The following is a 114,043-nucleotide window of genomic DNA, read 5'->3' on the forward strand; positions in this document are numbered from 1 at the left end:
CATGTTATCAGCACGTAGTTCTAATCCTGAGTTCATCGGTCTAGAACCCTAATTTCTGAAAAAGTTCCCTCTGTCATGAAAATAATTCAACAGAAGAAGATGTAAATTCCTTTTGTCATGAAAAATTCGACAGAAGACAACGAAAATGAATTATTCTGCTAAAAAAAAGAAAAAAAAAGAAAAATCGTTTTGAACTGGGCACCCATAAATTTGATCTGGGCACCCCAGCCTTCCTCTGATCTGCAAAGGGTCGACCCGGTGTTGTCTTCCCATCACCCCATCTCTCATCTAATCTCTTCCGACAACAGTGGTCGTCCTTGTAATGCCAACGTCGCCTTCTCCTCATCGGCACCGCACGCATGAAGCCCAGACTGCAGCCGAACCTATCGCCGCAACCTTGCTCAATCCCAAATTGACGACAGAGAACCACGCCGACACTTATCTGTAGACTCAGTCGTCGCTCTTTTCTGTTGTCATCTTATGTCCAATCCAGGTCTGGCCCCGACGACGCTAACCCGATCTTCAATTCAGCGACCCCAGCCTTCTGTGATGTCGCCTCCATTCACTAGAGATCCACCAACGCCCCCGACCCGCATCGGTGATTCCGACCCAACCCACGGTTAAGAGGATTTAACCTCTTCAGGGTAAATCAGTAAACTAGTTAAGGGGTATGGTAATTTGCCCCTAGTAAATTTGTTTTAATCTACGGGTGAAACACTATATTTACTTTTATTTTTATTTTTTACTGATTTCATATGTGATGAATTTAAACTAACTATATGTTTTCATTTTGGTGAAATTTATCACATGACGATATGGAATCGAATGGCGAGAGTTACTTCGTGACGTATATTCGTGGATTCAAGCATGATCGTGGAATCAAGCAATAACAACACTTATACGCTATTTATTTGGCAGACAACCAAGTCTGTTTTTAATTAACGTTATTGTTTTCATGCAAATTTAAATTCCTCTTAATTTTGTCTTTCATCGGGGACTTTCAACCTCCCTTTCCTTTTCAAACCGATTTTTTCGCTTCTCTGGTGGTACACAGGGATATGACTCCCCTGGTACTGAGTTTTTAGAGCGACCGGAAGTGTCGTTGTTACCATTCGTAGCCGTTGTGTGTAGCTACAAGTTTGAAAAAAAAATGGGACAAACATTGGTTTGCAACGACAATTGTCGCTTATACCATTAGTTTGTGATGAAAATTGTCACTTATACCATTGTGACAGAATTTTTCACGGTTTATTGAATTGAGTTACCGTAATTTGGAACTTGACCTCTAATTCAGTACTTGGAAGTTGTGTCGTATATTAATACATAATGAATCTTCCCTCTTGTTGACCGTAACATGCGCCTGAAATTTGGCATTTTCATGTTGGATGTGTTTATGCACATAGTCCAGATTGATTTCTTTTGGTGCAACATCTTTCATTGAAAGACAGAAATATTATGGTCGAAATATACAAGAGTTAGATATGAGACGCTCTTGAAACAAGACACTCATTATATGGAAGAACATGAGAATATCTTCTCAGAATTACGGATTTTTGCAATTATATATTGCGGTTATTTAATGAAAATAATGAAGCATAAATGCTTCAGTTAATAGTCTAAATGACTAGAAATCCATTTATTCCCAAGTTTAATGTTACTTAGTCTTTACAATTTTAAATTGATTCATGGTCAAGATCTCAATCCAATTGTTAGCTATAAAATTCTCATGTAGTTCAAGTAAACGAACATACGAGAAGGTCTAGATGCATTTATGGTTTCATTACCAAAAGCAATATGTTAATGCAATGTAACGCATTACATACTACATGACACTACCTACATAAATCTACAGTTTTAATTGAGGCATAAGATTGATGTCTTGTCATGACATATTTCCACCTTATTTTGGTGATGATTTGCAGTGTTGCATGCCATGTAATGCACTCTATATTTCCACCATTCTAAAATATGGTGATGTTTTCACAAGGTTCGAATTGAACTTACACATAAAACTTAGGGGGAGTGACAAACTATAATAGGTTCGCAAGCTATGGCCTTAGAAATTCATCAAGATGGTCCGTCCGCCGCCTGGTTTACCCCCGCAAGACATTTAGCACCCCTGCATAGGCACCCCGCAGCACAACCCCCCTACAGTTCCCCCTGCACGGCGACACTGTAGCCCCACCATTGCCATGCGATCCTGTAGTGCTACTTTTTGTCTTTTGCCTATCATAGTTACTTGATCTACTGGTAACGTGCTTACTCTTTGGCACACATAAGTTTCTCATATGTTAAAGAGACATTTAGTGTATAGCTAAATGAAAGCTATTAATGGATTTAGTTTTAATCCATTATGACTATGATGACGAGATCATCACACATAGAATCAAGAGTGGTTTAGGTGCTCAAGTTTAAATGCCTTATGGCATCATGATTCTAGTCACATGCTTTTATGCATCAAGAGAGAAATGAACCTATGAGATGGTTTTTGTCATAGTAGTTGTCTACGTTGATGAGTTCACAACGATACCATATATAAAAATTGGTGAGACGATAAGCTACTTGACTACAATCCTTGTGCCAACATTATTTATCACTTACAAACTCATTGTGAAAAAGTTTTTATGTATCGCTTCTAATGATGTAGCGCATCTCATGAGTCGAAATAGTGTGAATTGTATTCTTTCACCATACTATGAATCGAAATAATGAATCGATGACTCGTTTAGGCTATTCTTTTCAGCAAAGATGTTTTAAGAATCAATAATATTTCTCCAAAGTAATGGAGATGTAATATATGCGTTAACAAGTGCATAAGCCTCCTCTATGATCCTTCATTGACTATGCTCAATCTCTAAGTCTATTCTTTAGCATAATTTAGGAGTGACATCCACCCTCCTACGCTAAAGAGAATGAGACATAAGATGAAAGCCAAAATTAGCTTATCATGATTCACTGTGAGGATAAAATATATTGTGGTGATACATATATAAGGTTAAACTGAAACCATAACATTTAGATATTATGGAGCACCCAACACAATGACAAAAGTTGAAAAAGCCTTAAATTTCAGGATTTACATATTGCAGACTTGTCATTGTGAGGACCGGTTCACCTACTGTTAGGTGGGTTATTTAAGTGATACTTATGGCCACTTATTTCTAACATCCAAAGCTACATACTCACAAAATTTGAACCAATTTGGAGACCTAAAACATGGTGAACCGCTCGACACAAGTGGTCACTGATCGCCGGCGAGTATTCCGGCCGGTTAGGTACCTTTCCGACCGGTTCCGGCAGTGAGGCCTGTCGCATTGGATTACGAACACCCGTGTTTATGTACTCCTAAAATTTTGTAGCATTAGGGGTTCGAAAAGTCAGAGAACCATTCACGGAAGTGTAAAACAGATGTCTGGTATTGGTCGTTGATGTGCCTAGGCTTCCAACAAACCAACAATTCGAACCATGAACTACGTCTTGTAGCGTGTCTTGTTTTACGGTATCCATATATACCACCATCATTGACGTTAAGGTATATAACGATTCGCATGTTAGTGAGTCAAGTTTAACAATATGCTTGTTTGTTAACAAATTATGTTAACGGTTTATCATCCACATATTTTTATGTGTCAAATTGCATCTTCACAAGCGCATAATGATGAGTTATTTGACGTTGAATTTTATCTTTGAATAATACATGAACTTCCACCTATGTCCACTTATATAAAGACCTTAACAAGCGATATCGTTTAGTCACTTTTGATGAGCCAGTCTCCCCGTCGTTAGGGGGAGAGAAGAACAAGTTTATTTAAAGTTTAACGACTTGGTTTTGTCGTGGTTTGTCCCACTGTGCCTCATCATTTTCCTAATAGTCCTATAAATGGAAGTGACAAGATTAGAGATACATGCTGCAACTATGCTTGTAAGGATTGATGTTCGACAAATGGACATGTAGTCATTCTTTGTTGGTGACGTGGTGACTCCACAAATGTGGTAGATGGTGTCACTAGGTCGTGGCTCTTACAAAAGTGTAGAGAGACCACTTGGTTCGAACTTGCTGAATGCAAGTTATGACACAACTTGATATATAATCAATGATACTCACTCGTCTGTTATCTTAGATGATGGTTATCATTGGGGAACGCCTCAATGTCAATACTAATCCAAATAAGAGATCTCGAAGAATGACGATGTTGAATGAGTTTGATGTCGAACTATAAATACTTTGTTAAGTAAAAATCCAACATTGTAGATTGGCCTACATGAAAAGTGTTATCTGGTAGGAATTGATAGTGATGATCGACCCATGTCGCCGTCACAGCCTCTTGGAAAGTCGTAGGATCCAGTTTTAAGAAAGAGATAGGTCATTGGTCAGGTAATGTCAACACCGCAAATGTAAATCCTATCGATTATACCTTTGTTAGGCGTAGTGAGAAAGAGAAGAGTTTAGAATCACCTTATGGCGCAAACTCTCTAGCAAAACGCCCTGGAATCAAATATGAGACGGCTTGTTCTCATAATACCTTGTCAATTAGGTGGTTTCCAAAATAACTGAATTTGCAGCTTGTAGTCATAGATCATCTCTATTGGACTAAATTAAAGAGATGTAGATAAAGATCCTGAATGGATTGGTTTTCACCTAATTCAAGTGTCTCCAGACCATGGAGTGCGATAAATTGATTAAGGTTGGGATAGTAAAATGAAGTGTGATGGACTCTTGATGAACTAAGAGCCAAAATGCTACTTTCCGAAGCTCCTTGCTCAAAACTCAGGGCTCACCACCCTGACAATGCAAGAGAATTCACTTCGAAGACTTTTTATTGCATATTCGGGATTAGACATCCCCGTAACCCCATGTTCATTCTGCATGAATGGATGAGCATGAGCGACAATTAAGCAGCTACAGCTTATAACTAGGGCGCTCATTACGTGTAAGTAATTTACACATAAATGTCTGGGGATATGCAATATTACATGCAGTTATACTTAGAATGAAAGGATCTTGAGAATACTATGTCTCAAAAGTGATGACTGTTATTGATGATGTTATTCATCGGTTAGCTAAAGGCAACAAAGACGTTAAACCAATGCCTACAAGTATTCCATAAATCTTTCGAAGTCATAAAAGATGTGTTTACGTCGTATGAGCGATAGTAAGTCTTAAGATGAAACTCTCCACATTTAAGTACAATATGTGTATTCATGTACTTGTTGTAATATACATGACTCGACATCTCATTCGATTTAAATTCATAAGACCAAGATGATGGCTGAGTATGCTCACACACATGTTAATGCTTGATCACAACACGTTATGACATCAAATCATATATCTCAACACAAAAGACACTTTAATGAAGAGATGTCAGAATCTGCCCATATTCGTAGGTCAACTTCCACGGGACCTATAGGGCAGCTCACTTATTGGAAAATGGTGAATTTAGTACAATTGGAAATTTTTAGGTGTCTACCTTCCAAGAATAATAAACATTTGACCATATCTATTATATTGAGTGAATTATAGTTATTTTAGTAAAATAGGACATATTTGTCTGGAGACTGCAGATGAGTCACCTTTGACGGAGTTTTGTGATCAGCTCAAAACGAACTAGGTTATGAATATATCACTGGAAAGCCACAGTGACTACTTTCTAGAACTTTTTACGATTTATCTATACCTATTGTATCGAAGAAGTTATGACTGTTTAAGTGTATGAATGTCATATCACGTGTGAATATGTTTTTCTTTACAAACTCTTGTTTTGAGTTGTTATGCAATTCTCTTTCTTTTGATCCATGTACGGATAAGTGTACATGTTTGATTTAAGAATTTTTAGCGAGATTTGATATTCAAATCATTGACCCATTACTATCTTTGAAGAATGTGAAGAGCGTTCGTATACGCTATCTATCTAAACTCCAAGATTGAGTTATCAATCAAGGGAAATTGTTTTGTAGATTTCAGGGGGAGTCTATACCACATGTTATCTTCAATTGTAGTTGGTGCGTTGTGTTCTTTTTCCCTTCGACCAAGTTTTTATCTTACCAAGAGGTTTTTGTTTTGATTGGCAAGGTTTTACTGAGACAACGGTTATACACCATGACACATGAGGATCGTGATAAAAGGGGGAGTGTTGTAGGAGAATTACTCTCTGTAATCTTCTGGTGTATCTTGTCCTTATTAGTATAGGTTAGTCTAGTTAAGAAAGGATATATAATCCATGTATCTACATGATACTCAATGTAATACATATGTATAAGGTCTCCTTATCAATGAATAATAATATATTTCTCCCTATTCGATGCGTATTACATTCTTCTGTAACATTTTTCACATTTTCTTATTTTTTCCATTCAAACAACACACAAAACCTTACTTTATATTAAAGATTAGACTATATATTCTCTGGAATTATACAATTAAAGGAGATGTAATCAATAATAATTAAATTTACAAACCTTTGTAACAATTGAGATTTTGTGCACTAGCAAAGTGAATTTTCTAACTTCACCACTGATACAAATGGCTTCGAAGACATGAAAGAGATTTGGCTTTAGTTGCTTTCTGAGTTTTATATAGTCACTGTGAATTATTGTTGAGTGTGAGGGTAAAATTGAAAGTTTAAATTCATAAGGAGTGTATAGTGTAAAAAGGCGAGTGCCAAATTTCACTCCGTAAATAAAATTACACCAAAAGTTCAAAGTTGAGCCTAGGCCTAAGGTAGGGATGGATGAAAACCTTGCCTTCATCTCAGCCACCACCACCGCCGTCGATGAGGCTTCCGACGGTCATTTCTTCCAACACCATTTTACCTCCATGTCAAGACCTAATCAATCCAAGTTTTGATTTCTCGCCGTTGTATCTGGCTAGAAGAATTAGAGGAGCTGCATAATCTGTTTAAAACTTAACAATTGAGCATTGTCACCTACAACCCGAGAATTGAAGATTCAGATCCGATCTCCTTCGTCAAATCTCCCTGCCTTAGGCTATGAAGAAAGTCTGGCAATCCTTGTAAGACGCAACATCAAACGCGTGCAGCGAGTCTTGCAAAATCACAGCACCACAAACTCTACCCTCCATTAGAGACCGCTGCCGACAAGGGCCTTGCGCAGATTTGACAAAGGGGTTCTGCGTCGGTCTGCTATGTTGGTTGCCTCCAAAACCCTAGAGAGGGAAGGGAGAGCGGCGTTGTATTCCTCACTAATCTACGTAACCTTTAATACGTTCATTTATTGATTCTATTCTTACTACTGTTGTAGTGTTCTTCATATCAATTCTTTTTCTTCTTTTTTTAAATCATTCAAATATCAATTTTTATTTGATTGATCAATTCTTATCAAAGTATAGCATTCGTATTTAATTCTTGAAAATTGAATTTTACCTTATCAAGAGTTTTCAATATTCTTGATCAAGAACTGATGGCTTCCTTACCAAGAACCGACTCAAAGTAGTGATGGATCTATGAGAGTCCTAGCTTTTGTTGGGTAAAATTTGATCAAGTCATAAATAATTCTCTTTTCTACTGGGTGAAATCTCAAGCTCTGTTGCCAAATACCGACTTTCATTCATTTTTTTTCCTTTTAAAACACTCAGCTCATCATTTTCTTCCTCCTCACTCGTTTCACCCTTCACTAATCTAGTACTCTTCAGATCTTGCCAGAATCAAACCAGTTCTCTGATTAGGGCTTACAGAGTGAAGTTGCATACGCTTCCCCCCATTGGACCCACTCATTTTCATCTTTTTCGCTCCCTTAGTTTTGGACTCTAGAACCTGCTACTATTTAGATGTTGACATCACACTTGCACTATACACCAAACTGCTTTGCACCTCCTAACTAAAACACAACCGTCTCAAACTAAATATCTCCTCTCTTAAAGCAATCTCAAGAGCTACAACACTCGATAACCATCCATCAACTATCAATGTTGAGGCGATAGACTACCCGTCCAACAACGCACAACACCGGCATGGCGGCATTGCCTCAACTAGTGGAAGTTGAAATTAAGAAAAAATGGAGTGGTGAGAAGTGTGGTGTAGAGAAGCTTGGTTGGGTATTTATAATAAATTTCTAACATCAAAATTTCTACACATATTGGATAATAGAATGTTTTACTTTCTAACAGTAATTAATTATACACAGAGTATATAATTCTCACTCTTTAGGCACTGACCGGGTTTTTAAGGGCCGGACCATTCAGGCCCGGCGGCCTTATGTCAGGCTTTAATGGGCTGAGTTGCAAGTCGAGCCCGGGCTTTACGACCTGTGCTTTTACCCACAAGATCATACTGGAATGAGCTTTGTGCTTAGCCGGACGCTTTCGGGCCCGCGTGCTAAAAGATAACTCTTATGATTACACATGGTTTTAGGCAAATTAGTGTGGTTTCGTTACTTCTTGGGGAGGAGAATGCAAAACGAAAAGAAATCCCACGTGCAGCAGAGGAGCCGACATTGTTAGCCACGTTACTAAGTAGCTATGTATGTCCCGAAAGAAGGTTAACAATTATGATTCAGAGGAAAATTGCTTAATTTAGTAGTTATTAAGCGATTAAGTATGTAGTGAGGCGACCATGCACATGGGAATATTATGAGGTGGGGCGGGCATGGTTGGCTGAGCTATAACAATAATGGAGAAACTACAGTAGTTTGCCAATGCTTCTCCATTTCCACTTAATTGTTAATGTTCTGATTGTTCTCTGATTAAATTATTGTAGCTTTTTATATGAAATTAATGGACCCTTGACCTTTTATTAATTTGATGATTTTGCAAATACTTTTATATGATTATTTGTTTCGAATTTTGTTCATAAAATCCGCCAATCAATAATCACTATTGAATTGTTTTATTACTGTTTTCATTAACCTAATACTTTGTTAATTAGTCTACATTTCACTTTTGTAATTGAGAAATCATGAGATAGATTCAAGAAAATTTATTATTCTATTCACTTGTACTTGTTATTCGGAATGAAAAAGGGTTTATTCATACTCATTACTAGGTTATTTACAAATATATCCTTATATAAAAATGTGATGGAGAGTCTGTCACACCCAGGAACTAGTTTCGTCGTAACACGATATTGTTCGCTTTAGATACTCTCTTCTCTGGTCCTCACGGTTTTGTTTCTGTGAGCTCACGAGCAACTTCCCAATAGGTCACTCATCATCCAAAGCCAGTGAGTCCCTAAAAGACCTCGTGTTAGATGGAGGTAAGCATGTACATATAAGACACATCAACCTTTCTCTGTTGGCCAATATGAGATATTACAATCTACCCCCCTTATGAGTCTGACACTTTCGTCGGCACACTCGCACCACACGACAGAGTGACTTTGATACCAAATTGTCACACTTTGGGACCAGCTCCGCTGTAACCCGATATTGTCCGCTTTGGGCACTTTCCTCTCTGTTCCTTATGGTTTTGTTTCTAGGACCTCACGAGCAACTTCCCAATAAGTCACCCATCTTGGGATTTCTCTAAGCTCAATTTGCTTAACTTCGGAGTTTTCATCCCCTCATAAGCCATTGAGCCCTCAAAAAGACTCATGTTAAATGGAGGTGGACATGTACATATAAAATACATCACCACCTCTCCGTTGACCGATGTGGGATATTACAATACTCCATAACTGTTAAATTGTCACACCCAAGTACCAGCTATGCCGTAACACGATATTGTCTGCTTTGGGCACTCTCCTCGCTGGCACTCACGGTTTTGTTTCTGGGAGCTCACGAGTAACTTTCCAGTAGGTCACTCATCATGAGATTGCTCTAGGTAACTTGCTTAACTTTGGAGTTCTCATCCCTCTGAAGTTAGTGAGATGAGCATGTACATATAAGACACATCACTCATTCTCCATTAGCCCAGGTGGGATATTATTGAGCAATTTTGCATGGTTAAACATTTCATTCCACGGGAATAAAAATAATACATACCCCTCATCCGGAATGAAGAATGATGAATGATTATGGGTTTAGCAGCGGGTCCCATACGATTTTTCTAATTCGTCTGGAATGAATCTCATTACCTTGAAGTAAACGAGCCCTAAGGGGGCATACCGTTTACCCATTGTACTAAATGGGAAACTATATATATTACACATTTGCCTTCAAAGCAACTCATTTTTCAATTTCTCATGATGGATCTGTATTTTCTTTCCTGTTTAGAGATACTGTATTACTTTTCTTATAGTGGGTTAGTTGATAATTATCATGGAAGAATAGCACATTTGAGGAGCAAATACATCATTGCAACAACACATCTTTCTTTCTTTTTGGCTACAACGACAAATTTATATTTAACTGTGGTAAACCGTGAACAAGGTTTTAAAATGCCGAAATCACTTTCTATTTACGTTCCATATAGATTATAAAGAATTCGATATTGTATTTAAAGTTTTAGTCATGTCATATAAAGTTATTTATTTACGCATAAATACAAGTTAAAGAGACGTTGAAATCTACCATTTAAGGATTGTGGTTGTAATTAACGTTGTTTAGGCCTTACATATCGCATTTTGATGCCGATTGTATCCATCAATACCAATTTTGACATGCTTTGATTTTGTTGCCACACAATAGAGACAGGAGTCCAATATTTATGCTCAACAACGTAACCAATATCATTCGGAAATTTCCACTCCTCAACAACCTAACAACTCTTGCAGCACTTCATACAAGAACTAACAGTGTCACCAATTGTAGTCACATTCATCCACAGATGACTCATATCACATTCAAAGGAGTGTAGCATTGCCGGAAAAATTGTGAATAAGAGAGAGGACGACCTTCGAGTTGATAGTTATGCGCTATCGCCTACAAAGCCACCAAAGGTTGCGTTAGGGGGGGGGGGGCTTTTTAGCTCCCCTGCTTATAAGCAATGAAGAGGAAAGTGTTTGGTAACTCCCCTCCACACAGCTTCTGAGAAAAGCCTTGGTTTTTTTTCTTTAAAAGCAAAAGTAAGGGGAGACCTCCTTTTGGAAGCCGTAAGCTGCTTCTGCACTGTAGCGGGAGTACTGCAGTTTAATGAACATTTCAAAATACCAGCTATTTCCCTCACTCTCTTAAACAAATTACAAAGCTGAGCCACTTGTTTTCTACGCCGCTCTCTCTCCACATATTTGAACAGAGACACAAAACATTGGCATGGATGGAAGCCATTTGAGGAAGAGCTTGATACAGATTCCATGGCGAAGTTCTTCCACTGACACATCTGGGTTCTCTCCCTTCGATTCTGAGGTATCTTTCGTTCTCTTCAAATTCAAACTATGGGTAGTTGTTGGGGTAGATTTGGTGAATCTGGTAAATATGGGTACTTGGTATAAATATGTTTGTGATTTGGATTTCGATGAATTTAATGTTTAGAACAACTTGTACTTTTTTTTTCCTTTGATTCTGCTCATTTCTCTTTGAGTTTTTTTCACCAACAGTCCCTCAACTCTGATGTACCTACCAATGTGATACCTCAACTCTTAATCGTACCAATGTGATACCCAGACTCTAGTATTGCTATCATTGAAGTACTTCCGTTAGTTTTTTTTCAACTTTTCCGTTATCTTGGTGACGTGGCAGGTACGTGAGGCCCACAAATAGGGTTAAAAGACAAAATTAACCTCATCTGAGAGGAGCAATGTTTTTCCCGCCCTTTACCTTGAGAAAGACACCCAACAATTCCAATTTTGGCGCCAATTTTCCTTCCATACTCCTTAATTTGTGTCTCTTATCTAAACTAAAGAACTACCGCCAACCAGTCGACCACAATCTGATAAAACCTAGATCAATCTCATTTTCTATTTTTACCCTAGCACTTGTTAAACTAACAGAATAAATATAGAAATTTATATGGAACATCTCATTTCCACAATCTCATAAGAATATAAAAACACATAACTTAACGAAATTCAAATACATGTTTAAGTACCATTAGTTGCCACCTTTTATGTTGATCTGCCATGATTTTTGCTTGTAAGAACTAATGGTACATGTAGTTGAATTTCGTACATCTTTACAGAGGCTCAGATCCAATTTGGAAATACGAAATTTCAACTACATGTACTATTAGTTCTTACAAGCAAAAATCATGGCAGATCAACATAAAAGGTGGCAACTAATGGTACTTAAACATGTATTTGAATTTCGTTAAGTTATGTGTTTTTATATTCTTATGAGATTGTGGAAATGAGATGTTCCATATAAATTTCTATATTTATTCTGTTAGTTTAACAAGTGCTAGGGTAAAAATAGAAAATGAGATTGATCTAGGTTTTATCAGATTGTGGTCGACTGGTTGGCGGTAGTTCTTTAGTTTAGATAAGAGACACAAATTAAGGAGTCGGGAGGGAAAATTGGCGCCAAAATTGGAATTGTTGGGTGTCTTTCTCAAGGTAAAGGACGGGAAAAACATTGCTCCTCTTAGATGAGGTTAATTTTGTCTTTTAACCCTCTTTGTAGGCCTCACGTACCTGCCACGTCACCAAGATAACGGAAAAGTTGAAAAAAACTAACGGAAGTACTTCAATGATAGCAATACTAGAGTTTGGGTATCACATTGGTACGATTAAGAGTTGAGGTATCACATTGGTAGGTACACCAGAGTTGAGGGACTGTTGGTGAAAAAAACTCTTTCTCTTTTGAATAGGAAGTTTGGATAATGCGAAATTGAATTGATTGATGAGAATATTTTGAATTTGGTTATTCTCGATTCTTGGTATAATTGCAATGATAGAACCAAGTTCTATCAATTGGGAACTGAAATTGGCATAAGGATAATCACAGGAGACAAGTAAACGAACTTTAACCCTTATGCATTTCATTTGATGCTTAGTTGATCATCCATGGATACATAACATTTGCTGTATTAATCTGTTTGAATTCTTTAATTATTTCTCCTTATTCATGCTCTGAGAATCTTTTTAGTTTGTTCATGTTGAGGATAGAATTTATCGACTTAACCAAGATATAGATCTAGCTACTAATGGCGAAAATTGGCTATGATTTTAAAAGTGAAATTCTAATGAATGCAAGGAACTGTGTTTTAGTGATTGAATATTTATGCTTGGGAAACAATTCACTCATTGATTGTAATTTATATTTATTTCCATATGCACTTTGAAGTTTAATTGCAGGTCGTCTGTACTGTCAATTGTTGACAAGCAACATTGAAGTTTAGTCATGTAGTTCATGTGTATGACATTGGTTGATAAGCAGTAAACTTGTAGTTCGTGTGTGTTGTTTTAGTCTTGTCCATCTAGCTTAAGCCATCAATGTCTTATCTTGTAAAGGAAATCAAACCTATACTATTTTTTGTTATGGGTATGTGAATGACATATAATATCAGGATAAAAATTAGTTAACTGGAGTGACTGTTGACTGATGGAATGTTTGCTTGGATGAGTAGTAAGGTGCTCAGGCATATGTGGTCACGAAGATGCATCAACATGAATAGCACGGAAGGGGCGAAAGTTTTAGAGTATAAATATTTTGAAGATGATGTATTTGGACAGGGTCAATATACTCCTATAGTTTATCATCTGCAAAGAAAATCCCCAACTTGGCTTACCACTTTTGCCTTAGCAGATGCACTCATCCTCCTAGAGGAAACTTGGATAGCATACATGAGATGCAATACAAGTCTTTGACTCTAGTTCTCTATAATGGATTCGCAATGGTGCAGTAATCAAGAGTGTTATGTGTAAGGACTTGCTGCCAAATATGTATCAACAAGTTTGGGGCTTGGGATCGTACTACTTTAGAAAGTAATGCACTAGCTGAGAAAGTCATTGTAAAAAAGAATAGTATTTACAAAAAAAAATGTCTCCTAATCATCTATTATACCTTAGTTACTTCTTATTTACATTATGTTAATTATATGCATACCATAAAATTACATATGTAAGAATAATATTTATGGAGATAGCGAAAAACTTAAGATTAAACTCACCATTAAAAGACCACTGAATTTTAAAAGCAATTGACCAATTTAAGTCAAAAATCGTAGGGTGTCCAAATATATCATTATACAATTAAAAAACAAAAGTTAGTTTTGAGTTTTGTTATTGACAACACTAATAAAAAGACAATTTATCAAACACTCAACTATTTTATTTTTCAGCAGTTTATTCTAAAAAAAAAAAGCAGAAGACCGTTTTTTTATAAAATCCAGCTGCACTAAACATATTCAAAGAGAAATGCTTAGGAAACATGAGTCCTCGACTCCTCGTCGTTGACAGGGCGACGAAACTCCTACCTTCATCACATGATTCACAGCTTTCGAAGTTTCCGTCCTCAATTGATGCTAGCTTTCGGCGTCCGGAAAAGAAAAATTGAAAAACAAGGCTTCTCTGTTTTATTTAGAAGAAATTCGGGAACAACTGTCCATGTTATTGTAAAATTAAAAAAATGAAGTAACCACGGTTAACCAAAAATCAAGAACAAACCCCCAACCCGAGGTCAACCAAGAGGGCATAGCCCATTCGTCAGTGCCATCCCCAAGGGCAGGTAGAAAGAGAAAGCACGAAGAAAAATGGAAGAGTTGTTTATTTTGATGTAAAAAGGGTAGCACTGAGAGGGAAGGAGAGAGAGGAAGAACAAACAGAGGAAAGGGGAAAATGTGTGTCTGGGCTGTGTAGGGAAAGATAGGGGGCAAAGCTTCAGCATTTGGTCGCTCTTAATCTCAGCACGCCCTCCTTTTTTGTTGCTTCCTTGTTCCCTCCTTTTTCGGGTCGCCGTCTTCCGTCTTCCTCATCCTCCTCGCCGGAAAAAGCCTCTACCTTTCCCGGAAAAGTCTCCCCCTTTTTTTCTCACTTTCTCAGATTCCCTTTTTTCCCTTCTTCTTGGGTATTTTGATAACAGTCTTTGCTGTGCTGATCTGAGCTGAGCTTGGACTCAACTTGATTGGTGATCTGAGTACGACCCAGAAGCTGAGAACAGCTCAGATATCAGTTTGGTGGCGAGATGAGCAAGTGAGATTTTAGTTCTGCATCCGATTGTTTCGTCGATTATAAATCCGAGCCCGCCGGAGGAAGCAATGAAACAGCCGGCGAACGGCAGTTTATCCGGAGGCGCCGCGCTCAATTCCGGCGAAGGTCGGTGACTTTATCTTTCTAGAAATCCTATGTGTACTCGTTTTGTTTTGGATTTATGTGTGTTTCTTACATCGTGTTGGGTTCGTTACAATGTTTTTGTACGGACTCTGGATTCTCTTAACTGTCACGAGATTCCAAATTCTGGTACTTTTTTGTTTTTCCGGGAAACAAAAGCCAGAAAATTCCGGGATGGGGGATTTTGTTTCTTATGAATGGGTGCTTGACACGTGTGCAGGAGGAGATAATGTGAAGATCATAAACCCGGAGCTGTGGCAGGCCTGCGCCGGGCCGCTGGCGAACTTGCCGCCGGCGGGGACCCACGTGGTGTACTTCCCTCAAGGTCACAGCGAACAGGTGGGTGGATATATGTGATCATTTCGAGCTGTATAAGTAGCTTTTGTTATGAATGCTGTTCTTGTTTTTCAGTGTTGTGATGAAGTGGTGATCATCTATCTGTTGATAGCAACTACTTGATGAGCTTTGTATTCTAAATGCTTGGTACATTTTGGGGAAGTTTTGGTTGTTCTTGTTGCTATGATTGGTATGTTATGGTTTTAGCTCCATTGTGATGTGGGTTGTGGTTTTTGCCTCATGGAGTAGTCTTATTTAAAAAGCTTGGCAAAAAGAGGATGGTATTCATTTCAGTGTGGGCTCATTATTTCTGGGTTGTTTTGGTTGGTACTATTGTGGTGGTACACTAAGTATTAAGTTAAGGTAGTTGTGTTCATTAGTGGAAAGTTTTACTACCCTTTCTTCTTTTAGCATTAGTGGTGGGATTTGGGAAAAGTTAATTATTAAATTGTACCTATCGAACATTATTAGTGGTAAATCAATAGTTAATAATTAGTCAACGTTCTGAAAGTGAAAATGTTTGATTTCAGGTTGCTGCATCTATGAAAAAGGATGTTGATGCTCAAATTCCGAACTATCCAAATCTTCCCTCCAAGCTGCTATGTGTCCTTCACAGTGTCACATTGCAAGTACGGATGGTTATTTAAACTCAAGCATCACCATATTCATAGATTATTGTTGTTGATCATTCGTCATTGAATACTGAACTCATTTTTAATCTTCTAGGCGGACCCTGAAACTGATGAAGTTTATGCTCAAATGACACTCCAACCTGTACCCTCAGTAAGTACTATGTTCCAACTGACTTTCCAGTCAGTCTACAACTTTAGAAACTTGAATGTATCAAATTATTGGTCTGCAGTTTGACAAGGAGGCATTATTGAGATCTGATCTTGCCCTGAAATCCAATAAGCCCCAACCGGAGTTTTTCTGTAAGACATTGACAGCCAGTGATACAAGCACACATGGAGGTTTCTCTGTTCCCCGCCGTGCTGCAGAGAAGATTTTTCCTCCTCTTGTAAGCACTCTCACCTTATTTCAATGGTTCACGACACTATGTACAAAGTTTAATAATGTTTCTGCTTAATTGCACATAGGATTTTAACATGCAACCACCTGCTCAAGAAATCGTTGCCAGGGATTTGCATGATACTGTTTGGACCTTCCGTCATATCTATCGGGGTATGTTGTCATGTTAGACACTTGAAATTGACATGTACGATAAAGTGCCATTGTCATCTTGCAGCTAACCATCTGCTGTCGCCCCTTAATTTGCCTATCCAGGACAACCAAAACGCCACTTGCTTACGACAGGATGGAGCCTATTTGTTAGTGGGAAGAGGCTTTTTGCTGGTGATGCTGTCTTGTTCATTAGGTAATCACAACAAATTGAAAAGTTTTGGTAGTTCCTATTCAAAGAATTATTTTGTCAAGTACAAATATTTGTGGTGAAAACCTTGTTTTGAGAAATATATATATATATATATATATTGTTTCCTTCCTTGTTTTATACTACAAAATTTAGGAATCACATAAGTAACTTCTGATTCATGACCAGGGATGAAAAGCAGCAGCTTCTCTTGGGCATTAGACGTGCGAACAGGCAACCAGCCAACCTATCATCATCAGTTTTGTCAAGTGACAGTATGCATATTGGAATTTTGGCAGCTGCAGCTCATGCTGCTGCGAACAATAGCATCTTCACAGTGTTCTACAATCCTAGGTGAGCATCTTTATTTTATATATATTTTTTTATCCTGAGAAACTTTATTTCTTTATTTGATGACAATAAAATGCCTATTGTGGGACAATTTATTCTGAAGTAACAGAAAATTCTTATCCTATGTGCAGGGCTAGTCCATCAGAATTTGTTATCCCTTTGGCTAAGTACTACAAGGCAGTTTGTGCGAACCAACTATCGTTGGGCATGCGCTTTCGTATGATGTTTGAAACTGAGGACTCAGGAACAAGAAGGTAGTTGTATAGAAGTATTGCAGTTTAAGTTCTATGTAGGACATCAATAATCAATAATGCTAGTACTTCACCATCTAGTAACGCTGATGTCGTATATGTCGAACAATGATTCTCATGGTTTATTAATGAATAATCACCTTATATAATTTGTAGATTCAGTTTCTATGGTTTTGACTAATAAATGTGATTGTAATTTTGGAATTGAAATGAGAAGCTTTTGGTCTGCAGATACATGGGTACAATAACAGGAATCACTGATCTTGATCCTGTTAGATGGAAGAACTCACAATGGCGTAATTTGCAAGTAAATGCTCTCTCTCTCTCTCTCTCTCTCTCTCTCTCTCTTCCTTCTAGCAGTAAAATGATTGCTGTTCACTCGGATTTTTTAATAGGTTGGTTGGGACGAGTCAACTGCTGGGGAAAGGCGTAATCGGGTCTCAATCTGGGAAATTGAGCCTGTTACTGCTCCATTTTTCATCTGTCCCCCACCATTCTTCAGATCAAAGCGACCTAGGCAACTAGGAATGCCAGGTAAATGTTGTTATAGGGATTATATCCTTGTCTTAAGCTAGCTTTGACACTTCACCTCATGTGAAATTTGGTTCCCCACATTGTATGCTTAAATATTGTGGCATCTGATTGACCTTGATTTCCCTTGTGCAGATGATGAATCCTCTGATTTAGATAACCTTTTTAAGAGGACAATGCCTTGGCTTGGTGATGATATGTGCATGAAGGATCCCCAGGTTCTACCTGGCCTAAGCTTAGTCCAGTGGATGAACATGCAACAAAATTCTTCCTTGGCTGGTTCTATGCAGCCAAATTATATGCATCCTCCCTTTTCTGGTTCTGTTATGCAAAACCTTACTGGTGTGGATCTTTCTCGGCAGATGGGCTTGTCAGCGCCTCAAATACCTCAGCCAAATAATTTACAGTACAATGCCCAGCGGTTACCCCAGCAAGTGCAACAGCTTGACCAATTACCAAAGATGCAGTCCACTATAAACCCATTAGCATCCATGGTGCAACGACAGCAACAGATGGGTGATATGACACAAGTAGCCAGCCAAGCTCAGTCCCCTCTTCTGCAACCTCAGTCCCATGTCCAAGCTAACAATATTCTTCAGCAGCAATCTCTTACTCAAAATCAACTTCAAAGAAACCTTCCTCAGAACTTACAGCAGCACCAACAACAGCAACAGCAGCAGCACCAACAAATTGTGGGTCAAAGTCAACAGCAAAATTTTATGCAGACTCCACTACCGGATCCAATTAACCAACAATTACACCATTTCTCTGATAATCAGCTTCAACTTCAACTATTACAGAAACTTCAACAGCAACAGCAATCATACTTAGCACAGCAGGCACTGCAACAACAGCCTACTCAACTTCTCCAGCTCCAGGACCAGCAGAGGCAATTGTTGGATGCGTCTCAGAGCTTCCCCATGTCCTCAACTCCTAGCCAAATGCAAGATATGCCTTTATCAGCACCAACCTCACATCCTCAGTCAAGAGAAATGCCACAGCAGCTGACTATTAATACTAATAGCCAGCCTAATGGTCCATTCTCGCATTTACAGCAGCAGCCAAAGCTTCAACAGCAGCAATCTGGCATGCTGGCCGAAATGTCGGGGCATATGGGACTTCCTGCAACTGGCACATGCAATCAGCTCTCTAGAGCTGGTAGTGGTATGATGGCAGGAGTTGCAGGAGCAGGGCAGTCGGGGTTAACAGATGAGGGTCCCTCGTGTTCCACTTCACCCTCCACAAACAACTGTCCAATTGTAACTCAACCATTGATGAACAACAGGGCTCAGCGAAACACATCAACCGGAGAGGACATGGCTCAGTCTGCAAACATGGTTATGAGCTCAAGTGCCTTAGAGACAATGCCATCCAATGGAAACTTTGTGAAACAGCACAAGTCTGAAGTCAAGCCTTCAGTGAACATCACTAGGAACCAAAGTCAAGGGACGCTCAACCCACAGACATACCTGAATGGTGCAGCTGCTCAAACAGATTACTTGGACACTTCATCTTCAACAACATCAGCCGGCCTCTCTCAAAATGATGTCCATTTACAGCACAGTAATACTCCATTGACTTTCAACCCACAGTCAATGTTGTTCAGAGAACCAAGTCAAGAAGTGGAAGTTCAGGTCGATCAGAGAAATAATGTTTCATATGGTTCTAACATTGATGGCCAACTGCCAATGCCTTTGAGTTCTGATCCTCTTTTGGAGAAGGGCATGGCGGGGATAGGAAAGGAATTTACAAATAATATCACTTCAGGAGGCATGCTTGGAAACTTTGAAAATTCAAAAGATGCTCAGCAAGAGCTTTCTTCTTCAATGGTTTCCCAGTCCTTTGGAGTTCCAGATATGACATTTCAATCGATCGACTCCAATATAAATGATAGCAGTTTTCTGGATGGTGCCTCATGGGCGGCACCAGCAGCACAATTTCAGCGGTTGCGAACGTACACCAAGGTTGAACATTTTGAAATATAAATTTAAGCAAAGCCATCTCTTGCTAGCTTTAAAATCATTTTATTTTGGCTCTAACTTGTGGTTAATATTTTTGTAAAGGTGTACAAACGTGGAGCTGTTGGGAGATCTATAGATATTACACGCTACTCTGGTTATGATGAGCTGAAGCATGATCTGGCTCGTCGGTTTGGTATAGAAGGACAGCTAGAGGACCGAGGGAGAGTTGGTTGGAAACTAGTCTATGTAGATCATGAGAATGATGTTCTGCTAGTTGGAGATGACCCTTGGGAGTAAGTATCTGTCCCATTTTCAGTTACTTTTACGAATCATCTCTCTGTTTTGCATAACTTTGTTATCATCCTTGGGTATATTCTGTAAATTACACTCATACTAGTTGGCTATTGGTATTTCAGGGAGTTTGTGAACTGTGTTCGGTGCATCAAGATTCTGTCCCCGCAAGAAGTCCAGCAGATGAGCTTGGATGGAGATTTTGGGGGCAATGCAGTGCTCCCAAATCAAGCTTGCAGCAGCTCTGATGGCGGAAATGCCTAGTATAGTGTACGAAACTGCTGACAATTTTTTCTTCCTCATAGGAGCTTTAATGTTGTATGGGAAATATCTTTCATGGTGATCAGCAACGCACAAGACCAAACTTTGGTCTTTGTGGTCACTTGCCGCTTGCCACTTGCCACTTGCCACTCTGGAGCATGCTAAGTTAAGAAGTGATCTTCTGATATTCAGTGGTTTCTAGCTTTGGCACAGCTCTAACATAAGCACCGGATGAAGCTGAAGTTCTTGAAAGTAGTATCCGTATACGAATTTCGTGATGTTTCTAGTAGAATATGTTGAGGGGAGGGCCGATTTCACGCCTACTGAAGAGCCTGTTATGGTACACTTGTATTTCCATAATGCTGTTGTAAAATCAGTATCAAAGTTAATTAGTGATTTAGTGTTTGAATTTTTTCAAGTTCGTTGTAAAAATCAGTATCAGAACGTTTTTATTGCGCAGTTTCAAGTTGTAAATGTGTAGACCCCTGGAATGAAAGTGGTTATGTGCGTTTGGAAAGCTATGGCGATAACAAACACAGAATGAAGATTAGAGTCACCAGCACTTCCTCTATGAACAAACTGAAATTATACCAGCAGCAAGTTGTGGGTGCTGTCACCCGGCTCTTCAAATGTACTTGCATAACAGAGTTCGCAATGACCAGAAAGAGTAGTTAACCGGAGGAGCAAGTGGATCGCCTGAAAACTCAGTTGGAGATTCCTTGTAGCCTCAATTAATGACACTAGATCGTCAAATCACATAGGCATGTTCAGTCATTCACAACATTCTAAAGAGCATCACTGTAAGCAAAATAAGTAGATGCGTAGATGATGTAAACTTTGTAGAGAGAGAGAGAGAGAGAGAGAGAGAGAGAGAGAGAGTAGAAAAACAAAAACAAAAGAGGGGCATTCCGAGAATTGAACTCGGGACCTCTCGCACCCTAAGCGAGAATCATACCACTAGACCAAATGCCCTTGATTGTTAGTTAAGGCCTAAATAAAATGTAGATTTAGAGAACCCAAACGAAACAAGAACGAGCCCGACCCGGCCCGGATAACCTCAGTCGGATCCAAAAACCCAGCTAAAGTAGCCAACGGCCATAAACAAAGGCAACCACGGTTACTGTAAATCCCTCTAAAACCCTATCTTTCCTCATTTTCAAAACCCTAATTTCCAGATCTCCTCTGTTCAAATCAAAAACTCCAACTCACACAACACCGGTCTCCAATTTCAGCAATGGAAGACGAATCCCAACAAACCCTAGGAAAGCGAAAAGAGCCAGAGCCTTCCGAAACAGCCCCTAACCCTAACGACGCCTCACCGCTGAAGCGCCGCAACTTCACCCGAACATGCCTCCACGAGGTCGCCGTCCCCGCCGGCTACTCTCCGACCAAGGACGAGTCCCTCCACGGCACCCTCTCAAGCCCCTCCTACGAAGGCCCCATGGCCAAGTCCTACAAGTTCGACCTCGATCCCTTCCAGAAGATCTCCGTCGCGTGCCTCGAGCGCAACGAGTCGGTGCTCGTCTCGGCGCACACGTCGGCCGGAAAGACCGCGGTGGCGGAGTACGCGATCGCGATGGCGTTCCGGGACAAGCAGAGGGTGATCTACACCTCCCCGGTGAAGGCCTTGAGTAATCAGAAGTACAGAGAGTTCAATCAGGAGTTTGGCGACGTCGGACTGATGACCGGAGACGTGACGATTTCGCCGAACGCCAGCTGTCTAGTTATGACTACTGAGATTCTGAGGGGAATGCTGTACAGGGGATCAGAGGTTTTGAAGGAAGTTGCTTGGGTGATTTTCGACGAGATACATTACATGAAGGATAGGGAGAGAGGTGTAGTGTGGGAGGAGAGCATTATATTCATGCCGCCGGCGGTTAAGATGGTGTTTCTTTCGGCCACAATGTCGAATGCCACCGAGTTTGCAGAGTGGATTTGCAATGTGCACAAGCAGCCGTGTCATGTGGTGTACACGGATTTTAGGCCGACGCCATTGAGGCATTATATATTTCCGGTGGGTGGGACGGGGTTGCATCTTGTGGTGGATGAGCATGAAGAGTTTAATGAGGGGAGTTTTATGAAGGTTCAGGAGAGTTTCTCGAAGCAGAAAGTTGGGGATGGGCAGAGGAGTGCAAATGGGAGGGCGGGTGGGAGAATTGGAAAAGGTGGGAATGCTGGTTCTGGTGGTTCTGATATATACAAAATTGTGAAGGTCTGTTCTTTAGTTTAAGCTCTTGGTTTTCTTTTTGTTTTTTCTTGATAGGTTTTTGTCACAGAAATATGATTACCTTGTTTGGAGCAGGCCCTATATTCAAAAGAGCACTCAACTTTTCTGATGCTTTCTTATTTGATTAGCATTAACAAGGTTTGGTTGATTTTTATTGATATGCTAGTAAGAAAGTTGTTAATCTTAATTGTTTAGGTCGCATACATTCCACTACTATTAAGTATGTCATTTCTTTATCTAATACGCTATTACCAAGCAAAAGCTTCTTAAGTAACTTGTTCACATAGCTGTTGATCTATTGCATAAAATTTGAGCAATTACAATCCCCATCCCTATGTTGTCAGAGCAAATGTATTGGATGTAAACATGGGAGGATAACTTTGCAAACTATATAGCTGTGTTACTGTAGGGTTACCATCCTCCTATAGTTATGCATTATTCTCCATTCTTTTTATCTAATAAATGCTGATTGCTCTTTTTTTTTTCTCCCTACCATCGCTGGTGACTATATCCCATTGGTATTGCTTATAGATGTATTATTTCTTTGGTGGTTTATTTACTTGCTTTGCATTCCGTATGTTTCAGATGATTATGGAACAGAAATTTCAGCCAGTTATAATTTTCAGCTTCAGTAGAAGAGAATGTGAACAACATGCAATCTCCATGGCCAAGCTTGACTTTAACTCCCAAGAGGAAAAAGATGTTGTCGAAGAGGTTTTTCGAAATGCAATACAGTGCTTAAATGAGGAAGACAGAGAGTTGCCTGCTGTTGAGTTAATTTTGCCACTCCTTCTGCGAGGCATTGCTGTTCATCATTCTGGCCTTCTTCCTGTTATCAAGGAATTGGTAGAACTCCTTTTCCAGGAGGGCCTTGTAAAAGCCCTCTTTGCTACTGAGACGGTAATAACATCTTTGGGAACAAGTTTTTCTTGTAAAGCTTAAATTTTATGATTGACTAACTTTCTCTGTACATTATGACAGTTTGCAATGGGTATAAACATGCCAGCAAAAACTGTTGTTTTCACAGCTGTAAAAAAGTGGGATGGTGATAGTCATCGGTATATTGGCTCTGGGGAGTATATCCAAGTAAGCCAAGATGCCAATGTTCTTTTCTAAGAACTATAAAACAAAAGTAAATACAGTTTATCATATTTTAATTATTCGAATTATTATCGAAATTCTTCTAGATGAGCGGTAGGGCTGGACGTCGTGGCAAAGATGAGCAAGGTATTTGTATCATAATGATTGATGAACAGGTGATTTTCTCTTATAGCATACAAGCCTTGCATGTTTCTGAATTGATTAAATATTCCTCCTTTCAATATGTCAAAGGGCCATTTAAACTTCACTTTGAGACTTGTTACTGTTTTGTTAAGTTCTCATTCTGAATGGTAATGAATAGAAACAAACAAATATCCCTGTATTATGATTGGTTATGTGGCACAAATACAAACAGCCCCATGAGTTTGAGAGGTGCAATAATGTTAATTTTTATTTTCTCTTCCCAGATGGAAATGAACATACTTAAGGACATGGTGTTGGGTAAACCAGCTCCTTTAGTGAGTACTTTCAGACTCAGCTACTATTCCATTTTGAATTTGCTGAGTCGTGCGGAAGGCCAATTCACAGCTGAACACGTGATAAAGAATTCCTTCCACCAATTCCAGCATGAAAAGGTTTCTATCAAATTGCTCAATTAATTTATTTTGGACTAAAAGCAAGAAACATTAGCTATTTACCAATGACAATCTTTGCGTTTCATTCAGGCCTTACCTGATATAGGGAAGAAGGTTTCACAGCTTGAACAGGAAGCAGAAATGCTTGATTCATCAGGAGAGGTAGTGCTTTTTATCACTATCATTGGTCTTCTTGATGATTCTTATATTGATTTTTAGGTTCTTTTGACTCTTTAGCTTTTCCTTGCAGGCCGAAGTTGCAGAGTATGATAAGATAAAACTTGATATAGCCCAACTTGAGAAGAAAATGATGTCAGAGATAATGAGGCCTGAAAGAGTTTTAATGTTTCTTCTTACTGGTCGCTTGGTATGTGGCAATAATGATCATACAACTTGAAGATTTGATCTGACCTTATTCAAGTAGATTGTTGATCCATTCATATATACTATTCTGGTTAACTGGATGTTCCTCTTCAAAAAAAAAAAATTGTATACCCTTAATACTGCTGGTTGAAGTTTAAGTATAAATTTATCTCGAAGTTTTTCTCTAATGGCTAAATGTAAATTTTGATTTAGTTTTTCGGTTTTTTTCTTTTTTTTTGTTGGACAAATATGTTTTTTTTTTATACAGATTCAGTTATTCCCTAATTGAGTAATTGTAGTGTATTATTGAATGGAAGCGCTGCAGTGCTAGGTCAACTAAAAAGAACTTCACTCTTGTTATCTTGTCATTTCTATGTTTATAGGAATTATACATTGATTGATAGTGATCACTCATATCAGCTGTCAATCATATATACACATGTCAGCTTGTATACTGTTGGTTCTTCTTGATTGTTTGTTAGTAAATTGCAGGTTTAATCAATAAATGCATGCTGTGCGTTGTGTATAGTTCTGAATAGAAAGTCGTTTCATTGTTGCAGGTTAAGATAAGGGAAGGTGGAACAGATTGGGGTTGGGGAGTTGTAGTTAATGTTGTTAAAAAGCCATCATCAGGAGCTTCTTCACGTGGCGGTGGTTATATAGTAGATACTTTGCTTCACTGTTCTCCCGGTTCAAGTGAGAACAGTTTACAGCCAAAACCATGCCCCCCTCGTCCTGGAGAGAAGGGTGAAATGCATGTAGTAAGTTGCGAGTGACTTGCCTAATAAATTTTAGATGTGGTTCATTTAACAATTTAATACAGTTTAATTGATTTTTACAGGTTTTGATTTTTTTTTCAACTGTAATAGGTCCCTGTTCAGTTGCCATTGATATCTTCTCTAAGCAAACTCCGGATAAATGTTCCTTCTGATTTGCGGCCACTGGAGGCAAGGCAAAGTATTCTTCTTGCTGTGCAGGAACTTGGAGAACGTTTTCCACAAGGTCTTCCGAAGCTGAATCCTGTAAAGGTATTTGATAGTTGTCTTTGGAGTAATATTTTTTTGGGTTATTTTTTCTCCAATTTCCTCTTCTATCCTTTGTCAGATTCTCTCTCCCTTCTCATATTCTTCTTTCTTCATATACACACCACAATGCCATATAATCTAGGCTCACATTAATTATTAAATACAAGATCATGAATAAGTATTGAACATGATTTTTTTTAAAAGATCAAAAGGCACCCAACATTCATGAAACACTCCGCAGTTTTCAGGCCTTTTTTCTTCATTGCTTTGAAAAAATTGAGATAACAATTGAAGCTATCACTTAAAGCTTTAATGATGCTTCATGCTTTTCTGTTTTGATGGATGCATGAGTTGAATGGTTAATCAAATTGATCTGTAAATTGGCAAAGAAGATCATGTATAGGTTTTTTGAATAGTTTGTCCAAATTCGAATGAGAGATGGAAATTTTCATATCTTTCTTTTTCAAGAATATGAAAGGGTAGAAGAGGAACTTAGAAATATGGGGTATGTGAATTAAGCAAATTGGGATGTGTCAATAAAATTTCTCAAGTTTGGTGGGGTGGGTTCGTAGAAAATACTCGTCGTCTTCCATATTGTTATGATAGTTTCCTGTCTTCAAATATACCTTTTACATAATGATTGAAAGGTTTTGATCTGCGAGCCTGAAACTGGGAGTTGGACTTGTTTATTGAATATCATTCATCAGTCATTACAATTATTCTTGGGTACAAAAATTATTTACCTATCTTGAGCCAATTCATGGTGTCAAAACTGTCAATATTGCAACTTGACCAGAGTTGCTAATTACATTAATCATATATTTTCTCATAATTTATTTTGTTTTTTAGGATATGGGCATTCAGGATCTGCAAATTGTTGAGCTGGTCAGTCAAATAGAAGCACTGGAACAGAGATTATATGCACACCCACTGCATAAGGTTTGCCATATTACTTGAGAAAAATCAGATTTCTATCCAAAGAAAAAGGATTGTTTCTTCCGATGAATTGTCTTCAGCTTACACTTATTTATCTCTGGTTCGATGCAGTCTCAAGATGTTCATCAGATTAAATGTTTCCAAAGGAAAGCAGAGGTGAATCATGAAATTCAACAACTTAAGTCCAAAATGCGTGAATCACAGGTAAGCTGGTCTTTTAAGTTCTAATTGCATTCTTAATGGTTGAGGATGGACTCGACATTATGCTGCATTTATAACCTCTGTCTTGTTGCATCCAACAAAGTTCATAAATACAATCAATATATGCTACCAACTCCGCACTTGCTTTGTTATCTAATTTCTTTTTCTTTGTTTCTGCAGCTTCAAAAATTTCGTGATGAACTTAAGAACCGTTCAAGGGTCTTGAAGAAGCTTGGTCATATTAATTCCGAGGGTGTTGTTCAGTTAAAGGGGCGGGCAGCCTGCTTGATAGACACTGGAGATGAACTTCTTGTTACTGAACTGATGTTTAATGGTATCTATCACACACCTTTTTCCTCTTCATTTCTTAAGGCTCACCAATATCAACCAGGCTATAATTTGGAATGTATAACTGCTGAAAGCTGTTGAAGCCAAGCTTTTGCTTGGCTAAGCTCAGATTGTAGCATCAGTTCAGAACACATTTACTTTGTGACCGCCGTTGACTTCCTTTCTCAATAATGGTGTTATCAGGTACATTCAACGATTTAGATCATCATCAGATTGCAGCTCTAGCAAGTTGCTTTATTCAGCAAGATAGATCAAATGAGCAGATACACTTGAGGTCAGAGCTTGCAAGGCCATTACAACAACTCCAAGAGAGTGCAAGAAGAATAGCAGAGGTGCTGTTTTGTATAAGCGCTTTTTTATCATATGATTAAATTATGACCAATTATTAATTATCCTACATTGTTGCAGATACAAAATGAATGCAAATTAGAAACAGATGTAGACGAGTATGTGGAATCAACAGTGAGGCCATTCTTGATGGATGTGATTTATTGTTGGTCAAAGGTAAGTTATTTAATTTGTTGTATGGCACAAAAGTAGAGCCAGGAAATGACATGTATTTGATTAGGCTAAACCTTACTAATATCTGATAAGTATACAGGACATTCCTCTAAAACGATTTTTATTTTGCGATTCGTAAAACCACTGTTGCAGTGGTCGTGGTTGTTTTGATGTGATGTGTTTTTATTTTAAACAGGAAAATCATGTTATTCTGTTTTTTTTTTTTCGAGTTATACTTTAAATGATATAACAACAGGGAGGGTTTATAGTGTGTAAGATTACATTCGACTCTTGCACCAAGTCTTTTCAAAGATAAAATTTATAGTATTAAACTCGTTATGATTCAACATCCATTTTCTGTTGCAAACCGGTAATAGATTTCTTCATGTTTACTGTTTTACCAGTCCAACATGGTTTTAGAGCTTTCCACTACAAGTGCTATCATCTTGTTATCTAGTATTTTACTTCAGTTACAGATCTATCTGTTAATAATAATTTGATGAACAAAAAGTGTTTAGACTGGTCTCAGTAAGAGTGTCCAACTATTTTGGATACTTATTTTGTTTCTTTCTACTGTATTTTTTGTTGCTCTATTGGTGATTGAAGCTGCTTTGCTTATAGCATTCAGTTTGAGTATTCCGTGTGTTGTAAGGTTTCATCTCTGAACCTTTTGTTGTTTTCATCAAGGACTGATTCGGTATTATCTTCCTGTCGGGCTATTCCTCATTTTGTTTTGCTGATAAAATCTTTTATCAGGGTGCAAGTTTTGCAGATGTTATACAAATGACAGAAATATTTGAGGGCAGCATCATTAGATCTGCTAGAAGACTTGATGAATTTTTGAACCAGGTAAGTATTGAATATTTCATCGTTATCAGTTTGTTATGCATAAATGTTACTGTTATACGGGTTCTGCTTAAAGGTTTTCAGTTTTCTAAATGAAATTCTAGTTTTGCATCAAATGTATATCATTAATAGTGTTTAGAATTTCATGAAAAAATAGTGCGGAAATAGTAAAGATTGCATCATAGTTATCCAAGGAATTTATAATTGACTGGCGTCTTTCAGTTGCGTACTGCTGCTAATGCTGTTGGAGAAGTTGAGTTGGAGAAGAAATTTGAAGCAGCTAGTGAAAGCCTTCGCCGAGGTATCATGTTTGCAAATTCACTATATCTGTAGAATTCTTCCTGCAGGACATCACATTTATGCTGGAAACAAAGGTTTTAGATTAGCTGTACTTGGTTACCTGTGACTAAATGCATCACCTCTATTTGATCACGCTGTATACATTGAATCCGGTACTATATTATACTCAGACATCAATGAAATTAAAGGTGCTGGAATAGTTGAATTAAATGCTTGTTACCCTCTACCTCTTCTTGAGTTAGTTTCCTTGTTGGGGGCTCTTCAATCTTGTTTCAAGATCAGCTCCAATCATGCTTCCACTTCTCTTGTTATTTTGCAACCAATTAATGAAGTGATTGAAGCTTTATTGAGATCATGAGGTATTTACCAATGATCAGAATGTGGTGTCAAGATTTTGCCAAGTTAATGAGCATGATTAGAGCATATTAATTCTAACTTTTTCTTGTATTATAACTCGGGCTGTTAATTATCAGTTTAATTATTCACATGTACTGATTAATGTACTTTCTGGTATGCTCCTTTGTTCCAATCTTAGAACTTCTCGCTTAAGGCTTTCCATCTGATTGTCACAAAGGTATAAATAGAAGCTCCTTATGATTTATGAAACGATAATGAAATTAATTAAGCAAAACATTGGAAACTTATAGTAGGGGAGTTTGTGTTTAATTTTTCAAATGGTACACTTGTTGGGAAGTTAGGCCTCAAATTGGTTGAAACACAACAGTCGAATGGTTTGCTATGTGTAAGCTGAACTGGCCTCCTTTTTCACTCACATCAATCTTGTCCACCCCATGAGGAGCCTTCATCTCGAAATTGGACACCAATTTGGCAATCACAAGTCCTAGAATTGGCAGTGCTAGTATGATCCCTGGACAACTCCTCCTTCCCATACCAAACGGCACAAATCTAAAATCGACTTTACCACCGGCCACGGCCTCTGTTCCACATTCTTCTTCGAAGAATCGCTCTGGCCGGAACTCCTCCGGATCTTTCCACCAGGCTGGGTTGTTGGCTAGCCACCATGCATTGACAACCACCTTCGACTCTCTGGGGATGGTAAAACCTCCTAGCTTTGCTTCTTCAAGGTTCATATGGGGTACCAATAGAGGTATTGGTGTGTGTAACCTCAATGTCTCTTTTACCGTCGCTTGTAAGTAAGGCAATTCATGTAGGTTGGATTCTGTCACCGGAGCTCCTTTAAGGACGGTTGAGATTTCTTCGCGGATCTTGCATTGAACGGAAGGATGGTTGACCAGCTCAGCTATGGCCCATTCCATGGACCATAGAGTTGTCTCTATTGCTGCAACGTTTATGTTCTCCACAATATAGAGCACATTTTCGTCACTGATCTCCCCCTTCATTTGAGCATCTATTATGTGATCTATGGCACAACTTATCTTGTGCTTCTCTCCATTGGCAGCCATAATTTGCCTACAAACACATACGAGTAATAGGAACTTAACACGTTCAGATTAACACAATAAAATTATTTGTACCACATTTATTAATCACATCATTCACAGACTATAAATTTGACGGAGAAACTTCGTTTTTTAGTGAATTCTACCTATGTGAGGGATTTGATAAAGAACAAGGCAGACAACAATGATCTTAGTCGTAGAAAATTTGAAGAAAGAAATTTAAAAAAAGAGAGAGAAGAAGTTACCTTCTCTTCTCAACAAAAAAGTTGTTGAAAAAGGCCAGTCGCCTAATTTGCAAGTCCCTGCACTTGTTCAGGTACCCTCTTAGAAATGGTCTGAGCAAAGGAATGAAATCACCATAGTTATACTCAAAGCTCTGAGCCAACCGGCTTCTCTCCGAGTTAAACCGGGTAGCTTCGACGAACAATGGGTCCTCTTGTGATTCAAACTTGGCATCAAACATCATCCTATACATAATGTTGTACAGCATTAGTTGCAAGCGTTTCCTAATGACTATCCCTTTAGTCTTCACTCCCTCATCTTTTTTCAGATCATGCACAACTTGGTCCATTTCCTCCTCCCACATGTTGCTATAATGTTGCACAACTTTGTTTGTGAAGAATGGCAGTGTCATGATCCTGCGCATTTTGCGCCAATGATCACCGTAAACTGTGAACACCATGTCTTGGCCATTGCCGGTGAAAATGTCGAAAACCAGGTTGCGAGGGCGAGAGCCGAACTCGACTCCCTGGCTGTGGAGGACTTGAGTTGCTAGCACGGGGTCTGAAACCACAGCTAGGTTTTTGGAGCCAAGTTTGAGGAGGAATATGGAGCCATATGTTTGTGACAAGGTTGCGAGAAGGCGGTGGTTGAGGTCATTGCCAAGTTGGAGCCAGTTGCCAAAGATTGGGAGGGAGAGAGGGCCAGGAGGGAGATTAGAAGAAGTGGAAATGGTATAGAAAAAGTAGGCGATGATGGGAATTAGTGGGAGGACAATGTGGGAGGTTAGGAATTTGGAGGCTGTGAGAAGCAATGTTAAAGTGAGAAGAGAGCAAAACAAGAGGGATTTGGTGACTAGATGAGCCATGGTTGGGGTTGGAGTGGAGGACTATAGATTTGAGAAGGGGAAAGGGTTTATATAGGTGTTGAAGGTTGGTGGGTGCAGTTGGTCTCAAATGGTTTTAGGAAGATTTCAGGGGGCTATAGTAGAATCTAGGTAGGAGGTCGAAGGTGTAGAGAAGTCAAGAGTTGTGGCTATTTTGTGTAGTTGGGTAGGTGAAGAATGCTTCTAACAGAAACAATTTCATTTCTTTACATGCTTGAGAAACATCTCTGATATGTAATAACATCTTAAATATGTAATTAACTCAACTGGTTTCATGAGATATCAAATTGATGGAGTTAATAAAGAGAAGTTCATCGACCATTATAGATTAAATGTCGATTGCATTTTATGCCTTTTGAGTATTTAATGTTTTGAAAATTGATTGTTCAAAAAGTTGTACGTCGTAAAATGATAAAAATATTTGTTACTATGTACAGACTGTTCCGGGAGAATTACTATTCTACCCTTATGTGTGTCTTAGCCTAATAGGTTTCCTGTTAGGAGATAGATTAGCATCTCCGTAATAGATTAGGACTCTGAATCCTACGGGATTGTGGTTTTGTAATGCCTATATATAGGCCCCCATATCATTCAATAATACACAATTATTTCATCCTGAAACACGTTATCAGCACGTTGCTCTAAAACCCTGAACTTTTAGAGCCCTATTTTTTTTTCTCTCTCTCTCCTCCGCCGGCCGCCGTCGATTCCAAGCTCCGGCATCTCCTCGCCGGCGCACCTCCTGCAGCCGCCGCATCGCTGCCGCCGCACCGCAGCCCCTGCCCGCAAGCCCTGCACGCAGCCCCGCAACCCCTGCGTGCTGCCCCCGCAGCCCCGCGCGCAGCCCCTGCGTGCTGCCCCCGCAGCCCCTGCACGCAGCCCCCGCAGCCCCTGCGCGCAGCCCCTGCATGCTGCCCCTGCAGCCCCGCGCGCAGCCCCTGCGTGCTGCCCCCGCAGCCCCGCACGCTGCCCTGCCCTGCAGCCCCCGCAACGCAGCCCTGCACGCACGCACGCTGCCCCGCACGCAGCCCTGCACGCACCCCTGCAGCCCCCCCTGCTGCCCCTGCACGCAGCCTCCGCAGCCCCGCAGGGTATCCTCCGCATTCGCTCCGCAAAAACATCTTTTTGCCCCGAAAAACCCCGCATCAGAGGATTCAAAATTGCTCCTCCCGCATATATACGCAATGAACGCAAACTGCACAAGCAAACTCTTCGCTCAAGAGAAGCTACTCCCGTCTTCTCTACCCTTTTGGGCCTTTAAACTATTTCTCTTTTTTCCTTTTTATTTTCCTATTGCTTATTAAATCGTTTATTTGCACGTTTTCGTTTTCTAACTATGTTTCACGTGCTTGTATAGGAAAAGTGATCACTCGTCGTACTATGGTGATGACATTCATGCCGAGATGGATGATACTTTTGTCATCTACATACGATTTTGATCGTACCCTCCCAAGATTTTATGTCATCGGACGAAGATCGAAAAGGAATTCAACAAGCAACTTCATGCATGACGATCGATTTGCAGAGCAATTTACTTATATGCGGTCTATTTGGCAGACTAACAAGTATGTTTTTCTTAAAGTTGCTGCTTTTGAAGATATATATATATAAATTATCGGGCGCTATTAGCCTTTTTTTTTTCATGTCTTCTTTTCCGGCCTTTCTTATAACGCCGATGAGACCAAAGAGGGATATGATTCCCCTCTTGGTCGACGTTTTTCGTGTGACGGTCCTGGGGGAGTCACGTTATTATTTAAAAAGGAAGATATCGATTTCGTGTGGTCGCCTGAGTGCACCGCTGTTTTGGGTGCGATCATGAGAATCGCCGATATGCATCGATTATTTTGTGACCATATACATCACAACCCTTCTAATTTCGGTTACATACTTGAATATTTCGATTATTCGAAACCTAACCAACCCTCGTTTCTTATGGATGCGTCGCCATCGCGACTGTTATTTGAATGTTTGAGTTTTCTTAAACTCATGCCTATAAACGATAATCCCAAGGTCTACGTACTCATTTATTTGAGTTGATTCATTACTCTGATGCAGCACTATTTGCTGACAAAAGATCCCAAAAATAAAGAATTCTATGGGACACACTTAAAGTGATTTAATGAACGTCTATGACGTTGTATTATCAGAGTTGACCTTGATGCATACTCCACATCCAAGAAACGCATGCCCTTTTTGGCACCTGTATCTATTTCTTGAGGGAATTTTGGAGATGGAAAAGTAACATTCTTCCATTCTCAAGTAAGCAAACATTTTTGAGCCTCAGGCTAAGGCTCCGCCCAATCCGATATGCAAGATTTTGTTGCTACGGACTTTTGATTAGTCACTCTATTTTGACTATGTCTTCTGCTTACTATTTTTCAAGTATGACGTTGGCATTGCCATGATTATTGCTCGACTTTATCCTAAGTCGTCTATTGGAATTGGAAGCTTGTTTGTGTTGTATTAAATATTGGCATATTCTATAAAAATTCTCGTCTTTCTTGGACTCGTGAGAATTTTATTTGCCTTGGCTTAGCATGCATGGTCAACGTTTGCAACTCACGTGGTTTTTAAATTGGCCGCTTTTGGGTTACATGGGACCCCAATAGCACTACATTGTGATTTTGGACTTTGAAATTTGGAAAACGGACCTCGGAACGTCAAAATTGACGTCGTTTTTCCCGGTTATTGTTCCGGCGTTTCCGGAACGTTTTTTGACGTTTTACCGGCGTATTCGCCGCCTTCCGGCCATATTCCGGCGTTTTCGGCACCGCCATCCTGTTCCGGACGGCGTTCCCTGTCGGACCTGAAGTTACGGCCTCCATACCGGCCGGCTCCGGCCGCCGGCGGCCAGTTTTCCGGCACTCGGTGCCGCCGGCTTTCGACGATTTTTTTTCCGTCGTTTCTCGTCATGTTTTCCGCATATTTCAGCAGTTCTTGCTGCCAAGTTTTCCCAGTCCAAATTTCACCCGGTTTTGAGTTATATTGACATGGTTTTCCGGTTAATTTTCCGATTTTCTCCAAGTCATTTCATAGCTCAAATGATTTTATTATTATTGGTGACCACCCGCACCAATTGGATGGTTTTTACAACCCAGATCGTTTGGTATTCAACTGCTCCAATACCATGTTTTTCCAACTCTTGAGTTGAAGAATGTAGTTCTATTGCCATGTGATACATTCGATGGGATTGCCATTTGTTTCAATCCCCTCTCTTACAATATCCTACGGCGTATTGTGTAGAGAAGTTCACCGCGTCGTTGACTCTCTTAATCTTCATTTTGAGAATGTCCCGCCGTGAAATCGAGTGTCTTGCTAATTGCGTAACCACCCACACTGTCCTACGGCGCAGGTAGTTGTTTTACGGATCTCGTGCGGAGATTGTGTTGTATATCTTCGTGCCTTGCTAAGTTTTAAAGGCCATACATGCCAATGATGGATTTCCATCTTGATATTTGTGTTAAGAATGGAGAGGAATAAATCTGTCAGATTTCATTGACAGTATCTTTTTCAAGCTTCGACAGTAGCTTTGTTAGCCTGTAGACATCGTTTTGCTTGCCTGCAGCAGTAGCTTTATGTAACTCAAGATTCTTTGAATCATGGGTTCGGTTTTACTGTCTTCTCGGTTTTGACATGATCGTTTTTTTGGTCATTTTGAACAAGATATGATGATTCGAGTTCTTTAAAATTCACATTATCATCTCTTTTTCATTTTCACGAAGCGATTGGAGGACCACCTCACCCATGCTCCACACGGTGAGGCCGAGCCTGCCTATTTCGGCGGCTCCATGGCATTAAGGCCGTCGGTGGCGGAATCCCCTCCTTCACAGGAGCTTGTGATGCCTCCCGTGTCTTCTAATGCCTCCATGACAATCTCTAATGTCAATCGCTCATTTTGCAAAGCTTGTTCTTTTGCTAGATTTCAAGGAAGTCCTTATTTGCTAAGGCTCCAACCGAGAACATTCCATTCTTACAAAGTATTTAAGGTGACATTAGTGGACCCTATCCAACCGAATACAGACATTTTTCGGTATTTTTATGGCATAGGTTAAGAGCATCGACGCGTTGGTCACACGTCGCTTTGCTTTCCACAAGAAACGCTGCATTCGCTAAAGTTTTTAGCTATGATCATCATACTAAGGGCTCACCACCCTTCCTATCCTCTCAAATCTATTTGAATGGATACCATTGGAGAGTTCACCTCCACGACTTTGATGATTTCGTTTTGCATATCTACTAGGATCGTCGTTGAACATATTATTCCTCATGTTCATTCACCGCATGATCTAGCAGAGCTCGGACTTGGTTATGGGTACTAACCTGCCGATTTTTGCATGGGGATATGTAATGATGTTGCATGCAGCGACACTTATTCGTTTCAGACCCACAACTTGCCAAGTGTTTAGTGCGTACCAGATAGTCACTGGATACGATCCCAACGTTCTTTTCACTAACGCCTATTTGGTTAAAGTTGTTTATGTGCCTCTATTGTAGTTATCTCAATGGGTCTACTTGAAACGATTAAGTATTCTGGTTGGTTATGATTTATGAATCACCAACACTTGTCCGCTATTTCCAATCTACAACCGTTGATCTCTATCCTGCGATATTAGCAGACAGTCACTTTGATGAGACATACTTCCCGTCGTTAGGGGGAGATATGGAATGCTCCCATTCTGGTTTTAACGCCAGGAATTGACGTGGTGTGGCACTATGTCTTATTAAGATCCCGCACTATTCAAAGTGAGTAAATGTGCAACGCATTATCGACCTCCAGAAAGTCAAAGATTCGATGCTCAATGACTTTACCGATATTGCGAAAGTGACGAGATTGCACATAAATGCTGTGATGTGCCGGTAAGGTTGGGACTCTCAGAATATGAGAGAATTTCATATGACCTGGTCCTAGCACCGTTGGCACCATCCCTGACAGTGGGAAGGAAGCCGGCGATGGCACCATCGTACGCTGTGGTGTTGTCGGCGCCCGTGGCATTGCACCACAAAACAAGGGCGGCAAACGCAAAGATGGACTAGTAAGGGTCATAGCTTCGGTCTTGGCTCCTGCCTAGATGAGGGGGAGACCATTATTCTCTAGAATCAAAACTAGAAAGAAGCGAAGTGCGTAGGCACAAGTATTTCGCCCATCATCAAGAGATATCCTATAAACATGTGTATCAACTAAGTTTCTGTGGGACGCTACAGACTCATTTTGTTGATATTAGAGAAGAATAGAACTCTCACGAATTGATCGTATACAACGCGCGCGTGTGTTTAATGTATTGATCTCCCATGATTGATGATGTATTCGCTTATGCTCTTATTCCGTTGTAAAGCATCAACGATGAGCAACTTGACCGAAGTGGAAAGAATCAATACAGGCTGAACTAGACTTGTTATGTTGGTCGTTGTTCGTAAGTGTAATGAGAAAGATGAAGTCATGCGATATATGCAGGACTTATGGCGCAAAGATTGTCTCATTATCCTAGTATTGACTACGATGAGTTATATTCTCTCGTTATGGACATAATTGCTTTCCGCTACTTGATCAGTAGTAGTGTCCATGAAAACTGATTTGCAGCATATGATAGTGGTCATTGCATATCTGTAAAGGGATCTTGACGCAGATATGAGAGTGCCCGAGGGACTTTAAATGCCTCCAGACCACGGAGAGCTTATGTAATCAGATTGCGACGTTCGAGAGAACGTAGTACAATCGGTTGCAAGAACTCATACCCATATGTGTTCATATGAAGCTAATTCTTGATTCTCTATTCCGTCTAAGTATAGATGATGAAGAGATTCAATGAGCTATACATTCCTACATGTTAGTGTTGTTGGGACACTATTGCTTTCATTATGACGTGATTAACTATGCGCCTATGCATTGTCATTGGACTTGCATTGCTTCTTTGACACGGGTTTAGTTCTACACTTAGTGAACCAACACAAATCCTATCCACACCAACGCCGCCAGCAGCTTCAGCAACATCAACGTACGCCTTGGTGTAGCAGTCGACACTGGTAGCGTAGAGGATGCGTACGGTTCCGTCTTGGACCAAAATCAGTCCTTCATTGGTCCATTCCCCCATTCTTTTCGCGAAAGACACATTAAATGTGACAAATCAGAATCTGTCCAGTTTCGTAGGTCAACTTCAACGAGACCTACAAGACAGCTCGCTCGATGAAATATGGTGATGGTACCGTTCGAAAGGCCTATGTGTCTACTTTCCATGGACATCAACCATTCGTTCATAGCTATCATATTGAGTGAGTTATGGCCGTTGTAGCAAAGTAGGACAGTCCTGTCCGGAAATTTGCAAGTCAGTCAACTTCGACAGAGCATTGTGAACTGCTCCGATCGGATGAGGTTGTGAACCTTATGTCACTAGAAAGACACGGGTGTCTACTTTTCAGAACATTTTACGGTTCGCTGATACCTATTTTGACGAAGACGTTATGGCCATTTAAGTGAGTGAAGGTCATTCTACCCGAGAATCTGATTTTCATTGCAAACTATTGTTTTGAGTTGTTATGCAATCTTGTTTCCTAAGATCTAAGTTTGGCTAAGTATAGCATGGATGATCTAAGGATGTGTGGCTAGATTAATGATTAATCATTAGCCCAAGACTACGTTTGAGAAGCATGTAATGAACGTTGTATACGTTGTTCTTTGTACTCCATGATTATGACACTAATCAGGGGGAGTTGTTTCGTAGACTTCAGGGGGAGTCTAGCTCACATGATGCTATCAAATGTAGACGGTGCGTTGTGCTCTTTTTCCCTTCGATCAAGCTTTTGTTTTTACCCAAGAGGTTTTTATTTTGCTTGACAAGGTTTTTACCGAGGCAACGATGTGTGCACCATGCAACCTAGGCATGCGACACAAGGGGGAGTGTTCCGGGAGAATTACTATTCTACCCTTATGTGTGTCTTAGCCTAATAGGTTTCCTGTTAGGAGATAGATTAGCATCTCCGTAATAGATTAGGACTCCGAATCCTACGGGATTGTGGTTTTGTAATGCCTATATATAGGCCCCCATATCATTCAATAATACACAATTATTTCATCCTGAAACACAGACTTAATTAAAAACTGCTTAGCCTAAGTTTTAATATTTATTATTATTGTTATTTTCCTTCGATCGTGTTTCAGAATAATAATGAGAATAAACTATTAAATTTTAATATAACGATTTCAAATAATCATTAGAATGTACCATAAAGGAAAATAATTTTCATGTGACATGAAGGCTTTTTTCTTATATTGAAAGGCAATGTATGATCAACATGAGTTTCATGAGATAATCGAACTATATGAAATCGATTACCATGTCTCAATTCGATATTTTCACAATTTATAATCATCAGAAGCTTGAACCGGCGCGGACCGGACTGTGCCCACCCTACCAAATTCATAAATTTTGGTGGATCAACTAATGTTTTTTTTGTTTTTTTTTCTGACACGGCGCAATCTCAACCCTTGGCCTTAATCCTACGGTCAGGATCACATTGTAGGCATCAAACAGCAGAGACTCGAGGTGAAGTAGAGGAATCCCGAATGAGAGAGATTTCAGTGACATCAGAGTGACAGAATTTGGGCGGAGCATTCAATCTCTCACTCCCCTCGTTTTCATCGACCACTCCCATCTCCTCTCCCTTCTTATTCTCTCTCTCTCTCTCTCTCTCTCTCTCTCTCTACAAATCTCCTAAACATTATTTGCTTGTCATTCATTTCATTCTGATCTCTCGTAGCATCTACTGAGACACAAGGTAGATTGGTCCCGAAATGGCCCCCATGCATTTTGTTGTGTTTTTATTTGTTGGGTTTCAGTTCTTGATTTGTTCGCGGTTTTTTAGCATGCACTTATGTTTATTGACTTGGGGTTTTTAGTTAGGTCTCTGTAGGCTTCGGAGATATGGACGCCATCATGCCCGTTTGCAAGACTGTTACTCCAACTCCGGTGAGTGCCCACCACCTCAACTTTCGGGTTTGGGTTTTGAGTGTACGGTTGAGTTTGGGTTAGTTTGAATTTGATGCATGTGAAATATGAATATGTCTTTGTTTGGGTTTGTACCAGATTTGGTTCAAGTTTATAAGCCTGAAATTTGATTTGTACGGATAAGCTGTTATTTGCACTGAAATTTTTAGTTGTTATGTAAATTAGGACTAGCAGTTGTTAGAGAATTGGGATGAATTAAAGACAACCTTAAATTTCTACTTCTAGGCTGCAATGGATTGATTATAATTAGGCAGAAGTCAAGTTTTGGTTTGCTTAATGAATTACGGATGAGTTCTCCTTGTTATACTGTCTTTTGAATTTCATTTTTTGAATTTTGATTGCCTGAAGTGGTCATTGTGTATATTGTAGTCACTTTGTTTTGGGTTTTTGTTATTTTTGTATTTGGAAGAGGTTATTTTTTGGACAAACTGGAGAGATCAGGAGTTCCCAATGTAGCTTCATGGTGGGAAATAAAGTTAGCTTTTTGAGGCAGAGAGCTCAGGGTGCTCAGATTAGTTATAGATCAAGGAAGCATGCCGGAGCTCTCCATGCTACATGTCGTGCCGAAAAAATCCTGGTGGCAAATAGAGGAGAAATTGCTGTTCGTGTTATTCGAACAGCGCATGAGATGGGCATTCCCTGTGTGGCTGTTTACTCAACAATTGACAAGGATGCGCTTCATGTCAAATTGGCTGATGAATCTGTTTGTATTGGGGAAGCAGCAAGCAGTCAGTCGTAAGTAGTTATCTGTTGACTTGTTCTCTCCAATGCTTTTCCTTCCTCTCAGTTTTTGGTTTTCTAGTGAAGATCTTTATATAATTGATCAGTGGAGTTTTATGAGGAATTGTAAGGAAAACCCTCCACTAGATGACAGAAGTTTTTTTTTTTCCCTGTAAAGCACCTGTTATTTTATATTATGGCATTTTAGTTAACTATCATCCTAGATTTATTTCAGATGACAAGGGTTAAGTTTTTTTTTTTATCTGTCTGATCACAGGTACCTAGTGGTTCCAAATGTCTTATCTGCTGCCATTAGTCGTAAATGTACAATGCTTCATCCTGGATATGGTTTCCTATCTGAGAATGCATCTTTTGTTGAAATGTGCAAAGAACATGGAATCAACTTTATTGGTCCCAAGGTTAGTACTTCAATTGGAAAGCTTCATGAATTGAAGTATCCAAGTTTATTACATTGATCTCATGGTTGGATGCTATTCATGAACCAGTGATTTATTAGTGTATAGCTTATGGTCAAATTTTCATGTGACTGATTATTATTCTTATTTCGTTTGTAGTGATTCTGTAATAAATTTTCAACTTGACAGAATACTTAGTACATATTATCTGATATTCTGATATTTTGTCTATGCTTCATATGGTTAATTTTACTCAAGTGATATGGCTAAAGTTTCTCCTTTTTTTTTTCTTTTTTTTTTTTAAATCTGCAGCCTGAAAGTATTCGCATTATGGGTGATAAATCCACTGCAAGAGAAACAATGAAGCAAGCAGGTGTTCCAACTGTACCAGGAAGTGATGGTTTACTAAAGGTATGCGAGTAAACTGTAGGTATTAATTACATAACTTTATGATTGGATTTCTTGGTAAATGCTTATTTTCAATAATATCATTCTACAGAGCACAGAGGAAGGAATCAAGCTTGCCGAGGAGATTGGTTATCCTGTTATGATCAAGGTAAATAATTTTATTAGTGTCTCATGATATAAAGAATTTACAGTGCACAACCTTGCATCTTAACTACAAACTTCAAATTTAAAATTCTCCTAGTATGATGTTGTGGAAAAGGGTAATATTGTGGTATAGACTTATTTGATAAAAGGAATCAGTATTACAATGAGATAAATTTGGCTGAGGACATGCTATGTATATGGTTGCTCAAGAAATTTTCAATAATTTTAATAGAGAAGACAAAAGGCTTGGAAGATTTGCTGTTTCTGAAAGCTGGTCAATACTTATGTAACTTATAATTTAAATCTTGGATGGAGCCTAATAAGAAAAGCCTTCATCAAGGGGCTTAATTCACTAGTCAAATCTTGTGACCTAAAGGATGTTTTATTTATTTATTTATTTATTGAGCTTTACTAGTGTGTTAGATATGTTTACTTTAATTTGTACATTTAGAAAAGAGGTTTAATATTTGAATGAAGTAAACACAAGTTTTGACTAAAATGGGTACTTAGAAATCATGAGGCGGATGCACAAATTTGTATGTTATCCTCCTTGTTGCTGTAAAGTGATTAGTATATTGCTCTATTTAAGGCAACAGCCGGTGGTGGAGGACGTGGCATGCGTCTTGCTAAAGAGCCTGGAGAGTTTGTGAAGTTGTTACAGGTATGCCAGTTTATTTTAGTTTCCTTTTATGAAATACTTCTCTAACTTCAAAAACAAAGTAAACAAAATTGGTAGTATATTGTGACTTTACGTCAAATAAGTTCAAAAATGACTTCATATTTCAATTGATCATGTCCTCTATAAATGAATAGTCTTTTTGTATTAATAGGGTTACCCAATGCCTTAATTTCTTCATCATCTGATTGGTTTCAGGCAGCAAAGAGCGAGGCTGCAGCTGCTTTTGGAAATGATGGAGTTTATTTAGAAAAGTATGTAGTAAATCCCAGACACATTGAATTTCAGGTAAAGGACTTAATGATAATCTCTGCAAAATCTTACACTGGTACATATGCAAACCTAATACAGATTGATATTCAATACTGGCATGTAACCTCTTGGTTCATCCCTCGTCATTACAGGTTCTTGCGGATATGTACGGTAATGTTGTTCACTTTGGAGAGCGTGATTGCAGCATCCAGGTACTTCTAAGCAGCCTAATGCAGCTGTTTATATACAAATTTATATCGGATACCTAATTATCCATTAGACAGGCAAAACCTGGTCATATCTTACGTGATAACAATTGAAGTAACTTCAGAAATATATCAATGTCAGACCAAAGAAAATAGATTATCTACTTATTTAGCTTGTTCTCTATCTTTTTATGAAAAAAAGGTCAAACGCCATGACACCTGACAAATTGTTTCTTGTCTATTGAACTATCATAGAGGAGGAACCAAAAGCTGCTAGAAGAAGCACCCTCTCCTGCGTTGACTCCAGAATTGCGGAAAGCCATGGGTGATGCAGCAGTTGCTGCGGCAGCATCTATTGGTTACATTGGTGTTGGAACCATTGAGTTCCTTCTGGACGAAAGAGGTTCCTTTTACTTCATGGAAATGAACACTAGGATTCAGGTTAAACTACAATCAGTATCCAAAGTCTTTAATTAATACAGAACTTTTCTTAGTTATGCTAATTCTCTCCCCAACTGAACCACAGGTTGAGCATCCTGTGACAGAAATGATTTCCTCTGTTGACTTGATTGAAGAACAAATCCGTGTCGCTATGGGAGAAAAACTTCGATTGACACAGGTATATAACAAATTTCAGCACCCTCAAGTATCTGCAGTAGACTAGTAGGATATTTGATAATCATATTTCTACAGGATGATATTGTGCTCAGAGGACATTCAATTGAATGTCGTATCAATGCAGAAGATGCTTTTAAAGGATTCCGACCTGGGCCAGGTACGTGTAGATGTTATGGTTTATGGTAAACAAACCCTTTACTTTTGGGATCCCTCACTCATTACTTTGTATTGTATCATGTATTGGGTTATTGGGATGCGCACAGGCCTTGTTAATTATGACATGGGTTCTAAGTTATATTGCAAAGGTCAATGTGTCGATAACTATGCCAGCACTTCTAGCTTTTCGATGCTTTATGGTGCTCGTGCTTGTACTGGATGGAACAATGACAATCTATGCTTCAGTTTTATAATCTAATTCTAAAATTCTGCTCATTTGCAGGTAGAATAACAGCTTACTTACCAGCTGGTGGTCCATTTGTTAGAATGGATAGTCATGTTTATCCTGATTATGTGGTTCCTCCAAACTATGATTCCCTTCTTGGAAAGGTGTGTGCCCAAGAAAAGTCATGTCTACCATTGCTTATACAAGTAACTAAATATACTTTTTGAGGTTCCATTTCTAAATATTTTATCAACTTTTAAATAGCTTATTGTGTGGGCACCAACAAGAGAAAAGGCAATTGATCGGATGAAAAGAGCTCTTAACGACACTATCATAACAGGTAATGTTGAGTTCATTGTATAAAAAAAATCATATTAATATACATGTATGTATGTGCCAGTTATATGAAAGAAAGCTTGTTTGAGCGAATCAAATTTACAATAGAAGCGACAGGTTTTGGTGTTGGATATTTTACTTTTTATATTTTAATTATCACTTTTGTTCACAGGTGTTCCTACAACTATTGAATATCATAAGCTGATCCTGGAGATAGAGGATTTCAAGAACGGGAAGGTCGATACTGCTTTTATTCCCAAGCATGAAGAGGAGCTAGCAGCGGTAAGAAGCAATTTTAACCTTGAACATGACTTTACTAGTGACTTAATTATTTTTATTTCCAAAATAATGGTGGTCACTACTGTTTTCTTGGTGCGACAAATTTTAAGTAATATGCTTTAAACTAGAGTGTGCTTCTAAAGTTTTAATGAGTCAAATAACATTTCCTACATCATTCCTTCTTTTTTTTTGAGATCTTGGCTGGTTTATAGTAGTGCCTGTAAAGTCTTTCATATTTGAAGCCCTTTTTCCCGCTTGCCGCACTTTTGAAAATTGCATGTCTTGTGAATCCATATCCATCCATATTAGAATGAACTGGTGGAAATCTATATCTAATATCAGATAACGTAATTCAAAATTGTTTTTATTGAACAATTTTCTTATATTTCCCTTAAAAGAATTGTATATTTCTGTTCTGTTTTTAGTTTGCTGATGCTTGCAGTGCCGCTTTACTTTGCATACAGCCCCAACAAGTGTTGCCTGCATCCCCACCAAAAGAACTAGCTAGTGCAAGTGCGTAGATGGACTGCTCCAGTATCGCTACTTCCTGTTCTTTTTTACCACATTTCAGATGTGGAAAACACATTCACTTTTTTGTACCTTAATGTGTAATTGATGTTCCTATTGTAACAGTTGTAAAATTGACATGCCTTGCATTATGGAATTCCATTTGAAATTTTGATAAGTTCCTATAGTGAAAACTAGTGTCGCATGTCATATATATAGAATTAATAAGGGTTCTGCAGACTCATTCATGCCATCATACTATGCAAGATGCTTTCTTTCATTATTGAGTTTCATCCTAATTCTGATTGAAGTTGTCATTTTTTATTGAATTTTATTGTTTTGTTGTTGATTGAACTCTACATTTGGAATTTCAGAGTAAACTTTTGAATTGTGGTAACATGTAAATTACGCAGTGCTTCCTTTTGTTGTGCTCATTTAATCCAGAAAAAAAAAGGCAGGAAGACCATGGTGTCATGTTATATGAAGTCTCCATTTTCCCTGTTTGGAGTCGTGTAGAGCTAGGCCAGACTATCCTTTTTTGCTTATACTACCATGTAAGAGCAATCCGACCGTGAACATTTTTCACAAGCAGGTATCTCATAAGGTGTTGGTGACTTCGAGATGAGTTCGACTCCCGGAGACCCCAACCGGCTCTTGCAAAACCATAGAAGGTTCTCGGAGGGACAACCTCCATCACTTCACAGCTAAACATTAACCCTGATCTGATATCCTCCACCACTTCCCAGATAACATTAACAGTTTAACACTAATCTGATATTCTGATATCTCCGGTAAGCGAAGAAAGGCTTGGAGCCAAAGGCATGAAAGCGTTCTGAAATGGGCGAAAGAAGGCCAGTGTATATGATCCAACGACATATAACCAGTGTGGTATCATCGGTCAAAGTAATGTTATGGAACCAACCTCAGTGATTATCACATCAAGCCGTTTGTTCAAGGGCTAACAAGGACAATGTCAACGAATTTGTAATGCATGGTAAATCAAGTAAGGTAACATTAAGGAAGAGGCATCAAACTTCTTGTCATTGTAGTAGATTTTCGTTGTATTAGAGATGACTACTCCACATAAGTCATATTCACAAGTATATGAAAAATTATTGTCAATGTGATAATGTGGTTATCTGTTCAATTACACGTAAATAACTAGATATGTGATAAAATCATACAAATAGCAACCGTGTTGTGAATGTGTTAAATGTGGTTCAACAAAGTTCAAATCTTTTGTACTGTACGAAGTATTTTTATGACGAGCGTACGACATCGATTCAGGTATCATAAACAACCCCGACAAGATATAATTCGTAATAAAAATTAAAACAAAAGTAACACATGAACCGAACTACACAAACACGAACTCTAAACAAAGTTAGAGACATTTTCAAAGACTTTCTAAGCCAAGAGATTAATATGTCTTCCTTCCAACATGTCGAACATTTGTGTAACATTTTCCATTTTCCCTAAAAGTTGGGGACTAATATATAAATTCGAAGGAATTTTTCAGTCTTTCCAGAGAACACGTGGCAATGTCTACTGGTACCACATTCCAATCACCATTTGACACTTATGATTTAATTAAAAAATCATATTTAAGCTATTTTATTAAAGACTATTTTGGATTTCTTTCTAAAATCCTACACCCTACACCCTAAACTATAAAACTCTATACCCTAAATCTTAAATCCTAAACCCTATACTCTAAAACCCTATACCCTAAATCATAAACTTTAAACTCTAAACCCGAAATTCTAGTTCAAAATCATCAATATCCATAAAAGTCATTTCACAAATAATAAAAATATGTAAAATTATAATTTAATCAAATGACCCACCGCCAGATTGAAATTTTCTCTAAATTTAGGCCTTTTGAAGGGCAGCTATGGGAAACAAAAGACATTTACACGTGGTATAAAACTAGGGAACTTCAAAACTTTGTCAGCAGAAAAAGGTCGATTAGTGTTTTTTTTTTTTGGAGACGCAAAAATGATGAGAGCGCGTTTGGTGTGGTTCGGTATGGGCTTCTCCTCGACCGGAGCTGCAATTTCTCACCTGATTTGGAAAGATCTCATCGTCGATCGCTCCGCTCTTTCCTCCGATGTAATAACCCAACCTTGTTTCTTTCCTCTCTTTTTATTTTATTTTTCCTAATCTTTTGTTTTGTGGGGGGTTTTGTTGTTGTAGGTGATGAATACGTTTGCAGCTCTTGAAAGCAGAATCGTGGGCCTGGAGCATTCTTATCAGAACCCGAATCCGGCTGCTCAGGTATTTATTTACTTTGGTTTTTCTCTTGTTTATTTAATGCTGTAAGCAATATTTTTCAATTCAACAGTTGAATTATTGAAATGCACATTGGGTGTGTTTCGATTAATTTAATGATTAGGAATGTGGTGAACATTTTTCGCAATGTTACGATAGCAGCTCTCATGATAAACCCAGTTTTATGTATTCCAGTATGCAATGAACACATGAATTAAGTAATTTTTGAGTTGGGGGGGGAGACAGTTTTGGCATGTTAGGGTTTGTTTTATTTACGTGTGAGAAAGCATTTTTGCCAAGCGGAAGATGTTGTTTCAGTTTTGTTCTGGGCCTCCAGAGGTAGACATGATCGCGATAGATTTTGATGTTTATTAACAAAAGACCGAATGCATGTCATCCGTCGGTGTGTTGGCGCCAGTGGAGGTATAAGTTTGATGGCCTGAGTGAGGTTTTTGTGGGAAGTTGAGCGATGAAAGAAGTTAGCTGCTATGTGAGTCGTTAGTGTTGAGGCTGTTCATTGTCTAAGTGGCTCTTTATATTCATCATTACTCGAATCTTTCCTACTGCATGGAATGTTTTAATTCAACCAAGAAAGTAGCGTTGTGCTGAGAATGCTAGTGGACATTTAGAGTTGCACATATGTAGACGTTTTCCATTTTTATCTTGGTGCGAGTTAAATTGACTAACATGCAGATGCTTCAAGCAGAAATTAGGGCACAGGCTCAGTCATGATGACATAACTAGTTGAGATTTCGGAATGGTAGATTTATCTGGCTTGTCATTTTGTCACGAGTGGTGTAGTTGTTTCCTATCGGCTCCTCTTTATGGAGGTTCTGGTGTCCTCGTGTGTGCCTCTTCCTGCGAACAACTTAGCGAATATGGAAATGTCAACCACTGAGCTTCTTTTTGTTACCCCTTTTTTTTCTGGATACTGGGGTTTATTCAAATTTCCCATTTATTGCCAACTGCTGCCAGTTCCACAGTGAGAATCTCATAGAATCCTCTGAATTTGAAAGCACGGTCACCAGTTGGCCCTATAAACTTAAATTTACTTTTCCAGCATCTTATAGTAGTAACAAAATCACATTGTCGGCATTGCAGATCTCTTCTTTTTGTGTGAGAGAGCTTTTGCATATGAAATTGTGGTTCAGCTCTGTTTCGTATACATTGTTTTCAACTTCAGGAAAGAGCTAACTACTGATGAATACTTCTATTCTGCAGGCTGAAGAATAGATAACTGTTGGAGCGCAATGAAGTTTAGGCTGGCCTCTCAGAATTGAGTTTATTTGGCATTTCATGCCAGGCTGAACGCTATTGTTTGTTGACCAATGTGCTGACACTATACAGTAATGTCAAGTCATGTGGCTATTTTATTGAATTCACCTGATGCTCATAGCTTCATACAACTATAATGTACATCACTGGCAGATTCTGCAGTACTTTTGATGCATTTTGCGGCGCCGGACGAGGTCACATTGTTTAGAAATATTGTTGAATATTGACTCGGTTGTTATTTCCACTACAAATTGGTTAAACTGTTACCGGACCAAACTTCTATAATTAGCGAAGATGCAACGAGAGAGCAAGAACAATAGGTTTCTGAGGCCAACTGTTCTGATCGTGGGTGGGAAACATAATAGTCTCAAGTGTTATATTTACAGTATAATGAAAAAAGAGTTGCATTGTAAATTAATAATACGACAAATGAATCTCATTAAAACTCGAGGAAACAATAAGACCCCATGTTAAAATTGAAAAACAAAGAGCATTACGTAATAAGTATACAACAGCAACAGGTTCGAGTGACATTTTATGGCTTTCATTAAAATGCAAAACCTATATCACGTCACTCTTTGAGCTGATACTCTTTCAACTTCTCAACAAAGTTTTCCTCATTCAATTGAAATATTTCTTGCAAATCTAGAAGATGTGCGGAGTAGGAATTGGTTCAAGCAGGTCTCTCAAAAATTATCTACTCTTTCTTATGCCAGTTATACCATTTTATTTGGATAAACCGTTCCCATCTTTCTGTATTATTTACTTATAAAAATGTTCATGCCACAACAACCCCAGCCGAGAAGACCAGAGGACTGGAGCATGGTGATGATACAGCGTAATCAAGTGATTTTATGGCTTCAGTTCTGCACTTCTCTTTGTGATTGTCGCTTCGAATGTGCTTGTCCCGGCACTCAGTGCTGCAAAATGCTTTTTCACCTCTGCAAATAAGGGCCATTCAATCTTTTGTTAGTGAATCTGACTGGCATTAGATTAGAAGATGCCAAGTATATAGCAGAGTATCCCTATTTTCAAAGTCATTGGTACCATTCCAAGCAATTCAACACCACACATTTGAAGCAACCAAGAACCACAATTGCAAAAGATAATTCTATCACTGTCACAAAATATCTCTACTAATAGACCTGAAAATCAGAAATCTGAACAAACAAAAGCAAGTGGAATCTTCTCAATTAAGTATTGCATCCAAATATCCCACTGCAATGGTGTATAAAAGCTGGCCAACTTAAAACGTTTATGTAACAATGATATCACTCTCTTACAAAATAGAAAAATGTCTAAGCAGTAGAATTCTGAATGAACGTCTTGTACTCCAAAAGAGACAGATGTAGAGGTTTAATTTCGGACATAACTTAAAAGCATAGTTTCTAAGATGGAAAATGGCGATTTTAAACAACTCACAGGAATTTCAGTACATAATTAATCATAAGTCTATCACTAAATTCCAACAAAGAAAATAACCTATCATTCATTCAGTGGGATATTAGCAGGAAAAAGAAATTGACAAGTGAAGAGTTCCAGAATACCAATCCTTCATTTTGTAGATGGAAAGACAAATTCCTTGCCGTTGCCAATCAAACAAGAATAATGACCCTTTTATTTTAGAATTACTAGTAATAATTCATCTGCATGATTGGCATCTCTCATATTAAACAAGTGACTGCAATCTAATATGTAACTTCTAAGTCTTAAATAAGGAAAAAGTTTGCAATGAATTATAAGCTAAAACTAGGCATTGCTTCTTAAACATGCAACAATTAAATGAGAAAGCATAGCCAAACTAATGATTGGTTTACAGGGTGGCACAATATGTATACAGTTAAGATAAACAAAAAAAACAAAAATCGAGTACAAATGCAATACCAATAATGGAAGAGGTGCTACAGTCCAACAAAGATTGACCGACTCATTATTTTGCCTGCAAATTATGATTTGGTTTGAAAAACCTACTTTCCTGCCCTACTTCTGTTTTTACTCTTCAATAGTTGCTGGAAGAATTAATGGCAGAATGGCAGTTTTGCACAATAATAACCCAAAAAAAGACATCAGCCAAATTAAGCTATACAAACTCCTTGCAGATAATCGAGTAACAATCATGTAAGACTTTACAATAGCTTGTTCTAATATGCTCAAAGAAAGCAAGAAGCCTTCTCTAAGATCTTATCATTCAGATAGCTTCCGCATAAATTACCCCGGGGAATGTACATGATGAAATGACTTCATGCAAAACTTTTTAGAAAAACATGTAAATAAAAATGAAAAATCATCAAGCTGCTGATACAGATCCATCAGCAACATCCTCCAATCTAATTCAAAAACCGACCGTAGATTAAATTTATGAAAATGAACTGACCAAACATATCAGAATTTATCAATAAGACTAAACAAAAGATTAAGACCACACCAAGACATGTTTAATGAAAAGATTGATTAACATTCATCCATGCCTCTAAATCATTCATCGCTTCAATTCCATTTTTAAAGCACAATCTCACAGCATAAACCAACATAAATATTAAGTAAAACCAATCCCAGATGAAAAAACATCAACATGGTTCACAATCCACATAACTTTCTAAACCAAACACTAATCATATGCATATCAAATTCCTAATAATTTGCATCAAAACAATATTAAAAAATTGAATATGATTTTGATATATTCTTTATACCTGTACATGAATATATCCAGTCCATGAAGCTGCTTCTTGCAAAGATAACAAGAACTGAGAAAATCCGAAGCCCAAAAATCTGCCCCCACCTCACCAACACTCATTGGTGAAGCAGAGAACACCCCTCTTCTCACCTCACAAACGCTTGCATCATTAACAACTCCACTCAGCTTATCATCAAAATAAACACGCTTTGTTGTCAAATTGTTCCCAAAATGGGAAATTACACAAGTATAGCTCTCAGACAACTCATCCACCTCAACTCCCTGAAGCTGTTTCTCCACAGCAAGCCCACCTCTGAAATTAGCAGCAGGCTTAGCTGCAGAGACTATGGGAATTGGGCTCGATTTCGGAGACTTTGAAGCCTCAATGTTTCTGCTCAAATCAGTCATGGCAGCTACTATGCCAAGCCCAACAACACCCTCCTGGAAATTCCTGGGGGATTTGATCGAATTCAAGGACTTGTCACTCGAAATTGAATCCGAGAAAGAAGTGAAAAGAGAAAGACTGATTGTGGGTCTCTTTCTGCCGGAAAAAGTTTCCATCTTGCCTGAAAATTTCCAACTGGGTCTCCCTCTGACGGATCAGATTGTCCAAATTTGATTCAAATTGAGAGATGAAGATGTAAAGAAATGAAATTGACCAAACAGAGTGAGGGTAGATAAAAACAGAGAGGTCTTGACTCTTTTTCGGGTAAAGATGTAAGCTTTGGAGAGAGAGAGAGTTGTGAGCAATATTTAGAGTGCAAATCTATAAAACTCTGAAGAGTGAAGTAGAAGCAAGAAGAGGAGTTCTGTTTTTGAGAAACTCAGTGTTAGAAGTAGAAGAAGTACTTCTCTCTCTAATCAATGAGACTCTTTGAGATTTTCTAGAGAGAGAGAGAGAGAGAGATGCAGAGGAAGACCACCTTTGAGGTCTATCTCTCTCTGGTCCTCTCTAACACCTCTGGTTTCAGGGGAAAGGCGTGTGCAGCATATATAAGAACAACTACTGTTCCCATTAAGAAATAATTTACAATTATTTTTTATTTCTTTAATTAATTTTGGTTTGGAGATTGAATAGAAATAGAAATAGAAATAGAGGTTTGTGGCTTTGTGCTGGTACTTACGCACTTTGTAATAATTATTGGCTGTCGTTTTCATTGCTTTTCGTGGTAGCTTTTCTCATATTAGTCCTCAATCATTTGGCTAATTAGGTTTTGGACTTTTTTTTCTTTCGTTTTTTCAATGCACCACGCAATGTTCCAATTTCAACTCATTCTAAAAAAAAAAAAAAATCCAATTCTACGCAACTTAACACAAGGAGGCTAGTTTGTTATTACTATGATTATTTTTCAAACAGCTCGGGTGATTATTGTAATTTAATAAGTCAATTGTGGGAATATAACATAGTTATATTACGAGTTAACCGATTGTAGAAATTCAACATAGATCTTGTAATGATTTAGTTGTAATTATAATTTCTTTAGAGTTTGTCTAGATTTTAGTATTTGTACATTTTCAATTATCATTGCTTATAAAATTGGAATGTGTTCATATTATTTCATATTTTTCTCTATTATTATAAGACTTCACGTCGCGGTTTCATAAAAATGAAACTGTTTTTTTTTTCAAATAAATTAGGTTTTATTTAAGACTGGCCGGAGTTGTCTAAATTTAGGAAAGCGAGGATGGATTTTCAAATACTATAAAATGCAGAGAAGCCCCCAGGCCACCATGCAATTGATGCAAAAAGCCAACAAAGAGAAAGGTGACAGATGTGAGTTTGAGGTCAATGATTCACTTTTCTTTGTCACATATGTATCAAAATTATTATAAGGGGACATAGCTCTGGGTGATAATTAACTTTTGCGAACCTGGTTCTCTTATAATTATTGCAACCATTTTCCCAAGACAAAATCTGATTCACCACTCTGAGAAGATCTACCGTAAGTCCATAACCATGTCCCATGAGAGTCTTCCAAAACCATGCATGGATGCATATGCCAATATCAAAAACACGAAATTGAATTTTCATTTTAACCGGTGAATCGAGAATTACTTAAGATATTCGCGTTCAATTACTAAAATAATGATAGTGTATGTGTGTAATTTACTCTATTATAAAGTATTATTGAGGTAATCTTAGCTCAACTTATCATCTTTTCAAATCCGATTAATCACAACTAACTTTAGTGCCTAGCCGGCTAGTTGTGTTAGTCGCCATGTGCTCTTCTTCGTAAGGGCATAATTCTATGATGTGCTCTTAAAAATTTTGCGTCTTGCAGTTTTTGAGCTTAAGAATTCTCTTTTTTTAATTAAGTTCATGTTAAGCCCTAAAATTCACTTTAGGAAGCTATTCTCATAATACTGTACAGAATATGTAAAAATAAACTTAGGGTAAATTCATAATATACTGTAATTCACTTTAATTTAAAGTATTGTTAAAGTATTTTTAGCTGAAAACTAAATTGTCCTCTCTATGAACATATATTCTCCTCGCTAATCATTTCCCTATTTTCAAAGGTAGATATGGTGAATCTATAGTCTCTATACATAATAAATCATGATTAGCTTTAACAAATTGGCATGTTAGTACTTATCACATAGTTTTATAATGCAAACTCAGCTACAAAGCACCTACCTTTAAAAGCATTCTGTGTGGCTTTTGAAGACATATACCCAAAAGCATAAATCTTATTCATCATGCTTTTCATCAACCAATGGTTATATGTATATTCAATATTTCATTGGCTTTACCATTGTTTAAATGCTAAATATATAGAGCACTTGATCTCCATGATTCCAATTTTAACCACTAACCCAGTTCTTGGAGACAAGCTACCTTGAATTAAAAATTCCACGATGGTCATCCTCCAACTATTCTAGAATTTAATTAATCTTGTTAACCACAACAGATATTCTAAGAATTTGGTACTCATCCAAGGAGATTTAAAAACATCATACAACAGCTTGCTTTCCCTTCAGATATGCTGAGTCTAAATTCTTAGGCTAGTAGCCAAGTAGCTTCTAATCCATGCAATGCCAAATTGATCAAGATTCGTCTAATGGTGTAATTGGTGTAAAACGTACTTAATCAATAACCAACTACTTGATTGTCATTTTCAAAGTTGATTATATATTTTCGAGCATCTTTGTGCGTCACTGAAACTGATGTGAAAGCCAACCCCGAGTGTACTTGAACTTTGTATCCTCTTCGATCGATATCCAGTGTAGAACTGCAGACTACACAACAATTTAAATGAAATTAAAATGGGAAAAATGGCCAAATCGTGAAACTAAAGTGCTGACTAAACATGCTGATCATAGCGTTTAGAGAAAGAGGGAAAGTGATGAGACACATGAGAGTCGATTGTTTGGTATGATTTAGGGTTCAGGTTCTGGGTGGAGCTACTACTATTGCCTTAAATACTGGCAATCCATGGATGCATCATATGACTTGAGTGTTTACTGAAATTCATTGTGATTGACATAATATTTTACCTTTAAAAGAAACATAATATTGTTGTCGATGAGCTGGGATTATGAGCTCAATTACACTGGCATGTATGCACGAGTGAGGTGAGTTAATTTTTTTTTTTGTAAAAATAAATATATATAGAACTTTTGAAAAATACATAAACATTTGAAGTACATGATGTGACAATTATATTAGTCATCATACATGCAATACTAACAAAGTAACAAGTATATAAACGTTAGAAAATGAGATATAAATTCATTGAATAAATAAAAGTCCTAAAGCCTAAATATTTCACCAACAAATTGTAACTTGCATGAAATGAGGATGAGGGAAGCACAACAAATTTTTTCTAATGGCCTCCACCTGAAGTTCCTCTGGCTTCGCCCCACTTAGTGCTAGTTCACCATATGTTGTGTACCGATAGGCATACTCACAGGTTTAATCACCCATTGACTCGCACACATGTCCGACTCCTTAGTATATGTTTCAAGACGGGCCGAATGGGAAGCTCATAGATGTCAAAACACGTCGTAATGACACGTGATGCCTACCATAATTGCGTTGACGACGCCTTCACGAGCATATCAACAGCCCTCAACAGCCCAGGCTTCGGCTACCGCTGCAATTTACAACATTTTACGCCCCGAGTCGAGTGACTAACCAGTTTGTGACTATTTCACATCCGACCAGGGCATCGCCGGCTCCCATTCGCTTTTTGCTCAACAATTTCGAGCACAATTTGACTTTCTTTATAAAGTCGTTTTCATCTTTCTACCTAGCAAAGGGTATGCAATTTTTAATTGAATGAACCGTAAAAATATTATCAGTGTGGTGCTCGTTGATCATCTTATGAAATCAAGAGTGATAACGTTATTTTGTCAGTAGGCGTTTGGTTTCATTCCGTACATTAATGAGGGATTCTTAATTATCACTTGAAAATTGAAATACACACATCATCTGAACTAGAAGTCGAAGAAGATAGAAAAGCCCCAGAACTGACTCCCCTGCACCCAAACTCCTCCGCCAAATTCAGTCCCCTCCGAAACCACCGAAGCTTCAGCAATCACCGGAGCATTACAAGGTAGTATGTTTTCAACTCCTAGAAACCCAGCAGAGACTAATGTAACCCACAACAGATTGAAGTTGAAGTGAAGTCAAACTGCTTTGCTGTGTTTGAAAATGGAGGCCATTCTTGTTCTGAGCACTGCATCTGTTTCTGGGTCTCTCAATTCCAACCGTCTTTCTATTCTTTCGCATCAATCACAACCTTCTCAAACTCGAGCTCTGGCACGCAAGGTCGGTCTTTTAGTGAGCATTCTCATTATTGGGTTACTTCCAGTTTTATTAAATTTGATCAAAACTAGTTGTAGTTAACTTTAAGAAATAAGAAGCAATAAGGGTACTATCTTTGTGAAAATTGGGTCTTTTTTACTTGAACCAATTGAATGTTGTGATATCTGTGATGTAGATTAACTTGTGTGATTGAGCATAGAGATTATTGTTTCTGTGTATAAGGTTAGAAAAGACTATCATGGTTGTCTTAAAAAGGCTTGCTTTTAGTTTACTGAATCCTTATAATTCTAGTGTCTGATAATGTGACTGTAGTTGGGTTGATTGTCTTGATTCATATTATCTGTGTTTGAGTTCTTTTTTATGGGTTTGCGTTTAGAACAGATAATCCGGACATGGAAGCTGGAAGAGTGTTCCAATGCAAAAGACTATTATGTAGATTGTGTACCACTAATACAGAGTTTAAGTAGACGAAAGATGCCTCATTTAGCTCATGAAGTTTTACTTGAGATGAAATCAGAGGGTCTTGTGCCGAGCAACTCCACTCTATCGGCTGTAATGCTATGTCATGCGAATAATGGCCTTTTCCCTCAAGCTGAGGCAATTTGGGATGAAATGTTAAACAGTTCTTTTGTGCCCAGTATTCAGATTGTGTCGGAGCTATTTAATGTGTATGGCAGTGTAGGATGTTTTGGAAAAGTGAATGAAATTGTGGGTCAGATAAGATCGAGGAATTTAAGTTTGTTACCGGAGGTTTACTCACTAGCTATATCTTGCTTTGGGAAGGGAGGGCAGCTTAGATTGATGGAAGATACATTGAAAGAAATGGTTTCAAGGGGCTTCCGGGTAGACTCGGCCACTGGTAATGGCTTTATCAGGTACTACAGCATATTTGGTTCTCTGACTGAGATGGAGACCGCTTATGACCGCCTTAAGAGGTCCAGGTTTTTGATAGAGGAAGAGGGAATCCGGGCAATGTCTTTGGCGTATCTAAAGAAAAGGAGGTTCTATAGTTTAGCTGAGTTCCTTAAGAGTGTTGGTCTAGGTAGAAGAAACTTGGGAAATCTATTATGGAACCTATTGTTGCTATCCTATGCTGCCAATTTTAAGATGAAAAGCTTACAAAGAGAATTTCTGAGAATGGCGGAAGCTGGATTCCACCCTGATCTCACTACATTTAATATTCGTGCCCTGGCTTTTTCAAGAATGTCTCTACTCTGGGATCTCCATCTTACTCTTGAACACATGAAACATGAGGAAGTTGTTCCGGATCTGGTGACTTGTGGTTGTATTGTTGACGCATATTTGGACAGAAGACTGGGAAGAAACTTGTATTTTGCTTTAAACAAAATGAACTTGGATGATTCTCCGGTAGTCTTAACAGATCCATTTGTATTTGAAGTTCTGGGGAAAGGCGACTTCCATGCAAGCTCAGAGGCATTTTTGGAGTTTCGGAAGCAGAAGGGATGGACTTATAGGAAGCTAATTTCAGTATATTTGAAAAAGCAATACCGGAGGGACCAGATATTCTGGAATTACTGAATAGTGACCTCCACCATGTGTAAAGACATGTCTGTAAAAATTATTGTCTTGGACTGGAGTGACACTTTCTGAATATTGGATTAACGAATAGATGATGAATTGATGATTGTCTAATTTTTATGACTCTCATGACTCTGGTAGAATTCTCATTTGATTGGATCATGCATGATATTATATGAGCTATCTGCTCCGATAATTCATCTTCCATTGTGCATGGACATGGTTCATGGTTGTGCTAGTATACTGTTGTTATACTCATTTGAGATAATGATAAATGTTTTCCTGATCTTATAGATCTTTGTAGGCTCTCCTTGTTCAGGGTGTGTGGTACTGTTGAGATAGATGACGTATCAATCTCATACTGTATATATGCCATCCTAAACTGATCTCTTTTTGGAAGGAGATTTCTCAGACTCGAAGTAAACTGACAGAAGGAAGAAATAAAGGTAAGACTAATCCTACTATTCTATAATTCACACCGCTAATCTGTCATAAGAAATTAAGTCGGTAGTTTCTGTTACTGTTGCTATAACTGTAGTTTGTTTTTGAACAATAGATTTTGGATATGTTTTTCTATGCTTTATATAAACTTCTGTGAGACCTTGAGTGATTCAATTGCTATTCATAGATGAAATATTTCAGAAACATTTGTTTGTAACTCTTTCTTGGTAATGCTTGAGAAAGCTCCTAGTCCTAGTTTGGAAAATATAGTGTAGGAAAAAATTATGATCGATATCGTAGTATTTTTAAGCTATTCACAGTAGTGGTTACCTAAAACTTCATCATGTTAGATGTCAGATATTTAAGCTATTCACAGTAGTGATAGTTACTTTACCACAAGGATAAGTAATTATATCAGAGGGAACAAAGTTAATAATACTTAAAGAACCATGACTCACAGCTTTTTTCAAAACAAGCGAAATGGAAGAAACAACTTGCTCCTTTTAGCATCAAATTGGCTTTTCTCCACTATCTTTAGCTCCTCTTCCTCCTCTCCGGAAGTGGGAATGCCCCTGGCTGCACCATGAGATTACAAAACAGAGAAATCAGAAAAAGAGAAACAGAAGCAAATGTGTCATACTTTTAACAGAAGCACACACAATTAGTGAAAGAGATTGATTTACTTTATCTGAAATTTGCAGATGTTCTTTGTTTAACATTAACCTGTGTAAGAGATTGGCCTCTCGTGGGGAGATCTTGAACTGTCCATTTGAAAGCATGGTGAGTTTCTCAGTCCTTGTCAATTGCGACTGCCACCACCTCTATGGTACTGTTTTCTGCTTGATCTCTTCCCATCTTCCCTTACCATGAAATTCATTACAAAGTAGAGCTGAAATTGTCTTAGATTCTTAGAATTAAACAACCAACAATGAAGAACCTCAATATGCTTGTAACCAGTTAATGTTTTTACTCTTCTTAAATGTTCTAGAACTAGGGAATATCCATATCCCATCAGAGCGTTATGGTGGAAATGAACAGTAGCAATATCACCAAATATCCTATATTTAGCTTATTTGAGAAAAATATATATGTTTTTGAAATATAAATTTACAGTAGATTATTCAATGAGGATATTAGCATCTCCTTCACCGAAAGCTAATCTTTTATACAAATTAACTAAAAAGAGTGTGGTATGTTGGCAAAAAGAGGAGAGAAATATAACTTGTGTTTTAGGTATTTATCATTCTTTAGCTAAATATAGTCAGTGAAGTTACCAAAAGTCAAAATTTAACTTAACTTTAGCTACGTTGCAGTTGAGTTTGAGACAATTTCACGGTACTAACGTTTCCTTCACACCAAAGCTTATAATCTTGCAAACTGTTCATGCTCCTCTAAATTGTTATAGTGTGGCAAATTTAGATAACTAATAAGCAGAACTCAAAAAATAAATCTTTAGTATGTATTTCAACGTACCACTCTCTCTTACACTTACAGTCTTACATTCTAAAGAATCTAAACTATGGACTTTACCTAGAAATGGCAAGTTTAAAATTCCTTGAAACTTATCATGTTTAAATAATTTCAAACCCTAGGGTAACAATTTCCTTACCAGATAGTGCTCACTCTAACTAATTCAAGTTATAGGTTTCTTAATTTCTACTGATGGTGGCATGTATAGGTTATTAAGGCCATGTAAAATTTAATTAAGATCATACATGTCTTAATACATGGCTATATAATTGAGAGAGAGAACTGGGTTAGGATTAAGTGAGGTTAGGTGTCTGATTCCCCTCTAATGTACATATTGTAGTTTATGGTTCTACTTGCATAATGATTATGAACCGCTAGATTAAGATTTTGATTTAGTCTTTGGTAGATTATTAATCTAACCAGTTTCAATACGATAATGACAGTCCTATGCATATGTTTTTAACATAATGCATTCTCAATTGTTTTGGCCTCCAAAGGAAATCTTCCCCTGTTGGCATGTTGCTCCCAGCTAGATAGAATTGACTGCTGATAAACATTACAATTTAGGTGTTCTTGTTGTTGTTATAAGCGCCTTTAGATCTTAATAGTTATTTGCGATATAAGCAAAGAAGAGTAAACAGAAACACACCAAAGTTATAGTGGTTCAGCTGAAGCCTACCTCCACTGTGATCTCTCTTGAGAGATTTACTAGTACTGAAGAATTTAGGTACAAGTACTTATTGTAGACCTTAACCCCTCCCTGTCTAGCTCCTATCTCTCTATCACCCTTAGCTCTCCCTTTAGGATTTCTGTCTCTGTCTCTAAAAACCTCCCTGCAGCCCTATTTATATCAATAGGGGCTGCTTAATACAATATGGACTAGGATTACTAAACCTAACACAAATCCTAATAGAATATTGGAAGATATACTCTCCTAAAACATATAGAAAAGCTGTGCTAACTTATTTCCTTTCTAAACCTGGATTTGATTACTGAATCCTAACTCCAACATGCATCAACGAGCCAAAAACACAACACTTGTAGGTTCTATTGCTAATCTTGTCTGAACTGTTTCCGGTTTTATTTCTTTCATTTGTATGATTACCAATTTAGATAGTTTCTTTACCGTCATTGAATATAGGCGATTGCGAGTGATCTAGGAGAGTTTATATATGCTACTGTTTTGAGATATCAAACTCAGATATTCTTTTACTTTTGTTTGTCAAGTTTTCTCAATAAATGCAAGAGAGAACATCACACTGGTAGAGTATGTACCTCAATTATAAAACGGTTCAATTTCATTAAGAATCTCATTTCCTTCTCATTACTGGGTAATTCAGGAATGGAAAATCCCAGCATAGCTAAAAGATTGCGTAATCATTCCTTCAACATAGACGAAGGAAAATAAAGTAATTTTCTTTTCTTTCTTTTTTTTTGAGAAAAAGGAAAATAAAGCAATTGAAATAATATAAAAGGCTAAAAAACAATTGTAACATGTACAGACAAGCACACTAAAAGATTGAGGAGTACACATGAAATAAAAACAAAGCAACCAGGATATGAAATAAGCTTTGGTACTTGAAAGCTGAAAAGGACTGGCCAGAAGTATCTATAACCTTGATGAAGGCGAACTTGTCAGCATTTACTCTCTTTTGCACCTCTTCCTCAACAAATCTCTGAGCTACTTCCGCTGCAAACATCGCTGCCTCAGACTTTTGTTTTTCGTTCTCCAAAGCTGCTACAGTTGCTTCTAAGGTGAGCAGTGCTTCCTCTAGTCTCTGTTCTTCTTTCATTTTCCCCTCTTGGAGCTCAGCAACCTATATGGAATGAATAAGATGATTGTGCTAGAGTTTCAGATGATATATGAAACATTACAGTACAGTATGCTAGGGAATATAATAACTTAGAGACTACTAAAATTCTAAAGAACAGAAGCAATTTGTACACCAAATCTCGTGCACAATATTTGAATTCAGTCAATTCACCCAAGTAGTTGGAAAGTTAAGATTGATGATTCTAGCCAGCTAGTACCTTCTGTTTTGCTGTCTGTGCTTCTTTGTAGGCTGCATGGTGCATCTCTATCGTTTGGTTCAGCTCCATTTGAAGAATTCTCATCTCTTCTTCCATCTCTTCCTGCAATAAGTACAAAGATATGAAATTAAGTCTTCTGCTCTCCACATGCATTGCCTTAATCAGTTCTATCCTAAATTGATAGTCTACCCATATTTCAGATGTTTGTTGAATTTTTTTTATGTTATCTCTTTTCTGGCCTCATCTTTTTTTTATTGTCACGTAGTAGTTTTCATGTTTATGATCTATCCATGTATTTCTTTGGTGCAGGTAATGGTCAACTCTCACCAGTACTTTCTGCGACAAGAATGCATTTCCTGAGCCATTGTGCTGCACCATTGATGGCATTTCATGCAGAGTGTTAATGCCATCAAAACTCCGAAAATCTAATTCTGATGTTGATCCAGTGATGTCCACATTCAGTGACGTTGAAGAGATTGGGGTCAATTCAGCTTTCCTGAAGTTCTCGTACAATGAATACAACATGCTATCAGTACTTTGTCTTTCTGAGTCAACAAAAGAGAGACCAGTGTCCATATCTGGCTCTTGCAATGATAGCTCTTCATATGAGGTGCTGCTTAAAGCTCTGCCTCTGGAGAATGACATGCATCAGTCAATATAAACCAGGTATCAAAGCAATGTTATCTTGTCAATCATATGGTATATATGTCATGTTGCCAAACAGTAGATCAAGGGCGCAGACGCAGACGTGATTTCACTTATTTAGTTTTTCAATTATAATGCTTACATTTTACTAAATTCTTCTGGAAGGGCCGGCAGGGCAGGCAGCTGGCGGCGGGCAGCACGCACTGCCCATATCTTTCCTTTGTTGATGATATATACATTGCAGAAATCAGCTGCCAACTTTTGCACACTACTTGAAATATCTGATGTCTTGAATAGTCTGCAGATCCAAAACGAAGAAGAAAAGGTTCATTAAACAGATGAAATCTGATAAAGCACCAAATGGACATGATCAAAGCGATCGGTAATGGTTCGCTATACCTCTTAGAAAACCCAATCTTGGAAGAAACACCAAGAATAATATTCTCAATGCCATAGCGGGAAATGTAATCGATCAGTGCCTTAGCTACATCATGATCCTTGAGTATAACAACCTCAAATGGTACCTGACATTGCAGAGATCAAGTTATCAGTTTAAGTATTCAATCAACCAGTTATATTGCAATTTGCAAAGATGATAAATGGAACAAGAAATGAAGTTGAGAAAACTAACTCGTTTGCGTGTACAATAGCAACGAAAGGGAAGTAACATTTCCTCAATAGGATCAAAAGCATGCCCGTCATTGATCAAACGACTGTTCCCTAATGTTTACGATACACTTGGTATATCATATCAGTAGTTTTAGTAGAAACCCTTTAAATACCAAGGCAGAGTTTTACCTGGGGAGTCTTTAGGAGACGGAGATGGAGATGTTTGAGTAACATGGATAAGCTTGACAACAACATCGTTGGTACTAGTGACAAGATTTTCAAGAGCCCATTTCAAAGCATATCTGCTGTGTTTGTCTCCTGATACTCCTACTGCTATTGTGCACCCCTTGTACTCTGTTCTAAATTTTCCACTAATGCTGCTATTCAAAATCCCCATTATTCTCTCCCACCTGCCTCTTCCTCCTCCCGAGTTCATCAAGTCTTCAGAAAACAGAGTATTTTTTTATCATCCAATCATGTAGATGCAAGGGATAACTTAAACAATTAGACACATCTGAAATATGGAAACAGCTTACAGAAATTGAAATCCCTGCTGTTCTTAAAATGCTCATTTTTAGATGAGAACTAATAGAAGTTGATTAAAACTAACATTGACTCGGTTCTGCGCCAACTCTTTGTCGCACCATGTTTTTAGCAGGAAGTTAAACTACATTATATTCCTAATATTAACCAAATCCACCAACATAACAAAAGTCTCTAGAAATGTTTTAAACCTCCATAAGAAAATTGATCTCAAACATTTTCTACCAAATTAACATTCAAACTTCAATATCTAGCTGATAATTCGTTCTAGTAATAATAGTGAATGAAGACTTTGTTGGAGTAGCAATGCTACTAAAAAAAATGGCAACTGGCCATTCACTTTTGTTTTCGGTTGTGAAGGAAGTACTATTATGGAACGTTCTCCCCCTCCCCCCTTAAAATAACATCTGCTATCATTATTGATGATGTCACATTCCAACCCCCTTTTAGGGTATCATCGGCGTGAGGACTGAAGCCTCTGGCGAAAAATAATTCAGTCTTCAATTTCGCCAACGAAACTTCATAAACAAGAAAGATTCTCATAAAGAAGAAAAACAAACAAACAAACAAACAAACAAACGACTCTGCTTTTCTTCCTGATTTCTAGTCGTCATTTCTCCTCTAGCTAGGTAAGCTTGTTCATTCCTACAAGCCTCAGATGGCTAATTAAATCAATGCGTGAGAGCTAGGGTTTCAATTTTCATGCAGCTCCCTATTACGACATAGTACATACTATTGTTTCATCTAATAAACATGAAACCATATTCACAAGTTCGCAACTCATTGGGATTTAGAGTTTCGCGTACTACGATACAATAACATTTAGCAAATTTTAGAATCGGTAGGGTAATTGGACTCTAAATTTATGACTGTGACATGAAATCAACTTCCCTCTTGGATTCTGCAATACTCGCAAATTTAGCTTTTATTCTCAGTTTAGAACTCTCTCCCTATACGCCGAGGATATGGAGATAGTGTCAACTTCTCTCTTGGATTCGACAAAAACAATTCACTATATATAGGATGACGATGCTCACGATATTACTCACAATACATCGCTCGATCAGCTTCTCCTTCTCTGAAATAGGTCGCACTCTATATTGATTTTAATTTAATGGCTTCCAAATTAAGAAACATCCTAGTCCTTTTGGTGGTGGCGATAGCTCTTTGTGGCGTTTGTTCTGCCTCTAATGCTGGTGCTGGAGCTGTTCATAGAGTTGGCGGCTCGGAAGGTTGGGTAGTACCTGTCAATTACAACCAGTGGTCCTCCTCAGAAGAGTTTAACGTGGGCGATAGTCTTTTGTTTTCTTACGATGAGCACCTCCACAATGTTGTTGAAGTTACTGAGGAAGGTTTCAAATCATGCGAGTCCACCGCTCCCATTGCAGTTTATAGTTCTGGCTCAGATACAATCACGCTTAAAAGGCCTGGCCATTATTACTTTCTTTGTGGTGCTCCCAGTCATTGTGAATATGGACAGAAGGTTGAGGTTATAGTCAACCTTCCCACACCTGAAACCACGGTCTCCTCTCCGAGCCCGGCACCTTCTGGATTGTTTTCTCCTTTAACTCCTCGTTCTGAAAGTCCGATCTCCTCTCCTAGCCCAGCACCTTCTGGATTGTCTTTTCCTTCAACTCCTCGTCCTGAAAGTCGGGTCTCCTCTCCTAGCCCGGCACCTTCTGTATTGTCTTCTCCTTCAATTCCTCGTCCTGAAGAGAGGCCACCACACTCAGCGGCTCTGACCATCGATGTTCCCAAGCTTTCCCTGGCTTTTGCTTCTGTGCTTGTGTTTTCTAAATTGATGTTTTAAATTTTTTGCCTTTGTTTCTGCATCAGCGTAGGAATGCAGTTTGTAACTTTGTATTTTTCAATTTGGTTAGTTTGGTTAATTACTTTGTATTTTTCTGGTCACTTTCGAGATGTTATTTGTTTAAAATCCTTCATGCCTGATTATATTGATGAGTGATGACTTTTTAATTTACATTATTTTACTTGATATTCAATTTGATGAAGTTAGTATATATCTTTTTTAACACCAATTTCTTGATTCCTGAACGTGGATTGTACTCGGGGATTTGTACGTATATCATAAGCTGAAAATTTTCTATGGACATCTCGAATATGATCAGAGGGGGTTCTGAACCTCTGCGGGATCAAAATCTTAGCTTATTGAACAAGCAAAAGAACACTGAACAGACTGCAAACCTTGCTTTGAATTTTGAAAGTGTCGTAGTAAACTTTAGAACTTTTGGCATAATGCATGGTTAGTAGAATTAATCCATTTCGGACGTAAAAAATCCTTACTCGAGGCATGTTCAATTCGTACGTCAGAAGCCTAGCTTACTAAATAAAGCCAAATCTTATAGTCATACATTTGCATGTCTGCTCATCATGCCTAGGGTTTAAGGGGCGTCACAGATCAATACAAAGAATTAAGTTTTTGGTAACTTAATCAAAACCTATTGATCTGGGGGAGTCTAATAAAGAGTGATGGAAGAGTTTAGCATCACCGTCACACCATCTTCGTGATGTCAACTTCACTCGTGCAAGAAGAGAGAAAATCCTCATCTGGACCGCCGCCGCTACCACCACCACCACCACCACCATTACCAATTTCTTTCAACTCTTCAATCCTCTCAACAGCCTCTTTCAAATCCCACCTCTTCTCCACATCACCTTCGCAACAATCCAACCCGATTTTCAAGAGCTTCAGCATCTCCCCCTCGCAGTTCTTGCTTGCACCCATTTCCCTATCGAACACCTGTGTGAACCACTCCTCTCGAGGCACTGAGTTAACCCAGCTCGCCAGATCCTCCTCACTTCCCTTACCCTGTTGCAAAAAATTGGTTGGCAACTTCCCGGTTAGGATTTCCAAGATGAGCACACCGAGACTCCATACATCGGTCTTCTTTGTGATCCTCTTGGTTGCGACGTACTCTGGGGACTTGTATGCCACCATTAGGGTTTGAGCATGCTCTTGGTTAACTATGGGGATTAGGCCATAGTCGGTTATGAGGGGTTCGTAGGATTCACTGAGAAGAATGTTCGAGGATTTTAGGTGGCCATGGGGTGTCGTCAGGCTCGGCAGCTCACTGTAGAGGTACTTTAAGCCTTGGGCTACGCCTTTGACAATCTTCAGACGCTTCGGCCAGTCAAGGCTTGGTTGACCTAGGGTTTGGTGTCCTGAGAAACATGAGACAGAGCAAGCATAAGTAGGCAATTAATCATTACTGATGCACTCCACGTATATATGAACTTAGACGTACTCATTAGGTACTCATTTTTTGCTAGCTCGCTTAAAAATGTGTTGTAGATAACGTATGAAGCAACCGGAGAACCAGAAAATGATGAAGCAATGCACATTATATATGTCAATTGTATATGATATAGTAGATGAACTTACCATGAAGATGAACTGCCAAGCTGCCCTTGTCAATATGGTCGACAATCAAGAGCTTCTCTTCTTTTTTATAATAATAAGCCACAAGGGGAAGCAAATTAGGGTGCACCAATCTTCCTATTCTCCTCATATGCTCTTGGAACTCCTCTTTTCCCACATTGTTCATTTGCTTATACCTCTTCACAACCATCACCGGTCCACTCAGCAGAGCCGCCTTGTAAGCAGACCCAAAGCTGCCGCTGCCCAATACCTCGGCCGAGGCTTTTAGCAAGTCTTGCATATCAAACCTTTCCCTGTCGTCTCGGACGAATGAGAGCTTCAAGCTATCAGCCTTCTTCCCACCAGTACTTCCTCCTCCTACTGCTGCTGCAGCTCGTGCTCCTCCTCCTCCTCCTCTACTCGAGTTCTCTGAGGTTTCACTAACTTGGTCTGGTTCCTTGGGAGCTGGTTCTACTGATCTGTTTTGGACCGATGGTGCCGGTGGAGCCTCTATATTTGATGACGACAAGTATTCGGCTTTTTTGTTGCGACGTCTGACGACGACGAAGAACAGTGCCGCACAGATGGATATGACTGCTATCAGAATCATAGTCACAATCAGGCTAGTGCTCACACTTCTGGGCTTCACCGTATTAACGTGTGTGGAGGGAGCTGAGCAGGCATGTAATGGACCTCCACACAGATCTTTATTCTCTGGTCGTTCAGGAATATATACAAGACTGTTAGTACGCAGCTTTATGGTTATCAATAAAGTGTTCAACATGATTCTAGTTGTTGCAAATGTACTGTGTATGGCTTGGAGTCTTAATTTGATGGTTACCCATTCAAGTGAGCTTCTGAGCTTAATGCTTATTTCCCGGACTTCAAAGAATTTAATCATCTCTATATAATTGGTGTGACCATGTGATGATACGGTGTTTAACATATCTCACGTACTCACGTAGTAACATTTCTTCACGGTAACACCTACATTTGACCTCATATTAATCTGATCGAGTTTGTTTCTCGATCACGTACATTTCCCCTCCCAGGGAATAAGAAACAAAATATATACTAAAATAACAAAAATGCATGGAACGGTGTTGTCAACTGGTTATGGATAATGCAGTACGTACTAATGGATGATTGGATGTTAAAAAGAGCAAGAGAGTAATCTCACCAGCAAAGGAGGTCGCATTCAACTTCCTAAAGGTAACTGGGATCTCACCCTCCAAGTTGTTTCTAGCGACATTGAAGCCAGTTAAACGAGATTGTGGAAAATCCGGTATTTTGCCTGAAAATTTGTTCCCGTCAAGGTCCAGCTCCGTCAGCTTATCCAAGGTTGTCAACGACTTGGGAATCTCGCCGGAAAACTGGTTATTCGACATATATAGCTTCTTCAAATTCTTCATTCCCTCAAACGTATCGGCGGGAATCTCTCCGGAGAATTTATTATCAGACAAATACAACGTTTTCAACAAATAAACTTTCTTCCATTCCGGTAAGACACCCTCGAAGTTATTTTGCATGACGCTTATGGTTCTCAGGTCTGGAAGCTGCGCTAGAGATGTGACATCAATGTCGCCGCTTAACCCCATCTTTTCCAGCTGCAAGCCGAAAACCTGTCCCTTGTCGCACATAACGCCAGCCCAGTTCGACTTTTTATCACCGCACGGAGGCGTGGTTTTCACCCAGTTCTTCAGCGCATCACCACCACCCTTGAGTGAGTCCTTGAACTTGAGGAGGATGTCAGTGGGGTTTGGTGCGGCGGCTGAGGAGGCGAGGTTAATATGAAACTGAACCAGAAGAACCAGAGAACATTGAGCAAACAATGTCCAATGTACGCTGCGCATGCTGCAGCGAGACATCTTGCTACGTTTCATATTAATGGTGTACGTAGAGATGTATAAGGTTTCAGGTTGTACACGCACTAATAGGGGCAGCGTGTGCGCCCTTTAAGAGGGGCCTGCGCTGCAAAATGGAGTCCGGGGGTGCGTGTGAAGAAGAAGGGTTTCAAGGTTTGTTGATACTGGTGGAATTTGTGATGGCATTAGAGAGAGAAAGGGAATGAGTGAGTGAGGAAGAGAGAGAGAAGGCGCTAAGAATAGAAGTTGGATAAGCTGTTTACATGGGTCAAAATGGAAGGGAAAGGAAATGAGGGGTGGCAAAGGTTGACAGAGTCCAACCGAATTCAGTTTTCATTTCAGGTAGGAGAGTAATCCGGAGCACCTTTGAAAACACTTGAGCATTGTTCCTTCACCTATTTTTGAGTTGGTGGAGTTTCACAACTCTTGGTTCAATAAAAGGGGGCAACCAGAACATGCCAGCCTTCATTGTTCTTTCACCTATTTTACATAAGTAGTCTTTCAGGTTGTACTGCAATTGTGCTCAGTGTGCCTTGAGCAAACAAAATGAGAACCTTTTTTTTATCCTAACCATGATACTTCTGTCCATCTACTTCCAAAACCAGAAAGTAAAACCCTACATAGATTTTATACCTGAACGTTGAAAACACATGAATACCGGAACTGAAATGAAAAACGGAAGAATCACAAGACTTTACGAGTGGCGAGTCGTCTTGTACTATCAATTTTTATGAACAAAAACTGACTACATCACTAATTTTACCCCTGCTTTAATTGGAATTAGGAAAAGATGATTCATGAACTGATACTTCAATTGATCTTCACTGCGCACAAGTACATATTCACACAGCCGTGCCAGTTATCGTTCCCTATCTCTTCTTTTTCATTTTTTACTTCATTTCAAATTGAAAGAGAAACTATTTCAGTGTACTCATCCGCCCCACCACCTTGTTCAGAAGCTCAAATATGGCAGTAGGTGACCCAATCACCCACCTTTCTTCTCATCTATTATAGTTACCACTCATCTTTAACAGAAAGAACTTCAACAATTAATAAAATAATAAAATGAGGCATTCACATAACAGGACTGGAAGCTGGAACAGGTAAAAAAACATAAAGTAATCAGATGAACAGGTTCTTGGTTAAAAAGACAACTGACCTGGTTATCCAGACAGCATCACATAACTAACATGGACAAGTTCACAAGGCAGCCAAACTGCAACATGTCTGTCAAAATTTTGTGCACCAAGTAGTTACATGTGACAATTGAACGATACCATTATGTAAAGGTACAACATGGTTCACAATGAATAATGAAATATTAAGTCAACTAGATGATTTTGTAACGGCCCCAAAATTTCGAGCTTAAAAACTCAAAATTCTAAAGTCGTTAAACACAAAATAATCTCAATAAAATCGAAATCATTAAAGTGTAACAGCGGATCAATTCTGAGTTCTCAATACAACTCAGACAACCAATTATTACAACCCAAATTTATAATCCATACATAAAATGGAAATGTAATAATCCTCACAAATCACTCACAAATCTCACAAATAAAATCACACCAATTCTCACACACAAATCCACACTAAAATCTCACCACAAGTAGGACACGAACGACTTCGAGCCTCCGGAGTCGTCGCTGAAACTCCACTAATCAGCACCTGCAGAGTTATCCCCTACACCATCGGATTGGTGTACCGGGATTGTAAACACAAACCCGGTAAGCTTTGCAGCTCGTATGAGTAAAATGAAAATAAAACTCGCATATTAATGCATATACGAAAATCCACAAATCAAACAAATATAAATGCACTCATGAGTCAATGGACGGCCCTTCTGGTTGTCCCATAGAAATATGAAAGAAGCTCTCATGAGAAATTAAGTAACCCTTCTGTTACCCAAATGCATTTATAATACGGGTACCAAGAACGCTGGTACACATCTGTTACCCCTCTCGTAATACACCGCCGATATTGGGTAGCCACCCGCTACCCAACATCCAAAACAATCTGAGTACCCATAAGCAGATAACCACCCGTTACCTCACATGCAGTACTAAGGCAGACAGACTAGAGCTCTAACTGTATCGTAACTTTCGCCCGGCCAAAGGCTAGGTTCCGACTTGCCAAACACGTACAATAATCTCACATCATATTGTACCAATCAAGTTCGAAGACAAATCAACATTTTAACAATCTCAATGTTAAAAATCACGTACAATAATCTCACATCATATTGTACCAAAAATCATGTCCGAAGACAAATCAACATTTTAACAATCTCAATGTTAAAATCACGTACAATAATCTCACATCATATTGTACCAAAAATCATGTCCGAAGACAAATCAACATTTTAACAAACTCAATGTTAAAATCACGTACAATAAATCTCACATCATATTGTACAAATCAAAATCACAATAAAATCATAACAGTATATTATATAGCAAACTATATATATATACGTATTTATTTACCATTTGTACGATATATATATATATATATAATTCATTATATCTTATACATGTCATAATTTATAAACACGTCCGAAGACAAAACGTTTAACAATCTCAATATTAAACTCACATGCTTGTCATCGAAATGACCTATTTCAAATGAATTCATAACAGTATATAATATAGCAAAATATATATATATGTACTTATTACCATTTATACAATATATATATAATCCACTATATTGTATACTTGTCGTATTTCAATATTTAAAACTCTTGCAAAATCTTGGAATCACCGCAAGGGTAGATTCGTAAATATGTGAGATTTTACTCACCTTATTGACTTGAGCGTAATTCCACAATTCCCGAAGATAATTCATTTCCTTGATTTAACGATCACCTTGAAAAGATAAGAAAAGAATTTAGAATCGTTTCGTAAACCCTTAAATGCCGAAAAAGTAATAATCGGTTACTGTTCAGCAATTTTCGGTTTTACGAAGTTACTGGTCGGTGTTACTGTTCACTGTTACTATTCACGGTTACTGTACAATATACAATTAATACGTATTTCTGTACGTATAAATACTATATACGTATTTATGTACGTATACGTACTGTTTAATTGTAAATACAATCTCAGTAAATAAAATTTACTAAATTACTCTTTTACAAATTACTTTTTACATTTACTGAAAGTAATTTATATTTACATTTACCGTAGGTAAAATTTAATTACATTTATCGTACGTAAATAAAATTTACATTTACATTTACCGTACTTAAGTAAATTACCAAAATACCCTTCTCGGAATCACTGTTCACGCGCCGCCGCACGTGGCGGCGCGTGGGGTGCACGCGCCACCTCCGGCAGGCCGCGCGTGGCGCTCACGCGCCACTCACTGTGGCAGCGCGTGGGGCACACGCGCCGAGCCCAAAACCGGTGCGTATCACGCCACCGCCGCCCCATTCCTTCCCCTCTTTCTCCTCCTGCCACCGGCCACTTCCATACCCCCTGCCTGACTCCTCACGCGCCGCCTAAAGCAACGGTTTTCTCCTATTCCCCTTATTCCTCCTCCTCCCCCGATCTCCTTCGATCCTCCACAATTAATCCAAAAACTCACAACAATAACACAACCACACCAAATCAAAACCACCCTTACCTCAATCGGAACCTTGGATTGTCGGATCGTCGTCGGAGTGCTCGAGAAGTCGTCGGTGGAATCGCAGGATCGTGGCGTCGTTGGTGGAACTCCGGCGTGGCGCGAGAGGGCGAGGCGACCTCGGGGTCGCCTGTGGGGGTTGGTGCGACGCCTCCTAGGCCGGCGGTGAGGGCCACGTCCCCCTGAAAAGGGAGATTGGTGGTGAAGCCGAGAGGGTGAGGGAGAGAGCTCGGGAAGAGGGAGAGAGTGCGGAGGCGCTGCGCGACGATCGGGGTTGCTTGCAGGAGACCTTGTGAGGCCGTAGGATGCGGTAGTGCTAGCCACGAAGGCTGAGGGCGGAGGTCGGGGAGAGAGAGCGATTCGGAAGGGAGAGAGGAAGGAGAGGGTCGGGTGAGAGAGAGAGAGAGAGAGAGAGGGAGAGAGCGGCGGAATGAAGGGTTTCCGAAAATGGAAACCCTAATCCCTCAATTTTTCCTTTTATACTATTTTCCAAATCGGAAACTAACTTCCGTCGTTAATAACTTTTACCCCCGAAGTCCGATTAGATCGCGTCACATATCCACGAACTCGTATCGACGAGCCCTACAACTTTCGTGAAGAAAGTTTTCGCAACCGAGCAACAGAATAAAAGTCGATAATTTCGTTCGGAAACGTAACGTTTTTCTTAATAAACGTTCCGAAAACGTTTCCGTTTTTCTTTTCAAAACATCGCAAACAATCACGTTCTTTTTAATCGAACTTCACAACTTAATAGTATTTAAATTAACCCAATATTGTTTGGAAATTTAGGGTTATTACAGATTTTCCCATCCGTCAAAATCGTGGAGGTGCTTTCTGAATGTGCCTCCTGTGTGAGCTTCATCTAAATGTAGAAAAGCTGCATCTATGTCAATTTCCTTAGATGGATTTATTCCTTTGAGATGAGGCAATCAAGCGGATCAAATTCTTCATAACCAACATCAACAAGGCATAAACCATCTGGTGGAGCCGGGGGAGCAGTAGCACGTCTGCATGTTGCATCCATCAGTTTTAGCAATGCATCCTCATCTGCACCTGCAGCAGCTTCCCTTATTGTGGTTGCCACGAGAACCCGAACCATCTGCAGGAACAGAGTAAACTCAACTTTATTCTTTGGATAAATCTGATATATGAGTTAAAGGGAAGCCCAAGGAATTCAGCTTTGCTCATATTGCAAGAAGAAATGGAAATCTGAAACCAACATAATACCAATTCCTTTATTTTTTTCTTCATCAAAAAATTATTTCAAAAAATTATTACCCTGCGTAAGAATCGGTTGGCAACAAGTTCGATACACATAACCCTTCTCCCTTTTTCATGATCCTACAAAGACAACAGAGTGAATTCATAACACGTATATGCAGGTAGACTCTTTGTCTGATCACTACAATCAGAGCAAAAATGTAATACCTGAAGCTAATAACGATCTAATTATTGGAAGCATGATTATATCAGTTAAAGTTAGGGATCCAAACTAAAAAAACAATGTAGGCAGTAGGCATGCCTGAGCATTCAAATAAAGCTTGACAGGATTACATATCATTTTTCATGTGTAATTAGGTGCCAACTAGAAATTAAAATTAGTACTGAGCAATCACGCCTTAAAGTGGAAGACACTTGTGATTGCAGGCAATACATGGCAACAATTCATTCAAATCCAGTCAAAATATAAGCTACCTCAAAAGTGGGGCTACAAAGTGCCAGACACCAAACTAATAATGAATTTTTTCCTAGTTTTCTGATCCCTTAATTTATGACATAATCAAAGACCTACACGATTGCCATTTACTACCTGAAGGTTGAGGAGAGGCCTTCACAAGTGAAGTCTTTTTAATTATAGACATAAATCTTGACAGTAGTCCGTACATCCTGGCAATTTCTAGAACTTCAGAAGGGTTAGCTAGTGCAGACTTAGGCTTCAATTGCCCCACTGAGTGCAAGCCTAGAGTTCCGTTTGATGTAACTGAAATTCCTATTCTCCAGTTCGGTTTTTACTTCCCCGTCTTGGTATATGTTGTTCTTAGTTCCGTCAGGGAACATAACTTCTTTAAATTATGTCACCGTTAAGTCTCTGTGTCTGCTTATATGCACGTAAACCTATATGGGTACAATAAGTAAACAATAGAGTTCCATACTCCAAACTGAAAATATGTGAACCTAAGAGAAGTATATTTGATGAGTAAATGAAAAAGAAAAGTTCTGCCTGACTAGTAACATAGAAATACATACTGAACATGGTAATCTGTACTCTCTTGCTCGAGCATGAAAGACAAAACACTCTGTTGGTGGACCCCTGCAAAACAGTATACATACCAAGGGTTACAAAATGACATAAATTGAAGGTACACAAAGACAAGGCAACAGTGATGCTAATATGAGTTTCAAAGCTATACTCTGAAAAATAACGAGCCTCTAAATACTGTTGACCAAACCAATACAAAACAGTATACATACCAAGGGTTACTAAATGACATAAATTGAAGGCACACAAAGACAAGGCAACAGTGATGCTAATGAGTTTCAAAGCTATACTCTGAAACATTACGAGCCACTAAATACTGTTGAGAAAGTGAATTATAATTCTTACTCATTTCTGGATGCTTTGGTATCACGTGCAAACATCTTATATGACAATAACTTCCCTTCGAGTTTCTGTAACAGTTTGTTCACCCTGCTTATGCTGAATGTCCTTGGCTTCATCTCAGTTTCTAGCCCTATGTCTTCAGTGTTGATTAAGTTTCCAACATTTGCCTCATTGCAGTTATCAGATACAACTTCACGCTCATAATGATTTTCTTTCGTCTTCAATTTTTGAGTGTTCTCTCCAGTCTCATTACTTTGTTCCGTTTCCTCCTCCTCATCAGTAAATGGAAATATATACAAATATTGCCTCCATTTGGCAGAAAAGTTTGGATGGAACGCACGAGATACCTAATTTAAGATAGATTAGTTCTCAGTAAAAATAAAAGGAACAGCACAAGATAAATAGCCAAGTAGGTCTCAAGATTTATAAACTAGAAGAATTTAGGCAAGCAATACATAATGAGTGGATTTTAATTCATAAAAGCACAATTCATAGTAAATCAGAGGAAAACAACACCTCAGTAACTGATACTGTCCTGAGTTTTCCTGGTGCCGCACTATTTACAGCATCTGCAATATCTTGAGATTTAACATCCTTGTTCCAAGTATCTAAAAAGTTAAAAAGGATCAACATTAGAAAAGCTCAAAAATCTGAAATGTATAATAGGTAAAATGACAGACACTCCCCAACAATTCTAGCATCAAAGAAAATAGAATAGGCATTATATAAACCAGCTCCATATAACAACAAGATCGCCATTGACTGATTCCCATTCATATTGAAATAGTGAAACTTTTCTCTAAACAATGTAAGGTAAACAAGCAATGAGTTTGTAACATACAAAAAGAACAAACTTGATTAAGGGCTGTCACTCCTTTATCGGTCCGCCCGGCAACAGTAGCAGCCCCTTCCAATGGCAGCCCTTTCTCTTTCAGCATCATGGCTTTCTTCTCATCCACAAATCTCCCAAGACATTGTTCCACAACACTGTTCCACAAAACCACAACACATCAAAACCCCAAAACAGCTTCCAACTCACACTCAACAAACCCAAACCCACAACACAAAACACATCCAAAACTGAACTTGGGTAACTCCCAAATCCACAAAAGAAGATGAAAATGCACCAAAGCTAGCACCTTTGGACAGTGTAGAGCTCCGGCTGCTTCTGCCACCCATCAAAAGAACCACCATGATAAGACACCACAATCTTGAAAGTCAATCTTGCCCACCTCCCACCCTTGTTTTTAGAGTTCAAACTCTCAATGGCATTGTAAACTCCGGTTTTAGTCAAACTAGAAGTACCCAACAAGGCAGACAAGGGCTTCTGACCCATTACCACATCGGAGTAAAAGTCGATGACTTGTTGCCAAGGCCTGGCTGACATGAACCGGAAGCTTTCCCTGCAAATTAAAGAGTGCATGATCAATTACAGTGAGTAATATTTGGGGGAGAGAGAGAGAGGAGGGTAAATACTTGGTATTCCAGCGAGCAAATGCGCAGGGATCGGTGTGGTTGTATTGGACCAACACCTTGCTCTCCATATGAGCTTGTTCTCAAGTTTGCGAATTTGGGTGAGTTTTGTCTTGTGGTCTTTTTCAGTCTTCACGGCATTGCCATATAATTCTATAACCCGTTTAATTACATTAGAAAATTTAGGTTTTTTTTTTTGACAATGCATTAGAAAATTTAGGTTGGTTCGTAACAATTAAAATTAAAATTTTATTTTAACATAATCCGTTATGGTTCGAGCCGGCGATATCGGTATGGACATGTCAAATTTTTTAGGACGAATTATATATTAGTATCAAAATCACAACTTAAATTATAAAAAGGGCAGTGAAATAAATTTAATTATTAAATGATCATCTTAATTAAATGAAAATTAGAAAAATATTAATAAGTTTTTAATAAATTTAGAAAATAATCACTTTGTTTTTTTTTTCAGACTATTTTATTTTTTTCTCAAACCATTTTATTTCGGTTATAACTTTTTCGTCCAACGATGGATTTAAATGTGGTTAATACTGTTTGAAATATTTATTTTTCTCTTTCATTTGATATCATACCTACTCTGAAACGACCACCATACAAGGTACAAAAACCCTCGTAAGGGAATGTCGCCGTCCATGGTGGGGCTCTAAGGTTTTCCGACGAAACTAGAGCTTAAGATTCCATAAATCTAGCTTTTTTTTTTTCATTTTGAGCACATTCATATTGATCTCTTTTGAATTTTAACATAATTTTTCAGATTTACAAATTTTTATAGGACATGTCACACTTACAGTCACACCGCCAATCACATTGGTAGCTACAATATCAACATTGTGACTACCATTATATCTAGTAGAGTGACTACTCGTGTATTGGTAGTGTGACTACACTTTTGACTGCTTTTTGTGATTATGTTGTAACAAAAAGAAAATGTGAAAAAAATGAAGAAAAAAAGAATGAGTATAATTAATGAACATTTGTCTGCTGGTATATGATCTTAAACTTTTCAAATCAACAAATACGATTCAAATATCAACACTTATTGTGACCGAATAGTGGTGACTATGTGTGTGACTACCAGTCACAGTACCGGTCACATAAAACATTTGTCAACTACATTATCAATTACACCACCAGTCACATAAACATTGTTTTGTGACGTATATTGTAACGGGTAATGTAACATGTAAATTACATTAATTTATAGTTGTGACAGATAGTGTGACGGATAAACTAATAGTCACACTGACATTGTTCAATGACGGTAGTGTAAAAAGTAGTTTTTTGTATAACTGTATAAGACTAGTAAACAACTTAACTAACCAAATCTATAGCACCCTATGTAATTATAGAATGCCCAGGCCTACCATCTGATGAAACTTAAGCTAATTGTCCATACTAGCAAGTGGAGCAGAATTGTAATTGACCTGAACCATTTTTGTGTTCCTTCTTCATCTCCACTTCCTCGTTTAATTGCTTGCCCATGAAATTCGATTTGTCCTCTCTCTCTATTATCTTTGAGTCTTTGACCAATCAATCCAATCACATGGTAATTCACTTATTAAACCCAGCAAAACAATAAACGAAACTCGTAACCATAACAATTCCAATTAAATAAACAATTATTTTTCTGTCCCAAAACTATTGCCTCTCCATCACAAAAGCATTTGTATCATCTCGTATAGAAACCCAGCCAAACAACCAAGCATGACTCAGCGCCGCCAACCACCAAATCTTTTCGTCGATGTATTTCGGTGATGCCACAGCAGGTCGCCTCACCGCCGTGCCTCCATGGCTCATCGAAGAAGATTCACGCCATCTTTATAGATCCGATCTCGAACCCGAACTCCAATCTAGGAAGCCAACGGGATGCCCAATGCCGCCGCTCCTCTCGGCATCGTTTTGCACTAGTCGGCTATCGTGAAAAAAGGTCCAAATTGAGTCTAGTCAGTCTACACCGCAGGAGGTACGTTTTGGTTACTCAGTGACACAAATCGTAATTTATTAAATTTTTATGGGTAACGGTGTAAGAGTTTTGCAAAAATGACTTTTATAATTTTGAAACTTTAAGTGACTATTTTTATAATTATGTAAAAATTGAACCTTTTTTTTCTTATCACAACCGAAGAAAGACATCATGTTCTTCCTCCGTCCACATAGTCGAATAGTAATCCAAAACATTCAGGCTAAAAAAGAGTCCAAATTTCAACATGTCACAGCTCATTAGTTCTCAATTTTGACTAGTCAAAACAAATTCATAGGTAACTTTGCTCACAACACTACGATCTTTTTACTTCAAAAAAAACAAGCCTCAAGCATATTCTATGGGTGTAAAAAATAAAATTTTAATTGAGCGTAAGAGGAAAGAAAAATAGTGGATGTGGATGAGAATTAAGCGTTGTGAGTTATTATCCATTCAGACTGAATTCTCTTTTTTTCTTCCGTCAAAATTATTTTTTTTTTCAAATTTATATTTTATAAATTATAATTATATTCTTCAAACTAGTTAAAAATTTAATGTGTTAAACTCTCATTCTTATTTTATTAACAGAAGATTTAAGCTGAAAATCCCGTATCAAGTTGCAGTTAAGTTTGGGCCAAATATAATCACAGCGACAAGTGGCACATCCGTAAATATCACGAAAGCAGTGCCGAGAGTTGGCCTTCTCAACTCTAATTCTCTTCTCTTTTTCTTCTTCTACTGCCCGAGTACAACTCACCCACCACCGACCTCACACCCCCTCAAAATCAAACTCTCTCCTCTCTGAAACTTCATCACCGTCATCAGAAAAACCAAAACCTCTTTTTACCTCCACTCCCACAGGTACCTTTTATTACCCCGATTACAATCTCTCAATACTCCTTTTCTTTTCCACTCTAGGGTTTTGAGGTTTTTCTATTTCATCCAAATTTCTTTTTCTTTCTAATGAATACTCTGCTTCTGTGCATTTGAAGGTCGTGAACTTGAAACCCATGGATTCGTCTTCAGCCGACGCTTTCCCACAAATGCAGGTGCGATTTTTCATCTGGGCTACCTTAATTTTTATATGTAATTTTGTGTTATATATATATATATATATATATGATGTGTGTATATATGTTTGTGATTTATACATAGTTGCATCTGAATTTGGGGTTAGAGTGATGTGGTTAAGTAATTTAGGCTTAAGTCGTTTGATTTTAAAGTGTAGGAAGATTTGGATAATCCCATGAAATTTTGTGTCTTTATGGAAGAATATATGTTGGGGTTTTTGGGACTCCATATACCTTAGTGTTGCCAAACATAGGCTTTCATACCTTGGACTACGTAAGCATATCTTATGCAGCTCAAGCCCATGTACCAAATGTCCCTCGGTTTGTGTGTTTTGTATGAAATAAAAGACAAGATGGAGGACCCATGTCCATTGAGCTGGTGAAGCTTCTGTGAGTATAACAATTCGAGGAGCTTATGAATTGCTAAACGAGTTCCTAAAAGTATCAGGACCAACTTATAGCAAGTATCAGGACTGGTCTTGGCACTTTCTCCCAGAGTTATGAGTTCATAAAAGTTGGTCCTGATGCTTTTAGGAATTCGTTTCTGACACTGACAATTGGGTATACATTCTAATGCTTGGATCCTCTTTTTAATTGATTGTGGTGTTTTATTTAAATTATACTCAATAGTAATGACTAATGACCATTGATAAAAAAAAAAGACCATTGATAAAGTATTTCCGGTGTCTTGTAACCTCCTGCACAAATGAAAGAAGCAAGTTTACAATCTCCCAGCACCGTACACAACTTTGATTCCATTACTGTTATACTGTTGGTAAAAAAACCGTTAACTTTTAGGCAAGTAAGAGCACAGTGCTGCATACATATATACATATGCATGTGTGTGTTTCAGGTGTTACCTGTTCTCTTTTTTCTCTTTAGATGATCCATGCTTTGTCAACTATTTATCTCATGGCAGGAAATTATGCTGGAGTTTCGAGCTGGTAAAATGAATTTTGAGGGGAAAAGGGTTATCCCTGATACTCGTAAGGGACTTGTTCGCATAGCAAGGGTATGATACAAGTTGGCTAAGGGTGTTAGATACCTTTTCTTTACCTAATTCAGGCATACAGAATACATAAACTTAGATTATCTTATATGTTGCTTAAACATGATTTTGGAACAACCAATTTGAGGGAACTTTATTTTCTTTCTGTATCAGGGTGAAGAGGGTTTGGTGCATTTCCAGTGGCTTGATCGGAATCTTAATGTAGTTGAAGATGTATCCTTACTCTTTTATATTTATGTTTCTTTTCTTTTCAACATGTTTATTCAATTTTCTTGCTAGCCTTGGGTGCTGGAAGTGAGGATTTCACGTTTAATTTATTTGAAGCATCCTACTTGCTTGAAAAGTAAGAAGCTGTTTTGTTGTTATTATTATAATTTTATTTGTTGTTTTTCTAGTTTCTTTGGCTGTCTTTGTGTTTATCCTTGTGCTTCGTCGTAATTTTCCTTTTCTATTTGTGCAACTTTTTTTGTTGTACGTTTTATTCTCTTGACCGGTTCCTGTCCGGTTCCTGCTTCTCACAATACCTTTGTATTTTCTTTATATAAATATATATGTATATGATACACACATATATATGTATGTATGTATGTATATAATACACACATATATTGTGGACTTGTGATGGCTTTAAATATCCTTAACAAAAGGTACTACAGGATCAGATTGTTTTTCCTGATGAGGCAGTTTTTGAAAAGGTATATACTTCACCTGAATTTAGAAAAATTTGAGTTTTATGATCTAATTGCCTCACCCTTCTCCCACTAGTGTAAAGTTCAATATCATCACTTCACTTCTGTTTCACTTAGGTTAATCAAGCATCGGGAAGGGTGTACATACTAAAGTTCAACACCGACGATAGAAAGTTTTTCTTTTGGATGCAGGTCAGGCTCGTTGCATATCCATTTTCCTTATTTTGTTTTTGTTTAACGTGTAGGTAGTTCTAATATTTTTTTTCTTTTTTTTTTAATTATGCAGGAGCCAAAAGCTGAAGATGACTCAGACTTGTGTATCTCCGTCAATTACTACATGAATCGACCAATAGGTACATCAAAGCGATCACTCTGAGTTAGCTTAGCTCTTCTATAAAGTAGGTGTAGTGTCTTTCCTTAAGTTTCCAGTAAATGCAGGCATGATAATCAGACTTTATCCCATGCGGGATTTGAAGTTTATATTGAACTCTGAGCATTTGATACCATATTATGTCATTAATTGGTTGGTAGCCACATCATTTCATGTCCCACAAGAGCATTTACATTTCAAAAATCCCATGCCAACCTAGATTTTATTAGGTAATTCTTACATGATAAAACAAAAAAAGCTAAACTTTTTACGGAATTGTTTTGTGATGTTTAAATTTCTCGAGAGTAGTATGTGCTCTGCTTTATTTCTGCCTCAAGTTTGATATTTGGGTCATATTACTGAATTTCAGAAGAAGAAGGCCCTGATGGTTCTGTTCCTCTAACAGCTGATGATATGTTTGAAGATGATATCTCATCAAGGTATTATAACAGTAAAGATTGCAACCTTTGTTCTTTAAATTCTAATTTTTCAGGTAGTCCTCTGAAGTGTGATATATGAGTTAAGCTATTTTAAGATTGATCTGTTGTCCTAAATGGACCTTTGATTTATAACCAATCTGTTGTATGCAACACCTTTATCATCTCATTTGTAAATGAAATTTTCCTTTCTACATTTTCTTGACATTCACAATATATTGCATCTCTCTGATATGATTTGCTTATGTATTCCAGAGCTGGAATCTTGTTAGAACCAAACTTGGGTGCCGATGTAAGTAGCGATGTAACCTCTTCATCTGGGCCTGTGAAATTGGAAGATCTTCAGAGAATCTTGAGTAACATTGATCGTGCAGGTCAATTTAGTTATCTCCTTAAAATATATATTTTATTGTAGTTTGTGTTTTTCATTCATGGATTTCATCTGTCTCTGACACTTTCATCTCATGATACTGTTGCAGATATTGCTGGGGATCCAGATGGAGGTAATTGTTATGACTTTTCTTGTTCTTCCCAACAAATAAAAATACAGTACTTTTGAACTTATTACGATCAATTTGTGTAAGCTGCTTTTAATCTATAATTATTCTTGCAGCCATTGTTATTCTTAACTATCTAATGTCTTACATAGTGTAGTCCAAAGTTCCTTGTTAGTTTGTACAAATTGTGGCAATTTCATGGAGCATTGGATTATGTTGGGCAATGTTAAATGATTATTTCATACACCCATGGACCATGGTCAAGTGCTTTGATCCTCCATCTTTAAATTAGGTAGGACATGCACTTGTAAAGATTAGCACCATTGCTTTTGTAGCCTTATGAAAGTGGCACTAGGTTGGAAGGAAAAGATAAATGCTACACCAAAACATTATTTCAGCAGGCAGAAATCTTAATTATTAGTAATTGTGGGGCCCATGTGTTTGCTGACTTTGCTTCCACGTGGTCTGGAATTCGTACTCAAGCTGTTTAGCTATAAGTCTTATCTTTTCCGCTTCTAAGATTTTAGGGTATAGATATATAACATCTGAGTTTCAAATTGTCAGTTTTCTGTTCAAAGGTGCAAATTGGTTGTACCTGCATCATTTGTGATAGATAAATGTGACCAGAATGGTAGTACATTAGATTAGTAGGTGCAGGATTTAACAGGTAATTGACCATTCTAAAAGCAGGATGATATTCGAATTTAGCCATTCTTAGAGGTGTGGATCATTGTTGTTTGTTGTAACTTAGCTAAATCTTCTGTCAAAATTGCATAATGGTGCATAATGCTGTTGCATCTTAGTCATTTTTCTTCTGTTTTTTTGTTTGTCTTGCCCAGGCATAAGTTTGGAGGATATACTGACACCTGATTTAATTCTGCCATTGATTGAGACATTGCCACTGCAACAGAGTTTAGGATCTTACTTGCCTGAGGTATGCAGCATTTGGATATTAAATTTTCAGTATTTCATGCTTTGGTTTGCTTTTGCTCCATTGTTTGATTCTGTTGAGATTGTAGGGTGAATGGTCTCCAGAGGATATATTGGAGTTGCTGCAGAGCCCACCATTCCGCCAACAAATGGATTCATTCAATTATGTATGGACCTGAAACGCCATTTCTTTGAATTTCAATGATGATTGGTGGCATTGTTAATTGTCTTTAATAATTATTATCATTATTCTGAGCTCTCTTTAATCTAGGCCCCAATTATTTGTAGGTACTTCGAACAGGACAGATAGATTTGACTCAGTTTGGTGTTGACCCAAGTAAATGTAAGATCCTTTTTACAATGAATCTTGTAGCTTCTATCATACTGAAGTTACTATGGTATTGTGTTATTGCTCAGTGGTCTATTTTATCTTTATATGTGATAAACAGTAGTCAACAAAATTCAATTTAGACTAACATTGCCAAAACAACATCGTACTAAAGTGGGATGCAAGCAGGTTTTTTCGAATTTGAAATGGTTTGCAATATTAGTTCCACATTTAGAATTTTATTGTTCTTGGGCATGGCAGGTGAATGATTATTGTTGCCCACTTGTTAATCTGTGTTTCTGTTGGAAGGGCTAATCTGTGTTTTATTAGAAATGGATGAACTTCCCTTTGTATGAGCCTATGAGGTTGACTCTGCCATGAAAGAGCTGCTTAAAATGTTTTTGATCTCGGTTTCTTGCAGATAAGTTCACAGTGTTGTCTTTTCTTGAGGCACTCGAGGATTCAGTTTCAAAATCCGAGGAATCAATGCATGAGGACAAGGATTTGAGATCTGAATCACGGAATCCCATGGATGAATCCCAGTAGTTCGGGTACTCTGTGTATCTGTTAATTTGCTCTCGTTCTTTAGGGACTTCTATCAGGTCTCCCTGTAACTTTTGTATACGTGGTTCATCCAAGAAAGGAAAAGAAGCAACAAGAAAGGATTATGTTTTTTTTTTCTAGATTTCTTTGCATTCAACAATGATCAGTAAACATTATATTCCAAAGGTTTATTGTCTATTTATTTTTGTTTCAGAAGTAGGTTGAAATACATATGGACATGTCCTTCGATTTCTAGTGAAATTGTTTTTTAGTATTATTATTGTTATTATTTTGGAACAAGGAATCATTTATTATTGACTGGCCAGTCATTGGATTCAGAATGAACAGGTCTTTCAGGATGAACAACAATAATGTCATCTAGTAGTAACACATCAGTAGCACACGGGTCTTTGTAGAGTGCATTACCTGAGGAATTGGCACACTGGGTAGAACATCAGCTAACATATCTGTCATATTCACTATGGTATTGCAGCATCAACTGAATTAAGGGTGAAGCTCAGCATTTTCGTGACGCCAAAAGTTCGCTAAGTTCAAAAATTAGATTTCATAGTCAAGTCTAATGCAGGCGGCATACTCCAGCCTGAAGAACCTCTCCAAACTGCAGATGAAACAATTTATCCAATCCCCAAATAAACCTCTTAATACTCCCCCTATGGTTTTACCAGTACCAACACGGGAGCCGTCCACATTATGTCTACAAAGGGCAGGTGGAGGCTTACACCAAGATAGCATATTAATCTGCACATCTATATGCACAGAGGGTTTTTTGTTCTCTCTTTTCTATATATTCATTAGCCTCCACTTCCAATGATTGCAACAAGCTGAAAACCCTAAGCTTCGTCTCTTTGGATGTCTCCCAAGTCCTAACTATGATTTAATTCTTGCTATTTGGGAATACATTGGTGTGTTTATGGACAACGCGGTTATGTTGCAATATTATGTTCCTTACACCAAGAAATGTTGAGAACTGGTCAACAAATACATCAAATCGGAGTCAATGGATAGCTTTTTGATCAAAGAGGAGGACAGAAGTCTCTCTTGCTCATACCATTTAAAAAAGGTCACACAGTGCACCACAAATTCATAAGCAGCTTAACGTAAAACTCTCCGAATAAATACATGCGCCAAAATGAAAAAAAAAAATTTGATCGATGCCTACAATAGCTGGCGGAGGTGAGTAAAGATGGCAGTACATAAGCTATCACTCACAGCTCGAGTCCTAAGCAACTCCTGGCTTGTTGAATCCACAGAGCGTTGGTTGAGCTGTTGTTCCTCAAATAGCTGATCCAAGGACGCTTCAAACCCAGAGTACCTCTTTTCGCCAGTGGCGATCTCATCCCGGAGTGAAGTGGCTTCCGCCTCAAGCTTCTTGATTTTCTCTTCGAGAGCAAACAGCTCCACCTTCTGCTCCTCAACCTTGTGGATGCTTTCTTCAGCCAAGGAACCTTCAGAGAGGAGAATGTGACTTCTTTCATCAAGCTCGGAGCCCTGAGCTTTAAGAGCAGCCAATTCTTGGCATAATGAAATCTCCTTGTCCAGAACCAGTGGCAACTTCGATATCTCTTGAACAGCGAGATCAGCAATCCACTTGGTAGTAGAGAGTTGGAGAGTAGGCAGCACTGCCAAGAGCTGTTGTCGTGTCTGGGGGTCTTTCAAGTCAGCAGTAGCGATAACAGCTTTGAGTTTGGTCTTCGCCTCGTCAGGTAGGCCGGAAGTGCTAGCAGCCTTCTTGGCAGACAGAACTTGAAGTTTCTCTCTCAAGGATCCTTTTGCTTCAGATGACTTCAGAGAACTTGACGAGGGCGGGGCAGGAGTGATAAGCGTTGGAGTCTCTTTTGCAGCTGCTGAATGCTCAAAGGGACCACTTTGTTCCTTAGCATGCTGCTCTGGTGCATTGGGAGTCTGATGAACATTAAGCCTTGTTTCATCCAGTTTCGGGGTTAAGAACGCTTGTTCCTTAGCTTCTTCAGTATAAGGTACTTCGTTGACAGGAGGAGGCTCTATGGATGTGACTGGGATCACAGGAGTTGTGACTTCGCCTACTGGTACGATGGCTAGATTTACTTCAACTGGTGTTATGGCTCCTTGATCAGTCGACGCAGTGGTGGTCTCAAGGGGCTGAACATGTTCCTGAGAGGTCAGGTAATGGTTAGACATGATGAACAAGAGCTGAATATTGTCATACGTGATGAAAGAAAGTGTGAATAAGGTGGCATTTGCAGTAGCACTGACAAACGGTACATAGTACAACAGTACGAGTTATCAAATCATATCTTGAGAGAACATTTTATAGAGCTAAAAGTTTGTAAATACTATATGCGTTGGAGCTAATAAAAATTATAGTTCTGTACTACTGTATGACGGAAATCTAAGAGATCGATAGAGAATAGAAAACATGTTGGTGAATGAGAAAGTTACCGCTCCATCAAAATTTGCATCTATAGTGACATTTGTAGTTTCACCATTTCCTCCACGATCGCTGGTATCTATGTCGACTTTTTCCTTTTCTCCTTTTCTGATATAATCAGCATTCTCTTTTGTCACCTGTATTGTTTTGTCATTTACAAAAATATTTGAAAATCATCGGGAAAAGGAAACTAGAAAATTAGTCGAACCAAATGAATAATTGACTTGAGGTGCACTAATACATATATGACCTGATATGAAAATTGCAGCATTTTAATGGTTTTGTTAAATGGAAACCTAGATGGAATAGAAAATAGAACGATATTTGATGAAAATTAACATACCGATTCATCATAATTTTTGTCATCTTTTTCGTTTTTAATAGTTGTAGTTTCATCAATTTGTTCACCAACATCAATAGCATTTATGTCAACATTTTCCTCTGTCACCTGTACCGCCTTGTCATTTATATAAACATTTGAGATGCATCAGAATAAAGAAAAACATAAAACTAATCGAGACCATGAAAAAAAAAATTAGATTGCTACAAGTATGCGACATGGACTACATGCACCTGTATAGTTAAAACAATATATTTTGAAAGTGTAGCATATTTCTAGTCTCTATAGTGGAAATACGTTCAAAGTGTTGTAATTATTTTTTTGGGATATAAAAGTGTTGTAAATTTGAATAAAAGATGTTTGGTATATAATTGGGAAAAACATACCTTTTCACCCTCATCAGCATCAACGTCTGTGTCATTGTATTCACATGTGACTTGTAGCGTTTCATCATTACCAAAAATCTTGAGTTTGAGGCGTTTGCTTATGTAAAAGGATTTCAAAGATGAGAATTTGACAGTGGACTCTATAGAGCAAAAGCCTTGCAATTTTGGTAGTTTAGAAAGTTTCAGATACTCCAATCGACTGAATACAATCTCATTTCCTGAACCTTGGTCGTCTGCTGTGCTTCCCACAATTTCTACCAGTCTTTCACAATTCCCAACTGACAGGTGTGTGAGTTGCGTGAGACTTTTAGCCGTGGAGTAAGTAACCAAGTATTCCATTTCCGGACAACCATATAACCGCAATTGTCTAAGATTCTTGAAGGATATTGCTGATGATCTTAGATTCCTTAAGCAGCCACAATTGTGTATCCATATTTCTGTCAGGTTTGGCAAATCTTGACCTGCTGTTTGGAAACTATCTTCCCCTAGACGCGTCAGCTTCGACATGCCCCAAAGCCGCAACTCACTTAAGTGAGGGAGGGCCCCACCTGCGTTTATATCCCCACTCCTACTGCTTTTTTGATAGAGAGATATTTCATTGGAAGGAGCAGATTCTATTTCACCCCCTATAGCAGCTGACTTGGAGGGTTGATTCCTGACATCCAACTCTTCCAGTTTGTTAAAGAACTCTGCATGGAAAGGACCATCCCAAATCTCCATGCCGATTATGTACAATGTTTTCAAGTTGGGGAATGAATCCTGTCAATATTATTGTTAGTGAATGTTAAACAACACAATGAGCATCACATGAACATAGTCACATATATAGGTCTCAAATTTTACAAACCTATAGATCAAATTCTGTATATCGGCAAATTAACAAAATGTTTGGATCTATCTCACATGCCACTTTGTCCAAGGAAAAATAAATGAAATAAAGTGAGTCTACCAGCTGTTGCCTAGTTTCAGTTACTTGTTTAGTAAAAACAAAAACAAAAATACAGAATAGTACAATTGATTTATAAAGTGTTATGATTTTTTAGGTTCATGTTTTCTAGAGCTACACTTGCTCTCATTGAATAATACAGTATAAGAGAAATAACACTAGATCCTGGTGGAGGCATATGCCATAATATATACAACTACCTACTTTTACTTGATCTAAACTTTGGAGAACTACTTCAGTATCAGCAGCCAAGAGATGCACCAAAAATTAAGTATCTATCATTTCTATGTACTTCCTTTCATGGATCGAGGATTAGAATGTCTTACTATCTTGGATAAAAAGAATAACAACATTTGCTAAAGATCTAAAAGGAATTCCTGAATTACAAAATCAATTATTTATACTTCTCACATTTTCAATTTCAGTGGATACGCCACATATGAAGAGATTTCTACAAAATTAATTTCAAAGATTGATAAATGCTAGTGACTAAAGTAAAACCATTTTAGTAGAAGAGACTAAAGAGTAAAAAAAAAGTAGTAAAAATTAGAATATCTTTAACAACTTGAAAAATATAAATAAATTCTATAATAAATTGAATTTATTTTTTTGGCAAATTAAAGATCTGTAACAGCCTATATATATAGTTTGCCTGGAAATGTATGAAGTTCAGCTTACCTTCCAAATTAGAAAGAGAGCTTGGTTCGGAGTAGGATTCATCAATTCACAGGTTCTCTTAAAGCTTGCATACTCTTGGGCCAAAAATGCAACTTTACCACAACTTTCTATAGTCAAAACTTCAAGTGACGGCCACCAAGATGCATGCATTCCAGGATAGAAACAACTAAGATGGGGCAAATCCCGAAAATAGACATAGTTTACTTTTGAGAAGACAAACTCCTGTATTGTTTGTACTCCATCTTCATTTGCAACAATTTCCTCCACTTCGTCGCAGTTGTACACTTCCAACTTCATTAACTGTTGTAGACTTCTGACCATTGAGGTTGGAAAAACACTTTTCAAATTCTGACAATAACGAATTTTTAGTCTCTCTAGATTTTTGAAACTCTCTAGAGAAAGTTGGTTGTGCCATATTGTTATTAACTTTGCCAACCTCTTAACGGACAATTTCTTCAAACTTGGGAATACTACCTGTATAAGTACAAATATTTTTATTAATGGACTATAGATAAATTTTATTATTCTAATTTGCGTACAAATTAGATATGAATGTTGAAAGAAACATAAATAAGACTGATTAAAAAAAACATAAACAAGACCAATGACTTAGATCACCTTTTCGTCAAACAAAGCATTCCCACGGTTTTCTCTTGCTTCCCTTTCTTCAATTTCTTTGTCATTCTCGAGTTGCAAAATCTCCAAAGATGGGAATCCAGAATAACTTCTAGAGCAGAAACTCATGAGGATTGGAAGAGTTGTTAGCTTCAGATGTTGTAGCTTACAAAACATGTCCTTCATATGCTTTTCATCAGATTCGTTGGTCGAAACTATCCCTTCCATTTTTGCACATTCAGATATCTCAAGGTGTATGAGTTGTACAAGACTTCTAGCTACGGAAGTGGATAATAAGAATCTCGTACTATCAAGGCCACTCACCACCAACCTTTTCAAGTTCGGAGAAATACTCTATATACGAAACCAATCAATAGTAATGAGAAGCTGAATCAGTTATAATTCCAATGTAGACCAGTTTGTAATAGTACCGGATGCAATATAAATAAATACTCATAAAAATACTACAACAATGCCATTATACTGATTATAGTTTATAAAATGGAAAACTGATGGTATTAACATGCACAAGAAGTCAAGTATCGTACCATGTAACATAATAAATTGCACAATACTGTATCCATGAAAAATTTCTCAATAGTCAAACCGAAACTAGTTAAAATCAATAGTACTGAAGAATAAAAATTGAGTGTGTCTCTCACAGTAACTAAAAGATGTTTAGCAACTACCAAAATATTAATTATGCTAAAAGAAGACTAGGTAGAAATCTTAATAAAAAGGTGTATTAATGATATGTTAGAAAGATGAAATCAATTGGACCAAAAAAAAGAAAAAAAGGATAGTGAAACATGTGAAACTGAAACTGAGTGTACCTTCCCAGTCATGATACGTCTGAACTCAGCATTGTGGACGTGGAGATGTTTCAATTGTTGAAACGCTTCACCATCTAACTGATTGGCACTATTATTATTAGCATCCGTCCCATTTAAGTGTAGCTCGTCAGTTCTCTTCAACAACATATTTACACCAGATTGGTACAAATCACTGCTGGTAGTGAGCTTGATTTTCAGGGTGTTCAGGTTTGCTTCTGCACCATCCCAGACCCATTCAGCACCAATATATATTTGGAACCTTTCCAATGCATCGGAGAACAAATTCGTTGGAAGAATCTTGGCATCTAAGATATGTATATGCAAGACGCTTAGCTCAGACAGATGTGTGAGCTCTGATAGGCTTGCGTTCTTGTTCTCGGTGTTGTTGACACCTTCAACCTCCCACTTATTAAAGCTCATTCCCATCCTCAGCTCTTCTAGTTTCTTCAGATTTGATATAACATTTGGTGAAATCAGTTCTAGTTTAGAGCAACCAGTCAAATCCAACAATCGTAGATGTGTCAATTGAGCTATTTCTTTGGGCAACTCTTTGAGCTCCGAATCTAGAAAGCTAAGCATTTCTAAGTTTTGTAGTTGGCCAATCAGAGCAATGTTTCCCAATATGCAGCTATCTAAACACAATGTCTTCAGACTTTTTAAGAACTGAAGAGATGATGGTAGTGACGGGATCTCTAAACCAGTTAAATCCAACACTCCGAGTTTTGTCGTTTCTTTAAAAAGGTTATCAGGGATCTCTAAGGAGTAATCTGAAGAAGTAGCTATAAGAACAAGCAACTTAAGTTCAGTGCACTTCAAAATATCAGGAAGCTTGGGGATGTTGGAGTAATAAACGTTGATCATAGTGCACTTCTCATGGAAATCCTTATTATTTGGCCAATCCCTAAACTCATCACCACGACTTACTTTGAAAACATGTTCATCCCTCGATGAAATACGTGTCGCAACATCGTACACCAGATCATGCATCTTGACACACCCACTATCTTCATGGTTAAGCAGTAGACATGAATCCTTAAGTTTCTCAACCGATGAATTTAATGCATCCCATGCTTCTCCCAATGTATTGACGTTTTTAAACATATCCAAACCAATGCCATATTTCAGCATGTAATCGATATGGATAGTTTTTGGAGAATGACTATAGGATCCACAGAGCAAAAACAACTGCCTAAGCTCATTATTCAACTGACTGTAGCTTCACTTTAGAGCCAAGTATGCCTTTTCTATGAGTTTCTCATTGTCAAAACTCTTCAAACGTCTCAACGCATCTTTCCATGCTGATAATGTACTTCTATTTTTTAAGGCACTTGCAACTGTGACAACCAAAACAGGCAAACCCCCACACCTTTTGGCTACTTTGGTTGCTACATTTCTTATGACAGGATCTTTAACAACATCACCTGCCTTCTTCTCGAACAGTTTCCAAGTTTCTTTTTCCCCTAAAAGATCCAGGTTGAACTCTTTTTGTGTATGCATCTCACCAGATAATACATCTCGAGATCTTGATGTCAGCAATACTTTACAAGCTGGCACACCAGAAATTCCGACTTTCTCCAAATCAATTCGTTCCCACACATCATCTAAAATCACAAGAGTCTTTTGGTCTTTTATCCTGCTAGATAGACGACGTGCTCGTCCATCAATAGTCTCATTTTCAGGAAGGTCAAGACCCAACTTCTCAGCAATTCCCTTTTGTATTCCTTGGATGCTTGGATTTTGTTTTACATCCAAGATCAAAGCCACATCGTCAAATAATGCTTTGTCTCCACTAGCTTGCCTGGCAACTTCTTTAACAAGTGTGGTCTTTCCGACACCGCCAAACCCGTACACTCCTATCATGTCTATATCATAACCATTTCTCAGTACATCCATTATTTTGACTACCAAAGCTATCCTTGATTCGAAGGCCTCGTAATCTTTAGTGGGTACATCTTGTGGGGTTGTAGCATGGGCAAAAGTGTTGAACTCTTTTTTCCCATAGAGTTCAGCAATTTCAGATACCAATTTTGTTGATCTCCGACTTAGCTGATGGCGAACCACTAAATTAGGACATAATGCACAAACCCACTTCCTCTTTACTTTATGTTGGTCATTCAAGATATCATTTGCCTCTACTGTGATATTTTCGACATCTATCAGCCATTTGTTGACAGGGACTTCAACTTCTCTTACGTTTCTCTTTTCTTCAGCAACCCTTCTCTCCACACTCTGACTAGCAGCAACCAAGTCATTTAGTTGATCCTCTAGGCTTTTGACATTCCGATTGTAATAGATTAGATAACCCACTTGGCGTCCAATTGGCGCAAACGTTAACTCCACAAGTTTTCCAACAATCCCAGTACCAATATCAATTAGAAACGCCATGTTACTGAAAAGAAAAAGAAAATAAAATTAATAAGACACGCAAACTAGATATAAAAGGTTTGTGCCAGATTTAGAACAAAATTAATCCTCTGAAAACCGGTAACTGTTCATTAAGTAAACAAATTCAATGGGCGAAAAGGGATCTATTTGCATATTCTGCCTCTTGCTTTTCAACTGAAAGTTACTATGCAAGTTTTAAACATGTTTTTTATTTTGACATTTTCAAGCACAGAACCATGCTCTATTTTATATGCTTATATGGCCCAAGAGACTTTTGATTTGTGTAAAACACCCATGCACTTTCAAGGTTGGCTAAAATGTCCAATTATTTGATCAAAGATAATTTCATTATGAAAACAAATACTAAATCAGGTTCTAAATAAAAAATAATCGAGAGAAGTTTTAAATAGACACTATTTCTCTTAACACACCTCATCATATCATTTTTCAAATCAGATTCTGTAAATGGGTTAAATGAGCAAAATAGACATTATTTTATGCTTAGTATCCATTCCACACAAGTCACATACTGAGGTTTGGCTTTTGACTATTGATATAATTACATAAATCCTTCCATTCAGTTGAGCCTTTGAGGTATGTAGTCTTTCTTTCATTAATCTTCTCATAATAGTTATTTTCTTTCAGTACTTGATGGAGTAAGTCCATGCGTTGATATTTTTCTGCCTAGTTTCACTGTTTTGTGATTTAGGATTTTCTCATAGGGTTGAAAACTGAATTTGGATCCTTGAATTAATGATTAAAAGGCAGAGATCATGCGATCATGCATTGCTTAATTCTATCTGAGCAACAAGAATCTGACTTGACTTCTAGACAAGCCAACCATTCCGGCCTATATACTATTCAATCAAGAGGATAAATCGTCATATCATATACCATCTTAGTTAAATGATAATCATATATATTTTTAAATGATAATTATATTAGATGATATAATATTTTATGATTTATATAGATAAGGGTAATTTATATATTTTAGGATGTGTATTTAGAAAAATAATGGGTGTGTATTAAGGAGTTTTCATAAAAAAGCACAATCTACAAACATAATTATAAAACAGTCACCTACAATCGAATTATAAAAAAGTTAGTTTTTTAATTTTTTATAACGTTGCCACTAAAGTTGGTATTATTTACAAGATGCCACCGCAGCTTTTAACTTTTCTCCTTTTTGTTTTAATTTTCATCGTCGTCACCTTATTCTGATCCATGTCTTGAGTCCGTCGGAATTCTCGCAGTTCATCCTCCTAGCAATCCAGAAGGTTCAAGGTCGACATCGAAATCCACAAGATCGCTGTCTCCACCACATTCTCCTTCATCAATGTCGTTACGACACCGCTCCCTCCTCTCCCCTGTGCAGCCGGAACCTCTTCGCCTTGATGGTCGACGCCGTCATCTTCACCATGGCCGTCATCGGACAAGTGAAAATCCCCCTTATGGTGACTAAGCGGTTGGTCCAACTGCAACACCGACCCCAAAGAAGTCGAGACCAACTTGATTTAGTTTGTAAATGATTTGCAGGCTCTCTTTCGTTGAATACAGCTCTGTCCCGACCCAATCTGGCGTTCTTAATAGCTTTCATCCGAGCATGCGGGTCCGGTATGTGGTGGAACGAGAGCGGCGGCGGTTTCTAAGCAGTGGTGTGACAGCAAGTTATTGGTCGAGTTTGGCCGTGGATGGAGTGTGAGGGTCCCAAATTGTTATTGAAGAAACAAAATCCAGTTGTTTTTACCCTAATATGCTTTGATCTAAATATTTTGTTTTGGTAGTCAACTATTTTTTTGCTTCCATCTAAACTTGGAATAGTGCCGATCGATCATATATGTAGTCACATAAATAGTCACACTTAATTTACATGTCACTACCCGTTACATTACCCGTCATATAATAATATTAGTGTGACTTGTTGTGTGTTTCATAGTGTGACATGTAGTTTTCTACTCACATAATTAGTGTGACTACCGATGTGACGTATAATGGTGTGATACCAATGGGACTACCTGGTGACTCCAAGTGTGGCTATTGGTGTGACTACCAGTGTGACACTTGGTGTTATTACCAATGTTACAACGTCAATGTCGATATTTGGATCGTATTAGTTAATTTAAGAACACTGTGAAATAATGAAATGCTGGATAAGACTATAATGTTGCAAGTCCACCCCAAATAGGATCTAAGAGGTCTTCTAATTTAATCCAAACAATCACTCGAGTCACAATTTGTAATAAAAAATGGATTTCTCCGATTAGTCGCCACATCATGACTCACCTATTCAGCACCATTTCACCAGAAAAATAATATCCAAGATATTCTTACAAAATTTGTCTTTAATTTTTTTTTTTTTTACGATTTCTTTCCCTTCCCTCTCTACAACTCTCATTCTTCCAATCTTCTCATTTCCATCACCAAATCTAAACACACCCACCAAAAAGGACCTAGCTCCTAACATATAAACCCGTAAATCTCCCTTGACTAGAACGAACATAAACCTTGCTCTTTCACTTGAAAGTTGAAAACTAGACTCGAGTACGAAATTGGGTTAGGAATCCTGGTTTGTTGGGTCTAATTAAAAATTTGACGATGCACCCTTGAAGTTTGGCATGTTGACATAGGTGGAAGATTGTCTTCTATTTTGCATACTTTTAGGGTAGTGTTATTCACACGCCCAAAATCTCTATTAAGTATTAACACATTCATACACTAATGTTATTAGAGATGGTTGATGTTATTCACACACCCTCATTTTTTTTAACTACTTAAGTTACCTCTCAAATTTTTTACAGTTCTTTTGAGATGTTGGGTGTGTGAACAACACCACCCATTTCTTATAATGGAAGTGTATAAATGGTCATATCACATGTTACACTATTAGAAAAATTCCCTTAAAGGTCAGACAACCGCTTGATAACATAGGTGGAAGCTTGCCGAAATGAGATTTAAAAAAAAAATGCTTGGTCACTCATATCATCGTAGTAACTGTTGGTAAAATTCTAAAGTAATACGTCATTTCTTCCTACGACGATTTCTTACTTCTTCAACTCTTCAATTTCAAGCTACGCCAATTAAGTTCATGTCATTACGAGTTCATCGGTACTTCCAGAATATTTTTCTGAGCTTTGGGCTATCTTCTATGATTTTTCAAAATTTGGCAAATATTGTAAAATCATTCCTATTTATTCAGAAAGTAGGTGAAGAGATCATAGCCATTTGTCTCTTCCACCTTTTCCCAAATTTGATCCTAGCCCTCCATTCTAATTACTTTTCTTTTCATTTTAAATTCTGACCAGGCTTTTAAAAGGAGAGAAAGTCCAACTTTGGTCAAAAGACCAAAACCCACATACTGAAGCTTCTTCTTCCTTTCGTGTTTCTCCTTTTCAGACCCGATAACCCGACTTCTCCGGCCAGCTTCGGCCACCGCTCGACGCGGCCAGCTCCAGATCGGCTTCTCTCGCCGTCGCCGACCTCCTGGTGCTGACATGAAGAGGATTGGAGCAAAGAACAACGAGCTGGAAATCCAAGTTCATCACCTCTACTGTTCATCAATTTTCCAATTCAATCAAATTGTAATTTCTTCCAATTTCTAGTAAGGAATCACACTTCTTTCATCAAATTCTGTGTTTCCTTGATGGCTATATTTCCTATTTAGTTCTCTAGCTTACAGTTCAATCGATTTGAACTTACTATGTTCTTGTATTTCTTCTGCATGTGTTTTTGGGTACAATCATCAATGAAATCCTCTTGTTTAGTCATTGATTCAAGTTAGAAATAAGGCTGGGAGGAAGTGAAATTGAGGAAAGGATCGATTGAAGGACTGAAGCTTGTTTGATTCCATCAAAGTTACGAATTTGAAAGGAGGAGGAGCTACACCTTGGAACTGAAGCTTTGATTTTAAACAAAGGCAGTAGCACCATTTTCACCTATTTTGGGTGTGAAGATCAAATCTTGCATCTTTACAGAACTTTGAATTGGGTAAGCTCCTATGTCCTTGTTCTTATTTCCGTCGAATTGAAGACAAATCTTGATTTGTCATGCTTTTATTTAATGAAGGACGTAGTAGCTAGTCTTTGGATTCATATGTGAAAGCAAGGAGCTGGAAATTAACTTGGGTGTCCTGACCAGTTTCTAAGTTTATGCTTGAGCCATTTTGGTGAGCTTCTTGTTTCTCCAATCCTCCCTACACCTTCTGACTTCATTGCCTAATCTACCTACATCAATTACCACTTAGGGAGCTTGATAATCGGCAGCAGAGCAGTGAGGAACTTGTACGGAATTGAGTTGCAGAACAAAGGAGAAGGATTATTTCCTGAAAATTACTGAATGTATATCCCCGATTATTTGAGATTATTACCTTATTGATATTTAAGTAAGAAATTGAATTGTAATGCATAAATTCTTATGCATATAGCCTTGTTGGAGAGCAAAGGAGAAAAAAGAGATTACGACATTGATATCCATTTTTCCGACAAGAAGTCATTTTTTAGCTAAGACTCTTTGAGGTAAATTTCCCGTCCTTATTTATTTATGTGTTCATCAAGTTTTGAATTGGGAGATCTATTTTGAGTGCCCTTAGTAATTTTAGAGATATCGATTTATACCTAATATGACTTAAAAACCTAAGTCGTAAGTTACAAGACCTTATATTGTCAACATATTAATTTTGTTAACTATTTGTATGAGTGTGACCAAAATAATATATATGAGTACTCGATAGTACTAAAAATAAATGTCGATAAATGGGTAGCGTATTTAGCTATAATCGATATTTGACCTTCACTTTGGTCAAACCGGGAATAAGGAGTCAAACCTCCTATTTCGTTCGTGTAGAAACATTTAAATTTTTAATATATTTACAGTCACTCGTTGATCGATTATTCTGAGACTTGGATGCTTGGCGAATGTTTTAGCTGAGCGGAAGCAAGATCGTGGATTGAGCATTGACTTCACATATTCTAAGTAGGGTGAGCTAACTCTCTTTGTGTATTTCGTGCCCGTTAAAATTCATTGTCTATGCCTCGGTGATGTTTATTGTTGGAATGCATATATGATTTTAGAAATGCTAAAACTCGAGGATAGGCAGATAGATTGTGAGTGAGTAGACCTGAGAGTGTATGGGGCCCGGTAATTTGGTAACACATCGGTGTCGAAAACCGTAAACCTCTGGAGGGGCAATGCCCTGTTTATTATTGGATACCTTACAGAATTATTTAGGGCATTCCATTAAATTGACAGTCTCACTCCTTTGTTGTTACAACAAAGGCAGTTAGCCTCGACTTAAGAGGTAACTCATTCGCCTCATAGTCGTTAGGATCGGTCACCACTGACTTAATATTATTGATGGTCATCATGCATGTTTTGCATTGTTTTCCCGCGATTATTAAAATTAGTCTGTTTCATATTAAATGATTCAAAGAGCATGCTCATATCTAAATGTTTGAAGTTTTCATAAAACTTAGCCAACTTTACTTTTAAACCACATTGGTGAGCTGGCCCCTATTGGGTGAGCGAGGGACGAAGCTCACCCCTACTTTAGATTCCTTATAGGTTTCTGGACTTATTTCGGGGCTTAGGAAATAAGAAGTTAGGAATACATCTCATTTGAATTCGTTATGTTTAGATTAGTCATTTGTCTTTTATTTGTTATTGACTTTTATACATTGAACATCTTATTTCGAGGTTGTGATTTCATTTATGTCACCATTCTTGTTTATCTTGGGTTGCTTGTATTATTTTTAATTATGGGCTGGTGACACCCACTTCTACTTCCGTTATTTGAAACCTTGTTGTGCAGCTTGCGTCTATCTTAGTAAATATTCTTTGTGTTGGAAATGTAAATGTTTCTTTCATTGTAAACTTGTCAGCTTGTTTCATTCGTGAAAAATTGAAGTAGTTTTTCAGTTTTCGAGTGTTCAAGTCGAACTACATTCGTTTGTTCGCTTGTTAACTTTCTATTTTACCATTTCAATACGGTCATTTTCTCTTTCGGGATGTGACATCACTGGACACTTCCGTTGAAGATTTCCCTTTTACGGTTTGTCATCTGTCATTAATGTTTGTTTAAAATACCCAAATGACACCTAGTGCTTCTTCAAATACGATATTGAAAAAATGAACCTAGTCATTCCTCTGCTAGGTTCTAGTTTTGACATTTCATCGTCAATTTTCATTTATGATTTAACTATATCAACATCTAACTTTTGTTCCTCTTAATAATAAGAGATTTAACTAAACAACCCCCCATTATTGCCTATTTCTAAACTTTCGTACCTCAACTTTTGAAACTATAGCATTAGTACTTTAACTCTATCTCAGCCTAACATTTGGTTCATTTCGTCAATTAACACCGTTAGTGTCTTTAATTCCCACCAATTTTCAGTGATAGTTTCGTCTCTTCATTTTCCTCCGATTTTGTGAGTTTTAGCACCAAAAACTTGGAGAAAAACCTGATTTTTTGGAGGTCACCAATTTTTGGTGCTAAAACTCACAAAATCGGAGGAAAATGAAGGGACGAAACTATACCGGAAAATTAGTAGGAAATGAAGACACTAATGGTGTAAAATGACAGAAGGAACCAAAAGTGGGCAAAAGTAAAGAGTTGAGGTACTAATGCGATAGTTTGTAAAGTTGAGGTACGAAAGTTAAGAATGAGACATAGTTTGGGGGATGTTTAGTTAAATCTGCCTTTAGTAATATATGTGTGGTTTGAATCTATTTTTTGTATATCTATATATGATCATCAGCCAACTTTAATCCAAAGGGTAGTTTTGAATAAACTATCTACTGTGGTGGTTCTGTTTGTACTCATGACTCATCTATATACATAAGGAGTAACTAATAGAGGTAATAAAAAATATTTATTTTTATTTTGAAATCATACTTTCCATACTTGTGGCATATATAAAGGGAAGGTTGAGGAGTTACAAGACTCTGATGTTTGACGGGGATCATTTGTATTTAAGGTGTGTCTGTCATAATATTAACTTGATAGTTAAGGATGATTTGAAGGAGTTAGAAGATGGGGTTACCGTTATCTGGAATTGTGCTAAATATGTTAGGAGTTTGGCGTATGTGCTTGATAAGTTCAGAAAGTTTGCTTTTTTGGAGCAATGCAGGGCTAATGTTAATGTTCCACTAGCTAGATGTAATAACTTGATGGAACAACACTTATCTAATGTGTGTTACTACACTGAAGTATGAAAATGTGTTGGCAAGGATGGCTGATGAAGATGCTGCATTTAAAGCTTATGTCAAAGATAAAAACAAGAATGGCAACACTAAGGTTGGACCTCCAGGATTTGATGATTGAAGAAATGCAAAAGCAATCTGTGTTTTTTTTTTGAAGAAATTTTATGATGCAATCGTGAAATTTGATGATTTATGAAGAATACAAAGGCTATAAGACAAATGATACTACTGAGCCAACTTGATATGAAGTAACATGGAGATAGCAAGGGATATAATGGTTGAGCAGTCTCAATGCATAAGGAATGAGATTGATTAGTACTTAACTGATAGATATGTTAGTCTGATTTATGAAGAATACAAAGGCTATAAGACAAATGATACTACTGAGCCAACTTGATATGAAGTAACATGGAGATAGCAAGGGATAGAATGGTTGAGCAGTCTCAATGCATAAGGAATGAGATTGATTAGTACTTAACTGATAGATATGTTAGTCTCTTTTCCAAGGACTTTGAAATTTATAAGTGGTGGAAAGGCAATGAGGCAACTTATCTAGTTATATCAAAGTTATCAAAGGATATATTTGCTATTCCATGCTCAACAATGGCATTTGAGAATGCATTCAATTTAGGCTCAAGAGTGGTTGATCCTTTCAAAGCTTCATTGACACAAAAAATGGTGGAGGCTCTTGTTTGCACCAGTAATTGATTAAGAGCTAATCCCCCTAACTTGTACAAAGACCCCACTAAAGAAGAATTGAAGATTTACTTTGAGTTGGATGAACTTGAAATAGGTTGAGACTTGTACATCTTTTTCATTCTTTTGCATATTTTATATGAACTAGGTTATGATACTCGTGCGCTACCACGGGTTGCACTATTTCTTGATAGTAGTCTATTAGTTTAGGGTCAGATTATAAGCGAATTAGAGTTTTTAGAACTGGTTTAGATGGAGAGAATATCGCAAAAAGCAAGAGAGAACAATCAAATGAGAAAAAGAGGAGAGAATGAGGCAAAAAAATGTATACTCAGTGGCAGTTGAGTAAATAAGCGAAAATATATGGTATAAGTCAAGCCGAGCCGAGCTGCTGGAGTCAGCACTGTTATAAGCCGATGAATAGTGCATCACCAAATAATAAGTAGTAAATTGAAGATTTATGTGTTTTACATATTTTTTCATTATTTTGCACAAAATCTTTTAACCAAGGCTTTGAGGAAGCATATGCAGCACCCAACACTGGCAGCTCCCTATGATACACGGATACGTTATAAAAGAGGAATGCACATATCGTGCCCGTATGTGATACGGGTACGGGCTGGATACACTACATACACGTATCCTTGACTAAAAATAGAATAGAGGTTACCAAGATTACCATAGGGAAGGAGATTGGATTGCCGGAGCTCCAAGAACACGCCAAGAAGATCGCTGGCGTCACTGTCTTGAATTCGATCTTGCCGGAACGTGGGTCGAATCCGACATGCAAGGACTGGGTTGTGTAGAGCTCGTCGAGGGAGAGAGAATGACGGTGGTGACATGCCCTAACGTGGCCAGAAGGCATCGACGTAGCTGGTCAAAGACTGTAGATGTGTTGCTGCGTCGGAAAGAGAGAAGAGAAGCAGAAGGAAGAAGAAGAGAAGAAAAAAGAAAGGAAGGAGAAGAAGAAAAAGAAGATAATAGGGAGAGAGGAAAGGGCTCGGGCCTTGGGCTCGGGTCTTGGGCTTCTATGTCCAAAGACTAAAAACTCAAACCGAAAACTATTATATATATATTAAAAATTATTTTACAAAACATATCAAAAATACTACATTTTAGAAAAATATGTATCATGTATCATGCCGTACCCGTATCCCGTGTCCCGTACCCGTACTTCTGCATCATAAGCAGCTCCAACCAAAGTGTTGTTTAGCAGCCCTACAACCTGCTATATATGTTATTTGACTTCGGCTGCTCTTGGATTTCATTTGAAACTCTTATATTTATTTGTTGCTTGTACTATTATGGATTTGTACTTGTGTTTCAGACTTTTAGAATTGTTCAATCTCAGACTTTGAAGTTGTCATATTTGTGTTTCAAGTTATGGACAAGCTGATTTGTAATTGAACTAAATCTTTGTGTTTCAAATTATGGACAAGCTCATTTGTAAGATGATTTGTGTTTCTACTAGATCAGTAGATATTTGTAAAGGCTCTATTAGAATTATAGTTCACCATGTGTTGAATGTTTGATTATAGTTCAATAGTTCTTACTTTTATGATTGACAAATAAAAGCTTGAAATCTAGGAGATGTGAATTGGTGATCAAAAATTCTGAAATAACCTACCCTTTAAATGACAAAAAAAATTTGACCAAAAAAGAATGACCATGTATATATATAAACACATATCATACGGTATTACAAACGTATCCTTTGCATCACCATTTCATATATGATATTTTTTTTTTGGTTAACATATATGATCGAGTATATCTGATTAATTAAAAGTCAAAGGACAAGAACTTAAATATAAAAACCGAATAAAATGGAAGAAAGAAAATTGGATCAGGGACCCTAATACAAAGAAGATAGGTAATGAGATTGAAGGTCGGAATTAAAGGATGTACCTCCTTGATTTATGTATCAAAGTGTGAATTTACACCATCTATATCCCCGCTCGGTGGAAGTTGTTCTCGTTGTTTTGTGTTATCACTCTTCTTTGCTGCACTGAAGAAAACATATATAAATAAATATACATACAAATAGAAAAGGAAATGACCACCTTTCAAAAAAAGAAAGAAAAGGAAACGACCTTGAAGATTGGAATTAAAGGACGTATCTCATCTCTTTGGTTGATATATATATGACTGATGAAATGATGATCAATAGCCCCAGTTCCTCTTCAAATTCTTTCATTTTAATGGTGCAATTAAACTCCTTTTAATAAAGGAATTAACAAATTCAAAATACTCTGGCTGCCAACAATATGTAGATTTCTTTCTTTGCCTTTGAAACACCAAAGTAAGATGCACAGTACCGACTACGTAAAGAGAAGAGAAGAAAACCGAAATGAACATTCAAATCAAGCGACAACAAAGCAGAAATTTAAATTTAACACCTATTTAAGAAGTACTCAACAACCAAGTATAGAACTATCTGTTGTTGACTAGAATCAGTATGGATAAATGAAAACAATCAAGTAACGCACGATCATTACCTCAATCAGCACAGAGGGAGCTGTTTTATGGGGCTTTTGGCAAAGATCACAGAACAAGAACTTTCATGAAGACACAGGAAAGTATGAGACAGTGTTCAGCAATATTGCAATACAAAGTCTTTTTATCAATAAATAGGAGAAAAGATAAGCCCTCAACTTCTGAATCATATGCTTTGCCAACTCCAGCTCTATTTAGTTATAGTAAGTAATATGGAACAGTCATGTACAATGGATACCAGTAGTTGACTTATTGTTACACATGATAATTGATTACTTCTTTAATAGCAATTCTAAAGTGTTTCTTCAATAATTAATGACCAGTATCGCCTCTTAAACATATTTTCTGCGTTTTTTTATTGATAATGATCAGTTGTGTACAAGTTTCTCTTGAACAGACAGTAATGCTACAGTATTAATTTGTTGTTTAGTAGCAACTAGTAATAAACTAGTAATCTGCCAAGTTGCCATATTATAATAGCTAGACAGCTCAACAACCAGCTCCTGTAAGCTGCTATAGAAAAAAAAAAAACTAGTGCATGACATACATGTATCTGAAAACTTATTACTTTAGTTAAATTGCAAAGCTAGTCAGCTCTTCAGAATTAAAAAGGAGAGTGTCCAGCATCTGAACTCTAATGAAAATAATTGCTGCCTAGTCGCGTATGTAATAGCTGTATTTACTTATGTTCACGTAGGTAGCTAGGCAAGTATGGCTGTTTTAGTTGACATCAAATATTGATAAATTTTCTTTCACATGATAAATTGATCATCTACCAGTCGTGCAGAAGTACATGGGATCCCAATATGAATTAATACTTATAGTTGAAGTCTCCTTTTGTAGACTATGATCTGTTTCTTCATAAAATAAAAATAAAAAAAGTTTGAAATCATTTCAATACTAAGGTCACCAACTGGTATTTGCTGTTTATCAGCAACTACAAATCATGCTACTTGACTTTGATTTACTTGCAGAGCTCGTGGTGGTAAACAATATGCAGCTTGACTGACTAGCTAAAATGACTCTACACTCTATCGTCCTACAACCTTTAGGTTCGGTTTGGCATATATTATACTATGCAAAGACTATTTAACTTGCAAGTTAAGTAGTAAATGATGCTTAGTAAAATTACCTGATACAGCTTATACTTTGAACATTGGGGATATGCTTGTGAAAATGGCGTTATCTCAATATTCTCATTCAAATCATCTTGTAAATTAAGAAAACAAGATCGGAAAGAAAAACAACAATGATGTGAAAGTATCAAATCTTATGCTGATGCACCACTCTAAAAAAAATGCAAACAATACCAGGTCTATATGTGTAAAAATCAGCTAGTACATTCACCAATTAGTAGTGGCGGAACATGAGAAAAGATTTCGAATGGGCCAAATTTGTATTCAGTGGCGAAAACAATGAATTAATTCGTCCGGAGAGGCAATTTACGCTAAATGTACCATTAATTATGATATTAACACCTAATTAAGGAGAAATAAAAAATTTCGCCGGAGGGACCATGCACCCCTCTGGCCTCCAAGAGGTTCCGCCACTGCCAAATAGTGAAGGAATGTGAACGATAGTTCCGTTCATCTTGAACTAGAGGATTTAGTTTTACATCACAGAGGAAAAGCAAGTAACAGCTTTAAGGTAATTGCAACACAACAGTTAGCTGCATAAACAAAACCATATACACTATCAGATATAAGAGTTAAGGTCCTCATACGCGATAGAAAGCAAACCGATTCAATGATAAGTGCACCTTGCTAATGATTTACCCGCCAATTTCCAATACCTTTAAGTGCAAATATATTACAGTGTTTAACAATCTTAAAGTTTCAATAAAATGATGTCAGAAACGTATCATCACTAAAAACCGAAGTACAAGGACAGACATTAAAGTATCAAATCTAGGGGTGGGCATGGAATGGGATGGGACGGGACGGGGCTCATTCCACGTCTCATCCCACTTTTTGAATCGGGACGAGATCGAGACGGAACGAGTGTTTTTAAGAATGCATCCCACTCGGGATTAATCCTGGTTGAGACGGGACGGGATCAGGACGGGACAAATCTCACCTTCCTATGAAGTTAAATAAAAACCTATATTTTTACTTTGCCATCAACAAAGTAACATTTAATAATGAAATTTTAACAAAAAAATGCATATTATGTTCAAAATATTATAATTTACCATTATTATTTGAGTTGATATAATTTTAGAGTTATTAATAAAATAAATTAATTTCATTTTGATACAAATATATAAGAATTTTCAAATTTTCATTAAAGGTGGGACGAGACGGGACGAAGCAGGATAAAAATTATTCGTCCCACGTCCCATCACACTATTATGAAACGGGACGGGATCGGGACGGGACAGACATTTGTAGACATCCGTCCCGTCCTTTCCCTATGAATTTCGGGACGGGATCGGAATTTCTGTTTTTTATGCCCACCCCTAATCAAATATTCTGCCTATAAGCAAAAACTACAGTACCCCTATTATTTGTAATCGGCGAGTAGTACAATCACAAATAAAAAAAAGAATTTAACCATAGTTTCTTCGTCTTAAAATTGAGGCTAGGATTTAATTTTACTTCACTGTGGAAAAGCAAGTAACAGCTTAATGGTATTGGCAAACCAACAGTCAAACCTGCTTATACAAAACATTATCAAGCATAAAACCTAAGGTCCTGGATTCCTGGTAGGCGATAGCATGCACACTGTCAAACATAAGACTTAAGGTCCTAGTAGCCGATAGCTAACAGACTGCTTCAATGTAAATTCATCTTACTAAACTCGTTTTCGAGAGCTTATTAGGGTGGAAATTAATTGCATTAAGATGTTTCAGTAATATATGACGAGAGAAACATGTCATGACTAAAAATGCACAATAAAATTAACAACTCTGAGGTATGAAATCCAGTCTTTTTCCCCTAGTTTCGGAGAGTGTCTTCATGAGTTCATGATTAGATTAAATTTGTGACAGGAATGAGAAGAGCAAATTTCAAATAGTACTATGATAGTAGTGTATTTTTTACAGAGAAGATAAAAAGAATTGGCATGACCAGTGACAGAAATCTAAACCAAAATCAGACTCTAAGAAAATAATATTACCAAAAAAAAACATCGAACAAGATGCATACCAATGACAAATCTGCAACATCATAACTCAGATGCATATATACTCTATATATACTTGTATGCAACCCTTTCCAGCTTTACCATCATGAACAACATTACCTTTCAAATCATACATTGAATTGAACCCACTTTCTTTCGGTCCTTCATTTCAAAGTTCCTCACAGGAATGTCCACTAGATCGAGTTGGGTTCATCTTCACCTTCTCCAAGTACTTGTTCTTTGTAAATTGCCTCATCTTTGCTATTTGAAGCCGGTACACTTCGGTCAAAGTCCCGCTATCAAATTTCCTCAAAACAATGGAAGGCATACGTCTCTCACCTGCGGACTGCGGTACCATGTTTCTCTCAATCCCAACCATCAAAAGAGGCAATTAGAGGGCATCTAAAAGTTTCGAATCTTATAACAGAGTCCTTCGCAGTGTCCAGCTCCCCCATAAAGCACCCGCGGATGATAGTGCTACTGTGCTACCATCTTTTTATGAAAAGTTTTAACCATAATTGGTAAATTGAGCAGCCGGGTGAACTGGGTCAGAGTTTCAAACTGCAACTCCACAAGGACGAAGTTTCGCACAATTGTACGTAAACCTGATCGATCAAGCCTTCTCCATAGTCTTAATCAACCCCACCGTTCCAGAAACGTACTCCAAACCGTCAATTATACCTTCGTCTTATCAATCTGCTTAGCTTAACTCTTGTTCCTCACTAAAACTAATGACGTCTTACAGGAATAATGAGAATAAACATGAGAGTTTCTTCATCTTCCATACTCGACAGACGGGCAATACATAGAAATCCAAATCCAAAACGAGGCGGATAAAAGCGTCCATATACGGACAATCCCTCCTTACTTCCGATTTTGGCGGCTCTACGTAGAGGCCTAAACTTTGTCTGATTCTAACCCTTGGGGAGATCATACGTTCATGTATGGTCTTCCCGATCGGGTTTCATTCTCTTACCCTGAATCAAGATCTAACGGGATCAACACTGGTTGTTTTTAAATTTGGAGGAGCGGCTTGCATATTCATTTGAGAAGTATCTGATACGGTGGTACTTAGTTTGCAATCTCGTTCACACGGTGAGGTGGAGTTGCTGACCGTGAATGCTTAACTACCAATTAATGTAAATTAAAAAATGAAGAGAGTTTTTTTTTAAATTGAATTATTTTATTTTTAACCTTGTTTTGTATACTCCAACTAGATTTTGTCCCTTCATTACATTTGATGCTCATTTTCTATAAAAGAAAAAAATCGGTTTTCTGGGGGGGGGAGTAGTTGGGCCTATTTCTTCTCATTTGGGCCAATAGCAACGGGTTTGGACCTCGGGGCTCCGAACTTCAACCCTGAACCAGTAAACCCTCTTCCTTTCTGGATCTTCCTGCCTCTTTTCTCCCTCGGCGTCTTCTGTAACCCTAATCAGTACCAAAGAAACAAACAAAGAGAGAGATGTGAATCTTCGAGCCGTTCAAAGAAATCGAACACACAACCACCTACCTACGTCCCCTTCTCCGTTCAGCGCCTCGTCACCGTCACCTTCGGCAAAGCCTTCCAAATTTATAATGTAAAATCCAATTTCAATTTTTAATTCTGATTGGTTTCTCAAAACCACTGACTTTTTTCTTGCTCTTCTTTGGCCTGTAATCTCAATTTGTCACTTCTAAGTATAGCTCTGCTCCCGTAATCTTATTCCGAAGTATAAAAATATTTAAGAGTTATTTGCATTTGTTCTTGACTGGTTATAACCTCTTTATAACACTACAATTTTACAAATGACAGGTCACATGATGTGCTCTGCACAGGTTATCATGGGGAGTCAAGAAGGTACCCTACAGCTTTGGATACCAGCACAACGGAAACTGTACGTGTTCAAAGGCAGGGAGGTCTTCTATTCGCAGCTGTGTTTGTGTTCTGTGCTACATGTTATCAGTTGTCACAGTTGGTTGCGCTGATGGAATCATTTGTGTTCACAGCATATAATATGCTGAAGAGTCAGTGACGTTTACACATTCAACACGAGATGGTGTGACTGCCTTATTTTTCGGCATAGGCAAGGACGTCAGGCTTTTGGTTTTTAATACTGCCTCTTATCTTGCAGTATTCTTTTACATGATGTGAAGATTATTTATCATTTTCTTAGTACCAAACATTCACACAGTACAAGCACATTGTCACAAGTGGTGCTGCACCAGTACACATTGTTAACAGAAAACTGCATAATCATCATGATCATAAACACGATCATACGAAATGATTAAAATTTGAAATGCATACAAGAAGAGTTCCTAGTTCTAAGCGGAATACTCATTAGGATTCAAATCATCGTATGCTCCCAGTCCAGTAGCTCCGTGTCCATAGCCTGCCCCATCTGCTTCGAGTTTCTTGGAAGGTGTTCCGAGTATTAACACTTAATGCTGCATAATGGGGCTGAGATGAATGCAAATGGCAGTGTTCAACTCGGGGACTTCCTCTGTGGCTCTGTTTATAAATTGGCCATTTGATCACAACTGGGACTAATTCCGAAAAGTGTCCTGCTTAATGTTTATCTGTGTTTGTTCTCTGATTAGTGTGCTGCAATTACAGTAAATTATTTGGCATACTTTTCATTTTCCTCCTGTTCAGCTTAATTCATTTCTATGTTGATAACCTTAACATCTATCTTGAATTGCATTTTTATATCAGTGCATTGTTAGGTAGCTTATGCTATGTATTCTTTTATTCAGATAGGTGGCCTCTTCATGTTATAAGCATATGTAATCTCGATAAAAAATTAAGGCTTCAATGAATTCAATCAGCTTACACTCCTGACACATCTTATACATTATTTTTTTTGGACTTGGGATTCAAAATGAATTACATGCTATAGCTTCTATCTATCCCTTTTGCAGATTGATTTCTTCCACTGTCCCAACAGGACCCTTTTCGTTTTGCAGATATTAAAAACTTCTCCATCAGTATGTTCTGTTAAACAGCGACAAGCGTGGCTCGTGGACCAAGTGTACCGATATTGTCCCAACTTAGCCACCTCACAGGTGTTGAGTTTTAATCACAAAAGGCCTCGGTACAATTAGTTATTATCAACCCACTTATAAGCTTTATTTTCTTTGTCACTTCTTAGATGTGGGATCTCTCTTCTCCAACACGCCCCCTCACGTGGAACCTAATTTTTAGGTCTGCACGTGACATACTAACATCTCACACTGGGACGAAATAAACCAAGGTGCAGTAACCAACGACACTTGGTGACCATCCAATCGGAAACTCTTCGATGACATGATAATGACACCCATCTTGAGCTCATGACAAAGTGGCACCAAATTCGGGCCCATGACATATTGGAGGCGCGACTGGAGAAGGACCCTCTCTGATACCATGTTAAACAGCCACAAGCGTGGCCCGTGGACCAAGTGTACCGATATTGTCCCAACTTAGCCACCTCACAGGTGTTGGGTTTTAATCACAAAAGGCCTCGGTACAATTAGTTATTATCCACCCACTTATAAGCTTTATTTTCTTTGTCACTTCTTAGATGTGAGATCTCTCCTCTCTAACATGTTCTTTCATAACTTCTCTTATTTTCTCTTATTGCTAAACGGTTCTTCTAATTTGCTCTTATTCTCACTACTATATTAGCCAGTAATAATCTTCATGGCATTTTTACTTCTCAAAAATAAATAATTGTTGGATAACCAACATTTAAATTCCAATATTGTATAATTGATTAAGATCCAACCCTTTATGGTTTTCAAATGTGGATTTTTGACAGAAGCAATGGAGATGCTCGTCTTTTACAATTTATAATTCAAAAGAGACATTCTATCCTGATAAGACGTCCAAATGATTAAATGAGGCACTGAGGTCTACAATAGCTGCCGGAGATAAGTAAAGATGGCAGCACATAAGCTATCACTCTCAGCTCGGGTCCTAAGCAGCTCTTTGCTTGTTGAATCTACAGAGAGTTGGTTGAGTTGATGTTCCTCAACCAGCTGATCCAAGGAAGCTTCAAAACCAGAATACCTCTTTTCAAGAAGGGTGATCTCATCCCGGACTGAAGTTGCTCGTGCCTCAAGCTTCTTGATTTGCTCTTCGAGAGCCAACAGCTCCACCTTGTGCTCCTGAACCTTCTGAATATCTTGCTCAGCCAAGTTACCTTCAGAGAGGAGTATGTGACTTCTTACGTCAAGCTCGGAGTCCTGAGCTATAAGGGAAACCAATTCTTGGCATAATGATTCTTCCTTGTCCAGAACCAGCTGTAACTTAGATAGATCTTGAACAGCAAGATCAGCAATCCACTTGGTAGTAGACAGTTGCAGACAAGGCAGCAGTCCCAAGAGTTGTTGTCTGGTATGAGGTTCTTTCAAGTCAGCAGTAGCAATCAGAGCTTTAAGTTTGGTCTTCGCCTCCTCAGGCAGGCCGGAACTGTTAGCAGTCTTCTTGGCAGACAGAGCTTGAAGTTTCTCTCTCATGGATCCTTTTGCTCCAGATGACTTCAGAGAACTTGATGAGGGCAGTGCAGGAGTGGTAACTTTTAGAGTTTCTGTCGCAGCTGCTGAATGCTCAAAGGGACCACTTTGTTCCTTAGCATGCTGCTCTGGTGCATTAGGAGTCTAATGAACATTAAACCTTGTTTCTTCAAGTTTCGGGGTTAAGAACGCTTGTTCCTGAGCTTCTTCAGTGTAAGGTACTTCGTTGACAGGAGGAGGCTCTATGGATGTGACTGGGATCACAGGAGTTGTGACTTCGCCTACTGGTACGATGGCTAGATTTACTTCAACTGGTGTTATGGCTCCTTGATCAGTCGACGCAGTGGTGGTCTCAAGGGGCTGAACATGTTCCTGAGAGGTCAGGTAATGGTTAGACATGATGAACAAGAGCTGAATATTATTATACGTGATGAAAGAAAGTGTTAATAAGGTGGCATTTGCAGTAGCACTGACAAACGGTAGAGAGTACAGTATGAATTATGAAATCATATCATTATATAGAGCTAAAAGTTTGTAAATACTATATGCGTTGGAGCTAATAAAAATTATAGTTATGTACTACTGTATGACGGAAATCTAAGAGATCGATAGAGAATAGAAAACATGTTTGGTGAATGAGAAAGTTACCGCTCCATCAAAATTTGCATCTATAGTGACATTTGTAGTTTCACCATTTCCTCCACGATCGCTGGTATCTATGTCGACTTTTTCCTTTTCTCCTTTTCTGATATAATCAGCATTCTCTTTTGTCACCTGTATAGTTTTGTCATTTACAAAAATATTTGAAAATCATCGGGAAAAGGAAATTAGAAAATTAGTCGAACCAAATGAATAATTGACTTGAGGTGCACTAATACATATATGTCCTGATATGAAAATTGCAGCATTTTAATGGTTTTGTTAAATGGAAACCTAGCATGAGATGAAAAATAGAACGATATTTGATGAAAATTAACATACCGATTCATCATAATTTTTGTCAACCTTTTCATTTTTAATAGCTGTAGTTTCATCAATTTGTTCATCAACATCACTAGCATTTACGTCAACATTTTCCTTTGTCACCTGTGCCGCCTTGTCATTTATATAAACATTTGAGATGCATTAGAATAAAGAAAAACATAAAACTGATCGAAACCAGGAAAACAAATAAAATTAGGTTGCTACAAGTATGCGACATGGACTACATGCACTTGTATAGTTAAAACAATATATTTTGAAAGTGTAGCATATTTCTAGTCTCTATAGTGGAAATACGTTCAAAGTGTTGTAATTTTTTTTTTTTGGATACAAAAGTGTTGTAAATTTGAATAAAAGATGTTTGGTATATAATTGGGGAAAACATACCTTTTCACCCTCATCAGCATCAACGTCTGTTTCATCGTATTCATGTGTGACTTGTAGCGTTTCATCATTACCAAAAATCTTGAGTTTGAGGCGTTTGCTTATGTAAAAGGATTTCAAAGATGGGAATTTGACAGTGGTCACTCTAGAGCAAAAGCCTTGCAATTTTGGTAGTTTAGAAAGTTCCAGAGACTCCAATCGACTGAATACAATCTCATTTCCTGAACCTTGGTCGTCTGCTGTGCTTCCCACTATTTCTACCAGTCTTGCACAATTCTCAACTCTCAGCTGTGTGAGTTGCGTGAGACTTTTAGCTGTGGAGTAAGTTACCAAGTATTCCATTTCCGGACAACCATATACCCGCAATTGTCTAAGATTCTTGAAGGATATTGCTTATGATCTTAGATTCCTTAAGCAGCCACAATTGTGTATCCATATTTCTGTCAGGTTTGGCAAATCTTGACCTGCTGTTTGGAAACTATCTTCCCCTAGACGCGTCAGCTTCGACATGCCATCAAGATGCAACAGACTTAAGTGAGGGAGGGCCCCACCTGCGTTTATATCCCCACTCCTACTGCTTTTTCGATAGAGAGATATTTCATTGGAAGGAGCAGATTCTATTTCACCCCCTATAGCAGCTGACTCGGAGGGTTGATTCTCGACATCCAACACTTCCAGTTTGCTAAAGAACTCTGCATGGAAAGGACCATCCCAAATCTCCATGCCGGTTATGTACAATATTTTCAAGTTGGGGAATGAATCCTGTCAATATTATTGTTAGTGAATGTTAAACAACACAACGAGCATCATATGAACATAGTCACATATATAGGTCTCAAATTTTACAAACCTATAGCTCAAATTCTGTATATCCGCAAATTTACAAAATGTATGGATCTATCTCACATGCCACGTTTTGTGGATTAATATATATGTAGGATCCTCATTTGCTAATTAGATGGTACTAACATAACTGATTTGCTAATCAAATGAGATCTTTCCTTTAACAGCTTGTGCTTATATAATTAATGGACTCATTGTGTTATAATTTTTTCTCTCTTACATTATGAATTTGTTTTATGACAGTGTATGATCAATTGGCTTGTAAAAAATGGATGAAGTAATTGGAGAAGATGAACAACTTAAAGTGGGAATGCAAGTACACTATGATGAGGAGGCTTATAATATGTACAATTCCTATGCTTTGAGGAAGGGCTTTAGTGTTCGTAAAGGGCATGTTCAAAGAGATTCATCAAATAACATCCGACAACGACATTTTTTATGTTCAAATGAGGGGTTTGCACAATACCATAATGTGTTTGAACCAACCAAACACAGAAAGTTGGAAACAAGAGTCGGTTGCATGGCTATGATATCATTTACAGTGAAAGATGGAATATGGACAATATCACATATCAACTCAGAGCATAATCATGAGCTTGCAAAGCCCGAAGAAAGGCCATTTCTAAAATCAGGGAGGAATGTAACGAATGCATGTGGACATGTTTTTACTTCTATGAAAGATGCAGGAATAGGACCAACGAAATCATTTTCTTTCATTGGAAATGAAGTGGGTGGTCTAGCAAATGTGGGGTGCACTAAGAAAGATGTCTATAACTACTTGCAAAGGAAGAAGGAAGAAATGATGGAAGCAGGCGATGCACAATCTTTGTTGAATCACTTTAAGCTTAAACAAGGTGATGATTCTAATTTTTTCTACTCAATGCAATTAGATCAATATAGCCAAATGACGAACTTCTTTTGGAGGGATAGTAGATCAAAGTTGGATTATGATTGTTTTGGTGATGTTATATGCTTTGACACTACATTTCGTACAAATAAGTATGATTTGATTTGTGCTCCAATAGTTGGAGTAAATCATCATTGGAGGAACGTGTTGTTTGGATGTGCTTTCTTATTGGACGAAACTACGGAGTCATTTGTTTGGTTGTTTGAGACATTTTTGGATTCGATGGGAAATAAAACACCAGTAACTGTTTTCACAGATGAGGATAAAGCTATGGCAAATGCAATTCAAATCGTGTTTCCACATGCCTCCCATCGACTGTGCACTTGGCACATTGCCAAGAATGCCTCCAAGAGAATTGGTAGTTATCTTGCAATTCCTGAATTCAAGAAAAATTCACTCATTGTTTACATGGGTGTAGCTCTGAAATTGAATTTCAAGTTTCATGGGATAGCATGATTAGTGGATACAATGTTGGGAAAAATACTTGGCTAACAAAATTGTATTCACTTAGACAAAAGTGGTGTTCACCATTTAATTTGGACAGTTTCTCAGCAAATATGAGATCAACTCAAAGGAGTGAAAGTACAAACCATGTGTTCCAGGGAATCTCCACACACACAATGGAGCTCATTGAATTTGTGCATCACTATGAGAGAAAGATTGAATAGATGCGTTTAATAGAGTTAGAAGATAACTACCATAGCAAAAATGGTGCACCACGTCCAAAGGTATGGAGTAAAATGTTAAAGAATACAAGCAAGGTTTATACGAACAAAATGTTTCAGCTTTTTGGAACAGAATTTGTAGGCTGCATGGGAGTTAGACTAAAAGAAGATTCTAGATTGGATCAAGATTATGTGTATGAAGCAATTGAAGATGGCCATCAAGTGTGCACAAGATTCAGTACAA

The 114,043-nt window shown here is 37.9% G+C and overlaps 14 protein-coding genes and 1 non-coding gene across 16 annotated transcripts; 8 read left to right on the top strand and 7 right to left on the bottom strand.

The window, feature by feature from the left end:
- Positions 1-14,550: 14,550 nt before the first annotated feature.
- LOC126790756 (auxin response factor 19-like) lies at positions 14,551-20,893 on the top strand. The gene is made up of 14 exons (XM_050517099.1): positions 14,551-15,083; positions 15,319-15,437; positions 15,965-16,063; positions 16,161-16,217; positions 16,297-16,452; positions 16,532-16,616; positions 16,719-16,809; positions 16,993-17,157; positions 17,286-17,408; positions 17,637-17,712; positions 17,801-17,939; positions 18,072-19,900; positions 20,000-20,190; positions 20,314-20,893. Exons 1-14 carry the CDS (start codon positions 15,026-15,028, stop codon positions 20,450-20,452), a joined length of 3,327 nt encoding a protein of 1,108 aa, XP_050373056.1. The 5' UTR covers positions 14,551-15,025; the 3' UTR covers positions 20,453-20,893.
- Positions 20,894-21,349: 456 nt separating this feature from the next.
- On the bottom strand, positions 21,350-21,421 carry TRNAP-AGG (transfer RNA proline (anticodon AGG)). Its single transcript has one exon. It is a non-coding gene; the product is annotated as a tRNA-Pro (tRNA).
- A 161-nt stretch (positions 21,422-21,582) lies between these two features.
- On the top strand, positions 21,583-29,113 carry LOC126790758 (DExH-box ATP-dependent RNA helicase DExH10). Its single transcript, XM_050517102.1, has 16 exons — positions 21,583-22,661; positions 23,262-23,576; positions 23,658-23,762; positions 23,864-23,932; positions 24,185-24,352; positions 24,443-24,514; positions 24,603-24,719; positions 25,276-25,476; positions 25,585-25,743; positions 26,590-26,679; positions 26,788-26,880; positions 27,058-27,211; positions 27,409-27,557; positions 27,634-27,729; positions 28,483-28,575; positions 28,795-29,113. Exons 1-16 carry the CDS (start codon positions 21,684-21,686, stop codon positions 28,903-28,905), a joined length of 2,970 nt encoding a protein of 989 aa, XP_050373059.1. The 5' UTR covers positions 21,583-21,683; the 3' UTR covers positions 28,906-29,113.
- A 400-nt stretch (positions 29,114-29,513) lies between these two features.
- Positions 29,514-31,382, bottom strand: LOC126790767 (cytochrome P450 CYP73A100-like). The gene is made up of 2 exons (XM_050517111.1): positions 30,539-31,382; positions 29,514-30,303 (listed from the first exon to the last, which is right to left on the bottom strand). The coding sequence occupies exons 1-2, from the start codon at positions 31,378-31,380 to the stop codon at positions 29,574-29,576; spliced, it is 1,572 nt and encodes a 523-aa protein (XP_050373068.1). The 5' UTR covers positions 31,381-31,382; the 3' UTR covers positions 29,514-29,573.
- A 7,632-nt stretch (positions 31,383-39,014) lies between these two features.
- Positions 39,015-44,665, top strand: LOC126790766 (biotin carboxylase 1, chloroplastic). Of its 2 annotated transcripts, none has more exons than XM_050517110.1 (16): positions 39,015-39,168; positions 39,294-39,359; positions 39,808-40,133; positions 40,396-40,537; positions 40,847-40,945; positions 41,034-41,090; positions 41,676-41,747; positions 41,961-42,050; positions 42,167-42,226; positions 42,476-42,661; positions 42,747-42,839; positions 42,914-42,995; positions 43,278-43,384; positions 43,485-43,560; positions 43,729-43,838; positions 44,300-44,665. In XM_050517110.1, the coding sequence occupies exons 2-16, from the start codon at positions 39,315-39,317 to the stop codon at positions 44,354-44,356; spliced, it is 1,602 nt and encodes a 533-aa protein (XP_050373067.1). In that variant the 5' UTR covers positions 39,015-39,168; positions 39,294-39,314; the 3' UTR covers positions 44,357-44,665. The 2 variants fall into 2 exon arrangements, with proteins under 2 accessions (XP_050373067.1, XP_050373066.1); XM_050517109.1 differs by having other exon boundaries at positions 39,018-39,168; positions 39,290-39,359.
- Positions 44,666-46,280: 1,615 nt separating this feature from the next.
- LOC126790793 (uncharacterized) lies at positions 46,281-47,991 on the top strand. The gene is made up of 3 exons (XM_050517139.1): positions 46,281-46,454; positions 46,539-46,619; positions 47,835-47,991. The coding sequence occupies exons 1-3, from the start codon at positions 46,341-46,343 to the stop codon at positions 47,844-47,846; spliced, it is 207 nt and encodes a 68-aa protein (XP_050373096.1). The 5' UTR covers positions 46,281-46,340; the 3' UTR covers positions 47,847-47,991.
- A 348-nt stretch (positions 47,992-48,339) lies between these two features.
- LOC126790785 (FCS-Like Zinc finger 14-like) lies at positions 48,340-51,512 on the bottom strand. Its single transcript, XM_050517129.1, has 2 exons — positions 50,582-51,512; positions 48,340-48,829 (listed from the first exon to the last, which is right to left on the bottom strand). Exons 1-2 carry the CDS (start codon positions 51,124-51,126, stop codon positions 48,667-48,669), a joined length of 708 nt encoding a protein of 235 aa, XP_050373086.1. The 5' UTR covers positions 51,127-51,512; the 3' UTR covers positions 48,340-48,666.
- A 3,520-nt stretch (positions 51,513-55,032) lies between these two features.
- LOC126790773 (pentatricopeptide repeat-containing protein At3g42630) lies at positions 55,033-56,954 on the top strand. Its single transcript, XM_050517117.1, has 2 exons — positions 55,033-55,339; positions 55,718-56,954. The coding sequence occupies exons 1-2, from the start codon at positions 55,223-55,225 to the stop codon at positions 56,873-56,875; spliced, it is 1,275 nt and encodes a 424-aa protein (XP_050373074.1). The 5' UTR covers positions 55,033-55,222; the 3' UTR covers positions 56,876-56,954.
- A 4,646-nt stretch (positions 56,955-61,600) lies between these two features.
- LOC126792050 (U-box domain-containing protein 35-like) lies at positions 61,601-62,468 on the bottom strand. Its single transcript, XM_050518552.1, has 4 exons — positions 62,261-62,468; positions 62,094-62,182; positions 61,862-61,986; positions 61,601-61,760 (listed from the first exon to the last, which is right to left on the bottom strand). Exons 1-4 carry the CDS (start codon positions 62,466-62,468, stop codon positions 61,601-61,603), a joined length of 582 nt encoding a protein of 193 aa, XP_050374509.1.
- Positions 62,469-63,728: 1,260 nt separating this feature from the next.
- Positions 63,729-64,424, top strand: LOC126792051 (blue copper protein-like). Its single transcript, XM_050518553.1, has one exon. It carries the CDS (start codon positions 63,729-63,731, stop codon positions 64,422-64,424), a length of 696 nt encoding a protein of 231 aa, XP_050374510.1.
- A 702-nt stretch (positions 64,425-65,126) lies between these two features.
- Positions 65,127-67,876, bottom strand: LOC126790763 (pollen receptor-like kinase 2). The gene is made up of 3 exons (XM_050517106.1): positions 67,174-67,876; positions 66,018-66,707; positions 65,127-65,797 (listed from the first exon to the last, which is right to left on the bottom strand). The coding sequence occupies exons 1-3, from the start codon at positions 67,874-67,876 to the stop codon at positions 65,127-65,129; spliced, it is 2,064 nt and encodes a 687-aa protein (XP_050373063.1).
- A 4,383-nt stretch (positions 67,877-72,259) lies between these two features.
- LOC126790774 (uncharacterized) lies at positions 72,260-75,696 on the bottom strand. The gene is made up of 8 exons (XM_050517118.1): positions 75,564-75,696; positions 75,227-75,490; positions 74,929-75,074; positions 74,604-74,695; positions 74,091-74,434; positions 73,733-73,796; positions 72,764-72,826; positions 72,260-72,584 (listed from the first exon to the last, which is right to left on the bottom strand). Exons 1-8 carry the CDS (start codon positions 75,629-75,631, stop codon positions 72,393-72,395), a joined length of 1,233 nt encoding a protein of 410 aa, XP_050373075.1. The 5' UTR covers positions 75,632-75,696; the 3' UTR covers positions 72,260-72,392.
- A 2,599-nt stretch (positions 75,697-78,295) lies between these two features.
- Positions 78,296-83,715, top strand: LOC126790781 (26S proteasome regulatory subunit RPN13). Its single transcript, XM_050517126.1, has 14 exons — positions 78,296-78,405; positions 78,537-78,593; positions 79,534-79,626; positions 79,777-79,836; positions 80,280-80,318; positions 80,430-80,504; positions 80,599-80,665; positions 81,053-81,122; positions 81,375-81,493; positions 81,599-81,622; positions 82,456-82,550; positions 82,636-82,713; positions 82,835-82,889; positions 83,296-83,715. The coding sequence occupies exons 2-14, from the start codon at positions 78,555-78,557 to the stop codon at positions 83,418-83,420; spliced, it is 939 nt and encodes a 312-aa protein (XP_050373083.1). The 5' UTR covers positions 78,296-78,405; positions 78,537-78,554; the 3' UTR covers positions 83,421-83,715.
- An 878-nt stretch (positions 83,716-84,593) lies between these two features.
- LOC126792052 (disease resistance protein At4g27190-like) lies at positions 84,594-101,915 on the bottom strand. Its single transcript, XM_050518554.1, is given in 8 exon segments — positions 84,594-85,568; positions 85,857-85,982; positions 86,189-86,293; positions 86,572-87,330; positions 88,196-88,669; positions 88,814-89,164; positions 89,644-92,032; positions 101,833-101,915. Coding segments are annotated over 7 exon segments (5,175 nt in total). The 5' UTR covers positions 92,029-92,032; positions 101,833-101,915.
- A 10,580-nt stretch (positions 101,916-112,495) lies between these two features.
- LOC126792054 (protein FAR1-RELATED SEQUENCE 5-like) lies at positions 112,496-113,590 on the top strand. Its single transcript, XM_050518555.1, has one exon. It carries the CDS (start codon positions 112,496-112,498, stop codon positions 113,588-113,590), a length of 1,095 nt encoding a protein of 364 aa, XP_050374512.1.
- The last annotated feature ends 453 nt before the right edge of the window (positions 113,591-114,043 follow it).

Source organism: Argentina anserina, chromosome 4 (genome assembly GCF_933775445.1).
Source record: "Argentina anserina chromosome 4, drPotAnse1.1, whole genome shotgun sequence".
Classification (NCBI taxonomy): Eukaryota; Viridiplantae; Streptophyta; class Magnoliopsida; order Rosales; family Rosaceae; genus Argentina; species Argentina anserina.

Excerpts from the sequence above, each read along its gene's own strand:
- LOC126790767 (XM_050517111.1), bottom strand. The coding sequence starts at position 31,380 with ATGGCTCATCTAGTCACCAAATCCCTCTTGTTTTGCTCTCTTCTCACT. Across the intron at positions 30,304-30,538 it reads TTTTTTGTTGAGAAGAGAAG|GCAAATTATGGCTGCCAATG; the intron begins GTAACTTCTTCT and ends ATGTGTTTGTAG.
- LOC126790766 (XM_050517110.1), top strand. The coding sequence starts at position 39,315 with ATGGACGCCATCATGCCCGTTTGCAAGACTGTTACTCCAACTCCG. Across the intron at positions 41,091-41,675 it reads GTTATCCTGTTATGATCAAG|GCAACAGCCGGTGGTGGAGG; the intron begins GTAAATAATTTT and ends GCTCTATTTAAG. Across the intron at positions 41,748-41,960 it reads AGTTTGTGAAGTTGTTACAG|GCAGCAAAGAGCGAGGCTGC; the intron begins GTATGCCAGTTT and ends GATTGGTTTCAG.
- LOC126790793 (XM_050517139.1), top strand. The coding sequence starts at position 46,341 with ATGATGAGAGCGCGTTTGGTGTGGTTCGGTATGGGCTTCTCCTCGACC. Across the intron at positions 46,455-46,538 it reads GCTCCGCTCTTTCCTCCGAT|GTGATGAATACGTTTGCAGC; the intron begins GTAATAACCCAA and ends TTGTTGTTGTAG.
- LOC126792050 (XM_050518552.1), bottom strand. The coding sequence starts at position 62,468 with ATGGGGATTTTGAATAGCAGCATTAGTGGAAAATTTAGAACAGAGTAC. Across the intron at positions 62,183-62,260 it reads GTCTCCTAAAGACTCCCCAG|GGAACAGTCGTTTGATCAAT; the intron begins GTAAAACTCTGC and ends CGTAAACATTAG. Across the intron at positions 61,761-61,861 it reads AAGATTGGGTTTTCTAAGAG|ACTATTCAAGACATCAGATA; the intron begins GTATAGCGAACC and ends TTGGATCTGCAG.
- LOC126792051 (XM_050518553.1), top strand. The coding sequence starts at position 63,729 with ATGGCTTCCAAATTAAGAAACATCCTAGTCCTTTTGGTGGTGGCGATA.
- LOC126792054 (XM_050518555.1), top strand. The coding sequence starts at position 112,496 with ATGGATGAAGTAATTGGAGAAGATGAACAACTTAAAGTGGGAATGCAA.
- LOC126790785 (XM_050517129.1), bottom strand. The coding sequence starts at position 51,126 with ATGGAAACTTTTTCCGGCAGAAAGAGACCCACAATCAGTCTTTCTCTT. Across the intron at positions 48,830-50,581 it reads CTGGATATATTCATGTACAG|AGGTGAAAAAGCATTTTGCA; the intron begins GTATAAAGAATA and ends CCTTATTTGCAG.
- LOC126790773 (XM_050517117.1), top strand. The coding sequence starts at position 55,223 with ATGGAGGCCATTCTTGTTCTGAGCACTGCATCTGTTTCTGGGTCTCTC. Across the intron at positions 55,340-55,717 it reads CTCGAGCTCTGGCACGCAAG|ATAATCCGGACATGGAAGCT; the intron begins GTCGGTCTTTTA and ends CGTTTAGAACAG.
- LOC126790774 (XM_050517118.1), bottom strand. The coding sequence starts at position 75,631 with ATGGAGAGCAAGGTGTTGGTCCAATACAACCACACCGATCCCTGCGCA. Across the intron at positions 75,491-75,563 it reads TTTGCTCGCTGGAATACCAA|GGAAAGCTTCCGGTTCATGT; the intron begins GTATTTACCCTC and ends TTTAATTTGCAG. Across the intron at positions 75,075-75,226 it reads GAGCTCTACACTGTCCAAAG|TGTTGTGGAACAATGTCTTG; the intron begins GTGCTAGCTTTG and ends TTTGTGGAACAG.
- LOC126790781 (XM_050517126.1), top strand. The coding sequence starts at position 78,555 with ATGGATTCGTCTTCAGCCGACGCTTTCCCACAAATGCAG. Across the intron at positions 78,594-79,533 it reads ACGCTTTCCCACAAATGCAG|GAAATTATGCTGGAGTTTCG; the intron begins GTGCGATTTTTC and ends ATCTCATGGCAG. Across the intron at positions 79,837-80,279 it reads ATCTTAATGTAGTTGAAGAT|GATCAGATTGTTTTTCCTGA; the intron begins GTATCCTTACTC and ends AAGGTACTACAG.
- LOC126790756 (XM_050517099.1), top strand. The coding sequence starts at position 15,026 with ATGAAACAGCCGGCGAACGGCAGTTTATCCGGAGGCGCCGCGCTCAAT. Across the intron at positions 15,438-15,964 it reads CTCAAGGTCACAGCGAACAG|GTTGCTGCATCTATGAAAAA; the intron begins GTGGGTGGATAT and ends GTTTGATTTCAG. Across the intron at positions 17,409-17,636 it reads GAGGACTCAGGAACAAGAAG|ATACATGGGTACAATAACAG; the intron begins GTAGTTGTATAG and ends TTTGGTCTGCAG.
- LOC126790763 (XM_050517106.1), bottom strand. The coding sequence starts at position 67,876 with ATGAAACGTAGCAAGATGTCTCGCTGCAGCATGCGCAGCGTACATTGG. Across the intron at positions 66,708-67,173 it reads GAATGCGACCTCCTTTGCTG|AGAATAAAGATCTGTGTGGA; the intron begins GTGAGATTACTC and ends CTGAACGACCAG. Across the intron at positions 65,798-66,017 it reads CTTGGCAGTTCATCTTCATG|GACACCAAACCCTAGGTCAA; the intron begins GTAAGTTCATCT and ends CATGTTTCTCAG.
- LOC126790758 (XM_050517102.1), top strand. The coding sequence starts at position 21,684 with ATGGAAGACGAATCCCAACAAACCCTAGGAAAGCGAAAAGAGCCAGAG. Across the intron at positions 23,933-24,184 it reads TCATAATGATTGATGAACAG|ATGGAAATGAACATACTTAA; the intron begins GTGATTTTCTCT and ends TTCTCTTCCCAG. Across the intron at positions 27,212-27,408 it reads TACTGAACTGATGTTTAATG|GTACATTCAACGATTTAGAT; the intron begins GTATCTATCACA and ends TGGTGTTATCAG.